Genomic DNA, 144,179 nt, shown 5'->3' with positions numbered 1-144,179 from the left:
TTTTGAAATCCGAAAAGTGAAAAATAAAGTTAGAATTAATTTCAAACGCTTATTACTTGGTAGATTGTTTCTTTGACTTATGACACTATTTGAGCGGAGGTGTGATATGTACTCTTTTATTTTGTCTAAAATAATATTTTTTTAGGATTACGAAATTTTTATAAAAACCGTTGATGGCAGTGGGCATTATAATATTGGGATTATACTCAGCTTACAGTACAAAGAAAATGAGCGAGGTAGATTACGTCGAGAAAAAGCTGCAGGAGATACATTACAAAAAAACGATAGAAAGAAACCATTTCATGTTTCAATATTTTCCAGGTATGTAATCAATACAAATTTAGAACAACACCACATAGCAGCCCTATAAAAATTATCATCATACCTTAGGTACTCACCAGAAGTTAATAACACCTCAGAAAGGTTTCTTAAGACGCTAAAAAAGTCTACCCTGGCCACTGTTGTGGAAAACTGACCAAAAAAGTTGAGTGCTTATTTGATAAACTATTGCAGCTATGCAACTACCGGCGTCACCCCTACAAGTCCTCAGATATCCTTTCCTAATTGGCTACCTGCCAAATATACCTGCAATGAGGAACTTGAAAGTAGAAATCCAAGACCCTGTTAACAAATAAAAAAGGCAGGATATGCTAACCAGGAGCAGTACGTTGCCCCCCCCCCATGAATATTCTTGTTAAGCAGCCTCAGTCCAACAAGTTCTCATCTTGTTTTCATCTAAACCCTTACGAGATCGTGTCAGTGAATGGGAGCAAAGAAAATGCTAAACGTCAAAAAAGATCCATACAATCCTACAAATGTCATACAACGTACTCGGACTCAATAGTCTGGTCAACATTCTCTTGTGCACCGCAATGGATTGGTACGAGATGGAGAAGTTTCCCTTCCAGCCAAGAAACGACATCCGTTAAGAAATGAGGTAGAGCAAGGCATTTCTCTTCTAGTCGATAAGTTGGGTCAAAAAGCTCTATCATTCAATGAATTAGAGTTGTGGGGTGATGAATTAAATATAATACAAATAGGGCGTGACACTTGCTTGTTGCTTTCGTCTATATAAAATGAGGCCTTAGCATAGCCGCATACGTTGCAAAGTGTCTATTCAGAACAATTTTACAATATGAAATTCTTGAGTAACAAAATTAAAAACAAGAAATATCAGTCTATATTGGGCACAACACATCTTGCTAATAATCTCTTGAGTATCCTTCCAGAGGCTGTTTTTACTGATACTACTCTAACGACACCGTCTAGTTCTGGGCTGAAGTTCTGTTACATGATCCATGAGCCAATTTAAAGGTGCTGTATTATCTTCCTTTAATATTACCGTACGAATCTATCTTGACAATGTTGGTAACATCATTTTTCCATTTGTTTCGATATTGGAGCTGCACTAGATAATCACGTGACCAGCGTCTCAAAAACTGCTGCAAAATAACATAAAAAAATTAACGCACAAAAAAGTAATAAAAATCAAAAGTTCTAAATTTAAAATTTGCACCGAAAATTGAAAGCGATGTTCGGAAATTGTGATTTAATAGTCCAATCAATGACCGTTTTTCCGTGTATTTATCCCATACAGTCCCGATTTTCATAAAAATTAGGAATCAGGTTCTGCTTACCCTTTTTTCAAAATTTACCCTGTACCGAGGGCTGCTTTTTCCCGGGGGTGAAAAATGTTTTATTGAAAATAAGTGCGGAAACCTACAAATTTGATTAATGCTAAGCAACTTTTGTGTTAGTAAGTTTTTTCTGAAAGTCAATACTTTTCGAATTATTCACGAGGGAAATTGTCACGTTTTTAGATTATTTTTCGCGAATAAGTGGCAAAATATGCATTCAATCGAGAAACCTGAGTAGTGACCAAAATTGTAGCTTACGTGTATCTATGATTTATGCAGATCCAATACAAACAGAATTATTGTTTAATGAAATGTGATTATTATTTTCATACGCCAAAATGGAAAGTTTATACGCACAATAACCGAAAACTAATGCATTTTTCGTGGAAAAATTATTTTTTAAGAAAGCTTCCAGCTTTAAAACTAAGCGAGTTATGAAGAAAATAATGTCGATTCCCATTTTTTCGTTGCAAGAAAATAGCGATAATCTCACCCTCTCTTCCACCTCATTTGACAAAATTTACAATTCTCTGCTCTGCTCTGAGTATTTGACCCGTTTAAAGTATTTATTTAAAAAAAAATTGAGCTTGAAGTGAGAAAATTATTTTCGTTATTTAACGAAAAATAGTCTTCTAAAAAATATCTCGAAAACTATTATTGATACGCAAAATTTTGTAGAGTAGAAAGCTGCTTGTTTTTGTTTTCTGAAATTTTTTTCTGTAGGATAAAAATTGAGTAAGATATGGTCATTTAAAGTTCGCGCAAAGTACGTTTTTGGGCATTTTTGGCATTAACCTTTTCAAAATAAGATCTGAAAAAAAATTGTATTTAAATAAGCATATAGCTCTTTAAAAAATCTACAAAATGGTTTTTAGAGAGTTGATTGCTCAAAAAGTAACCGAATAATAGGGAAAAAACAAAATGATGCTCCGTGTACATGTGTTTAAACCTGGTCGAGTAGCTTGGCTAACGAAATAGTTTCGCACGTACGAGGAGCAGTGTATAATAGTGAAGAGGATGTGTATAGTAGTAGTGTAGAAAGAAGAACAGAAACAGCTATACAATTTGAAACATCTGTTAACATATACATATATTCTCTGTACACTGTGTATTTAACGTATTTACAGATAATTATACGCTTGAAACTAGTATTTTATGAGCCTAACCCCCGGCAAAAGCTTAAATTTAAAGTAGAGGGTAGACAGAACCCAAATCCAAATTTTTATGCAAATCAACACTGTTTAATCAATTAAATAACTATTTGATAAGATGTTAATTATTATTTTTTAATGATATCTGTCATAAGGGGTGGTTGTCTGATACAAATATGATTTAAATTGCAAAAAAGCAGCCCTCGGCTAAGGGTAGATTTTGAAATCTTTACTGTATGGGATAAATACACAGTTTACACGTTTTTTACCGTCATTGATTGGACTATAAATCTCGTCCTGGATTAGGATCCGTAATCAGAGGATAAGTGATTTACCTTAACCCGGGTTGAAGTTTCCGGAAAGTGCTTACGTATTATCTTAAATTGAAATTGACGTCTGCGTTGGGAATATGTTTCCCAAAGAGGACATTTTGATTGTCGAATTATTACAACTGAAAACGACCTTGAAGACTTGATAACCACTATGGCTCATTGACTAATCATTTAGTATAGATAACGAGTTTTTTCACTAGAAGCAATTAACTATTTTCATAAGTTAAGTCGGTTGAACGTTGAATTAATCAATATTTACATTTATATTATTAGTAGGATTATAGTTTGAAGCAATTAATTTGTTGAAACATTTGAATCTAGTTACGACGATACTCAAAATATATTTCTAAAACATTATTTTTGTTTTTTAGATTTTATACAATGAACCAGTACTACGCACCGTTTTTTACTGTAATGTTTAATCCAAGTCCATTTTTCTTCGACGCATACGGTACAATTTTCAAAAACCTGATTCAGCTGCGATCTAAACAATTTCTATCTAATCATAGAGAACATCGTCAATCCTGGTGTATAACCAATAGTCAAATGCCTTCTTTTACTTTCATTCCATCCTACGTAAATTTACCAGTTTTCAAGTTTCCAACGCAACTTTATGTTTTTAATCACGTACAACGTAAACAAAATAGAATGATGGATAAGAGTGTACAAACAGACGATGGGCAGAATGTTTCTGGAATAATAGTGAATCATTTTTCGTTGAATGACAGATCTAGTCGTACATCTTTACAACCATCAGCTGCAACTGGATTCAACTGTCCCTCAAATGAACATATTGCTGCAATAAGAAACCGCCCTTCTTGGACATTGAATTTAGAACTTGATTCTAGTTTTCTGAGTAAATCTTTCGATAATTTCAAGAATGACTTTCCATTTTTGGATCTGCCAAGCTCAAGTATGAATATCAGACAAGATCAGAATCAACCAAAAATTCAATTGGATGAGAATTTGTATAATAAAGTTCCAGTTTTGCATGCTTCGTCACCAACGCCTATGACCGATAGTGAATTCGACGAAGAATTTCAACTTACCGAAAGTGATATAAAAGGGGATATACAAGGAAACGATGGAGATTTAGATTGGTGGAATATTAAAAATTTAACTTTGTTTTAAATTATTTTTATGTATTTGATAATAATAATAATATATTTATATACTCTATAAACGATTTTACGATCGTATTAAATAAGGAAACTCAAATATGCAAATGGAAAATCCAAAATATGCGCCTAAATATGCAAATCGTGTATTAAAATTATGCATATAAATCGGAGTTCTCAATAAAAAAATTTATCAATGGAAAAACTTCTTTCCACATATAATGGGGACATTTTTATAACTGCTGAGTAATGCAGGATTCATCAATTTTTCCCTCTGAAATATTAGTTACTTGGCTAGGAAATTGAAATCCACAATTTAAATTTAAAAAATTATGCCTCTTGTTTTACCTATGACATTTTGACCCATGCAGAGGAGCAGCTCCTATATCAGGGTCAACTCCAACAAACCTTCCTCCTATAAGAAATTTCCCTTATACTACCTAAAAATTTTCCAAGGAATCTCTCTCTTTCTGCCTCAGTGACATTTTCAAAAGCTGTTTCAGACAGTTTTATCAGTTTTTTACTATAGGTTAATGCCAAATTAGATTCCTATTTTTGAGTTATTGTTCTGGTTCTCATAAACGAAAGCTGTCGTCTTATGTTTGTTTTTTTGATAATTTCTCAATATCAGTAGGGGATTGAAAATATTCGCCAGACAATTCTGGAATTGAATCTTTCAGCTGACAACAATTCTCGCAATAGAAAAGCGGTTTCGAACCAAGTACCCCATCTTGTAATAATAGGTTGAGGTGGAAGAAGAGAGTTGGGTAATTTTTCTTTATGTAACTAGATGTTTTTTATATTTGAAATTAGATCACTTACAAAAATATTTTTAAAACATGGGTAAGGCATGGATAGGAAATTTTGCCCAGCCTTTTTCATGAGCGGTACTGCATCTAACAAAATGATCACAAAATTATCTTCAGGAACAAGCTCAGGAAAAAAATGTTGAAAAAGTCTTTTCTTTTCTTTAGAAGCAATGTATTGATGAAACCACCAATTTCAGAAGACGTTATATTGCTTATTTATTGATAGGTGTTCTTAGCGACGACATTTTGCTTTTGTAACTCTTGAAAAAATAGAGTATCGACCGCCATTTGTATTGAATACACAAAACTGACTATTTGAACGCATGCAGAACAGTAACACTCTGTCCCATTTTGGTTGACATTGCACTCTCAGTTATAATTAAAGATATAGACCCCGCATCACTTTTTTGTAAAACTTTTAAAGCCACAAACAGAAATATTCCAACTACTTTTGTTCCTTAAATACAAGACGAATACAAAAATGTTCACTTTTGGATATGTCATTATTTCTCAGATCCTGTACAAGATGCAAAAAAATTAAAACTGCTTATAATAGATATTTTTACATAAAAGTCTGTGGCGTATTTGAAAATTTCTTTCGAGCACTGTTTTCAAGATTGGTCACAAACTTGGTAGTTTTTGAATGGAACACCATGTATTATATTTTAACGTAAAATTTTGTAATTTTTTTCTGAATGTATCGCAGCCTAATCTTCAATAAATGTCAGCTTCAAAATTCAGAAAAATCCACGTTTTTTTTATTTAATAGTAAGCCATGTATTCTTTCTTACATGCATTTAATTATTACGTAAAACGCCATGTGATTTGAACCTATTTATTCAATTATATTCTAAACATAAACTCAAAATATCACTCTTCAACATTAATTTAAAAATGTTGAAAACAAAAAACATATATCGGTACAGATTCAACATTAAAAACTCTAATTACAAAAATCAAATTAGAAGACGACTTACAAAGACCGTAAATCTAATAAGATTGTTCAAACTGTCGTCCATTTTGTCTTAAATACATAAACCACATACAGTTTTAATTCGCTTTTATGCATTTAAAATCGTAGAGGGTTGCCTTTGTAAGTTTCTAAATGCTTCTTCAGTTGAGATTCGGAGTTCATGGTGCTCCATCTTGCTGGAAATATATCTGATGTCGCTGTTCCAAAGGTATGTCCTCCAGCAACTCTGGCATATTATTTTGTAATATATTTAGATATAGTTGGGCAGTTAAGTTACCCTCAAAAATTGTATATTCAATTTTAGTGCCCAATACAAAACATGAAACACTAAAACCAAATCGGCCTTGTTGCTGTCGTTCAAAAATAATATGTTGGCTTCCTTGATACCAATGTCTTACATTTTGCCTATTAAATATGTCACTGCTTCTTGTATGGGATTCGTCAGACCATATTACCTTTTTTCCAAAATCTGGATTTGTAAAATTTCAATCCTTTAAATAGATCGCCAGGATGCAATTCTTGAACAAGATTAACCTTATACATTTTATAACATCGTACTTTTCAAAATTTTAAAATTCCTTATCGTCAGCTAACTTTTATGCATGTATGATATCCTCATTTTTGATTCCGAAAAAATTCCACTTTAAAATATATAGGGTGTTCCATTGAAAAAACACACTTGTGTCCAATCTTAAACACACAACTCCAAAAAAATTTTTGAATACGCCTGACAGTTATGTCAAAATATCTATTATAAGTAGTTTCAATTCTTATACAGAATCTGAGAAATCTCCATAAGTGAACATTATTCTTTTCGCCTTGTATTTCAGGAACAAAAGTAGTTGGAATATTTCTGTTTGTGACTTTAAAAGTTTTACCAAAAAATGATACAGGGTCGTGAAAATCGCATTTCTATATCTTTGTTAATATGGCTTAATCTTTACTGAGGCAGAACTGACTTTAGGTCATTTTTTAATAATAATTAATAAAATCGCGTAATTCAAAGCACATAATAAATAAGTGCCGACACAAATTGGTCTACATCTACATTCAAACCGTCCAACAGAACATAAAAGTTAAGGGTTTAAGACTACTTGTTTTGAGTTTTAGAACGGGAATACTCATACATTTTCTTCGAACCGTTTGATTCTCTATTTTAAGATTAGTTTTGCATATTTAGGTTTCCATATTAATAAATATAAAAGGTGAGAGTACCGATGGTTGACAGTTTTAAACGCGATTGTTTACTTTTACTTCCTTGTGAATTCAACAGTTTGGTGATATAATGAGGAAGCTAGAAACTACCTGTGGATAAGGTAGTTTCTTGGACTAAAAAATGTCTGAAATTTACACAATTGTTTAGAATATTATTTCAGATTGTCAACCATTAGTATTTTATCTTGCTTAGTTAATAAATATTTTATTATTGCGACAAATAATAAATAATAAATTTATATATTTCAAAAAAACGTTTTATTAACAATGATTAGTACAGAATAAATTATTCAACGGTTTCCAATTTTCCTTTGTCCAATTATCTTGTTATTAATTACTTTCATCATTTGATCGGTCTTTTTTGTAATTCCTGTAGACCTTTTCGATTTCTGTTCGGTGGAAGATTTTTCTTTTGTTCCTTTGCTTGTCGAAACTTTCCCCGATTTCTCCTTGGATTTTACAGCATCAGACAGAGGTAATATATATTCGTCCGTTCCATCTACTTTCTGTTTTTTCTTTTTAATCTTTTTTGGACCATTGACGATAACGCCCATAAGTTTGATTCTACCTTCCTCGACATTGTACATTAACGGTTGTAAAGTTAACAATGTTTTACCTTTTTCAGTTTTTGCATGCGTACATTTGAAGACGTTCCCCTGGAAAAGAAACTGGTAATTTAATTTGGCAATGTTTTTTTATGGAATCGGAAACTGCAAAACGGAACTATCCCATGTACATTTATTCGTGCGATTTTATATTTGTTGTGAATTCAGACAACTGCTTAAATACGTTTCTGGGTACTAAAAGCTTCAAAATAGCTGACATACATCGTGATATGTAAGTGAATATATAAAAAGTGGACAGTAAAGTAAAACTTAACACAAATCTTCTCCAGAAGTGTTGTTCACGAGATTTAAGCAAACGCTTAAATCATTCGAAATTTTATTCAAGCTATTCGTCAAGATAGTTGCTAGTTGCATGTGTTTTTGTTGTTAGTCATCATAATTTTCTTGAAAGGTATTTGTAGCTATTTTCTATACCTTTCCCTGCGACATAAGAGTGAATGTATGAGGGCCGCTTTTATGGCGATTACATTTGCATTCGTATCAACTACAACGGAATACCAAAAACTTGAAGAGTATCGTAGAAACTTTAGGAAGCTGGATTATGGATCTCGTAGAACACTTCTACTCCTTGTTTTTGAAAATGAAGAAAAAACTACTACTATTCCAACTGCTTGTTCAAAATAGTGACTTCGAAAGCTAGTGGGGTTAGTAGTCGTGACCAAACCAGACGTAATTTGGAAGGTAAATCACTTTAGAACAAGCCTAAATGTATTCAGGTTGCCACCAACCACCACCTTGAGAAGCACCAGCCGGGATGGTCCAGCCATGCTGCCTTAACATTTGCAGTGCTTTTTGAATTATCATCATATACATTTCATTGAATGTATTCAAACGCCGACTCTCGCGTTACTTGGAATTAACAAATCTTTTTTTCTCAAAATTAAATACCAAAAATTACAACATCATCTTAATCAACTTACTTGCATGTTGGAGCGTTGAAGCAAATGATATAGGCATTTGTTGATCGAGCGCGATATGAAAATCACGTTCCAAAGGTATCAAGTTAGCACAAAAAGTTTTACGTTCTAGCAACAAATTGAACTTGTGTGGAGATGAAAATAAATGGTCCAGTAAAAACATAAAAAGTAATGATTCTCTTCTTTTTCCTAATAGTATTGAAAGTGGTGTCCAAGCAGTAGTTGTTGTTCGTAATAGATTATACTCAAGTCTGGATAGCGCATTTAAGTTCGAAATACGAACAGAACATACTTCTAGAACATTTTTATTTCTTGGGATGTGAACAATTAAAAAATGTTAAATATTCTGTCGTGGCGAAAGTTTATATAGCTGAATAGCTTACTTAAACAACATAATGTGAAGATATTAGTTTTGCTTTTCGATAAGAAATACATTGAATGGATTTTAGTGACAAGCTGTTTAAATCACTTTAGTGCGCTGGTATTGGTAGTGTGTATTGAAACATGAATGTTGAATTACGTTTTAGTATTGGGTTTCCAACAACCACAGTCAGATTGCTTTAGTCCTAACCATTGCCAAGGTCATTGAGAAAGTCGATAAACAGCAAATCCAGAAATACTTTTAGTCTTTAAACATCATCGGCGACATGGATCTCCCGACATATGTCACCAACGTATGGATTGAAGCTGTATAGAAATATGGAGAATCCAAAGCAATCGCACTGGATAAACCAAAGACTTTTGACAGTGTTTGGCATGCCTATCTTTTAAATAAATTAGGACTGTACGGTTTGTTATCCTCACTCATCGACTGGCTAGTAGCTTCATCAGATTTTTTCATTTTTGTAGTATAGCTCGCACATTTTGAGTTCGGCTTCCAAGGATGCTTGGCTCAATACAGAGCTTAGAGTTGACTAGATACTTGGACAGTTTAGTTTAGAGCATAGAAGAAAAGTCGCTGACTTGATTCTGTTTAACCGATACTGCCACGGCAGGTTCTCTTACGAGCTGTTTTACATAATCTTACCTAGAACAGTATTTGCAAAACCTACTCAACAGACAAACGTGGCTCTTGAACACCCAGTTCACAGGCAGACGCCCAGAACGTCAATTTATCGGAACTCCTTTCTTTGGAGAAGTGCAAGTTACCAAGTCACATATTTCCCGAATACTACGAATACTACAACCTACAGAAGTTCAAGAAAAATATCCACAAGAGTCTCCACACGTCAGGCACCACTGGAACTACTCGAGTGGAATAAGTTTTACTTTCTTGTTCTTGCTTTTTACATTAAAAAAGCATTAAGTTCATTTTTCCCTCCAAATTGTTCACAAGTGGTATTAGCAATTTAAAAATGAAAATGAGCCAGAACAATCCAGACGTCAGTGTCGAAGGCGGTCGAACTTGTTCATTTCAGTATCACAAAAGAGGCATTGACACGAAACTGTGTGAGTACTAAGACAAAAATTTAGCAACGTCTCTCTTCTCGTGTTAAATGAGTTTTTGAAGAAACTAAAAAATGTATTGATAGGATAATGCTTTAAAAACCTTCTTCACAATAAGAAGACCACGATATATCAGACTTGAAAAAGCTTTCTAGAAGTTTTTTACTTTTTTACATTTCATCCCTTTTCCTTCACACCTCATATATAATTACTGTTTCGATTCTTAATAACCAATTTTAATGTGATATATTGATCTATTTACCTGAAGAAATTTCTTGAGAGGAGCTTGTTTTTTTTGTATTTTTGTTGATTCGCTGGTTACTTTCTCATTAATTTTATTGGAAGATTCTTTCAAAATGTTTGGTTTTTGTTTCAATTCAACCTTTTTCTGAATCCGTGCTTTTAGACTATTCAATTTATGCTTTCTAAATGTCTCTTTTTTAACAATTTTCTCCTTTTTATTGTTAACTTTATGTGTATTTGCTAAAGTATCTTTATCCATATTTTACGCTTTTGATAACCTGTGGAAAGTTGAATTAGAATAAACATAAATTAATTAAAGAATTATTTAGATAAACCACTCAAATAAAAACGACAAAATAATTAATTATAATGTAAAAATTAGTATATGTCTATCAAAGATAAAATTACCTAATTTACTGGAACATGGTATGTTATATAGGAAGTAGCTACAAAAATTTCATCACTTGGGACATTTTAAAGAGTATTGTGACAAATGTCAAGAATTTCAAGTGACAGAACAACTTTCACCACTATTTAGACTTTTACTCAAATATCATAATTCTGAATGATTCATGGAAATCCTTAACACAGATTTTGATGAGATTATTGAATAGACGATAAGTTACGCAGTATTTAGTTCGAATTATTTGTAAATAGTTATGAGAATATCTGTTGCAACTTACTTATATAATACAAACCAAAATCAAAAACTCAAAAAGCTCTGACACAATTGCATGATTTTGACAACAATAAATCTTGTCATACTATAGATCGATAACACAATATTAAGAATGTAATTTATCTTAATCCAACAACAATAATGTAATTTAAACTTTGAACTTTAAGATAGTACTCACCGAAATTGTCAATGCAAATGTCAAAATTTTAAACGTTAGAGCTTTTTATTAAAATTTAAGTATTTGAAATGGCACCGACAATAAAACAACAACTAGAAGAACAGAAACCCCTACATGTGGAGTACGATCTTTCCATGATATCTTTATTAGGAGGTATGTACCTTACTGAATAATGAAATATTTAGTTACCATTCACAAGATTGATGTAAAGCACACAATATCCGTGAAAGCGATGATGGTAGTTCCTAGTTAATCGATGCTACGTTAATCGCATTTCAATTCGAAAATATGTATTACAAGAATCCAGATTTTCTTATTAGATAATACTGTTAATTTCAAGTTTATAGAACTTTTGATCTTCTTCTTCTCATTTTCCTTTTGCTCTCTCCAGAAGCCAGAAATTTATTTCTTATCCATTTACCCATTTCCTCCAGCTTTTTCTGTCCTGTGCCACTATCATCATTTGATTTATTGTCTTTGTTTCCCTATATCTTCTATTTCTTCGTTCAATGTTTTCTTTGGTCTGTCCCTCTTCCTTCTTCCCATAGCTCTTGTTTTCTTGTTCCAAGTTATTATGTTTCTTATTCTATCCATCCTAGGTTTTCCTTCAATTTTTCGTTGGTACTTCATCTCGATAGCGTGTAGTCTACTATCTATTTTATCTTTTCTCTTAGCAAAACATGTGTGGTATGTTCAGTTTCAAAATAACCAAACTAACGTTCATGAAGGGATATGCAGACGCATTAACAGCTCTTCGCTGAAGTTTATGGACCAATTCGTTCTAAAACAACGGATCTTTCATTTACGTTTCACGCATACTGTTTTTCAAAATTGAAAAGCTAAGCTAGCACAAATTTTATACAAGGAGGATGCCAAAATTGCATGTCATCATAAAGGTGAGCGAATAGGACAGATTTTACATTTTTGGATGACTACAACTTGATTCATTACTGGACCAAAACGTAACTAGTGGCGGGATGGAGCGGTACTGTTAACTTGCGCATTGGAGGTAACCAACCCTATAATACTGATATTATATTTAGTGATTTTCCCTTATTTTCAAGAATAACGAATTGGCTAGTACGTATGTATATTAGGATATCGTGTACAACGCAATTCAAATGGTTTATATACTAGGGGACCCAATATTTAGATCTGTTAACCCACTCCTTTTAAAAAGTTTAGAATGTGGGATGGCTGTAGTTGTCAGAGATTTTTGTCTTTTATTTCTAATATATTCAGGTGTCTATTAAGACGAAAGGACTCTTTTTAGTATTCGTAGGCTGTTCTTAATTATGCTGATACATCTTCTCTGGTTATGGCTTATAGAATCTTTGCCTGTCTCAGCTCCTGAAGGTTGTCTCAGTCTACTATTTTTTCCAATGCTTTTTCTATGATCGTGGACGTATATTAACAATAGTTAATTATACTACATGGGTCGAAAGTTGAATTAAGGGCATCATGACGCGCAGGACCGAAATTTCAACTTTTGGCCCATGTATTGTAGTTATCTTCTGAAAAAAATCAATCAATCCAAAATTTTGAGATGATTGAAAATATTTCGAGTAATAATGGTAGATGAAAGTTTACCCATCAACCTTACATATGTTTAATTTGAAAAAATATCTGAAGTAGTATATGAATCTAAATGTATAATTTGTATTTTTTTACAGCAACGGTTGGACTAACTCTATTTTTGGTTTGCTGCTGCTGTGGACCTGGAGGAAATCGAAGACCCAACTAAAAATTATATGTTTTGATATGAATAATAATTGATGAGTAATTTAGTTAACATTTTATTATTATTTTGATCTAAAAACTTCACCACGATTCCAGGAATTCGAGTAGCTTCTATGGAAATCTCAACAATCCAAGACTAAATAGCTTTATAACTGCAAATTTTTTCACAAATATAAACATGTCGTCAGCATATTATATAATTGATATGTATCGAGCTTAAGCTACGAAAATCTAGATTTAAAAATAAATAGAAAAACGTTCCATTACAGCAGCTGATGATCTGGTGTGGCAATTAAACTGGTGGCCTAATTCTCGATTCCTATTGGCCGCCTTCTAAGAGGATGAGGTCGATTGTTTTTATTACCTACCAACTTGCTAGTACATAAAAATTAAAAATTAAATCACGCTTAGTAACTTTGCTTCTATAGGCCGAGTACCAAGTTATAGTCTGTAAAAGTCAATATGCGACATATCAAGGATTTTCCTACTGCTACTGATAAGGCAGCAGATATCCATCATTATGGGTTCAAAACAAACGTTGCATAGAAATATATGGGCTGTATGTATAGAGGGAATATTTAATCTATGGTAATATCCATAAGTTCATAACTGGCCTGAAAAATAATAAGTGAAATCAAGTATTTATTACAGTAACGATGGAAAAAAGTCAACATTATCTTATGTTTCCAGATGGCCGTATTAACAGTTCAAAAATACGTAAGACTGAAATTCCGATCTATTTCTAAGATCATAGGGGTACCGAAGCAATGACAGATGAAGCAAGGGGGTGTTAATGTAATTATAGGACTTTAACAAATTGGTAATCAATTTCTACTGGAGAAATCGGATACATCTAAAGCAATAAAAGAATTTTTATGATATAAAGGTGTCTAGAGACTGGCATCATCCAATGTCATATAATCTGTTTTAAAAATGAGAGTTTTCATGCCTGGAGCCAACCAAAGCTAGGAAATTATTTTCTTTTCTTTTTAAAAAAAGTCAAAGTTGTGTTTGCAACTTTCTTTGACCCAAGGCATCGACATGCTATATTTTGCAGCTTATTTATCGAAATAATACTTCTTCAGACACTTTTGAATTATTTATCAATGAAAAATTTGTCGTAAACATTCAGATTTTTTCATTTAGATTGTTAAGGTCATAAATCTAAAGGTTTTGCTTTGTTAATAAGATTTTACGGTGTATTTTCAATTGTTGACAATATTTATTGAGTCCTTATTCATTGTCTTTCTGAAGGGATTAAAAGTAAGGTGCAACTGCATTAGTATGAAAGCTAACAAATTTTCGAAATACCTACCGTGGGGCGAAGAAATGTTTTTGCCGTAAGTTTTTGTGTGGTTTGTACATTCATTTTTTGATTTTTGAATTTTTTTATATCCAGTTTTATTACAGAATTGCTTCTAAGGGAGTTGCTAATAGAAGAAATGCGAAATTCCCTCCAAGAAATGTGGCTTTCTACTTTTTTCCCCCTATGAAATGTTTTTCTTAGTTTAGGCAAGCGGTAAATGAAGTATATTGAAAACTAGTGGAAAATGAACAAGATTTCGACTGTTATTTTGATCTAATTACAAGGCCTCCATCTAAAGCTTCAAGTTTGTCCTTGTACCGTTCAGCTGCCACTGGGTTATCATTTTGCAATCTTTAAAAGTATTCACCCCTGTTTAATAAACTTGAACTCAACAGTTGAAACCATTGTTAAAAAAACTCACGTCATTTAAGCACAACATAGATACAAGTGTCCTAAATTTTGAAAATTACTTTTGAGCATAATGACTAAAAAAGCTGCAAAATACTCAGCTTCAGCTTTATTAGTTTCAATGAAACAGATCTAAAAAGTATCTATGGAATATTTTTAACACCATGAAACAAAAAAACAATACAAAACAACTCTAACTATCGGAAAATCAAGAAAAGCTAACACGGGTACTTTCGAGAAAATCAATTGCTTACCCCACGGCCGCCAGCTTGATGTAGATCAGCTATTTTCTGTGGAATTGAATGAAAAATGTCAAAATATTTATATTTATTCGATTCACAAACGGAGATGGTTTTCTTCTAATACCAATAGCAACAAGGGTTTAATTTAAACGATGTGATTTAAGTTATACATATGCAGTTAGTAAGATAAAGGTAGAATAGTGATCGAACTAGCTGGGAAATCACAGTATTTTTTTATAATTCAAATTGAATTAATCCACAGAACTAAGGAACAAAGATTCTGCGCATTACTTCGTGTAATTAGTCAGGGCGTTCTTAAGAACATATCCATTCGTTCAATGTTACACAAAATCAACTATGACAATTATGATTACTTTTCATACTTCAAATAATTAGAAAAACATGGCAAAGTATTTTGGTATTGATCGTGCATTCACTTTCTTGAAAACCATCATGGAAGCAGGAGGTATTAGAGCTTCCATCTATAAAATCTACAGGTATTGGATATCTATTATATATTTTGATATTTATTCAACAAATTAATTAATCAAGGATGGATAGTTTACGACCAGGAAAGCTTGTTGGTGTCGATAAATATGGAAACAAATATTATGAAAATCCGAGCTATTTTTATGGTAGAAATAGATGGGTTGAATATGCTCCCTATTATGGTAAACACATTTTTAATTAATAGATTTTTTCAGTCATACTCTAAAGATAGTTTAGATGCTTATTTCTTCCTAGACGAGAATCTATAATTTTTATTGTATCGTCAAGCTCTTCAAAATCTTTGACCACCAAGCAATGTTTTCAAGTCTGGAAATAGAACATAGCTCTAGGGGGCTAAATCGGGTGAATAGGGTGCATGAGGTAGCAATTCAAACTTTAATTCATTAATTTTGGCTATTGCAATAACGGATGTGTGAGCTTAAGAAACAACACTTTCTTCTTAGCGAAATGCGGCCGTTTTTGCATGATTTCTTCGCTCAAACGTTGCAATAAGTTCGGATAATACTCGGCATTGATACTTTTTCCTTCAAGATAGTCAATGAAAATATTCCCATGAACACCACAAAAAACTGACGTCAGGCCTGCCGATGGAACGGTCTTTGCCATCTTTGGAGTCTGTTCTCTATTTTCAGTCCATTGTTTGGATTGTTGTTTTATTTATGGTTATGAAACAGTCCAACAATTCGGCTTTATTTTTGTGAAATATTGCCAAACACTCGATGGAAACATATTCATGAACACAGCACCCATCTTGCGCATAGCTTTCTCATGTTCAAATGTTCAGTTAATAAGTGATGTACCGCATTTTTTAAATGCCTATCATATCTGCCAGCTCTTGCATTTTCAGTCGACGATCATCCAGTACCGCTTCGTCGATTTTCTTTCTTTTCAATATTTCTGGAGTCGTTACCTCATTAGGTCGACCACTGCGATGCTGGTCTTCGCAGGTCGCAGGCACTCGTTTAAACTCTGCTACTCAATATTTTACTTTTGATAACGAAGGAGGAGTATCAATCAGATTAAAACCTAGTTCAGCTTTTATATTGGTTGGGTTAATGCCTTTCAAATAAAAGTATTAAATCACATTACGATGACCAACTTTTTCACCTTTACAAATTCACTGGAAACGTTCACTATCTCCATCTCTAGGTTATGCTAGGTACTTCTGGGACGTCTCCTTAAAATAGGCATGCGATACAGTAATGAATTGGAGATTAAATTCTTGCAAACATAAGAATATTGTTCTTGGCAATAATTTTTTCTAGTAATGTTTCTATTTAGCATTAGAATATGATGGAAGTCAGGTACCAGCTGAATGGTTTGGATGGTTACATTATAAAACTGATTTAAAACCAAATGAAGACCCGTCCCGACCTAAGTATAAATGGATGGTAGACCATACAGAAAATTTAAGTGGAACCCCAGGACAGTATATGCCTTATTCCACCACGAGACCTAGGATTGAAGCTTGGGTGCCGCCCAAATAATTTATCCAAGTATCTGTGGGGTAATAGCTACATTTTGTTGATGTATAAATAAATTTTGTACCATATTATATTTCAAACTAGATATTGTTTAGTATTTTTATGAATACATTCATTTGAAATACAAAGATTGAATGAATATAAGTAATATTAAAGTGTCTGTGTAAAGACTAAGGCAAATGAAACAGAAAGACACCAGCAAACAAACCAGGTTTAATAATAAAGGATAAAGAAAGAAAACTATGGCTATTGATAGATGTAGCGATCTAAATAAAGAGAATATGGAATATCTAAATAAAATTAACATCTACTGGGTTAATATCCAATGTCCTTTCCAGCATTATCAGACAAGTCTCGATAAAACATAACCTCTTCCAAATGCAGAAAGTAGTGAAACTGAGTACGGCACACATAGAATTAATCAAGTAACACTCTAAGTGCTTCCCGGTGTTACAAGACAAAAACAATCTCAGTACAAGCGCTCAGTGGAAATTAATAATAATAGTAAAAATGGCTTGACACACTTAATGGGGCCGCACTCAACATTCACGCTTATTTTCCATCACAATTTCCAATTTCCTGTCTTTTCGTGACAGTTTGTAACTCCTACTCTATTTAGATCATCTTCCACCATTTTGTCTTATGCCTACGAATACAAACGGTAAATCGGGAAATGTTCCCAACAGAAATGAGCCTTGAATAGCTGGAATCATAGAATACAATCCAGTATACTAAATCAGTTTGATACAAGTTTTTTTGATTCCCAAGCATTTTTAATATATTAGTATTAAGACAAAAGTGAGAATTTTCTTTGGTTTACTCTGTTCACAGCCGATACAGATTTTATTTCTTATATTTTACAAGATCGAAACCCTAAGTTATGATGGTTTGTCAAGAACGGGTTTAGAAACGGGCTAGGTACCAGGAAAGCACTATTCTGTATGCAGATACTGATTCAAAAATGCTATGATCAAAGAAAAGACATAAGGATCATACAAAAGCTGTATGTAGATCAAACAGCGGAACTGTGAACTAGCGGCTCTCTAACTACGGAACACCTTCAGGTACTTGGGTAAGTTCGTCAGGGATGCATACTCTCATCCATGCTATTTAACATAGACGTAGAATGAATTTTTCAGCTGGCGATGAAAGACCATCAAAAAGACATTAAAGTGAATGGAACTCTCATAAATAATATTAGGTATGCCGTTATATTTGGCCAATCCTTTTGTAAGGTGTGGAGACGTGGTCCCCGAAAGTGAGGTCAGAATAGAAATGTGGCTATTGCAAAGACTTCTACGGATCCCATGGACGGAGCACATGACGAATGAAGAAGTACTGAGAAGAGTGGGTGTGGAGAGAGAAACGCGGTAATTAAACAACGAAAAGTATCTTATTTCGGACACATCCTGCAAGGATCGAGATATTCAACTCTCAATCTCATACTGACGGAAAAGATCGACGGAAGGAGAGGACCAGGGTGTAAACAACATTCCTGGCTGCGAAATATGAGATTCTGGAGTGGCATTCAGGGTGCGGCGACAATTATTCGTCGTGCAGAAGAGGGGTGCCTTCATTAACAAATAATAAAAGTTTGCTTTTAAAAAGCAATTTAATTTTATTTAAAATATATCTTTAGCTGCAAATACATTTATCAGATACATATTTCTGAAATCATTGAATTTCTTCAAAAGTTGACATTTTTTGATTGTTTTGGATCATTTTTGTTCAAACAATGCACTTATACATCATCGATCTACTACTGGGACCATAATATTTTAATAAAGTATTTTCAGTAAATAAATTTACCTCGGCTTGCATTCTCCAATACATAAAGTTACTATAAGTGATTTCATTTTTTTATCTAAATGTGCTTGGTAATAAATTTTTACCAAAATGCTTTTTCAACAATATTCGCAGCCGTATTTTCATAATCCAAGTCTTTGTATTTCATTATAACTAATATGTAACACAATTAACTGTCTCAGTATAAAAATCAAAAACATAATTCTTCCCTTTTGGAAAGTTGAGACCATTAATAATTGTGTTGTGGCTTGGTCGTGTTGTTGTTGGAAACGTAGTTGTGTGGTCGATATGGAAAACATGCCGTATCAATTTGACATGTAACAATTCAGGGTTATAAAAATAATAGGGAGAATATTAAAAATAAAGCCGAATATTTCTCACCGCGTAAAAAATTCTTCTTCTTAAACGTTTGGAAGCTATAAGAAAAGTAGAATGTTTTATTGTAACGGCTTTTTCAATAAGAGGTGTTATTTTGAACAGCCCGCTATTTCGGTAAATGTCACTTTTGAAGCTGTCATTTTTTGACATTTGACAAGTAGAAACTACGCCATTAATGAAAATGGAACGATACACGCTTCAATAACGCATTGAAATTATTAAAATTCACTATAAAAATGGTGAAAGTTTGGCAGAGACGGTTCGTAAAACTAAAACATTTTTGGGTCGACGTGAAGCACCTTCTCGAACCGCAATACAGAAATTGGTGGAAAAATTTGAACTGTTGGAACAAGTTAGTGATGTGAAGAATAAAACCCGTGCACGTCGCTCAAGAACAACTGAGAATATTGCTGCTGTAGCCCAAAGTGTTGAAGAAAACCCAGGTTTGTCAATTCCTCGTCGTTCTTTGGAATTAGCCATTCCACAAACGTCATTACACCGTATTTTGCATAAAGACTTGGATCTTAAGGCCTATAAAGTTCAGTTAACACAAGAACTCAAGCCGGCCGATCATCAACAACGTCGTGTCTTTGCTGATTGAGTCCTTGAAATGCATGAAAATGATCCGGAATTTCATCCAAAAATCATCTTAAATGATGAGGCCCATTTCCACCTTGGTGGTTACGTCAATAAACAAAATTGTCGATTCTGGGGCTCGGAAAATCCAAGAGTTATTGTTGAAAATCCTCTCCCTCCTCAATGCGTGACTGTTTGGTGCGGTTTATGGTCTGGCGGTGTCATTGGACCTTACTTTTTCGAAAATGAGGCTGGAGCAACAGTTACGGTGAATGGATTGCGCTATCGAGAGATGATTAATGATTTTTTATGGCTGGAATTGGATGGTATTGATTTGGACAACGTTTACTTTCAACAAGATGGCGCTAAGTGCCACACAAGCAACGAAACCATCGATCTTTTACAGGAAAAATTTCCGGACCGTGTTATCTCTCGAAGAGGTGATCACAATTGGACACCGAGATCTTGTGATTTAAAATTTGCGACTTTTTCCTTTGGGGCCACGTAAAAGATAAGGTCTACGCCAACAGTCCAGCATCGATTCAAGACCTCAAAAATGGAATTCGTGAGACTATCGAGGACATAGGGCAGCCGCTTTGCAATTTGGTTTTCATGAAAAGGATATGGTCCTGTAAGCGCAGTCGTGACGGCCATTTGGCTGATGTTGTGTTCCATTATTAACGGCGTACCTTCCTCTTTATAATGAAATAATCATCCGATCATTTATCTCAAAAAATGGCATTTTTCTTTGAATATCAAAATAACACCTCTTATTGGAAAACCCGCTATCTATAAAAAAACTACTCAATGAATCACTGAGTAAATTAAGGCCAAATAAACTATGAATTTATCCAATCCAGTGATTTCTGCATCATTCTGTCTTTCCTACATTGTTCCTTATTATTAGCATGCCAATATCCATCTTTCTTTCTAGTGCTTTGGTGCTTTTTCTGTAAGTATCCCGCTCTCTCACTTGCTATTTGTCTTGTAGTCTACGAATCTTTTCAACTTCCTCATTTCTCTTACATTTATACAATGTATAGATCTTATTGTTCAGATATGTTATACAGTATGTTTCTAAATTCATGCGACAAAATTCATTCGTATGAAAATTAATATGGGTGGAATATTTTTTATTCTTAATTTTTTTCCAAAACCAGTAGCTGCAGAGACAAAAAAATAAACATCACAATTTATAATTTTTTCAATAAATTGAGTGTAAAACAGTAAGATACGATACATGATAAATTCTGAACAATTCTTAACACGTTGGCTACGTTTATGTATTTTGGCTAGAGATCCATCACCTTCTGCATTTTGTCGCATGAGTTTAGAAACACCTTGTATATGTTATTCTTAACGATCTTTTGGATTAGGCATCTTTCAACATACGTTTTCTCCATTCTGCTAGTGCGGGCGCCTCCATATTTGTTTCTGCACCTTTTAAATTTTTTATAATTATTATTTCAATCCCAAAATTTGTAACTTGATGTATATTTTGGTTAATTATCGCACGTGTGCGATATTTTGTTATATTTCTTTTTTTGTATCAATAAAAAAGCTATTTGCAGTTAGATTAATCGTTTATTCAATTTCTAATCTAGTTTTTAACTTATTTACGCAATTTTTTCATATGTGGTTCACGAACAGTTATAGAAAAATTACTTGTTTAAAAGAAAAGTTTTCATTTCAGAGTCTGATATGTCGTTTTAGATAAAAATATAATATATAAAATGATATGTAAAAAATTTTGCACTCATATATATCATTTCGTTTCTTCTTGTGGCAAATCTATACCAATTTTTTCTCTTTCGATAGGTACTGGTGGTGGAGTAATCAAATGTTGAAAAACTGGAATCTGCAAAAAAAAATAAAATTTATATAATCTGTATGTGGGCTTATCTCTCTCATTATTGATTAAGGTACCACTTACGTAAGAAAATGAAGTATCGAATTCGATCTTTCTAGGTTTTACGGTTCTTTCAGAAATATTGAAATAATGTCCAAGAATAGGTTCCTCTAAAGCTTTTCCATAAATTTTGTTTGCATCGATATCGACGTGATCTTTTTCTTGCAATTTCTTTAGTTGTTTTATAGTTAACCTTTTAGGGAATGAACCACCACATAAAACCTATTGAAAAGAAACTTTTAATTCGATAATGATTAGATTTCCACTGCGCCAGTTTTTGGCAGTTTCCAAAAGTTGTCAGTCAGTATTTCAAACGATTCAATTAAAAAAAAACGTATCGTATCAATGAGTTTGAAGTCTCCAAAATTCGTCGTTTATCCATAATGTGTACGATGAAGTATGATTTGCTTGTCTTTGTGTGAAAGTCTACCAAAGATTACCACGAAAAAACCAATGCCGATATTTCTGAGTCCAAATGCTGTATTCACTCACGGCTAACTGGAAAAATAAAGCTTTGGAAAGTAGTTTGTTGAAAAGGATATGTTGTACTAATAGTGATGTTATTTACAACATTTAAATAAGCATTTAACAAATACACTTTGGATGTCAATTAGAAACAGTTCACTCTCTTCAGTGTATGGTACTGTTGACAAAACTATATTCAAATCCACCAGGATGTATGAACTGCGACTTCATCATGATACCAATGTTGAAGTAATCAAACTCCTTGACACTGCAGGAATAGCGAAAAAGCTCAAGAGGATCTTTCGAAGTGATGTTATCAGATTGAAGTATATGTTGACTAGTGTAAAAAATGATGAGTATGTTGTTGAGCAAGACCTTAGTTATGGAGTAATAATGTAAGCTAGCTGTAAGTTGCTGATTCATTTTGATATGATAATACTGAGAAAGGGTATTAAAAAAAATATGCCAATTAGTTTTATTTAGGCACAAGGGCATAACGGAAAGAAGGTGGATCGTTCCATCATTTAAACTTGATGATGTTCCATAGTTTTTATCAAGAATTACATAATAAAAATGGTGAAAACGTTTTTTACGCAAGTGGAATATTCAGAAGTAATTGTCTCGATAAACGAGATCTTCATCAAAAGTTGAGTTCCGTTTTCTGTGCGAATTTCAAATTTAGGGTCATTGAAATCCACAATAAATTCGCTCTTACAAAAACTATATGCTTTGATCAATTCGATACTGATATTTTGTTGAAAATCGAAAACAAGTACAATCAACTTCTTTAGCCTCTGCCTATAATCATCAATATTAACATTTGTGATTATACGAGATGTGGCTATTAAGTAACGAGAACGCTACAAAAAAAGTACGCGTGGGCTAAAGGTTAGCGACCGTCGATTATTTAGTTTAAAACCGACTTTTGCGATACCTACTGTGTCTTTAAACAAACCAGTGTAGCCGTCTCCTTTGTTTGTATATAAGCTGTTTTCTGTTTTGCCGTAAAAATGATTGAAATCTCATAAAAATTCGTTGTTCTATTTTTGTGAAATTTCCAAACAACAACTTTGAAAACCTATAAGTGGAAATGTTTGTCACATCCATGTATTTTTGATTGGCTTAGGCGTTTTCAAGATGACCGAGATGATTCATATTCTACGTTAAAAATGAATGAGAATATCGAAAAAATCTTGTTCGAACCTATGTTCGGCTAAGTATTAATGCAATTGCTGAATGTATTGGAATTATGCGGCAAATTTCACATGCCAATTTTAAATTGCGAAAAGTGTGTGCCAAAATGCATCAAGAGGTGCCTAACCAAGCACAACATCCTAGAGCTAGACCCACCCATCCTATTCGCCGGATCTTGCTCCGTGCGACGTCTACCTTTTTCTTTAGGTGAAATTTGCATTAAAAGGAAAGTGCAGAAGGAACTGACAGAAAAAGACATTTTCAAGCAATGGAAGATTCGCATGGAATGATGTAGGGATAGAAGAGATCACCTACATCATCAATATAAAAATAAATAAGAATAAAATCAAAATAGAAATTGAATCTAAAAGAAAAAATTAATTTTTCCCTAATCCTTACGTCTCAAATATATAGCAGTAGTCAATTAAATTATTCGTAGTATTATTATAATTTACAAAATAGAGCTACAGATTTTACTTAAATTATTTAGGTATTTTTTCTGTTTTTAAAAAATCTCCTTTTCGTGTATTAGATTCCGTTCCAAGAATTTTTGAATCCTAATAATTGAATTTATGTTTTTTTGATTCGTTAATGCAGTTTTATTTTTTTATCGTATTGATGATCGTTTATTCTATTTTCTAAATACTGAGATGTCTGCCCTAAGTAGACAGCGTCACAATTGGTACAAGGCAGTTAATATATAAAAATTTAGTGAAATGGATAATGTATTTTGTCCTTTATGAATTATACTAATATCATATTTATAGAAATAATTCGATAGTTGTTGGTAAGGAAAAATGTTTTACGTTTCGTTTTTGTTTTGCTTTTTTATATATTCTATACAGTAAATTAAGCATGGTTTATTGCAATTGTAAAGCCGAATCTAGTACGAAAATCGGTGAAGGTCAGTCGTGTCCCAATATTGAATAAAGAATATAAAAGGATTCATTTGAAACAAACCGGAAGACAAGTAATGAATCCTAATTTACTTGCATTCCACGAGAAAAAGTATTAGACAATTATGAATCTTATGAATAATTTTCTCAAGGTCTTAAAATTTTTACTCCTTTATTAACAAGGATCTCAAAAAATCGAACTGGAAGAATACTTTTAGTGCATGATTAAATTGATCTATTTTTCACTCATTTTTATAGTCATACAAAGTGATGAAATGAACTTGTCGTATAGAAACTAGTATATTATGTAGAATCACCTCGTAGTGCGTTATTGTTATTTCTTTTAGTTCGGTATGTACAATAGTGATTGTTTGATTGCAGTAGATTTAGATTGATACAAATAGTACTACTAATAATTATATAATCTACCCTTAGGGTGGTCGAGCTTGCTACTTTTTTAATATCTGGAGGGATATCGAATTCAAAATCAGTATCAACGGGTTCTTCTGATGAAAGAGGCTTCCACGGCTTGAAAGTTCCTATAGTTTGCAAATACCTTCCTCCGAGAGTCCACATTCGACTACTAAAATCAGCACTACAACTAAAAAACATTTTATATTATATATCAACCTCTCAATTCCAACGCCTAAATTAAGTGGGATGTTTGTTAAACAAGACGACATCGACATCGAATATGAATGTATGTATGTATGTAAATATTGCTTTAATTTTTGTACAAAAAACGGCCTAAACACCTTTATGAAAAAATATTTTGTGATATATTGGTGGAAAAGAATGTATGGTGATACTCCATAGCATACAATTCAATCAAATTCAATTAAAATTCAACTTATAAGTTGACAGGAATATTTAAAAATATGTACATAATCATCACTTCCACTCGAGCAAAATTTAAATCATGTGGAATCTATAATTTATGCTTCCAGTAGCAAACCCCCTCATAACACTTCTACTTTGGCTGAGAAAGTAGCAAAACATCTAAAAGGACTAAAGACAAAACGATCTTGCACGACCATGAACGATTCTTAATTCCTCTAGCTGCTTTTAATGATTCTAAAAAGATAAAAAAGGGTTTTTAATCACAAATAGTACTTTTGCAACTTCCGACTACACCTAACCAACGTCGTAGATTATTCAAATTGAAGTTAGTTTTCAACTTCTAGAGAAAAGACAGAATGCTACCGTCTGCAACCAATTCCGTGTATGCATGTCGCCAAAAAAAACTAGTAGCAGAGATGCAACATCGATATGATGTTGACTGCTAGGCAATTTATTATTTTATGAAAGGCTTGACGTTGGCGCAATGTTATAACAAAACCTAGTGTTAGACCAAGCGGTTTTTGGTCATAACACAACATCTGTGAGATCTGATATTTTTTTAAAAATGTCTTAAAGTCTTTACATATATTTGCCTCCATTTTATGGAACAAGAGCTGGTGTTTTTAGAATTTAGAAAAATAAATACTATATATGAAACATGTTTATCAAATTCCTATTCTGTTTTAGATAGTTTATATCATCACAGGTAAATGGAACTATAGAGGAGCCAGAATCTTGAGGTAAAATTAGAGATAAAGGGAGAGGTATGGGAGCTTGTTTAAGTAGGCTCGAACTGCTTATAGAGAAAAAGAAATAACGTCAGTAATTTCACTTAGATACCGCTCTTTCTATCTTTAATAATACCTCTATGAATGGGATGCTTTACAAGAATTGAGAACAATTTTAATTCTGTCAATTTTGTCAATAAAAGAGATGGATTCAATTAATTCCTTGATAAAAACAGAAGTTCATATTCTGATTTGATAATGGTAATTGAATTTCTGCCTTTAAGAAACCGAATTGAAAATCCCAACTGATTGACGTTAGTCCTAAAAGATGTTCTACCAAATTCCTTTTAAAGGGAAATAGAAGGAGCGTTCTGCCTAGCACAGTCTCTATTAAAGAACAAAATATGGTCAAAATAAAAGTTTAAGGAAGTGAAATAATTTTCTATACTTATTAGGACTAACCTTACAATTAATTCACACTTATCGATATACAGTATACCAGATACAGGCATAGAATGTCCTTTGAAGCTACTTAAAAGTATGGGAAATGGTTGATTACGTTGCATCCTTCTGGCCCTTCCAACAAATCTATCTCCCCACATGAAGGGAAACCTCAATCGGTACATAGGCATGCAGATGTGTTCTTTTTCTTCTTCAAGAACGCAATAATTTCTCAACAGCCAGATTTTTATATAACCAACAGTTGTTCCTAAAATATTGCATTTTGATTTCTATTCGATATACTAAGAGAGTAGTTATTTTTTTTAAATAGCTTGGAGTCCATTTGTATGACTTTTTTTGTATAAAATAACAATGTGAAGATAAAGCGTTACCCTTGATTGTTTTGAATCACAACGATGTCATTTTTATGGTTACTTATATTATCACGTTATTTTTAGTACAGTTTTTCCTATATCAATTGCAGATTATAAAAACTGGTTCGAAACGCTTGCCAACAATTTTGTTTGATCTACCATAGTGGTAGATACCTCATTTTATACATTTACTATTTTTATAAATACTTCATTACTTCTACTGATAATCAACTGCACAGTTTTTAATTTTTTTAGCAGATATTAATAAAGCATTAGGCACGAAACTGTCTAAATAAATTATGTGTCTATTAGAACTTCGGTAGTCTTTCAATAATCTTCTCGCCATTGAACTATCGATTCGGTTATTGTCATCCGTTTATTCAGTTTTTTTTGTGTTTAAAACTACATGCTGACAAAACTTGATGCAATATTTCCAAACTGGTATAATTGTATTTTGGATAATCTGCTACCTTTTGACCTATTACTTCCAATGTCGCAGCCCTGTTCTCCTTATATAAACTATGAATTGTCCTACGTATGAAATCTTGAGTAGCTTTGTCAACTGATTTCAGTTTGGAGCCCTAGGAGGACTATTAGGATCAAAATATATTTCAAGAGCCGCCAAGTTACGCATTTACGAGACAGTTATACAACCAACGGTGCTGTATGGCAGTGCATCATGAACAAAGAGAAGAAAACAAAAATAAACATATGGGAGAGACTGTTACTAAAGAGGACTTCCATAGGAGTGCAAGAGGAAAACAAGAGGAGAAGAGAACGAACGCAGAGATCAAAGTACTGTGTGGTCAAACTGAGATGGGATATGAGCAAAAAGAATGGACGAAGACAGTTGGGTGGAAAGATCCTTGTTAAGGGAAGAAGGAGCGAAAAGGAAAAATGGATAGAAGCATGTAGAGAAGATTTAGAAAGAATGGGAAAAGAGAACAAAAATAGATAAAGAAAATCATTGAAATGTGAAATCTTTTAAAACTAATATTAAGTGCAATGAACTGGAAGTTAAAAGTACTCGAATTATGAAAGAATTTTCGTTGATTTATCAAGGCTTGATATTACCCAATTTGATTGTTAGGAATAAAAATTTGCATGTAAAAATTCACAAGCCCCATCAAAATGACAGTGTTACTATTTAACAAAACAACACCAAGTTAAAAATCTTAATGGTAACTATGTTGAAAAATCACATTTTGTAATACAATCCACGTTGAAATGAAAATTTTCTTCTGTTACTACTACTTCGTTTCTTACTTCAAAACTGACCGTCGTATTTGACAATTAAATGTAGTCGATATCACAAACTCATGTTGAATGTAGATTCTTCTTTACCTGTGAATAAGAAATGATTTTCTTCATCTGTGGTCATAGATATAACATAGTCACCAGCTTTATGTATAGCAGAAAACTGTGTGATATATCCTCCTGTAATGTGGTGACTCCAAACTTGGATATTCCCGTTTTCCAAAGCGACAAGTAATGTCCCTATTTTCGGGTCGGTTTTTCTAGCATTCAAAAATAACATTGTGTGAACGGCTAATTTCTTAAGATGGATCATTTCATCGGGTACTATAATTGTAGAAACTCTTCTATCTCTCAATTTTCTTGCGGTATGTTTACCGGGACCTACAAGATAATTAATTGAAAAATAATTCACTCGAATTAGAACCTATGTATACAGCTTATTTTCAACGCACAGCTGACGTACGTTTTACGTACGCACACTGTATATCAACAAACAGCGAATTGTCACATTTATATTGATTCCAAAGGAAAAACGAATCTGGTGGCAGTTTAAAAATGTTTTTTTTTTATTTTTTGTCGTTTCCTGCCTTTTTCTTTTTGAATCAGGTTCAGTCAACTTAATTTTCTTGCTATTAAAGAGGTTTGAAATCCCAAAGTATCGCACGTTTGAGGCACCTCGTCGGGATGTTTACAATACTATGTATGACGAAAAAATATTGAAATACCGTACTTATTAGAAACAATAGAACAACAGAACAGAAAAGAGAATGTTCAGGTCTAAATCTGTTCGGAATATCTGTTTGGCGTTGAAATACAATCTAAATATTCAATTTGGCGTTTTTGATCGCAGAATCCATTTTTCGAGGTACCAAATGTCGAAAAATATCACTTCTACTACTTGTTCGACCTATTCCTCGGCTTTGTAAACTGGAAACCTCAGTTCCATTTGTTCATTAGAGCAATATATTTTTCCTGACTTATGGGCGCTAAAAATAGCCTAACCTAAAGTAAACTAATAATATAATCGAAAGTAAAATAAAACTGTGAATGAAATTTGTATGAATAAAAACCATTATTTTTGATTTTTTCATTGTACGTCATTCCCCTCTCCTGTCAAGCCCTCCAAAATAAAATATTTGGCTTCATTCTCAAACCCAGTCCTAATGTTCGAAATCTGGAACTTCGATAAATGGATTTCACGAACTCGAAAATGCTAAACTACGTGCTACACTATCCGTTAACTAATAGAATCAAGTAAGACATTTGAATAATTCATTGTACTAACTAGGAGATTTTTGTTATCGTTTTTCAATCTATGGGTTCGAGATAAATGTTTTTGGAAATATCGCTTTTCAAAAAATTCAAAAGTACGTGAGAAACATTTCAATTCCTTGACTTTCCATGCAAATTCGATCCCACAATTTTGAGAATACTCACAGGAAAAGAATCAATATTATTACTAGAATGTAACTAGAATATTGGTAAGCAATTCAAGTAACGTTTACAATTCCCATGATCTCACGAAACAATCAGATTCTCTTTTCGAAATGTTGTAGCATAGAATTGAGACGCTTCGGTTGTTTTCCTTATAATAAATGTAAGATTCAAAATTATTCATAACAAAACATAACCCAACATTTTTATACGCTGAAGGGATTTGCATATGGTCCAATTTAGAGATGTATTATTAGGGCCGTTATGACGAGAATCTGTTCAATATCACGTTTCGTCATCATTGTCATTGTTTTCATTTATTGGAGAGTCAAATTGAATATGACAAGCCTTCTCACAAATAATCTTTGTAGTTAAATAGATTATCTTTTACAAATTCTCATTTTTGTACTCAACAACACCTCTTCGCTCTTGTTATGATACCCAATGATTACGACTCTAACAAGATATAACATTGAAATTATCTTAAACGAGGTCGTTAGTTATTTTATTGCTATCCCTTTGTAGAAGTCCTGAGACACAAACCAGGACATTCCAATGTTTAGAGGCAGAAAGAAGATGATTAGGAGTACTTCTTTTTTAAATAAAGATCTTCCTTTTTTGGATCTTAATTCTAGTATTGCGATAATAATTATTGATTGATGAATTGAACATTAATTAGCTTTGCAGTGCCTGGACCATCTCATTAACCTATAGGTAACTTAATTAGTCTGTAACTTGAATGCCTGTTATATGTATGTTTCTTTGTAGAGATTTTAATATAAATTCCCTTTGATGTAATATCTAACTTTTTGCCTGTTCTTCTTCGTTGCCTTCCTTTTGTAATGAGTTGTAATTTCGGAAATCATTAGTGATATTCCTACTGAACACACTGTTTACAATACCACTACACCAACACTCACAATCACACTATCTTACGCGCGTTTCGATAACCAAGTTCACGTCTTCAGAGACCTGAATTGTTTCCCTCAAGTCCAACTGTGTAATTGGAAGTTTTAGTGTAGACGTAGTATAATCAGTGTGTTAATGATGAAGTAATTGGAAATTTTTTTGGCCTTGAAACGTACTTAGGGGTTGCGTGGAAATACTCTCGAGGAAATATTTAAATCTCCTTTTTGAAATTTTCTTGTACATCTCAAACCTTGAGCCTTCAGAAAAAGTAGAGTGAAAATCCATTGCAACAGTCATGTTAATTGTAATTCATCGTATTGGAATTGACAGAGTTGGTTGACATTAAAATTAATATGTCATTAAATTTTTACTCATGTTAAAAGTAACAGAGAGATGCTAGGAATTATTAATTACCTGATAAAGGCGAATCCATCGACAGACGTGGTATAATCGAAGTTCTTATCTTTTGTGGTATTGAAGTTACTTTTCTAGAAGGGGTATCGTCGTGAAACTTATCTTTTACCTTCACCAATTGATAATCTATTTTTATCCTCACATTTGGTTTTGATACATTAAATTTCTTGTATGGTTGTCCAGTTACTAGTCTCCATAAAATCAATTCTCCATTGTATGAACTAGTAGCTATAGCTTCTGGTATCCTAACTACGGCGCAACTCACATCTTCGGAGTGCTGAAGATCCCAATTTTTGCTAAATGTTAAAATCCTTTATTATATGACCGTTTCTCCCAGAAACATCAAGTAAATATTATGAGTGCTACTATAGAAACGAATTTGATCGCTAGAATCAAATTTCAAAAATATTTCAGAATATTCCAGCATCAAATGGAAAAACATTACACACAAATAATTCACAATATGGATAAGCTTAAGCAATAGGTCTGTGACCAAATATTGTAGAGTTGCCACTGGAAAACGCGAAGAAAAGTAGTTGTTTTTAGTAGTCTACAGTGTTAAAATAATTGTCTAAATATAAATAAAACTTCTGTAATTTCTCAGACCTTTTGACATGTTTATGTTTTTAAATCTTCTTGATTTTAGATCTATTCTATTTCAAAATTAGTTTATTTAATAATTAAAAAACTAATTTTGAAATAGAAGATTTGAAAACATATAAATAAAACTATAGAAATGCCTATAATACTATGTAGAGGTCAAGGAGTATTTCCTCTGATCAAAATAAATTTGTTTGGAAACATTTCTCAAACTACTGACGTACGATAAGTTTCGCCATCTTGTTCTATTATTGTAACTCTCAAAATGATGTAAGTGTGGTTGATCATAATCTGGGTGCATTATCACATACTCTGCATAGTTAATACTTTTGGAAAACGTGAATGTCTTTGGCTTTTCTCCACTCCAAACTATGCAGTTTGATTTGATTTACCCATTTGAAAGGAGGTAGGCTTCATCCCAAAACAAAATGTTTTTAAAGCTGCTAAAACGCTCGAACATCGTATCAAGATTTTTTTCGATTAAATCATTCCTCTTCATTATTGCATTAACTATTTCTTAAACGGATGCAGGCTCAAGTATAATTAAAATATTCGATAACGAAGTTGTATCACCAAAGCATCTGAACATTTGCGCGTAGTAAACTTGATCGTCCCGCATAGATTCACTACGAAGCCGATTTAACCAAATAGACGGTGAATAATGATACGAGAACCATCGTTTTTATAAAATTGTTTTGTACGGAATGCGCTTTGTTCTCCCTTAAAGCGATCTGCTAACTCCAAAAGTTCCAAAATTTATGACCCACCATATAGTTACTTCTCGACTGTTTTATGAGAACAAACTCATCATAGTCGCTTTGGGCTTGAAATAGTAGCATATGGCAACCCCGAAATTGTCATAATTTCTAAGCCGAGTTAAAACATTTACAATGTGTTTGCAGTTAAACTGAAACTAATAGAAATCACATTTCAACATTAATATACTTCAGAATATTGTTCTGCCAGTGGTTGCCGCTGTAAAGAAGAAGTTATAGAACAGTTAAAGTTATATTTTATTATTACCAGAATCCTCCACCTGGGGAATCAGCTTCATATGTATCAGCGAATTCAGTAATTCGTCTGTTCCAGCCTATCGCCATAATCCTACCTTTCACCCAAATTACTGATTGTATTTCATACCATTGATCAATTTTCATGTTCCTCAAACATGTACCGGTATTGAAATTCCAAATTTTCAAGGTACCATCATGTGCACCAGTTAATAAACGTTGATAGCCGGGATCGAAAGTAGCAGCAGTTATTTCAACTGGCATAATTCCACCATGTAACATAACAGTGTGAGCATCTTTGATTAGTAGTAGACGTCTTCCATCCCAAGGGTTCCATACGATTATATAACTATCTAAGCCGCAAGTTACGATAATCTGAAATTAGTATCCATTTAGTAATACAATATTTGATGACCCTTCTCTCGCCTTCAGTTTGATTGCTTCGTTTCACTATAGCCGTTGATTGAATTAGGCTACTCACTGCGAGGGTTGTTCATCGTTCATCTTGTGAACTTCTTTTTGATACGAGGGCACAAAAATGGAGTATTTGTTGCCAATTCAATAAATTGTGATAATGAAAAATGATCAACTTCTTCTTTGTCGTATTCTGAATTTTTTCCACGATCTCTGAATAACCATTCGAAGATAATCCGTGAACAATTTTTCTTATATTTGAATCTTTTTGGAAGATGATGGTTTTTTTGTTCCAGGGTCGTGTGCGATGTTATACACAGCCTTTGATGCAAATTCAATATTTTCAACATTCCAAAGCACCAGTTGATGAGAACCTTCTTTTGAGCATGGCCAAATGATCTTATTAAAGCTAGTCACATTAATGCTTACAGATGCTTTAATATCACGTTATAATCTAGTTAAATCAGATCAAGCACATCATAGACATTTTTAGGGATGACATACTTTGTATGCTTTTTGCGGATTTCGTCCGGAAGTGACCATGATCCAATTAATTAAATCAGGTTTTTTGGAGTACTATAGGATAGAGCTTCATCTCTACATAATGGTGATGACCGTACTAACACGAGTGCTATTTGAGTTGGTTACAGATCCTTGAAACATTTTGTTCAAAAAATTGAATTGAATCGCTAACATGTTCGTGCGATGATTTTCTATGAATTTCGACCAGCATCACCGTGCCGATCAACTTACTTCGACTTGGGTGATAAAACACCTCCTCGAGCCACAGTTTTTCGCTGATTTTCCTAATTCAATCGTGGTCGCACTTCGCTGCAGGATAAATTTCGTGAAGGTCATCCAGAATCGGATGTTATGCCAGAAATCATCATAATATTGCATGAACATTTTGGTGTCAAAAAGATTTGTTCGCGCTGGATACCGCATGATGTGACAATCGATCAAAAAAAGCTCGTGTCGATTGGTGCAAAGAAATGATGAAAAAATTCAATCGCGTTGCATCAAAAGACGTCTATATGATTGTGAAAGACAACGGATCTATGGATTTGAACCCGAAACTAAGCAACAATCGACTATATGGACTTTTCATAGCGAGCCAAATCTAATAAAAGTTATTCGCACACAAAGCACTTCGAAGCAAATGGTCGCCTGTTTTTTTTGAAATAACTGGACATGTTGCCATCGTTCCATCACAGCAATCTAGAATGGTCAATTCTGAATGCTACATCAGCATTTATTGACCAGAAGTGTTCGAAAAAATCGGGGAAACAATTGCAAAAAACGAATCATTCTCCACCACGACAAAGCGAGCTCTCAGACATCAGTTCAAATCAAAACGTTTTTAAAGAGTCAAAACATGGAATTGATGGGTCACCGTTTTTCGACACCTAAAGAAGCGGTTGATGCGTTCAAATTATACATTTTGGATTTTAAAAAAAGCTTCGAAAATTTATTCAAACGTATGCAAAAGAGTCCAATTATAAATATTTGTTTTTATTTGTTTATCTCAAAATTTAAGTATCAACCTTCGTGTTATTCGTACCTCAATAACAAAATATTGAGATTGAGGTGATGCTCGACAATGTAATGTTTGCAATGGACGAAAACATTGAATAGAAGATAGAAGACATAAACACTATTTGAAAAAGCCTAAATTCTAGATTCTTTGCCAACATTCAATAGGATGTCGATGATTCTTAACCTGACCTAATTAAGTTACTTCACGTACTGTACACACCCGATTTCGTCCTCTGTGACAATTTTCTATTTTCCAATATCAGGTCGTTGCTGAACAGTACAAAATTTGCAAGAGGACAAGTGCTTGAATTAATAGTTGTAAACTAGCTGAATGAAGAGGACTTCCAGCAATGGAAGCGTTGTATGGAACGTCTTTGGAAGTGCATTGGAAATGTATGGCATACATAAGTTATTTAGTAGCGACAATTAGTACTTCTTTGTTAGGCCCCTTTCACACCAAACGAATCCGAATGAATCTGGATCACTCCGAATCAAGTTGAATCTGATTCGTCATCTCCACTCTTTCACACCAGCTGAATCAACCTGAATAATTCTTACCTGGAATGTTTGAATTCTTCGCCAATTTTTCTCCACACAGAAGATATGAGATTTCTGTTGCTGTGAGTTTTATCACTGGCGTCATAAATCACACTATTTTCTTTAACTTTTAAAATTAATAACTCCACGTCCATCTCGTATGGTTGTTGATTCAAGACTGACCGGACGAGGAATCTGACAGGTTGAATCAAGTGCGACCTCGAATCAAACCTGATTGAACCAGATTTGTCCGGTCTGAAGGCGGGAAAAGAGTCCCTTCACATTTAAAAAGAGCGCTCGAAGCCGAATCTTGGTCAATCAGATTCAACTTGATTCGGAGTGATTCTGATTGATTCGGATTCGTTTGGTGTGAAAGAACCCTTTGATAGGTATTAAAAATATAGTAAATATCGATTACATTACCTGGTATAAGTTGTTAAACAAAACGACGGATACACCACTAGTATGAGTGTTACCATCAGTATGTTCAGAGCTTTCTTTCGGACTTAATGGCACCGTTGCGATCAAAACACTAGCAATAATCCACTGTCTACTTTCCGGATTGTACAAAGAGGTCAAATCGTTACCCAAAGTACTCGGTAGTTCTAAATAAGTTTGAAGAATTTCTTGACTTGCCACGTCCCATATTTTTATGCATTTATCTTTTGAAAGGCTGTATAATCGTGATCCTGAATCTTGAAATTGCATTTGTACAATTCCCGTACGGTGACCGTAAAATGTGCAAATTGGTCTTCCCTGAACAAAAGGATTCCATACTCTTACCAAACGATCGGGTCCTCCAGTAGCAACTAAATGATTAGATTCGCTTACAGTAAAACTCCAAACTCCACCTTCAATAATTGAAATTTTCTCAATTAAATTGTAATAATCAATAGAACGTCACAAGAATAGCGTACATTTTTCCAAAATCTTAAATATTGATGTAACTCGAGTGAGTCAATTTCATAGAAAATTTTTCAAACGATTTAGTCATCAGACTCAACCGAAAGACGCTGCTTCGTTTGTCATCAAATATGATCGTGCTGCTTTAGGTCAGAACAGGGGTCGGCAACTTTTAATTATATTCATGCAAGAGATGATTTAATCACTGTAAGCAATCTGGAAGACTATTCTATGCGTCGAATATAAGAGCCATAGCTGGCGGCATTTCTTTCAAAGCTTTCCATTTTTGTTGAGCTGTTCAGGACCTCCACCTCTTCTAACTTTGATTTGTGTTAAGAGGATTTACTTGCTATGCTAGCATGGTTTTGTTGATTTTGAATTGCACAAATTTGTCCTCAAATTCACCTCTAGTTTGATAATGTGTCGACAGTTGAACTGATTTCATCGCGATATTAGTTTTAAAATTGAAAATGAAGTAATTTACCACACCTTTGGAAAACCATTACACTTTATTATGAAGAAAGAAGTGGAAATACTAAGTCTTCATTTCGTTTATCAAATCTATGAACCGGCGACGGTAGAGTGCTTTTGACAAGACGCTATTAGACGCTATTAACGATTTTAATTACCAAATTCATAACCTCAACAAAGCGCTTCATGGTGTACTAAACAGTGACACAGAATTTTGCTGCTCCTTCTTTATTTTTTCCTGTCATACTTCTGGCTTTATCAGTTGTCCAACCTCTTTTACTTAACAAATAATTCCAACAACGTCAAATTCACAATGATTTAATATTCTTTTTGAAAATGCTGGAAGTTTAGGAAATAGGGGAATATCTATGTTCTTCTTTATGAAAAAAGGCTTCAGCTTATAATATTTACCCCATAAGCTTAATGGCATTTGGTATATCTTATATATATATATATATATATATATATATATATATATATATCCTAGAAGTTCTTCTCTTAGACTTTGGGAAGACATAAATCTGACAAAAAGAGCAACTTGTTCCGTATCTTTTATGTCGCATGATTTATTGATAGCAAGTGATAAGGCAGAAGAAGTTGAAAATCTTCTAGCTGCAAATATGTTACATTAGAAGACATTTTAGCTATTCTAGCTTGTACTTTTTTAGCGGATAACGGCAAATATTTGATCTTTTACAAGATTTCTGGTTTTAGAAATCACGAAACAGTTCTTCAGATGTACATATGAAGCAATTCTTGACATGTATCACGGGGGAGGTGATAAAAACCGAGTACAAGTCGCTGAAAGATAGAATCTAATTTAGAACGATTTCTAAATATTTGTAGTATTTGCGTATGGAACTGAAGAGTCGCGGTTTCACATCCAAAGAGCCGATTATAGCTCGCGAGTCACAGGTTGCCGACCCCTGGGTCAGAATATATGAATATGAATTGATGGTGCAACTTTGGTAAATATAGATTGTGTTTCAAAAAAATAATAATGAATATATGAATGTCTTATATGTGAAAAAATTATTATTTTATTATACTTATAGTTTACATTTTATGCCGAAATATTATGATTGTTCTACGCTCTTAAGAAATTAATGTATCGTAGAATTAACACCTCGAAATGGATAATATATTCGAATACGAAGGCTGATTCCTCTGATCCACCCCCAACACGCTTACAAGTAATGAGTGCTCCAGCTCCTTATTAATCTTTACACGACTGTCTTTCAAATTTAAACAACACCACCTTATCACTACGTCATATTATTTCTCTAATTTACCAACTAAATCTTGAATTTTCATTGAAAATCAACTCTCTTTAACGCAAGTAGTTAATCCACGCGCCTCTTTCAACACGACTCTTTTTGATACTGATAAGTGACTCTCTCGAATTCGGGGTTCTCGTGTATGTTCACTTTAGTAGGCTCACACAAATCATAGAAGAGTACAGAGTGACGTAGTATTTTAATTAATGAAAAGGCTGAGAACGCATAAAAGACTTAAGATGATTCGCTCACGAAGAAAAAGAAACAGCAAATTATGTCTGTGAAATGATCCTATTTGGATCGGTTTAGATACTGTTACCCAGTATGTCTTTGTACTAATCAAGTATTTCAATTAATTACAACGTTTACGAAGTGAACTCGTTAAAAATTTTATAATTTGTAATGGATAAACTCAATTTAAAAAATTATTTAAGATTTGATCTACCAGCCATAAGCTTGACAGCCGTACTCATGAACCATTAAACTATCTAAGCTATTTTACATTTAAAACTTTTGACTGAAGGGTCTCATAAATGATTTATTTAACAAAAAATAGGGTAATTATCTAGATATCCATCTAGATATCGGGAAATCATCCCTTCAGGTACTTTTTTGCGTTTAAAGAATCAAATAATTGTAATGATTTTTCAGTGATTGTAATATTTAAATTAATCGTTGAAACCTAACCTAACCTACATACTTCTCTATAAAATGAAATCCAATCACAATATTGTTATGGAAAACTCTTTCATGTTATTTTCTTGATGGGGTGGTCAACAATAAATAAAATAAGCGATGATTCTACATACAGTTTGTATATCTATTCGAATTTGATTAAACCAAGTGCCATTTAACGCACTTATTGCCCAATTGCACCACACGGTTAGGTTAGGTTAGGTTTCAACGATTAATATAAATATTACAATCACTGAAAAATCATTACAAAATTTGGAGAATTGAGTTAACTCAAGTTAAAAAGTTTTTACGATCCAAACGAATAAAAATAACACCCTCGTAGTAATTTAGACGGAACGATAAATTCGTCATGAAGTTTCTCATAAAATGCAAGAATGTACATTCGGCACACACATTTTTTGCGTGGTTTAAAGTTGAAACGACGAACCACAACGTCAAAAACGTCAAAAGTTGATCGGTGCTGGTATGACAAGTTAGATGATGAAGTCACGAATTGGGAAAGTCTAAATCCTAGATTCTTTGCCGCAGAAATGCAACAGTCTATTTTGGTTTTTGGTGTATACATTATATACCTCTGTTAAAAACAGGTAATCGATGAATTTTTTTGTTTGTAATGAATAAACTCAAAAGTTTTTTCATTATTAACCATTCTATATACCAACTATAGGTTTGTAAGACGCACTCATGAACCATTAGGCTATCTAAGCTATTTTATATTTGAGAACCACATAAATTTCACAAAAAAAGTCACGAAATTTGTAAAATTAAGTTGAAATACTAGACAGAAGAACAATATAGAACATTCTGTTTCATAGAAAAATTTAGTTAATTCTTCTGATATTATTGTATATTATAATAATTTTTTTATTGAGCCATGTATTAACATCAAAAGTATGCCAAATTTCAAATCAATAGCCTGATTAAAAGTTGGTGAAAATTTGACAAGAAACTTTCATCTTAACAAATCGACAAACAGAGTGAGTTAAATAAAGCGTTGCAATAAAATGGAAGCCGCTTACCGATAATTTTAAATACGTAAAATTTATTTTGATCCGTAATATCCGTTATCTGCAATCCTTTAAAACATTGTGCGCAAGTCACGACACTATGCAAGCTAGAATAATACGAAACTTGTCTTATAAAATCCGAATGTATGTTATTTATTTCTGTTATTCTCATATTAGGTATAATTCCGTTCAGAGCTTGATGATATCTTGCTTCCTGTAAGGAAATACCAGATTGACTTTTAAACGGACCTCGTGCTTCGGAATCTAAAAAACCAGTATGTTTGATATGTGTTATTTAATAAATTAATAGATATTTCTCTATGGTCTCACCGATAAATATAACTTTAACGCTTCCCGATGTATCCCCGCAAATTAGTTTCGAAGGTACCGATAGATTCTTATCGAAAATATAATACATCGCAGTAATCGCGAATGGAATAGAAACTATCATGACTCGGAGTCGAAATTTTCGTGCTGACGTATCATAAAATCGTAAATCCCTTTCGCTGCTTGAAGTACAGATAACGCTGACGTCTGGTAGTACCGCCATATCGGTTACGCTCGTTTTTTGTACTTTAAGATAGGGGCACGTTGATTTTGCGGTTCTTTCGATTTTCATATCCAATGACCAATAGTTGATTGTACCGTCATGACTGCAGGTTACTATACTTCCGTCGTTCCAGGTACTTGATCTAAATTAATTATAGAGTTAACCAATCAACTCAAAAACAGATGAAAGTGTGCAAAAATAAGCACAAACCACAAATGACTATTGAAAAATTAGAAATATCGTATCTAATCATTGATTTTCAAATGAAACAAATTTTTCTTCCGATTCGCGTGTCATAGCTAAACAACAAAATATACCAGAAGGATAAATCATCCTAAATAATGTACAAATAGGTCAAGTAGAAAAATTAAAGTACCTGGGAACCGTAACAAACAATAAATGGTATCCTAACGTAAAGACACGAGCTAGAAAAGCGTCAGTCATATAAAACTCATTAAAAATTCTTTGCAGTATTGATGTCTAATGATGTTATGTCTTTTCTGTGCTCTTATTCAACGCAGAGGCACAGACGCTGATAGAAAGTTCACTTAAACCGTCATATTTTAAAGATAAGTTGACTCAATAGAATTACACACACCGAGATTCTTGCGGACACGAGAAAAACTTTAGAATTAGTTAACAGTATAGAATAAGGTGACCAGATTTAGCGTGACATGTCCTGGCGTCGTCAGGATAGCCAAATGTCCTGCTTTAGAAGTTTGATTCAAATTTTGCTTTATGCAAATACTACTCATTGATTTATTATATATTTTGAAATAAAACAAGTACCGTGCGTTAACCTGCCTGGTTCTAATGTACCAGTGGAAAGAGTTACCACTTATATGAATAATTCCTCGACTGCAAACAAATCAAAATTAAAAGTGGAAACAATTAAATGTATGCTGTTGCCGGAATAAATTTAAGATATGCTCAGTTTTACTATGGCATCAAAGTAAATACATGGTTAGTACAAGCTATTCATTCCTCTGATAAATATCAGTAGTTTCGTACAAGATTTTCTGTAAATCTTTTATTTGTAAACTTTATTTTTTCAATAATATCACTTCTTTTTTGTATATAACTAATAAAATTGTATTATTATCTGTGTGGTTATGATTATAAACCCTGCTCTACAATATAAAGTATTTTTCTGACCAAAACTCGGATTGGTGTTTTAAAATTATGGCCACCTCACTTTAGAGCGACGTAAATTACAATACTTTGGAACCCTGTAATGTACAATCTTTTTCACTTTGTAAGGCAAGATATATAATAAAAAATATCCGTCAATGTTTCGGGAAATTATCAAATCAGCTATTTCGCTCATCAGTTGATAAAGCTATGTTAGTCAGTATGATAGCTAACATAGATCGATAACGATTAAGACATGCAAAGAAGAAGATACGCGAGTTTTCGGTTAAAACAGACTGCCCACATTCGAAAAAACCTTTCGTGAAATTAATGGTAAAATGACAGCATTATCAGCCAAGGGCAGTACTTTGAAAATTGTATCTTTACTTTTTTCCGATGAAATAATTCATAGTATTTTTTCACACACCTGGTATTTTTGTTGTCAGGTGTTCTTAGTACAAACATCTATTCAACTAAACTTTTATTATTTTTACCATTAAAATTAAATATATAGCTTCAATCTCATATTGTTTAGTTCATTTTATAACCATTTTTATGTGATTCTCGTTTATGTTTAGTAATTTCAATGACAGGAACTAATAGATTCATAAAAATATATGAATATAATTATACTCGTATTAAGCAATAGTTATTTGTATGCCAAGGACTGAAACTGCTGCTTTGTTGGACGAGTCCAACAAATTAGTATTTCAGCCGCGGTGTACACAACATTTTTTAGACGACGCATAAGATGCAAAACTTTTTCAATTACACTGAGGAAAGAAAATAAATAATAGAGAATTATAAACATTTCATTTATTGAATAATATAATGTATATAATGATATTTGCAATGTCAATATTAATTTATTAATTATTTGCAAAAAGTAATGTTGATTGTACCTCCGGGACAATTATTAATATTTATTGCATTGGATACAGACGGAATATGTATATCTCTACTAGATGTTGATGGAATTTCTGTAGATGTGTTTGTGTCTTCGATAGAATTTGTTGATTGATTCGTATTTGTGGTGGAAGAAAGTATTCTGTTAGCAATTTCAATCTTGTTTGTTATTGAGTCATCTATAATAAGCTTTAAGGTTATGCAAAATCATCGAAGTGAAACTGTCAACTGTCAACATTGAAGTGGATAGAGTCACATTTAAGGAAATTGAAGTTGTCTACTCCAGAGCATTCCGAAAGTGTTTTGCAGTACGGAACTGTCACTTTAACTACATGGAACACTAAAAACGCACTTTTCGGGATGAAAATGAATACAGAACGAACAACTTTCAGATGGCGTCGTCTAAAAAAGGTATGTTGCGTACATTGATAGGCAAAACTGTAATGTAAAACTGGACAAACTAAGTTGAAATTTGAAAAAAAAACCGTATGCCATACTGAATTACTATCATTATTATATGCATGTCTGCTTTTTAAAACAAGAGTAGCAATATGTTATACGTTTTTGTTAGTGCAAAGAACATGATCACAGTGTAGTATCTTAGGCTCTTGTTAGACGAGGAAGCCATGTTACACATGTTGGGTAAACAGTCGCTTACCTCGTCACCGGGCATTGGTTTTTATGGAGCTCATTATATCAAGGCAGACAGTCACGCAGACACGCTTTAACTGCTTGTCAAACCTGGTAACCACTGGCTGCTCAGTCTGGTTGCGCTCCTTTGTAACTTACAGATCTTATTACATTGGACAGCCATTCGCCCACCGCCACAAAGAAATTCTCTCAGTCACAAATCAGGCCCAGGGAGTATGTATCGCTACGATGTTAATCGTTGTTTCTGGTATTTTGCATTACGTGTACAAGAGGCTCGTAAAAACTTAGTTTCGTCAAGCGAAAGTAAGTGAAAAACCTATTTTCATCTCCACGTAGTCAATGTGTAATATATTCTTAAAGAAAGGATTGGATATATATGCATTGTTCTCCTTTTCGACTTTTTTTTGTCATGTGTAGCGACAGAAGAAGCAAAAATTCTTCTCTCATCTTGACTGTCATCTTCACCAAACCTTATATACCTATAGTGAACAGCGAAGTGAGCTATGCATTTTCCTCCTTTTTCATCTTCTTTCAAAGATGGTGATTTTCTGGATTCTCTACTAACTGCCCTATTCGACAGCCAGACTAGCGACTGGTTGCGTAACTTGACTGCCTCGTCTAATAAGGGTCTTTCGCTGAGAAAAAAAAAATGGTTATTGTTGAGCATTATTTTCATTTGTATTAAAATGGTAAAGAAAGTGGACCAAGCTTGAAGTTAGTGACGAAAAAATATCGTGAAGAGTCAAAAACCTTTTTGCAGCTGGCCAAACGAAAATCTAGCTGCGAGTAAATAAGCAATCCTTTTGAAGGGCATTGACCAAATGGCGTCTGGGACCGTTGATAATACAGGCAAACATCAGTGAAATAGAACTGTGGGCACGTGACTTTAAGCCCTAATACTAACTAGTGGAGATATTGGGTGGCTATTACACAAGTGGATTTCCGTATCGAATAAAAATTTGGCACCGTCTGACAAACTAAGATATTGATGCTAGGAGTATATATTTATAATTTTTAGCTATGTTGTATCGTACCAGGATCCAGATTTCATGAATGGTTCACATTCATTTGGAATGTTATATTAATAAGCAAACAATTGTGTAATTGTGCAATATTCGCACATCCTGTAGTTGGTCCGTATTTTATTGAGTATTATGACGGCAAACCTTTCACTAGTACCCAGGAAGGTAAAACATGGTTTTATCGTACAAGGAACTTTTGGTTGAAAACCAGCGGTGGCAACATTTCAGGGCTACCAGTCACACTACTCGACAATTGGTAGCATTGACGCAGAAAACTTTTCGAGAATGAAAAGTCCTAAATTCAACTATCCATCACATTTCTATGCTCTAGATGCCCACCTATGGTGTTTAGGGGGGAAGATCTATGCAGAATGCTAAATGATTTACGTAAAAAGAAATAGAAACGATAATGGAAAAATGACAATACTAAAATAAATTTAAGTATTGTAAATTTTGACGCTCACTGTAATTTCAGCATGAGTTCTGCGGAATGTTAAATAATATGTCTGTTTTGATAATTAATTGAACTTTTCGGAAAATATTACTTTGCATTAGATAGATCCCCTATCAGCTAATGGCGGATCCAAACCTAGATTTGAATCACAAAACGCCTTGTTCTGTGGAAATTTGAAATGTACAAGATCTGTACTGATTTGTTCTACTTTTTTTGTGCGTTCTTTATTTCTCGACATTCATTCAGGTGTATAATAGATTCTAAATGTGTAATGATTGAAATTGAACGAATTGCCCACATTTTGCACTAAAGTTTTATACCAATAAGCTTTTTTTATGTATAGTATAAAAAACTTCAGTAACAAAAGAAACAATCTACTGATTTATCAGGGTGGAAAGGATCATATCATATGACTGCGACTTGATTAAATCGATCAGTTACCGAACGGTGACCATGATCTGGATTCTAGCTCCCGAAAAGTCCTAATTTTATGAATGTGCCAAGTGATGAGGATGATTTAGAAACTATAGGAAACGATGAACATTAACCAATGCACATCTACTTTATGTTGGCTTAAAATCGTATTCGTCGTCTTAAAAGTTTATTATTAACAAAGAATAATTATTCAATAACAAATATGAACGAGTTTTTAATTTTGGTGTCTGGGAATATAAGAAATATAATGACAATTGAGGAAATCAAGGTCATAATTGAATAAAATTACCTGTCCGGTTTAACTGTGGGATAGAACGTTATTCTATTTATATTATAACGATGATTACTTTTTACTATTGTCGGTGAAACTGGAATTGGAGGATCCAATGTTTTATAGTCAACACTAATTTCTTGTTGTTCAAATCCTAAAATTAAATATGAGATGAACTCGTCCCATGTCACAAATCCATTACTGGAAAAAATATAATCACAAATATATTTCATAATATTCACGCAACTGATTTACCAGGTGTGATTCATTTTTTCGAAGATTTTATCGAATTGTTTATCATCATCATATTCTATACTAGCTATTCTCCATAGAACTTCTCTTAGTTGTTCCTTGTTGATCCTTTTATCATCTTCTTGTTCAAATATAGTTTTGATCATGGATATTTCTGCCTCGTCTAATAATTTGTGGAGATCGTAACTTGTATCTTTGATTGTTCTAGGTATTTGACTAGGAAATGAAACGGGATTCATATTTGGAGACAACAAAAGTAAAATTTTTGACATATAACCAAAAATTATTTCATTTTTTTAGAGTAACTAGATTATTCATCAAGCTTGACATTTTCTCATAATGTAAGTTATGATATAGTAAAAATAATACATATAAAATGATGAAAGACTGAAGAAATTTCTTGTCTAAATCTAGACTGATATTGAGTTGAAAATTCTGTCCGGTAAATCTTCAAAACGAGATAACTAACTCTCTGTACAAGCCTTCGCAAGATGTACTATCAATCCAAACTCTCAATTCATTCAGTTGCTCGCTACAGGATAGACGGGATTGGAATGACTTCGTTGGATACTTTATATGTCTACCCACGCGCCCTTACTTCACAGCAATTAAAAATAAAGTGAGCGAGCGAGAGATTGCTGTCAATGCTGTTGCCTTATCCTCCAAAAGCCGAAGATGGCAAGGCGAGGAGACACAAACGCACCCTCCTCAATCTGCGTTCTATAGTGTAGTCTCGTGTTAAGTCTGGATGGAGCTTTAACTGTTAAGAGCAAATTCAAACCAGGTGCAAAATGCTGAGTTAAGTCGAATTCTTTTACGTTTCCTGGAAGCCAATTTAGCATCGCGTATTCCAGTGTGAGGTCCAATCATGTTGTCTATTATTAAAGCAACTTAAAATCACGTCTGTAATTGTACGTCCTCGTTTCCTTTTTTCCATTTAGATAGCTTGTCAAAACCGTTTGGTCTGTCTATTGCTCTCCATTCTACAAATTTTCTATTATCAGGTTCTGTAATCAGGTCTTCTCTTATTATTGCGTTTCTTATTTGATCTTGCCTGGTAATACCTCGGACTCCGCGTAAGTACTTTATATCTGCTGCTCTAATATTTATTTTGAGTGTGTTTCAGAATATTGATTTAGTCGTTTACTTTCGTGTTTTTTTGTTATTTCTTTTCTTCTCACAAAATATCTATTTAACGCGCAATAAAGTTTATCTTTGCTTCTTGGTTTCAATCGCACTGTACACTCACGCCTAAATATTTGAAACTCTTCACTGTTCTAGCTGTAGTTCATCTATGTTTTGAAGGTTTTTTTTCCCATATCATTATTTTATCCCATACCCTTATTCTTGTCTTTTCCTTAATGTTATTCGTGTTTCTTAATTTCAATGCTTGCTTCCATGTTGATAAATTAGGCTTCATTTTTAGTAAACAACACTTAATCATCGATAAAATTACTTCCCGATATTCTAACTGCCACATTTCTCTGTCTGTTTTACTTTTGTTTCCACTTCTTTCAATACATCATCTATTATATGTTCTCCCTCAACTCATCTAACTCCTCTATGCTGTAAACTCTCACATATTTGATTTCTTCAGATCCTGTTAAATATTTTTGAATGTCTAGAAAACCGAGGTTTACTTTTTGATTTATTTTTGCTCTAATACCTCTTTTAATGTATATATATATATGTTTACTTCTTCCTTTCCTTTGTGATTCCTCCGATTGATTCTCTATTATTTTCTTCAGTATGTTCTCTAGATACTCACGTGGTCTTTCAGTACAACGCTATCAATTCCTCTTAAACCTTTTTCTTCCATTTATATTTTCTGTAATTTTTTTAGCGTTTGTAGACCCCTTTCTCCCAAATATCTGCAGCATTTCTGATGTAATTTTATCGTAGCCCGTTGCTTTACCTCTTTTTAACTCCTGTACTATTTGATCAATTTTTTCTGTTTGTTTCAATTGTTCGTTTTCATCGTTTTCTAGTTCTAGTATTTCCAGTTATTCGTCTTCTTCTACATTAAGTAGTTCTAGAAAGTATTCTCTCCACGGTTTCAAAATTTTTTCGTCTTGTCTCAATACGACACCATTTTTATTTTGTATTTGTTTTACTTTGTTTGATTTCCCCTTTCTTGGTATTCTTAAAACATTAAAGAAGAGTGTCTCCTTATCAATTTTTTCTTATGCATCTGCATCTAAAACCCTTTTCCTCTGAATCTTATTTCGTATAAAGATGATAGAGTTATTGTGATATATAATATCTTCGTCACCAGGTATTTTTCATCGGAAGCTTCATTTATGAAATTATTTAGTTATTTTGGCGCATATATTTTGCCTTTTTAGCTACATTTTACTCAAATTGGCGCGTGTAGTTTTATATAATTTTGTATATTGATACCATTATTGAGTATACTTTTTAGCATGTAATATAAAGTCCATTTTTTAAAGAAATTACCTCCCCTAATACCAATAATAATAATTTCAAGAATCTCATAGTCGATTTATTAAATAAATTTATAGAGCAGTTAAATAAATATAGTGATGCATCTAAATGTTCTTGATTTTAGCTATCTTCTGTTTTAAAATTATTTTTTTTGAATAATTTTTTCAAGATTGATAAAAAATTGACGTTTCGACTTAACTTTATCAAAACTTCCAAATTTTTTCAATCTTTATAAAATTATTAAAAAAAAACTAATTTTAAAACAGAAAATACCTAAAATCAAGAACATTTAGATGCATCAATATATTAAAAGGTCTAAGAAATAACAAATTAAATATATAAATTGATAGGATTATATAAAAATAATCGAATCATGTCATCATCATTATAATTAAAACATCGAGTAACGTTACCAACATAACCTAGAAATGCGAAATCGATTGTACGATTTTAGTTGCTTCTTAAGTAAATTTTGATTCAGAAATACTTGGATTGATTGAATATTTAGAAATATTTTAAATGATAACGCACAATAAATTTAACAATATATTAAATTACGTTTATTGTCAATACAAAGGAAAAAGACAAAACTATATAAAGAAATTTATTCTCGAGGACTCTCTCGTGTATAAGTTGTAACCTTTCCGTTATCATTAACAGTTGTTGAAGCTTTTTGTACGGTTTTTGGTTTTCCATTAACATTGGTTGTGTAGCTAGAACTGGAAGTGAAAACACTTTTGAAACCATCTGACGGTTGATCCGCTCCAAATCTGACGTTTACATTAGGTTTGTTCTGAAAATGAAAGCATCGTTTAATCTAAATTATTTATATCAAGCTGTATAATACAGTGTACTCGTTTATCATTATCGATTATATATAAAAAATATCGGTAAATCTTCACTAATATAATGATGAGAGAAAACAATGGTCCGAATTACGAATCTAATCGGTAGCATTTTCCGCAGAGAGAAAATTCAACAAAGTGCCATAGCAAGATGTGAATAAACAGGTACTGATAAACGCCTCCGATCCAGTTATTTCAGTACTTTCTTCATGTGTAAATTCGATGGTTATATAATTTCTCAAACTGGAGTTATCATATCTGCAGGAAAGCAACATCGCTCGTAAAAAAATCAATTCTATAACATCGATATTTTGGAAAGTGAAACATCGATGTTAAAAACATCGAAAATATGAAATATACAAGAAAATAATCATTTTGACAACCTGGTTCGCAATAATCTGTTTCTCTTCTAGGTGATAGTAGCTCCAGCTTCAGAAAATAATCGCTTACTGGGTACCGAAGTTAGTACGATAGGTAAATAGGTCAAAGCTAAATTATGAAGCCTGGGAAATAACCCCTGCATGTCATCCCAAAACTCCAACGCCTTTCCCTTTATTGGAGTAACAGTAGATGACAGGAGCATATGAAATGTTTATTTTTGTTTTCATATTATTGTGCATAAATATTTTATGGTAGCTCCATAAGTAAATTTTTTTTATTATCCCCCATTAATGTGGGCAAGCAAAGTAACAACGAAACACTACATAGAAAAATCTACGCTTGTGACTAAGAGAGATATATATTTGTGTATCTAGCTGACATCGTTCATAAAACATTATTCATGTTATATCGATATCGATGCTGAAATGTCGATATTTATGAACGATATATCGATTATGAAAAACATCGATGTATCGTTTGCTTCCCTACATATCTGCTGTATACAGAAGGTGTAGTGTTGGTCTGAGAAGTACTAGAGTAGATATAGATACTATGATATAGTATTACATGTTTCCCCTAATCTAGCCTGGAAGAATCTCTAGGTCAAGTAAGATTGAAGGAGTTTTGCTGGTGCCACACCTTGTCAAAAGCTTGGGAGACATCGAGAACAGCCGCAGTGCAATACTTTTTAGCTTCTAGTGCTTCTCTTACGGTTCCGGCTACTCTGTAGACTTGGAAATTGGGTATTAAATTATCCTTTGTTACGATGATGTCTATTCTGTTTAGAAGTTTCTCAAACTCTTCACAAAGTAAAAGGCTTATTGGACAAGAGGATTAATGTTGTATAGGATCTTTGTTGGGTTTAGGAAGCATGGGACGTAATATCAGTAAGTAGTTCAAATAGAGGTTTTTTTTTAAATAATTTTGGACTATAGAGGCAGTATAATCCAACTAATTGATAGTGACTATCTAGCAATCAGTTTTAACTCTTCAAAATTGTTGAAATATTAAAATTAATATACACATTTTAAAATATATTTTAAGAACCTTTTTCAAATTGAGTTGCTAAACCACTTACAAATAAATTAAAAGTACTCACGGGGTTTTCTGGATAAACAAAAGCACCTTGACGAACCCCATCAGAACCTACGGAGCCAAATGCAGTAGCACCATTCCCATTTGGTGTAAATTCACCAGTTACATCAGATCCTGGAATAAATTGAAAGCTTGTTCCATCGGGATATAACTCTGGGAAAGACCCGCTAAACGATCCACTGTTTTCATTACCGAAACCATACCCACCTGCGTATCCACCTGCTGTTTCCGGAAAGTTTGACCTTGCTTGGGCATTATTTTGAACAAATGCAGATTGCGATTGAATTCTATATTAAAGAAATCGTTAAATGAAACTATGATACGTTTAACTAGGCCAGGAATGTTTTAGTTAAGTTTCACCTACCCTTTTGACAGATCTTTTCTACCGTTATTGAAAGTTATACTAGAAGAAGCTTCTACCTTGCCATTTGTACTAGAATGTGTATGTGAATAACTGTAAGCACCATCACCACTACAGATAAAATAAAAACACTAAAACTAGAACAAGCTTGTCAATTATTTAATGCTGTGTGAAAATAATTATTTGAAGCCAGGATTATGATTATGTAATTTGTATAATTTTAACTTTATTATAAAGGAGTGATTTCTATAATCGTGAGTCTTATGACACCCATGCAAGTTTTCCAGTTGAACAAACTCAAACCATGATAATACGTCTATCCAATCATCAAACTTACTGATCAAATAAATGTCGTTGAAATTTATTGAAATTTTCAAACAAATTGTTAAAATCGAATCCTTGGCTAAATGGAATATTTTGTAGATTCGGTTCTGCTCCGGAAAAGCTACCAGAATATCCATATCCATAAGATTGGCCGTCACTATTTATATCATTTCCGGAAGTATGTTCTATAAGAATAAATAAAATCACTGATATAAATAAATGAATATCTACGGAATATAACGTAACAAAATTCATGATTAGATGAATAGTTAACACTATCAGTTTACGTAGTAGTCTCATTAAAAAATTGGTACACGGAGGAAGAGAGAAATTATTATAATAAGAAATGATTACCTATTTGTGAATATTCTATTCAAATGAAAAAAATTATATTTGTATGTAGAGTTAGTGAGGAATATATAAAAATTGATAGAGTGACCACATTTGAATACCTGAAAGTCATTTGCACAGAAAACGGAAAAATCAGCAATGATGAAACAACTAAGAAAGGGGAAAAGAAATAAGCAATTATAGAAAAACTCCTGGAATCAATAGGAAACAAGATAGTTGAAAGATATTTGAAATGGTACGGACACATGAAGAGAGAAACCTCACAAAGTCTAATGACAGAAGCAAAGAGACTTAAGGGAAAGCAAATTTGGCTACAAGTAGCACAGGAAGGAATAAGAAAGGGAAAAAAGATTTTGCAAATAAATAAAGTAGCAAAGTAACGAAAAAGTGGAAAAATAAATGAAAGGACAATGAAAACTAAAATCTCAATACCCTGACGCTCTTAAGGGCATAAAGAGTTAGACAAAAGCAAAAGAAGATGTAGAGTTAGTCATACCTGCGCCGACCACGATTCTATGTTTGTAGTAAATGTTATTAACTAAGATAAAAACAATGCGAAACGGCAGATAGTGGAAAACTTATCAAGACAGTTGCAGTTTTGGTATTTTGTTTTGAATTTAGGTATTTTTAATAAAGACTTTATTCAACTTTATTTAATTCTAACAGTCTCTATTAAGGCTAACACATTTCTTCCAACGATGTTCATTCATTTTTTAAGACTATTCATTCTCTGAAACCTCTGATTGCCTACCTCTCATATGACATGATCAGAAAAAAATCCTTTTTCACACAATTGTTTTTGAATGTTGGAAACAGCCAATAACCGCCGGGAACCAAATCTCAAGTCTCAAGTGATTTTGAAACTTAATTGGCATAATAAGCACTCGTAATTCCTTTTTTTAGGTTATCTACTAACGTTACACCATCGGCATCTCAAAATACTTTCTTTCCTTGTTAAACGTCATTGGCTAACTTTGTCTTTTCGAGTTCACTTGCTCAATTCGGCAAAAAGTATATTATACATCACATGCTAAGAGAGACGGTTCTCCTCAATTATATACCAAATAGCAATACGTCGATTTTGCAACATGGAATTATCAACTTTTTGTTTGTGGTAGCATACATAACACCATCAAACTCAAGACACCACTTTTTCAAGTATTTAAACATCGCGGGTTCCATGACAGAACATTTTTTGATCTTATACTGTAAGCACGCTTCAACGGCTACAGAGTACTCACTTTTTAGTACGAGTCTATAGTTTATCCATGACCACACGAAGGTGAATTAATAAGGGTACTTCTAAAAAAGTTCTTTATGGTTTTCTTCTTCTCTGTTGTTGCGATTTGTCTCGCTCCAGTCCACATACACACAGATGATCGTTGTTTTGATATAGTTGTCTCATATCTCGAAAATGCTATTAATTTTTTATAAACAGAGCGCTGATTCAGCAATTCGTTGTTGATTTTGTTCCATTCTTATAAAAAAAAACATTTAGAATGAAAGGTTATCATGCTCAAATGTTGATTTGAAATATTGTAAAACATTTCATATGAATCTTCGTCTACTATCAATTGTATTTTCCATTAAGACTTTATTATGTCCCGTCTTTTGGAAATCCTGATCATTGAGCATCATTGGTGATAGTGGGGCACGTTTAAATTCCGCGTAGCAGTCAATGATAGTTGATTTTTCTGTAGGAGGAAACAAACTAATTCAACTAAAGGTACTAAAGGCATAATAAGAACAACCAGTATCATCAGTAAGGTTATGATATTTAACAAAAGTCATCAATGCTTAGCTTATGCTGATGATGTGACGTTGATAGTAAGAAACAGAAGAAAGCTTAAAGAAACCACAAAACAACTAATAACAGCAGCAGAAGAGATAGGCCCGCACTTCAATAATGACAAAGTTTGTGGAAATAAAGAATAAATGTGTAAGCAAGACAAAAAACAATTTCATAGTACATAAACATGATGGAACGTTAAGAAAATTCGAAGAAATAGAAAATTTCATATATTTGGGTGCATTACATGGTAATAAATACCAAGAAGAAAAGGGAATCGAACTAAGATTTGCCAAGTAATAACTTGCAGAATATTAACATCGAAAGAGATATCCGGATCTACAATTTTGAGACCCACTCTGACATACGCCTGTGAAACCTGGATAATGACGATAAAACCAAGTAGAAATTGGAAATCTGAGAAATAAAAATACTAAGAAGAGTTTTTGAACGAAAGTAGACAAAGTTAGGACGAGAAAGGAGATCAACCATGAAACTTACACATTTTTCAATGACTAACCAATCTGCGCGATTATAAAGACAAGAAGATTACAAGGTCCCTTAGAACGAATGTACGAAGACAGACCTTGAAACGAGTTACATGGAAGATATCAGAGGGCAAGAGGAAAAGAGGTAGACCAAAAGAACGGTAGAGGGAAGTAGTTGCAGAAGACCTTAGAGAGAAAAACATCAAGAGCTAGAGAGAAAAAGCAAGGGAGATAAATTACAAGGCTATGGAACTAAATGGTCTGTATTTAAGCCTATTGGAGGAAACAGGATAAAATGTTACACGTAATGAAAGTTTCAAGTATCTGCAAACAACTCCAACTCCACTCGTATGACAACACGTTCTGAGTACGTTCATCATTAAAAGTTTCAAAGTTTATGATAGCATATGATTTGACATATTCACATTAGTGATTAACTTAATGCGTAACAATAATAATTTTTATCATTTGATTTATCTAGCGATTCTACTAATGATGAGAATACTTATTGGTTATAGAAAGGCAGATAATAAATCCAAATAATCTATTGTTTTCACAACAAACTACAATGTATTACATAATTTTCACTGACCAAGTTACTGAAGAAAAGAAGTTCTTTTATCAGTGTAGAAATGACAAAAAAAGTTGTTTTCCTAAATCAGCAACTTTATCGTGACAAGAGACATTATTTTCCAATTCAATAACACTCGATAAGAAAACGAGGAAGTGTTATAAATAATTTTATTCGTTTGAAAATTAGACTTATTGTGATTTCTCACCCTCAGATTGAGTATGCATTATTCAAATATGTGAAAGAATAATTGGGAGTGAAACACTGAATTGTAAATTTGTACTAAGACTTCTAATGTTTGATACGGTCCTCGTATATATTATTCTACGAGTATAAGTTAGACATGATAGCATTTTCGCAACAAATGATATCGTGACGTAGTAAACGGGTTTTGAAAATATTTATCCCAAGTTTATAATAACAAAGACTAATAAAAATGCAAATTTTGTTATGGATAATGATCACCAACAACCTTCAGAATTGATGTAATCTCGGAACAATACTTTAATTTGTTTTTCAATTGAAACAAATTATTTAACGAATAATCACAATACTTTTGTGTTTGATTGAATACGAAAAAAATCAATTCAGAAGATTATGAAGGAGAAAATTTGGAGCTAGTAGTATTTTTATGAGTATACAAAAAAATCTACTCTTGTTAGATCAATGCAATAAGATATTAATATTATTTTCAAAAAGTAAAAATAAACTTTTACAAAAAATCAATCATTAATGTATATTAGACTTTAAATCTATAAAAAGACTCAAATTGGAATTTCTGTTACCGTTGGTGATATTCATCTTGAATACACTGTTGTTATAATAGACAAGAAGGACTATTTCGAGAGTGTAGACAGGATCATACACCATAATCTCCGCTGAATAAAATGGTCACAAATGTGAAAGAAACTCTTAAAAATTGTAAAAATCTTGTACCCGGTAAGCACAGGTAAATAACCCAACATTATCAAAGCTCGATTGCTTCCCAAAATTTACAAACTTGGAAAGGCAAACAATTTGCACACATAGGTATAATATTTCCAGGTGGTTAGCGAAGTAATTTGAAAACTTACCCATGGGGAAATTTTAATCTCTTTTGATGTAACTTCAATATTTCCCAGAGTACCGATCCCGCAGACCTTCGAGTACCTTGAGGAGTTACTGAGATCTAATAATTTGGGAGCTGATGTAATAGAAGAATATTTACAGTTAACAAAAATATGTATTGAACAAAACTATTTCCAGTACAACAACGAATTCTACAAGCCAGATGAAAGAACAGCAATAGGCAAATGCCTATCACCGTTTAAGTATTTTCTCAGGGTATGGTACATAAATTTTTCGAATGAGTTAGATGCAAGTCTAAGTGAATCTCGAAGCATACTTCAGTTTAGTCAATAATCTTTCAACATTTTTGGGTTACTGGAAGTGCTAAATCTGTTTATGTTGATCATAACACTTTTGAAATAATGCGAATAAATGTAAAGTGATAAATTATAGTAAAAATCTTAGAAAATACATGAAGTAATGCTGGATAATTCATATTTTGGTAATTATACACTTTCGCGGTCACCTGGTTTTTTGGTTAGGTTAGGTTAGGTTAGGTTGGCTCTAGAAAATCGAAAAATGGATGGATTTTAATGATCTTGGTCTCAAAATGTTCCATTTTACGGCGGATTTATAAAAAAAATACGAAAATTAAAAAAAATAAATATGTTTTACAGTTTCATGACTTTATATGCAAAAAAAAATCCTTCTGTTTCTGACGTCGTGGAATCAAGTTCGTATATTTTTTTTCGCAATTTACATAAAAAAATGAATATTTTGAAAAAAAAAAGTTTTTCTACTATTTAAGGTTTAAAACTATTAAAAACCGCAAATTCATCCACTACCCCCGTGTTTTTCATAAATTCATCGTAAAATGGAACATTTTGAGACCAAAATTATAAAATTTATCTATTTTTCGATTTTTAATGGTCCAAAAACTATTAACATTGAAGAATATAGTACGAAACTATTCACGAAAATTGATTGTTTTTCATCGATTTCATTTTAAGCTATAAAAACTTAAATTGTTTATTAATTTATGTAGAATACAAAAAAAATATAAGAACTTTATCTGATAATGAGATAATTTTTTGTAAAGGATTATTTTGCAAAACCGTTTTTTTACGATTTAAAACAGTAAAACTATGAGAAATTCTCAATCCAGCTATTTCTACTAATTTTTTTTATAAATCCGCCGTAAAATGGAACATTTTGAGACCAAGATCATTAAAATTCATCCATTTTTCGATTTTCTAGAGCCAAAAAACCAGGTGACCGTGAAAGTGTGTAATTACCCATATTTTTCTTAAGTGGCAACTACAAAACTACAATGTAAGCTTTTTAGGTCATAACACCTAAAATTTTTTATCACGAGCCGTCACTGAGCATATGTATTAATAATTTCAAACATACGTAGAGTACATTACGCGATAGTATACGTTTTTATCGAAAATAAAGAGAATAAATAAAATAATGAAATTAATTTTGCAACTTTTTTTAATAAAAAATTATAATTAAATAAACACAATCTGTGAAAATGATGATATATTATTCTAAATTAATGAATACATAAAAAGTTAAAATGTTGATTAACTAAAGATAAACAAATGTGAAGTTGTTGACTCACCTGGATATCCCGCCAGAGTAAAACCTGTTATACCAGATAGTAGAATAAACAAAAATTGCAACATCTTTCAACAAGATTATTCTATATTATTACGTTTGAATCACCTTTAACGTCTCTTATACTTGATTCCTTTTTATTTCCGATAAAATCCGATTGCTAACGAACAATTTTAATTAATATTTTCTCTTGATGGTTTCAGAATAGCCGGAATTGAATACCTCTTTTTTAATTGCACATTAATCATAATGCAAAAATTGCATATAGGAGATGTAACGAGGTTATCTTCCATGTCAAGTTCACCTACTCTCTAGTAAAGGTCATATCGAATAATATTAATAAACAAATTCGGCGCATGGTTGACAATTTTAAGTATTCATAATCAATTTCTTCAATTTCTTATTTCTTAGACCTTTTGATATATTAATGCATCTAAATGCTTTTGATTTTAGGTCTCTTCTGTTTCAAAATTAGTTTTTTTTGATAATTTTGGAAAGAAAGATTAAATTTGACGTTTAAGTCTTTATCAAAATATGATATTGTCTTTGATTATGATAATCAACTTTGTTCCAATAAGAAAAATCAATTTTTTCCTTGGTTTCCACATCTCAAATATATTAAATTTATTAGAATTTACAAAATAGAACTATAAATTTTACTTAAATTATTTAGATCTTTTTTATCATTAATAGCTTTTTCGTTCTTAAGAATGTTAATCATTTCTAAAAATTCTCTTTTTCGTGTATTAGATTCTGTTCCCAGAATTTTCGAATCTTTATAATTGAATTTATGTTTTTTTGATATTTCGTGGTTCGTTAATGCAGTTCTATTTTTTTTATCGCATTGATGACCTCTTACTCTAGTTTCTAAATACTGAGATGTCTGCCCTATGTAGACAGCATCACAATTAGTACAAGGCAATTGATATATAAAAATTTAGTGAAATGGATAATGTACATATTATGTCATTTATGAATTATACTAATATCATATTTATTGAAATAATTCGATAATTGTTGGGAAAATCCTTGTACATATGTAAGGGAAAATGTTTTATGTTTTGATGTTTCGTTTCAGTTTTGTTGTTAAATTGATTGTAATATCTGTTTATCCTTCTTGAATGTGTTGTTTATCATTTTGTCTTTTAATGTAGTTTTTGCTTTTTGAATAGCTAAGCATCTAAATTCAGGATCTGATAGTTGGATAGATCTATAGATCAATATAAATAAGCAAATTGTAAGTGTCATATTTTGATAAAGACTTAAAAAAAGTCGAAACGTCAAAATTTATCTTTCTTTTAAGAACTATCAAAAAAAACTAATTTTGAAACATAATATATAGTAAATGCTAAATTCGTATTTATCCTAATATCATGGAAACCTATACCAAGTTTAGATGATGAAATATTTCTTAATAATATTTTCATTAAATTTACTATAAAAAATTCATAAGGAAACGTTTCGCATTTTGAGGTTATGGTTTTGACATCACCTAGTGCCCCAATCATTTATTTCATTTCTAGTAAATGAAGTTTTTAAGAACAAACATGAGGAAGTTGTCAGAATTTATCAAAAAACAGCTAAAAAGTGATTATTTGAATCTAAAATAACTATTTACTCAACAAGGAAGCATATGCAAAATTTAAATGTTGTTTGTATAGGAAGAGAATATCTTATAATATGTCTCCTTCAATTGTTGAAAGCAATATGTGAGAGGTAAATCATTTATAAATGCTCAATAACAATTATTAAACATCTAGAAACTATTATACTACAAAATAATTATCATAGAAAAATTAACCAACACCAAAATTAATATGAATTAAAAGTTCTTATAAATCATGTTTTAAATTTGAAATTTCCACTGAAAATTGAACGCGACGTTCGGAAACTGATCTAAATCTCGTTCTGGATTAGGATCCGTAATCAGATGATCTATCGTGAATCCGGGTTATAGTTTTCGAAAAGTCTTTAAGTAAGTCCTAACAATGTAAAGTGAAGCCTCTTTGGAATACTCAATGTCTCATATTTATTAGTATTCACATGTTTTAGATTTATGTCAAAAGCTCTTGATTATTCAGAAGGGTTTTCAAAATGTGATAATTGAAAAAAAACAGTATTCAAAATGTGACCAATGAAAGTATGAGCAACTGTGTAGAAATATATGCAAAAAAATTGTCTCTATTGACAAAAAGTCCGAAGCAGCGCTGAAACATATTTGATTAATTGTCAAGCACAAAAATTATTTTCATTTATAATATATATAGTATAATAATAAATCATGTCGATAATACAGCAAGAGGATATTCACTTACAACGGGCGCAATAAAAATAATCTGTTATGCCGATGACGCTGTAATTGAAGCAGAGAGCGAAGAAGACTTACAGCAGCTCCTATACTCAATCTACGTAAAAGCTAAAACCATTAACATGCAAGTATCCACCGCAACGAACCAATGAGGTGCAAACTCGCCCTAGAAAATAAAACCATAGAACAGGTAATGTCATTTGACTACCTAGGCACACAAATCAGCGCAGACCAGAACAGAACAAATTAAGTAAAAGGATAAGAAAACAAAGCCAGCCGAATATCAGACGCACTCCGGGATATTATCTGGAATAATACCAGTATGAACAAAAGGGCAAAAGTTAGAATATACAAAACCTGCGTTAGACCCATATTGACATATGCTACAGAAACAAGAGCGGACAACAAAAGAACTAAAAACTCGGAAACTCAGAAACATATGCGGATACACAATAAGAGACAGAAAGAGACATAAGATACGAATGTGAGGTGGAAGACATAGTCAGATGGGGACGTAAACGTAAAAGAACTTGGAACGAACACGTGGAGAGGATGACGAGAAAGATTAATCAAAGATCGCACGAGACGGTAAACCAGTGACACGACGACCTTTAGGAAGACCTCCAACAATATGGATGGATTTATGGACATCAATATCTCAAGGATGACAAGTTGGAAACTACAGGCCTAAGGCCTACAATACGTTGAAGAAAAAGAAGAAGAAGACGAAGGTTATTATTTATATTCTATTGTCATTTATGGTTTTTAATCGATTTAAAACCTAAAATGCATTATCGTTGGTTAAAAAACGATTATGGATTCTCTACGAGAACAAACAAAATCTCCTAACGTCACAGTTCAAAGCTTCGGCAGAGAGTCATCAGGAAGTTATCAGAACGGCAATTTTAGTAAAATAAACTTTATTTGTAACAAATCTCGCAAGTATGCATACGCACAAGACACCGTTAATAAAGTGCTTTTAATAAAGTTAGTGCCGGTTTTAAATAAAGGAAGGCATTAAATTTGATAAAATCCGCTTTTTGGTTCTTCTTTTTTTAATCTATGTTTAGCATCCTAAACGACTCATGTGTTTTTAGACATGATGACAAAAGAAAATCGTTTTTAATACATAATCAAATTCCCGGTGTTTGCTGTATAGTTTAGATCATATTGTGTTTTGAACATAAATCGTGTCTTATAACCCTATAGGTGGCCTTCATAATTTATAAAATGAAAAAAAAAGACAAATCAGATTATTTCACGTTTCATAGATGGCGTTTACTAATAAACTTCAGTTTAGGTCTATATTTTTCTACTCTCTATCTGGTAGTTGCCAGCACTCACATCCATACGTTAAAATAGGTTCCACTGTGACCTATTATTATAGTTTAATTTTTTCTGATCACATGAATGTGTTCAGAATTCGTGTAGCGTTTTTCCCTTATCGCATTCTATGTCTTATAAGAAATAAAACAAATATACGTGATTATTTTTTCGTCTTGGAAAAATTGGGTTATATTTCCACGCGAATGACAACTCTCAGAAAAATATCTATTTAACTGTGACCTTGTTTAATCGTAACTAGAACTAGAGGTTGATCCCAAGCTTAAACTTTAGTTTAATCTCCATAGGTGGTAAAATTGCGTCTTAGCCACGTTATAACGTTATACAACCTTTTCCTTATAATTTCTAACACGATTGCCAGCGTTGGATAATTATAAAGAAAAGAATTTCATTATTTTAAATATACCTTACCAACTGGATGGTTACTAAATGCAAGTCACATCCAAAAATTTATTTTAAATACTAATTACCAATAAAAATTCCATATTAGGGAATAGCTGTTTTTAAATTATCAAAAACTATATGCCAAACACATGAATGTTTGATAATAGATGGATTATACATCGTTTACAGCAATCATCATCTCACTTTTTTTGTTTTCGGGATTTTGGAAGTCTCCGGCAAGTGTTTCTTTTTCATAATCACTAACGTGTGCCGATTGGTTTTCGATCGAATCATGTTGGGCAGATTGAGCTAATCGACCGATAAGTGAAGGCCTTTCTCTGCGCATTCGTAACCATTCATGCTGTATCACTCTCTCCAAAGTTAACCTTTGTGTCAAATCCGGTTCTAGAAGATGACGAACTAAAGATTTGGCTATTTTCGATAACGTGTCTCTCACTCTTGATCGAAAAACCCAATTTTTGGTCATTTGATCCTTCAATAATTTCCTCAAATTTGAATCGTCGAAAGGCATGGACGCATTGAGCATAATAAATAATATGATTCCCAATGACCAGACATCGGATAATTTTGGATTGTAGGGCGTTCCATTGACTACTTCGGGTGCTGCATAAGCTGCCGAACCGCAATAAGTCTGACTAAGTATTCGTCTATTATCGGAATCTACACAGTATCTCGCAAAACCAAAATCAGCTAATTTCACATTAAACCTTCTAGATAAAAGTATATTTTCGCATTTCAAGTCTCTGTGTGCGATATTTTTTCCGTGAAGGTAATGAAGACCGCTGGCCATTTGTCTAAACCAAATTTTAGCTTGTTGCTCAGGTACCACGCCGTTTTTCTTGATGAAGTCTAACAGATCACCATTATCAGCATACCTTGAACAAAATTGAAATTGTTTACATTGAAACATATTTTGTAGAATTAGATTTGTGAATAAATTTATTCGATTTTCTTGAAACTACAATATCAAGAGAGAAATGGTAGAAATAAATACAGTTGCCTAACTGAAAAAACTCAAAATCAAAAATGTTTACAAGGTTATCTTTTCAAGAGGGTGCAATGGTATATTATTCTGTGAATATAAAAAGGCAAATACCAATTTATACATGGATTATTCCTTAAAAAATTATCAAAATTCCCTTATTATGAATATGAATCTAAAGGTATTTAAATATACAGAGTGAGTTTTATGTATGGAACGCCTCAATTATCTCGAAAACGGTTTATACGATTTTTATAAACTTTTCTGTACAAAAATCTTGTGATACGGCCGGTATTATGGTGGTAAAATATTGAACTTTGTTATTTCAAATGCATCACTCATATATTTTTCGCTGATCGAAATCCTCAAGAAATACTTATTATTTTTTTCATCTAATATTCCCTATACCTAAATACCAAAATTTCAAAATAGAAACTACATTTGCTTTATCTCCGCCAAAGTTATAATAATACATTTAGGTGGATATGACCGCTACAATAACAAATTTAACGTTTCAATAAATTATTATTGTTGAAGTTTGGGTGATAGGGGTAAAAGTCAACAAGAAACGTGTAATATCTTTAATAATTTATATCCTAACCGAAATCTCATAACAAGATCAAGTGTCAGTAAATTAGTTTAACGAAACTGGCTCAGTAAAAGATTTCTCCAAATCAGGGCGCAGAAAAACTAAAAACAAATCTTCAGATGTTTGGGTCTTGCTAGAAGACGATCCTCACTTGAGTACTAGACAATCCATGGAAGTTGATATTTCTCAAACATCCGTGTAATGAAAATTTTACATGAAAATGAAAAATAAATAAATAAGAGTTGTCAGACGACGATTTTGATAAATTACATGAAAAATAATCAGTATTTCTTAAGGATTTCTAAAAACAAAATACACAGGGTGATCCCTCTTCTTCTACATATTGGAAAAGCATTGTCAACCTTCTTTTAAAGTCTTGAAGGAGCCTTTACAAATCGATTATGGGACCACAACTAATCTAAAGAAACCTTCAGTGACTGCTCGCTGCGGTGACCAATATAATAACTGATAAATCGCCAATCCAATCTTGAAAGACAGCTGCTGTCAACAGTGCCAAATATGAACCGTCACGTCGGTCCGAGCGGATCGTTAAAAAGTCACTGAACACTCCACTAAAACGCTGTGGTTCGTCAGAACTTAGAAGTGCGTGGATGTGTAGGTCTATATACTGGTAATCCTGGACGAGGCTCTGTGTACTTTTCTGAGCCTACCTTTCCTTTTTTAAATCAAACAGTGTTCTGTATGTCCAAAGCACGGTTTGGATAAGAGGGGAAATCGGTTGAGGTGTAGTGAGTTTAATTAGCAAAGACTTTTAAACGTTAACAACATATATTAAATAACTTTAAAAAAATGTATAACACGCATTCACTTGTGTGACAGACAAAACAAATACATGATAATACACAAAAAACCCTGTTCTAAATATAAGTTCATTATAATAGTGCAGGGGTTATTGAAGATAGATTATTCTAGATACCGTAAATATTTTATGTAATATTGAATAACAGTGAGATAATATATGCGAATAAGTATGACTATTACTCATGAGGATGATTTTCGCACCAGGAGCGTAGCCATTACTCGCGATTAGAATACTATAGCCATCAGGAATAATACGTTATCTCAGGCGTTATAACTTTCAATTTATGTTGTCGTCGAAATAACCTTCGGCAACTGCAGATGATTTTCATCCCAACAGATCATACAAATTGTTGCCGATGATCGATGATCTTCCAGTTGTAGAAACGTAACGAATTTATCAACATAGTAGTATCATATTTTGCAAATTTCGTAAAATTCAGCTGCCAGGGTGAAATATCTAGATCTAATTGTCTATATCTTCAATTTTCATTAAATAATTTTTTTGTTTTTGATGTTATAAGAAATGAATATTGTTCCTCCGGCCCAAAAGTTTTCCCTTTTTTTGGTTAATAGTCTTTCGACTGTCGTTATAGGAAGGCTTGTAACTTATGATTTTCCAGGCTTGTGGATTGACGACTGAATAATATTATTTCAACGAATTGTCAATTTTATTCATTTGGCAAGAGTAAGAACTGACATTTCTCGTCAATATTCTCTTGTGAATTCAAAAATTATTTATATTTATATTTACAAGGTCTGGCTATTAAATAACGAGACTGCGCACGCCTAGAGGGCGCCCTAGTCGGGTGGAGTAAAAAACGAATAGTATCTTGGGTATCTAGTTATCTTGTCTATGTACGTCCCAAAAAACGTTTCCGTTACTATTATAGTATTTGTGCAGTAGCGGTTAGAAACGAACGTGTTTTTTTCTCGTGCCGAAAACCATGTGTGGAAAACTGGAAAAAACTCCGGCTGAGTTACAAGAGCCTATGAGGATAATTCTCTATCTCGTGCGCGTGTTTTTGAGTGGTGTAATTGCTTTAGTGAGGGCCGAGAGACCACTGAAGATCACCAGCGCCCAGGTAGCTCTGGGACTGTTTCAACTCCGAAAACAGTGACCAAAATCAATCAAATTGTACGTGCAGATCGTTGAATGAACAGCCGGATGTAAACGTCGATATAAAAACGGTTAGAAAAATTTTACAAAAGTCTGTGCAAAGTTAGTGCCAAAAAATCTGACTCCTGACCAAAAGCTTTTGCGTCAACGGGTCTGCTCAGATTTCCTTGAAAGGTTAGAACAAGATCTGCTTTGAAAAGAACCCGATTTGAGTCGATGGAAGAGGTAAAGCAAAAAACGGCAGAGCTCCTAAAGGCACTCACCAAAAAAGACTTCCAGCACTGTTTCGATCAATGAAAAAAACGTATGGAAAGGTGTGTGGCGAAGGGAGGGGAGTATATTGAAGGGGAGTATTCGAATGTAGAATAATTTTTATAATAAAAACCTTTTTCTTAACCAGTCTCGTTATTTAATAGCCAGGCCTCGTATACAGTCGAATAATTGTTAATGTATAATTTTTTTATCTCTAGCTTTGAAAAAGAAACCCTTACGAAATTTATGATAAACAATTTTTGATTCAATTAAATTAAATTCTATATTCGCACTTTTGCGTACGTCTCTGGTTTGGATTAGCACCTTGCAGCCAACGATTTGTTTTTTGTTTCTATTTCATTAACTTTAACTCGTGTTATGACACCGCAATTAGGCCACCTTTCATTAATCTTGAAAACATCCTCAATCCCAAATTAAACCCGATGTATAGTAGCTAAGTTGCCAAATGCAAATTTCAATTCTAATATACTAGTTACTAGTATGTTCATACGCAGTAAAACTGTTTCCCCTTGAAAGGTCTCATGAAGGTGACCAATTACCAACGTGTTATTAAAAAATAAGTTGTGCTATTCTAGCTACTAATCCTAGTCAAAAGGGCTGAAATACTTGCTGTTCAACTGAATTTGGAAAACCTATAATAAGTAATATATTTTTGAAATTTATATTCTATTGTTATTTGTATTAAACTGAAAAAATATAGATCAGTTTATTAATATTTTTATGTTTATCTACGATATTTCAACTACTCTACAACTAGTAGAGGTACAAGATAAAGGATGAAAATGGTAGAATTTTAACCAAGGGCAAAAGTAATGAAAAAATAGAAGAAGCAAATACTGTTCAAAACAGTAGATGACGAAGATAACGAAGAAAGAAAACATATAAGCGATCAAAAATGGAAAATTTGCAAGATGTGACAAAATAATAAGTGAAATGTTAAAAGCTATGATAGAAATGCATAAACCTATTCAAAAAAATGTGCAACATAACTTGAAAAACGGCAAAAGTACCAATGGAAAGTGAAGTAGTATTGTTGACGCCCATTTTTAAGTCACTAGATGGCAAGCAATGTAACAACTACAGAGAAATAACTTCACTGCCTACATCGATGAAAGTTTACGAAAAAACCTTAGTTTGAAAGATTTACAAGAAAAGGATAGGTTAAGAAATGATCTATTACGAGATCTCGAAATCATGTCACTCACGGCCAGTGAAGCTGTTGTGATCATTTACAAAGAATGGAAGATTCAAGACTTGTAAAGAAAGTATGAGAAGCAAAATTAGACAAAAACAACAAAAGAGAAAGCACTAAAGCGACTTGGAACAGTGTAATTGATACTATACTCAAAAAGACGGACTCTTCATGAAGAGAAGCAAAAATAACAATTTTGTAGTACAGTTTTTTTAATAATGTAAAGACAGAAATAGAATATACAGTACCTAACCGTATTTAATATAAAATTTCAAAGCTAAAGACAAAATTTATAGCAAACATGAAATATATAAAGATCGATAATTATTAGTGTAGCTAACGTAGTTACAACTAACATATCCTGAAATCAAATACAGATCTTTTTAAAAGCAAAAATTGCCTCGAGAAAAAATACTTATCTCGAAGACATGACGAATATAATTATCATGCAGAAAATAAACAAATATTATAAACAATTAACGAACAAATTGAATCCGGAACATCAACATGATATTTAAAATTAACTATATTCATGGTACAGCGTGGAAAAGTATGTAATCGTACTGTTTATTGTATATAATTATAAAAATCACGTCGAATTTAAATTATAAATTAACAATCTTCCACACCTCTCGAATATCAAAATATAAAATTTAATACGATGCTTAATTATCTATAAGGTAAAAACCAAAAAAAAATATGAATGAAGTAGATAGATCGATCGACCCAGTCACAATATACATCACATTAATATAACGTGGAAAGTTCTAAGCAAAAAGACTGATGTTGAATCAGTTCGTAATATTAGAAGGTTTAAGTAATTAAACGGTACCAAAATTATTTCATACACATTTAATACGCGGAAAACTTTCAGTAACGTAGCCTCAAAATATCTATTTTCGTTATTTTTTATAATGATAACCCTACAAGGAAGTCTATTTCGAAAGATATTCTGATTCACACAACAATAGCATTAAAACAATTTATCCACAAGTGATCTTTAGGAATTCAAATGTAAACGAAGTTAAGTTTGTGTGGGAGGCGAATTCATCACTATATGGTTAATGAATTCTTATCCACAAGTTATGCAAGCCGAGAATAGTTGTGTGATTCGCAATCAGATCTATTTAACCAAGGAATAATGGAAACTGGATTGAACTTCCACAATTTGTTATCAGAAGAACGAAATTCTGATGCTTTGACTTACAAGCAGATCTGACCTTCAACTGGAATTGTGTGATTCGCAATCAGATCTATGTTACCAAGGAATAATGGAAACTGGATTGAACTATCATAATTTGCTAACAGAAGAACGAAACTTAAGTGCTCTCACTTACAAGCAGATTAGATCTTCAACTGGAATTGTGTGATTCGCAATCAGATCTATTTAACCAAGGAATAATGGAAACTGGATTGAACTTCCACAATTTGCTATCAGAAGAACGAAATTCTGATGCTTTGACTTACAAGCAGATCTGACCTTCAACTGGAATTGTGTGATTCGCAATCAGATCTATGTTACCAAGGAATAATGGAAACTGGATTGAACTATCATAATTTGCTAACAGAAGAACGAAACTGAAGTGCTCTCACTTACAAGCAGAGCAGATCTTCAATTGAAATTGTGTGATTCGCAATCAGATCTATTTTACCAAGGAATAATGGAAACTGGATTGAACTTCCACAATTTGCTATCAGAAGAACGAAATTCTGATGCTTTGACTTACAAGCAGATCTGACCTTCAACTGGAATTGTGTGATTCGCAATCAGATCTATTTAACCAAGGAATAATGGAAACTGGATTGAACTTTCACAATTTGCTAACAGAAGAACGAAACTTAAGTGCTCTCACTTACAAGCAGATCAGATCTTCAATTGGAATTATGTGATTCGCAATCAAATCTATTTTACCAAGGAATAATGGAAACTGGATTGAACTTCCACAATTTGCTATCAGAAGAACGAAATTCTGATGCTTTGACTTACAAGCAGATCTGACCTTCAACTGGAATTGTGTGATTCGCAATCAGATCTATGTTACCAAGGAATAATGGAAACTGGATTGAACTATCATAATTTGCTAACAGAAGAACGAAACTTAAGTGCTCTCACTTACAAGCAGATTAGATCTTCAATTGAAATTGTGTGATTCGCAATCAGATCTATTTTACCAAGGAATAATTGAAACTGGATTGAACTTCCACAATTTGCTATCAGAAGAACGAAATTCTGATGCTTTGACTTACAAGCAGATCTGACCTTCAACTGGAATTGTGTGATTCGCAATCAGATCTATGTTACCAAGGAATAATGGAAACTGGATTGAACTATCATAATTTGCTAACAGAAGAACGAAACTTAAGTGCTCTCACTTACAAGCAGATTAGATCTTCAATTGGAATTGTGTGATTCGCAATCAGATCTATTTTACCAAGGAATAATGGAAACTGGATTGAACTTCCACAATTTGCTATCAGAAGAACGAAATTCTGATGCTTTGACTTACAAGCAGATCTGACCTTCAACTGGAATTGTGTGATTCGCAATCAGATCTATTTAACCAAGGAATAATGGAAACTGGATTGAACTTTCACAATTTGCTAACAGAAGAACGAAATTCTGATGCTTTGACTTACAAGCAGATCTGACCTTCAACTGGAATTGTGTGATTCGCAATCAGATCTATTTAACCAAGGAATAATGGAAACTGGATTGAACTTTCACAATTTGCTAACAGAAGAACGAAACTTAAGTGCTCTCACTTACAAGCAGATCAGATCTTCAATTGGAATTATGTGATTCGCAATCAAATCTATTTTACCAAGGAATAATGGAAACTGGATTGAACTTCCACAATTTGCTATCAGAAGAACGAAATTCTGATGCTTTGACTTACAAGCAGATCTGACCTTCAACTGGAATTGTGTGATTCGCAATCAGATCTATTTAACCAAGGAATAATGGAAACTGGATTGAACTTTCACAATTTGCTAACAGAAGAACGAAACTTAAGTGCTTTCACTTACAAGCAGATCAGATCTTCAATTGGAATTATGTGATTCGCAATCAAATCTATTTTACCAAGGAATAATGGAAACTGGATTGAACTTCCACAATTTGCTATCAGAAGAACGAAATTCTGATGCTTTGACTTACAAGCAGATCTGACCTTCAACTGGAATTGTGTGATTCGCAATCAGATCTATTTAACCAAGGAATAATGGAAACTGGATTGAACTTTCACAATTTGCTAACAGAAGAACGAAACTTAAGTGCTCTCACTTACAAGCAGAGCAGATCTTCAATTGAAATTGTGTGATTCGCAATCAGATCTATTTTACCAAGGAATAATGGAAACTGGATTGAACTTCCACAATTTGCTATCAGAAGAACGAAATTCTGATGCTTTGACTTACAAGCAGATCAGATCTTCAATTGGAATTGTGTGATTCGCAATCAGATCTATTTCTCCCAGCAATAATTTCCTACCAGAATACGGAAACTTAAGTGATTTCACTTACTGAATTGCTTTCTTTACGAACAACAAATCATAAAGTTAATTTTGATGTATTAGCTATTAACAGCCTCAAAGTTCCCATCAATTATTTTGTTATTTGACATTTATTGAATAAATTAACATAGTTATATAAACGCATTTTTTCTTGGTAAACACTATACCAATTAAAAGTTATACTGATAAAATTGCATACCAAGTATTCTACGACGATTATTCTGTATGTTTTGAGATACCAAAAACCTAGACGAACTAAAGTAGTTATCTCTGATAGCCATAGATAGATTTCAAGGTCGGACGCATTTGGCGATGATAAACCTTCACGCGCAACTTTGTTTCGCTGGTATAGCAAATTTGAAAGAAGACATATATTGCTTGGTGATGAGGCAAGTGATATACTTCAGTAACTGTCAGAGATTATCCAAGATGAATCATCTACCAAACGATTGAGGCAACTCTTGGTTTTGGATCCGTAACAGTCGATTCAATTTTCCATGATCTTCATGTGACAAAATATGTTACTTCTTAGGTGCCAGTTTTGTTTCGTAGTACAGGTACATTAGTACACAACAAAATATTATGTTGCATCACGATAATACATCGCTCATTAGGAAGTAGCCGAATTTTCACGTGACAATAATGTAACAATCATTGAACATCCTTCCTACTCGCCTGATTTGGATATGCGTGATTTTTTGTTATTTTTTATCACGTAGACAATGTTTCCAATGGATGAAGCAGTTTATCAATGTTTTGAGACCATTCCAACAGATTACTGGCTTCAAGTTTTTAAGTTATGGCTGTTAAAGTGCATTGATGTAGGTGATGATTACTTTGAAAATAAATAAACTCATTTTTCTAAGAAGATTTTTCTTATATCTCAAAAGATGAAGCGTCACCAACTTTTTTAAAGTAGTCTTTGGGTCATTTGAAGTTGTAGAGCGAAAAACAAATGAGAAATTAAAAAATCTTCTAAAATTTAAAAAAGAAAAATGGCATAAAATCGAGATAATTTGAGGAAAGCATGCGAATATGTTTTGAGAAAGTTCTATGGATAATTGTAATTTTCCCTTTTGCACCTTTCTCGGAAATTATTGAAGAATTTCAACGATTGGAAACAAAAATTTTCACTTTAAGTTATGTTTTATTGAAGTAATTAGTAATCATAATTAGTAATGTCAAAATGTTTTTAATAAAAAGCCAAAATATTACTATTTAATGAAACCTAATATCAATGATCGATGTATTCAAAAACATCGATTAAAAATATTGAGATCGGCATGGTTATAAACGGTTATAATTTGAAATCTAACCCAATAATTATAATTTTATCTTAAATTAAAAATAAAGAAGCTCACCGCATGAAAATAAACACTCTCGGTCCTCTCTGTAATATGCTATGTACTTGAATAATATGTTGGTTTTCGATTTTAGTAAGTATCTCAAGCTCACGAGGAAAGAACTTATCTAAAAAGTCCTTCGGTGCTTTCTCCTTGTCAAATATTTTACACGCCAGACGCATTTTCTTCGGTCCGGTACTGTCAACATAATCAGCTAGATGTACGGTAGCATACGAACCTTGACCAATCTTCTTCCCAATTAGATAACCCCTTTGTTCAAGAGCATTTACTTCAGAATTTCGTGGACTCAGAGGAGTTGCCATTTCTTTATTAATGCGGAGGTTTTTTTTCACCCTCAATTTTAGAATTGTACGTATGCACACAAGTTTTCAAATCACATACCCCTTTTAAAATTAGCCCACAACCCATTTAGTTTATCTAGACATAGAATTTAAAATACAAAAATTTATGTGAAATGACATGTTTGACAGAAAAAAAGTTATTGGTTCCTATGTAACTTGACATGTTTAGTTTGGAATTTATATTCGTACGTACATAATTAAATAACGTCAGATAATAGTTTTTACAAAAAGCCATAAAAGTGCAGTAACAACAAAAATATATTTATGCAAAAAACATATTTCCATTTAATTAGATTTAGAATCGAAGAAATCTGTTAATCAATTAATTAAAATTACGATGGGAAATTAGTCTCCACAGGGACATGGTTACTTCTAATTATTTGAATTTGTAATATACTCCATTTTAAATAGTTGAAAGCAAATTAAAATTACTCAAAATAGAAAGAAATAGTTTTTGATAAATGAAAACAAACACATATTTCCACGTAGATATAAAAGACGTTGAATAAATACATTTCCAGTATAATGAATTTCATTCCTTTCGTATTATGATAATGACGAATCTATAAGTTAAAAAAATTTGTTGTTCGATATTTTAGATGAAATTCCAAAACGACATTACTGATTAAAATATTTGTTATGCTTTGATCTCTATAGTACAGGGGTTAATTTAAAAAAAAATTGAAAGAATAATATCCTGAAAATTTTGTATTCAAAATTGTCGCACTGACGTGATACAAAACTATTATTTCTCCCATCGCTACCTCGGTTTACTTTTAATAGATGGCGTTCAATATATTTCGATCTCGTATGACATTATAGGTTCGTTCCTACAACAATTCCTGATCCAATCTTGATTAATTTAGGTTTTAAAAATTCATAAACCAATTCGGATTTTCTAGTAGAACGTATTTCTGATTGACTTATCATTGGTCCCATTCAGCGGACGTAGCGCTTAGAGCTACTGCCACTTACCGGTAGTGTACTTTTTGACAAGTGCATTTTTTACATTTTGGTTGATTTTTAGTTGATATTTCCAAACGAATTTATTTTTTAAACTTAACGGATGTTCATTATTTGATTGTCCATTTTTTTTAAAGAATTACGATGTGTGTCCAGCATTCACTCACTCTTAACCGAATTCAATCATTTTCTTTTTCTGAGAAGGCGATAACTTAACGTTTCGTTAAAGAACACAGTTGATTTAACAAACTTCTGGTCTTGTTCTGTCTCAGTTTTTGCTCCCTTTTCTCACGTTTCAGCTCTGCTACTGTTACCTATCACAAATTAAAAGCACTCCGAAACATGGCGTCCGCTCCAGAACGAGTTGCACAACGGTTTCGTCTTCTGAATTCGACCATTTGTCATTTTTGGTAGACAAAGCACAAATAATGGACCCAAAAGAGATCAATGATGTGATAATTAATAACAAAAATTACAAATTTTATGTTAAATTATAGAGGACGAACAGTTATGCTTCGCAAGCACGAACTCCGAATTCAATAAAAATCCACAACCTGTTCTAGTGGTTCAAGAATGATTCCGAATCAGTTTAAATGTTCATTGGAATATTGGTTATTCAATCCTTTGCTTGTTAGAGCGCCCAAATTGATATACGTATAATCAGAACGATCATGGACTATTAGAACGAACTTTAAATTAAATCACAAATTTGGGTATTATTCGAGAGATCGCTTTGTTAATTAGAATACCCAGCAGAATAAGACAATATATCAATAAAATATGTGACAGACAACCTTCTCGCATTATTATAACTGATTATATTTCATACATAATCTCATAAAATGCCAATGAAAAAACAGCACAAATCAAAAAATTTGGTCAGAATTGTCAGATTCAAAAAAAAATGAATCGCACATTTCAGAAAATGCTAGTTGCCAATGTTAAGAATGTAATTTTCCCTAAAACACGAGGAAATAATTTCGTTCACATTTTGGATAATCAGATTTTTTTGGTGGCTGCAATTCTCGCTAAAAATATCAAATTTGCAAAGGTGAAAGCACAGTACAAGCACAAAATGGTGTTGAAAATTACAAATGGCTTCCTCGGATAAAATAAACAAGTTCCGTTGCTAAATCAGGCATCTTTGTTGTAAACGATTGTCACATTTTATTCTCGAGAGAACAATTCTAAGCCAATTTGACAACGTTTCACAATAATTGTCAAATTATGAATCTATGTGTGAATTGGCAACGACGCTTATAATCTGAGCAGTATAATCAAATTTTAATACTTAATAAAACATTGTACAAAATAATATGGAAATGGTATGAAACATTCACTAAAATAATGGAATAAATATTATGAACAAACTGATTCGATTTGTCGAGATTTAACAAAACGAACGGGTGTTGAAGCGGTTATGATATGGCAATATTCAAACACGTCATTGATGAGATGATATATTCATAATACAATGTTGCCAATTGTTAGTACTCATAAGTTTGACAATTGACAGATAAAATGGATTAAGTAGCGATTCAATGACAACCTTCTGAAAATGATATAATGTCAAGGAATAGATACAAATATTTATGATGAATTACGTTTCATACTAAAAACAATCATATATGAAAATTCATAAGCTTTGTAAAAAAAAATATATGTAGATTAACTAAAATTGAAGTAAACTCTTTATATAATTTTGTATATGGTGATTATTTCGCCGGGTAATAATTATAAGATAGATTCCAGTCCAATTTTTTCTTTTACACATATATAACTTTGAGGAATAAATATTCGTTTAGATAATTATAATAATTTTGCGAATATAAACACTCAAATAGGCACAGTTTTTTTTAAATATGGCGCTGAAGTATTACGTCAACTCGCTGGTGAATATATGTCGGGATTAGTAATTAGGATTGCGCCGATACGTGGCATCATCATCATTGGTCAGGGTCTAGATGTAAATTTCGAAATATAAGCATTAGAATACGTGGTTTTCAAAATATGTTTTATTCACTTTCTTTTAAGTAAAAAATGGTTGTTAAAAATTGTTAACACAAATATTCGATCTAATTATATTATCAATTTTACAAAATACACCTATTGAAAGGTGTGTATTGTTTCATTGGTATCTTCAGCATCATGCACTCCCTTGCCATTTTTAGAGCGATTAAAAACATTATAGTACTTTTCAAAATATCCCAAAAGTAGGGATTAGTAGTAAAACAGTTCGTAATACACTCTATCCATGTGTCGCATTTCTTTCGACAAATCACAGTTTTTTCGCCCTTTATTTTCACACCCAATTTTGCAGGACAATTTTCTGGGCCCGTGCATGTACGTCCTCTTTTTACAGACGAAGAAGTGGATGGATTTGATGGATTTGATTGACTTGATGGACTTGAAATACTATTTTCAGTTGGGTCGGATTCCTGCTCCTCTTCTTCTTCAGACATTTTTATCCGATAAGTACTTTAAGAATAAACAAACCAAAGAAAAACAATATTTTAATACATGAAAATTTTGAAAATATGTGACACTTTCAAAATAAAACAATGAACAACTATAGCTTAACCTCCAATTTCTCATGACCAATGAGATCATTGAAAATAATTTCGTTGCACGCAAAACATGGAGGAATAAATATTTCTTGATCTCTTTATTCTCGAGATTCGTGAGACCGTCTATCTTTCATCTAAATGGATATTTGGATTATTTTTCAATATTAAACTCTCTCCAAACTATTCATGGGGGGTTTCCAAATCAGTTTGAAACTTCATGGAGCCATAGATAAATTAGGAAGTATTAAACTCATGCAATATACTTTGAGAGCATTCAATCAGGGATGTAAAAATACCGTAGCAATGTAAACTATTGTCGTAATTCACCGCCCATAAACAAAAACAAAATAATGAGAATGACATGATTTCGTTCTAAGTCAAATGAGGTCATGCCTTGTTTGCAAATTAACGTGCCATTTCATGAGGTCATGTGATACAATTGAATGGAGCGTCATCTTACAGCAAAAAACATCAAGCAATATTATCAGTTGGGATCGTAAAAGTACAATAAATTACGAGATAAATATTTTAGTAATTCATCGATCAGATTGTTAATAGTGGCACTATATTTTAAATTTTTTTTTGCGATTTGAAACTCGACACTTATATTTGAAGCTACATTAATTGAAGATGGTGCTCCCGTCGAAATTATATCACGTGACATCATTTGACGCTCTAAGCAGCGTCAGTGCCACAGAACATGCCAGGGTATGTTCTGCGGCGAGACTACTGTCTACTGTTCGATTAAAAAAAAATAGAGAAATGTATAAAACAGAAACACTGTTTTTGAACAAATATTTAATTAACAATAGCATTACCACAGTAATTTTACTCGAAAAATACTCAAACACACATATGTAATGTATATGGTGGAACCTTAGAGTGGGGCGGGACAGATACAATTTAATAACGAAGAAAAATAGGTTACGCAGCCTAGTTTTCTAAAAATGGGAAGTAAACATGATAAATCTCATTTAAATTATATTTGGATTATTTTTAGATATTAAACTCTCTACAAACCATCCATGAATTGTTTCCAAATCAGTCAATTTATTTGAAACTATGCATCCACATAAAACCATAGATAAAGTAAAAAGTATAAAACTTTCGCTATATTCTAAGAGAGCATGTTAACACAATGCGTGTTTGAGTCTGTGGTGCAGCTACAGTTTAATGACGAAGAAAAATAGGTTATGTAGTTATTTTACAAATATTAAACCACATGTAATTCATTTTTTAAAAATGGGACGTAAACACAATAAATTTAGGAAAAACCACCATTTTAATCACATAAAGAAGGTATTTGAAAAATCAGTCTCATTCAAATGGCTTTTGTACATTAAATGTTGTTTGTTAATTTTAATTTTTAGGGCCAGAATGAACCAAGTAATCAAGAGAATACTATTACTAGACCACTTTATAATGACATTATCAGAGAAAATGAAAAATTTTGCCAATATTATAAAGTAAATAAGTTTTTTTTTTATTTTCATATTATACAAGGATATCATGAGTAGAAATAATACTTCATAAAGAAGGTATTATTATTAGTTTTATAACTAAACTGATAATAGTTTATTGAATTACCCATAAAAACTAACTGTTCGTTAAGTAAATAATGTAATTTCTATGATTAATAATTTTTAAAACCCTGTTTTATTATTAAAAATGTCTATATATGTTCCTTGCAACGGGGCATTATCCACAAATTTGATGTAGGTACGATAACTCTGTCCCTGGTATTTAGTTGTGACTCTCAGAATCTTTCCACTGAAATATCTCTGAAAAACAGGGTAAAAACCCTGTCTTTTGTTTACATTTACAATTCTATACTCATCAGAAAATGAATATTTTATTAATAGATTAATATTTTTTTGACAAAGTATCATCTATTTTTTAATCTACAAATATACAATTTTTATTTCCGATAAAGATATAAATATATACTTGAAAACTCAATAATTTGAGAGGGGGAAGGAAGAGTAGTTGGAAGTGGTGGTTGCTTAATCATCTAGCCACGGAAGAGCAGTACCTTCTCCTAGCCCAAGTGCTTGCATCCTTTTCTGGGCTCCTCAAATATGTAGAGGAGCCTCCTTCAATATTGTCATTCAAATATGTATGCTGACCCATCCCAGCACCTGCGAATACGGCTTTTTCCACTTTACAGTGAGTGCAGTGTTCTCTTTAAATTCTGTGGGAAGTGCTCCATCTACTGAATAGACAAGAGGGGTAAATGCTCCATGAAGATCCTCTGTTGTTGAGTCATATTTGGCTTGCTTTCATTTGCAGTGGTCAGAGCTGTAAGAGGCCAGTCCTGGGAAAATTATGGGACAGTTTCATATTAATAATAGGGTTGTCATATAACTAATGAAACTGTGATATATTATTAAAGATGCATGTAAAGTAACAAAGTTACTTAGGCAATTTATTATCAAACTTTTCAGACTCTTGGGGTATGCAAAAAAGAAGAATTTGATGAATTCATATCTTATATGAAAACTGATCTACCGGCTACCTTTAGAATAACAGGATCTAAAGGAGTAGCGAATAAATTGTTAGAAATTGTTCAAGATCAGCTAATCAAAGAGTGTGTAAACCAAGCTGATGGAACAGATAAACCTTCCATCTTTCCAATTCCATGGTACATATTATAACTAAATGATGCATCAAATATATTAAGTGAATATATTTTAGGTATCCTAATAACCTCGCTTGGCAAATGGAACTTACAAGAAAAGATATAAGAAGGTGTGAAGCTTATTATAAACTTCACAACTTTTTGATTACCGAAACAGAAAATGGGACCATATCAAGACAAGAAACAGTCAGTATGATCCCTCCGCTGGTTTTAGATGTTCAACCTCATCATAAGGTGAATATTCAATATTTTATATTACATTTCATACAATTACAATTCAGTACAATTTTTTTTTTTAATATTAGTATTTTGTCCTGTACCTATTACTGTAAATATTTGTTCTACAAAACCAAATAAACATCAAATTAGTAATGACGCCATCGAGAGTTACCGTCGCGCCGCACAACAAATTGATAATGCATAATAAAATAATATTATTTCACAAAAATTTCCTTACTTCGCCTCCAGTTGTTCAACTCAAAATCAGGGTAATTGGGGATTTTTATAACTAAGTTGTGTTACATAATTTCAATTGAAATTTTACAAAATATGATTATGGTTAATGCTTAATGTCAATATGTATGAAGTTTTCGATATTTTATGATGCAAAATTGATAGAATATGCAAATAATTCTATAATTTTTAATGTTATTTAAATAAGTATATTTCATCATTTATTACATAAATAATAAAATTTCTTTGGAGGAATTCCTATTAATTGTGGAGATTTTAGGGGTTATTGATTGTGTAGAGATAATAGGCTCTTAAAACGATTATGTTTCAGGTGCTAGATATGTGTGCTGCTCCAGGGTCAAAAACAGCACAACTATTAGAACTGTTGCATGCAAATGAAGATCCAATACCATCCGGCTATGTAATTGCCAATGATATTGATAATAAACGTTGTTATATGTTAGTTCATCAAGCAAAAAGGTTAAATTCACCGTGTGTTGCTATTATCAATCATGACAGTGCCATTTTACCAAATTTGCTAACCACTGCAGCAGATGGATCCACAGAACAGGTTAGAATTTTGTTTTACTTAAAATACATAGATTTCTCTTATTTTCTTTTACTTCTTGTTGGATATAAAAGTAGATATAGTGCTTTTAAGCTATATTAGTACAACAGTTAGCTAGATAATTCAATGGATGAGGGAAAGGGTTAGAAAGGTACTTAAATTGAAAAAGTACACAGTAGCTACAGAAAATGAAGAAGTCTGTGAACTACACTAATTAAATTATTTATTAATTAAATACATTTTTTTCTAATCATTATGTGTAATCTCCTTTTCTTTTTTTTTTTCTACAAACACTAGATTTATCATATGTGTTTTACTATAGAATATTTTTGACTGAAATTATGATTATTTCAACAGGTGCAATTTGACAGAATCTTATGCGATGTGCCATGTTCCGGAGATGGTACATTGAGAAAAAATCCTGATATATGGATGAAATGGACAGCAGCAAATGGTCTAAACTTACATGGGTATGTTATATATATCTTATAAGCACTTTTTATAATTATTATCCAAATTAATTCAATCTCACTTTAATGTCACTCTTATTTAATACTATTTCTATTAATGTTCTTATTTTTTTTGGAATTGCTTGTCTTTCTAGTTCTTCTGTATTATTCTCTCTATTTTATATTCCACTGTCTTCTATTATTTGGCCTAGAGTGTGGATTACATCGATAGTTGATTTTCCTGGTCTAAAGCACTAGTTTTTTCTCTGCATGTTCTTTCAATCTTCTGTTTACTAGATTTGCCAATATTTTGTAGGCGATATTTAGCAGGGTTTCTGCTCCACAAGTTTGCATTTCTTCTTATGGTAAGTTCTGTGGAGGCGGGGGGTTCGATAGAGTCCAAAAATCTTTTTGTTTTTTTGTACAATTTTTTTTCGATTCTTTCACAACTCTTTACAATTTTTTCCTCTGATACTCCTATTGAACCTGACCTTGAAGTTTTGGCGATTATTCTACACGTGTTACAGTGTCCTTGATCTATTATTACACCCAGAAATTTCATATAATTTTTGTAATTACCCACTTAACTAGGACTCAAGTTTTAATTTCGTTTTTTCTACTTTTTAGTGCACATTTAAGTAAAACATTTGTTGTATCAATTTATCCAATTTGATTTGTTTTAGAGTACAAACAAGAATACTAAAAAGAGGCATCGATTTATTAGCTGTCGGTGGAAAATTGGTATATTCCACTTGTTCTATTAATCCAATTGAAAATGAATCTGTAATTCACAGGATTTTGTCGATGTACGAAAACGTTTTAGAGCTTGTTGACGTATCTAATGTCTTACCAGGCCTCAAGTACTCGCTAGGTAAATAATTTTCAATTATTTACTCTACAATCATTTTTATAATATTATTAATAGAATGCTTTTGAGTTATGTTTGCTTTAACAACTACTAATTTGGATTGTTTTTTTTATTTTTCAGTGTTATTGACTACATCTAAATACGTCAGTTGGATTCAATCAAATTATTTTTATCCCAAGATTAATGGTTAAACCATGTCCCAACATTATAAAGATACTCATATAATTATTACTATAATGTCATATAAAGTGTTTGTGTCTTATTTTTTTTTTTTAAATTTCAATAAGGCATTCACTAAAACATTTTATTTTTTCCAATTTCTCATCTTAGATATGTTTTTCTTATTAATATTCTCAATTTTAGGTCTCTTTTGATAGAAAATTAATTAAAAACACAGGTCAAAACATGTTTTCTCTCAAAAGAGACCCAAAATCAAGAAAATACACCAAAAAATACTTTTTATTAGATTAAATTCAACAAAGAAAATACTACAAATAAACTGGATTGAAATTAATATAAATTTTTTTATATTTGATAAAATATTGACCTGTTTATGCGCGAGGGGAGGAAAGTTTTTTAAAAAAAAATAGCGAGCAACCATTTATTGCCCAGTAGTGTGGAATGTTTACCTTTCTTTAAAATATACTTCATTATAGGTATGGAAGAATGGTTAGTATCAAGTAGAAATTTGGAATTTTATAAGACGTTTGAGGAAGTTGATGAAAAATGGAGAACTACTATTAGACCACAAATGTTTCCTCCAAAACCCGAAGATAGAGACAAATACAAATTGAATAGATGGTAAATATTCAGTTAAAGTATATTGAAATTTATATCATCAAATTACTTGTAGAATTGTTCACTAGTAACTCCAATTATGGCGAATCAGAGGAACAGACTCGTACACCACATTTTCTTCCAAAAATAAAGAACTGGCAATAAAATCAATACATTCTTTAAATATGTCTGCAATTGATTCTGATCAAGTTGAAAAATGTAAAATTCAATGTACGAATTCACTTTTGCACAGATAAAATTTTATTGTCCAAAGTATAATTTATGAAAGTTTTGAAGGCTCTGGAGTTAATCCTATTTAACATTTTTTGATCTCTTTTAGCATTCGAATCCTACCCCATCATCAGAACACTGGTGCATTCTTTGTAGCTGTCTTAAAAAAACTGAAACCCCTTACATCGAAAGAAAAAATGTGTGAAGTGAAAGAACAAGCTGATGATATCCAAGAATCTAAAAAGCGTGCAAATGAAATGAATTTTCCACCAAATTCAAGAAAGAAACGGAAGAAAGACGTCTACAAAGAGGATCCATTCGTTTTTTTCTCCGATGACGAACAAGTTTGGAATGATATTAAAAATTTCTATCAGATATCAGGTTTGTTAGTAATTATCATTATTAAAGTCGGTATGGGACTAGCAATTCAGCCCATTAGGCTATCTACGGAGGTCATTGTTATTTGTTGTCAGTAGAAATGTTGTAACTGAAACTTTTTCAGATAATTTTGATTCAAGGTGCCTTTTAACAAGATGTCGTGTAGGAAAAAAGAAGAATATCTATTTAACGTCTGATGCTGTTCGAAATTTAGTTGTATCTAACCAAGGAAACGTCAAATTTATTAATACTGGAATTAAAGCCTTCGTTAGATGTGATAATAAAAATATGAAATGTGCTTTTAGGTATGTATTTAGATTGTATTTATTATTTGATTTAAGATTTATTTTTCCTTCTTTGTGAGCTTTTGAGTTATCATCCAAAAAGTGAAAAATGAAGTTTGAATTAATTTCAAACGCTTACTACTTAGTAGTTTGTTTTTTGACTTATGACACTTTTTGAGCGGAGGTGAGATGTGTCAGCAGACACAAATTGATATTAAAGCTCAGCTATTTAAATTGATGTTATCAAAAAATTTTTTTATTCTCATTTTAATTTGAAAACAGAAATAATGTGAAGCTTTGAATGTGCGCATATATTATATAATAAAAAAGTTTTAATTTTAATTTTTTCTTTTGAAATTATGCCATTGAATTTATGCTTTGTTATAGGATAGCAAATGATGGTTTGGAAAGTATTTATCCCTATATTGGAGACAGTAGGAAAGTTTATATACCAAAAGATGATTTAATTACGTTGTTAATGAATGATAATCCTCAGCGATCTCCACCTATAGTAGACTTGTCGGAACAAATACAAAAACAAGTTGAAAATTTGAGTAAGTAACTTACCCTTAAAGCATCATTCTTGGATCTAAAATCACATCATACTTTCCTGTTTCGTAACCGGTTTCACAGTACTTTTTTTTTCTGGGGCAAATGTTGAGATTCCATAATGTAATGCATTTTATAATTTAGAGTTGTTGGCCCTAACTTGAATCTAGAAGTCAAAGAGATATGAATTGTTGACCCTAAGTTCAATTAATCTTCAATCAAACCTGAAGGGCTAGTCTATTGAATATCTATGAAAGTTCGAGATTTATTCTTTACCAAATATGAGGAGGCATCGGGAGTTCTTGAAGTCAACCTACCCTGCTACACCATCTAGGGCTTCTATTACTGAGTGGAGATGGTGTCTCTAACGTACTACACTCCCAAGCAAGTTGCAGAAATTTAAGTGGCTCCTTGAATAATGGAAATAACAATGCAGTGACATATATCAATACACCGTAACCCTGTATAGACATGAATACATAGTGGGGAGAATTTAATAATTTCAAGAAGTCAAATATATTCGGGCAGGTTTGATTGACACTTGAAGTGTATATTGGAATTTTGTCTATAATCCTCAATTGATTAGTCTCATATAAGCCTCAAATTTTTATAAAGAGGTTTTTCCGTTGATATTAATTTTTGCGAGAGAAGTTTTATTGGTGGGAAAATCCAGTATATAACAGGTAAGTCAAGTTATTAGGTTTTAGTTTACCTTCAGTCTATGAAGTCGATAATTTGGTTATCGAAACGCGCGCCAGATAGTGTAATTGTGAGTTTTGGTGTAGTGGTGGTGTAAACAGTGTTTTCAGTAAGAATATCACTAACGGTTCCAGAAATTCCAACTTAGTCACTTGATGAATTTATATTCATATTTCTAAGCACATCCTTTCAAGTGTTAGATGAGGGCTCCATTTATTTTTGTAACAATAAAAAAGTGTTATGATTTATTAAAGGTGGAACTTATTTAGTTAACGTAAGATTTTGAAAAATTGAATAAGTGAAAAATGATCCATTTCAAGAAAGAAAGAAAGAAAAAAATAGAATAGAATGGAAAAATGGAAACAAACGTTATTTCTACCTTGATATTGCCACCCTTATTGAAATAAAATGTTATAAATTTGCAAATCACTTTAATTGGATACAAATAATAGGATCAAGAAGTTTAAATGGTTTAGGGAGCTTCATTCATAAAAAAAATTATGGTTACAATTGAGAAAGCATTTTTTAATTTTTTTTTAAAATGTCTTCTATCAAAAATAACTCAAAAAATGAGAAAAATAAGTTTTTTTGTATCAATTTCTTCTTCTAAAAATGGATGATTGAATACTTTTGTTTTACTTGTTTTAGGTCCAGGCAGTTGTGTCCTTATTTACAAAGATGAATCAAATTCGAGTGAAAATCCTTTGGTAATACATATAAGCGGTTGGAGAGGAACTACATCATCAAGGTGTTACATGGACAGGCATAGTACTGTTCATTTACTAAGATTGCTTGGTGGAGATATTTCTAAGTATGGTAAGTATTTCTGTTCAATCGGAACAAAGAAATTAGATGATTGAATTATGGATTAGTACATAAAACAAAGTAAAAAACTAATTAATAACTTTCTGACATTGAGACTCAATTGGTACGCCTGCCTGTTAATAATAAACTTTCAAAAATCAACTGATATTCATTTAAATAATTTATTTTTTGTCCTATCTATCGTGTCTGTAGACAAATCAATTTGTATCCTTCACCAAGACTGTGAGACACTTTCCTACTTATAGCCTTGTATATGGATTGCAAATAAAGATTCCTTCAATCAGATGACAGCAGTCCTATCCCTTATTGAGACTCTGTCATCAGATGAAGAAAGCACTTTGAACACAAAATTCATGAATTAAAAGTTAAAGTTCATGAAATTTAGAACAACTTGCAACCAACTTACTGTCAAACAGTATTAGCATTATACCAGATATAATTGATGGTGTTTTAAATAGGTAACTCCATATATTGGTACCGTTGTCTAAAATCTTTTTTTTATTTTTTTAATTATTCTAGTTTTTAAAAGTATTGGATATTATTGATTTTCTGACTTAATCACATGGTATCTAATAAATTTAATCAATCAAATTAATTGTTACATATTTGCTTTGGTCCAAATCGTGTAAGTCTGGCACTTACAGTTACATGAACTATTTAGGCCAAAAAAATTGCAAAACATCTAAAAGGACTAACGTCAAAACGGTCTTGCTCGATTCTATACCAGAACTCCCACAAAAAAATCAAAAAGTAATGTTTTTATTCTCTTTGATAATTGAAATGCAAAAAGAATTGGAATGGATTTTTGAAAAAATTGATTTCCAGTTTTTAAGAATTGAAAATCCCCATTGGTTGCCGTTAGTCCTAATAAATGTTTTGCATTTTCCTTCTGCTGGGGAGGATAGTAGTGCATGTGCGGTCTAAGGTCGACTAGTATTTTGTTACCCATAAATTATTTACCATTTAAATCATAGCATTTATCCTGTAATGTGCTGAGCTTTGTAATGTGTTTTAGATGTGAACAAATTCAAAAAGACAAGTCAAAACTCGAAAGTAGATAATGAAATTGATGAAGTTCAAAATGAATTGTCACAGAAAAGTGAAGATGAAGAAGAAAAAGGAGCAACATAACCCATTTAATACTTAAAATGTATTTTTAGAAATAAATGTATCACAAAAACTTATTTCCAGTTATTTCAGCTGATATAATTTATAATAAATTAAATAACGCTTTAAAATAACATAAATTCTGGTGGAAAAAGCATTAGGTGACAACAATAACTAATTTTTTTTAAATTTAATTGACTAAGTTGACAAATTATCAGCGAATGCTTCTCGATCGCGCACAGGTGGAATTTTTAATTTTTTTCGTGAATGAGGTGCTAAAATTTTTCAATGATGTGACATACTTTACAGCAACCTAGATGTACCGATGAAACGATACATCTAGAGGAAGGATACATTGAACTCTGATTGGGTCCTCAGCTTAAATATGGGCTAAACAGGTGAAACCTTCATTATGCAAAAACAAAAAAGATACAAACGAAGAAAAAAGCTAAAAGTTACAAAACATGATAAACTGTGATGTAGAAAATATAATTATCATAGAGTAACTGTATCAACGTTGTAGAGTAAGAAACTTCATACAATAATCAATCCTGTCTTTGTGAAAGGTTACTGGGAAAGATACTTTAAGAAGCCTACTTCTTTTCAAAGTCTACTTCTGTCTCAAGTCTCAACTTTAATGGGGCAAAATATATTTTAATATATCTTTTTATAAAAGAATATATTTAGGTTTTACTAGAAGATACTGAAACTTCAAGAATAAGTATAGAAAATATTCCAGGAGAATTTCCATATGGATGTACTCTAGATGTACAGACAGATTTATCATTAGAAGACATATATCAGTTAGCTCGTATCAGAACACCCTTATAACCCACCATTTCTAGTGAAACTTTAAGAAATGATGAGAAGTTAGTTTTCTTCTCATATTATCAATAACTACGCAGTTTTTGAAATTATTGTAGGTTTATTGGAACCCTACATTCTCACACAGTTCTCACAGGTAAAGAGATATTGGAGCCTTGTTTCTTACTAAGCATAACTCTCATAACATAAAAAGAGATTTTCATGATGAAATATGTTCCACAGTATATATAGTAAGAGCTCAGGTGCCCGAGTTGAAATCGAGTCTGAAGGACGCGGTTGAGCTATGAGACCACAACACTTAATAGTGACGTTCGTGTTTCTGTGTAAAGAATAGAATTACTACCTCTTTTTGGAAGAGGAATATCAGTAGAAATGATTCCGTCTGTGTTTATGTACGAAATAAAGATCGACCATTTCTTTTTGCGCGAGGAATACGAAGAGAAATGATAGATGTTGAAAATAAACAGAGAACATCCTCAATATACCACAGTGTATGTAGTAAAAGTGAAAAAAATCATATGTATGCATATAAAGCAGTTCAAAAAGTTGGATTTTATGGAAATGTGAGGGGGAATGCAATGAAAAAACTATTTTTCAAATAAGGTTTATTTTCTTATATAGAAAAACAATAACATATAAAAATTTTAATCAATAAAACTATTTGATTTCTACCAGATTCATTAACATCATGGTCTATAAAACGGTTGAAACCACCTGATAAGAGACAGCAGTTTGACGGTAGAATATTCAAAATTTGAACTGTGGATTGAATGAAATACACCATAGTAATTTTCAATGCAGATATAATATTTAAATACAATAAAATTTCGTTATAAAGTTGTGTGATTTCTTCATTAAAATAAATAACTTATGTTACACTACTAGTTACATTCTAATTTTTCACTTTTAACAAATTCGTGTGTTTGAAAAATCAATTTTAAAATTCGAAAAAGTAATTTGCATTTAGCACTATTTTTTACGACAAAATTCGACTTCTGTTATTAAAGTAGTTCCTCTTACAAACTGATTATTCATTTAATAACAAAACAATTATCGTGTGTAGGTATTTGTTTCACTAAGGGTCGGTATTATAAAGTCCCTAAGACCATAGGTTGATATGCATCTGTTGGTTGAAGCCGAATTTACGTATTATAAACGTTAGCCAGGGGTCGAACGGGTGGTTGACTGTTGGTTCAACTGTATCGAAAGTTCAGTTTGAAGTGTCAAACTAAACGTGGAAACTCGTTCTGTGACTGACAAACTCTCCTCGGCAAATGTCAGTTCACTCGAATTTGATTGGTTAAAATTAAACTCTCAGTGCAGCCAACGCAAATTTTTCGGCGCAAAGCTCCGACTGGCCAACAGATGGCTGCAAATACGTTATAATACCGAACCGATGTTAACCGTCGGTGTAGTTTCGACCGGCCCTAAAGAACCCAGAAGTTTTGTTGTGACGGTTTGGTATATTCTCTTACCATTTTTTCAATAACATTGTTTAAATCTATTAAGACATTTTCACATTGTTTGGTTTTACACATAAGTGTCGTCTTTTCTATTTTCCTCTGTCCCCAGTCACTAAATCATCTCCAGGGCAATATTATCTCCTTAGCTAGTTTTTTACAACTTGTTGTTTTTGTTATTATCATTATTTCCAATTATAATCCCGTTTTTCTCTACTTTTTATATTATAAACTTTAACAAATTTGTTTTCAAAACATGGAACAGAAAATATTTCTGTGATTTCGAAAAATCATCGAAATAATTATTTATAAAAAAAAACTTTTTATAAATTTTATGCCCTTATAAAACTAGCGACCACTTTTTATTTAACCCCTCAATGATATACCAGTGAATAGTCTTGAAATGGGGTTTTACCATTGTATAATTTTGATAATCCCTCTTTTTATGAAACTATATTTCATTCAAGCCATTTTATTCATTGGTTATTGTCAGAAGTAAGTGCTAGTGAGGTTAAAGCACTACGTCTACTTGGAGTAACTCCCAAATTTTCCCAGTTGATCCACGATAATCTCGCTGTTAAATCTAAAACAAAAAAAAACAGATAAAATAAATACTGGAAGGAAACCTGGTTAGGTACGAGGTATATTCACAATGTAAGTTTCGTATTTAATCTACCTCAAGCAGATGAAATGTACGCCATTTTCAGATCTCTGTTGCCGTTGTCTTCTTTGTGATTTTAAATGCAAAGAAAGTTAAAACAAGGGAAATTTGTAATTTGCAAGGTTTAAGGCCGATTCATAAATTTGACTTTACCGTAGACGTTTACTATTACAAAATTAAAAACATTGAAATGCATAAGACCATTCACAGTTGTCGTTTACCGATCGGTATGCCGTTGGTAACAACGAATTTTATCTTTTCCCGTCGATCGTTCGTAGCAATCACATCCGTTTGCGTTTGTCACGTGATTTTGACGTACCACGCTAGACCGTGATAATGGTGTCATTTCTCTTTCTGTTTGTTTGTTTATGGTGGTCTTTTGGCTTTGCTGGTTTTCTCTTTTCAATAATATCGAACATAAACACCGTACTACAAACAAAAACACAATATCATGAAAACAAAATTTTTAGGTTAACTGCTGCAACACTAAGTTTATGAATAGGGTGTGAAATTTGTTACGAACGTCAAACGGCAAACGTCACCTGCGTACTATAACGGCAAACGGAAAGTTTATGAATCGGCCTTTTTACGCACAATATGCTATGAGTGATCCAATAATTAGAAAATGGTTCAGGCAGTTTAATGAAGGCCGTGATCATTTGCACTATAAAGAACGACGTCGTTGAATGCGATGAAACTTTGGTATCTTTTGACACCCCAGAAACGGCAATCAATAGAATAGAGGTACACAAACTCATGTGTACCGTTTCTAAGGACATAAAATGTAGGCCAAATAATCAATGCACTTGTTGTGTACACGCAATTGCGCCGCGAAATACAAAACAAGCGCCTAGGATTACTCTCAAGATGTGTTTTTTATTCCACGATAATGCTCGACGTCATACTGCGAATGTGACAAAAAAACTCCTACGGGAAGTTGTCTAGGAGGTATTTGATCATCCTCCATACAACCCAGATCTCGTCCCTAGCAACTTTCATCTCTTCTCACACCTTGGTGGTCAACACTATGACGACGAGCTAAAAGACATGTTACCGTATAATCGAAAAGACAGACGGCAACGATACTTAATTTGTGGATATACCTGTTCTTTTTAAAGCGAATACTCACCACTGGTATTCCAATTAACTCTATCAGCTTTAATTTCTCCTCGAAGTGATCGTTCTACGTAAGTTAGTGGATCGCAATCAGCTGTTAAAACTTCTCTTAATAAAGCGATATAAGCAATAGCTAGTCGAAGTGTGTCGATTTTACTTAGTCGTTTCTCATAAGGAAAAGTTGGCACGTGCATACGTAATTCGTCGAACGCAGAGTTTATACTGCTGCAAAACAAATTGAAATAGAACATATTGTTCTTAAAGCCAAAAAAAGTCAATCATTAATTTACAGTCAGAAAATTTTGATAAGAAATTAATCTTACTTATTCTAGCAAATTTTATGATATTGAGTTAGTGATTGAAGAAGAGACTTACAGAGTTAAAACAGAAGGAAGTAAGAACGGGCTGTTGATGAAAATGAGTATCGATGTACGACCAAAGAGGAATAGAAATCCATTGTAGGCAATTGATTATGCGTGCCGACAATTACGAGATGGTCCCAGAAATGGCAAAAAATATATCTATTTTTTAATGTAATCTCCTTTTGGCTCCACAGACTTTTCCCAGCGATGTTCAATATATACTTCATTGTTGGAGCCAAGTTCCCAAGTCTGGGAACAGAAAGTCTTCCGAGTAGGCTGAATCTGGCGAGTAGAATGCATGAGGTAGAAATTCAAATTTTAATCCATTCATTCTGGCCATTGAAATAACGGATGTGTGAGCTGGCGCATTGTCTCGATGAAACAACCCTTTCTTTTTAGCCAAATGCAGACGTTTTGCTTGATTTCTCCGTTCAAACAAATCAATAAGCTCGCATAATACTCTCCATGGATAGTTTTTCCTTTTTCAAGAAACGAGCATCCAAAAAACCGACGCCATGATCTTGCCTGCAGATGGTCGTCTGTACCTTCTTTGGAGCCGATTCTCCTTTTTCAGTCTATTGTTTTGTTTGTTCTTTTGTTTCCAATATGAAATGAGGAACCCACATTACATACATGGTTATGAAACGGCTTTATTTCTGTGAAACAATTCCCAACGCTTGTAGAAAACATCTTCAAGACGCTATTTTTATCCCATTGTGAACAAGCGCGGCACCCATCTTAAGCACAGCTTTCTCCAAATTCTCAGTTAATATGCGATGCACCACACTGTTCGAAATGCCTACCACTTTCAGTCGACGATCATCCAGCACCGCTTTGTGGATTTTCTTCAATATTTCTGGAGTTGTCACCTTATTTGATCGACCACTGCGATGATGGTCTTCGCAGGGCGCACGGTCTTGGTTGCCAAACAAATACTAAACAACGTGGCGTCTTGAAATTCGAAACATATGCTATATATATTATGTACTTTCTAATACATGGTATTTTTCAATCAACTACCGCCATTTTTAGTTCAGGCGAGGTACTTCTGGGACCATCCTCGTATTGCACCTACCATTCGCAAACATAGCGCTATAGAGTGAACATTGTTTATCAAAACACTCGCGGGTGTTCTTAAATGCCATGCTGTCAGCCTTCCGTTTATTTTCATATAAAAAAAATAGAAAAACCAAGCAGATAATTCAATACATAATGAATTGGAATTATGCTGATTATTCCTGTAGATATTTCCGCTAAAAGAAGTTAAAAATTATTAAAAGACACTTAAAAAACAATTAGCTTTTACCCGCGGCTTCGCTCGCATCGAATCCATTAAATAAGTATCAGAAATCATTATAATAGAAAAGAACGAACTCTGTAGCTATATTAGAACCTGAGATATAGATCTTTGAATGTAGAAAAATTGCGAAAAACCTACAAAAATCCATAACTCCACATTGAATGTCCGCGCCTAGCTCCTCTCCAACTCAACCGATTTAAGTGTTCAAAAACTCAAAAGAAAGAAGGTATTTCAGCAAATGTTCTTAAACTAAAACGAAATCTGTAGCTATATTAGAACCAGAGATATAGATCTTTGGATGTAGAAAAATTGCCGAAAACTTACAAAAGTCCATAACTCCACATTGAATGTCCGCGCCTAGCTCTTCTCCAACTCAACCGATTTAAGTGTTCAAAAACTCAAAAGAAAGAAGGTATTTCAGCAAATGTTCTTAAACTAAAACGAAATCTGTAGCTATATTAGAACCAGAGATATAGATCTTTGAATGTAGAAAAATTGCCAAAAACCTACAAAAATCCATAACTACACATTGAATGTTCGCGCCTAGCTCTTCTCCAACTCAACCGATTTAAGTATTCAAAAACTCAAAAGAAAGAAGGTGTTTCAGCGAGTGTTCTTAAACCAAAACGAAGTCTCTATCTTGAATAGAACCTGAGATATTGAGGATAGAACGTGTGTATGTGAAAAGCTCCCATAAGTAATGTACAGGGGGAAATCGCATTTGAGTATACCTTGAGAATGGTGAAAATTAGATGAAATCCGATGGTTGATGTGCATCAATACCTTTCATTGAAAAAAAAAATTAAGCAAATCGGTTGGGTAGAACGCCTGAACGGACTCGAAATGGAAATCATCAATTTTTTTAATATATAAGATATGAAGCAGAGCCTTTGTTATGGTTTAACAATAATATTAATTGAAGTTGCAAGAATGAATTAGAAACCTTTAGTGGAGGACTTCAGTGAAGCCAGAAGCCGAAAAAATAGCTTAAAACAAAATGAAATTACTCAAGTTACAAAATAAAACCCATTTTTCAAATCTATATTATATATAATCTTTGCAACATTCTTCCACTATGCATTTACTATCTATTTATTGGGTAGATCTTGGGAATGAAAAAACCTTCGCCAATGCGATTTGGTCCATTATTACAACCCGCTGAGCCACTGCCACTGGCATTTGACTACGAATGTTTTAGTGCATGGAAAATGTTGCTGACTAATTTCATTTTTAATTTGTTAGATCACAGTTGTGGTGCAACTGATTGAATATCAGAAGTTATTAAAATAATAAACCAAACAACATATATCCACTAATTATAATAAAAGATGCATGCACTAAATAATAACAAAAACCAAGCTCAACCATTATGATTGATTTGTTTAATGAAATGAGGATTTTTTGAAGTTGTGGCCTGGGATTGTTCAGGGGATTTTGAGAAAAACTAATGATACATATATCTTCTACAGTGGCGGATCTAGAAAAGTAACAATGGGAGGATAACCTTGGAGTCTGGGGGTATGAAACAAATTCGGTTCTTCTGATCGTTCAGATCAGATTCATCCACAAACTTTAACATTAAATTCAGTGAGACAGAAACAGTTCTCTGTTCTTAGATCTGCTGAACTCTGAAAATTGATGACAAATTCACTTTCTTTTACTTCAGAAGACAACATACGCTTTTGTCGATACATAACGATATCGCTCAAGCTTTCTAAGGTTATGAGGCTCTCTTGCATCTGAACCCATCTTGTAGATATAGTGCTTTGAGCCTCTGCTTTTTTTTAAATCTGCACAATTCATTATCTCTATCTCCTCGGCCATATTGGCCAAGGCTGAGAGCAATGTTGAAACGATTCAATTCCCATTGGGGGTCACAGTATTTGGTGATACGAAAGTTTAAAAAGTGACTGAAACAGTTGGTGTAAATTATTAAAGGTCGTTGCTGAAAAATTAAGGTTTGCACGCTATGTAACTAATCTAACATATTATCTTCACCATGATAGCCTCAACCCCATAGGAAATCGTAGGACAACCCAAACTTGGATTTCTAGTCATTCGTCTACGTTTTCATTGATATAAGCTTTAAAAAATCAAGGAACTCTTACATTATACTACAGTCTTCCATGTCGACAACAAAAGAACTTGACCTTATGAACACTTCCTACTATTCTTAAGTCTTGAATGTTTGGCCGTGTTTATTCGACCATCAACCAACAATAAATTGAATGGAATTTAAAATAGATCCGAACATTATGTTCTACATAATCTTCTGTTATCGACAGAATGTTAATTTTTGAGATTTACATTTTATCCAATGTAAGTTTAGGGGAATACAGTCCCAGTAGCCCGCCCCTATAGATCCGCCGGATTTTCTACTTGGTAGATATTCCGAGGGGGGGTGATATAGTATCTAGAGATAATAATAATCAAAACTCAAATAAAAATAACTTATACTAACATATGAGCAATCAGTAACATAAGTACAAACAGCTAGCAATGCATCACATATTAAGATAGGTGTACCCGGTGGGTCCAATAGCAGACCTCAGCATCCTTTTTCGTTCTCTAATGTTGGCAGCGTGTCTTTGAACTCTGTAAGGCGAGGATCCGTAGTAGTCCGCAGAACTAGAAAGAGGTCCACTGCATTGACTGTCTACAAGTGAAGAAAAAGTCGCTTAGTAGATGCATTCATTGTATATGTCGATAATTTAGATAAAATTTGTACAAAAAACGTTAATGAGAATAATAATAATCAAGCCGATGAAATTTAGAGAATTATATAAGATAAAGTGTGTCAGAAATTTAGAATTAAAAGCTTAGAAAGCGCGTGAAGATAAAATCATGTATTTTGATGATGAAAAAAGTAGTAATTTTTAATGATTATCGACAATAGTAAATCACTTTTTATCTCTGTGTAGAATACACATACTTCAAAAGACAATTTTTTCTCATTCTATAAACTATTTTCATGAATAAAATAGACTATATCCAAAATTTGTTCTTTACCTTGACGTTATATATGTCACCGTATGATTGTGAACATCGTTAGTTTATAATCACTCTCGCGATATTATAAATTGACGAATAATCGTAAACTGCAACCAACCATTTACAATTTTACGTAATTATTTCTCGATAGTTTACAATCTGTCAATGTCGAATCGTCAAATTGCGAAATAACATGCAGGGTTCATAATATATCCGGTTTTATCATCCGTCAAATTATGAACCGGCCCCGATTGGTGGATTCAGACACAGATTACATAGCAATTGTGAGCCATAACCCTCATTTTCTTCTGACACAACTCCACATATTGTGTGAACCACCTGTTTGCATTTCATACATGTATATGCTCCAGAAGCTTCTTTATTGCAAATGTAACACACCATATTCTTGGTTTGAACGTTCTATACTTCATTGCCTTTGAGGATATCTAGGTCTCCCATGGACAATCTTACAAGCAGGCCACAAACTAATGATTTCTTTTGATACGCATGCAGTAAATTCACGTCCATTATCACTTTGAAGAATATGTGGACAGCCAACTTCTAAAAATATCTTAAAAATCTCGACTGCCACTTCTTTTGCCTGTTTACTTTGTAATGGTAGCAAAAAGCAAAATTTTGTCAAGTGATCCTGATACTGCAGTAACCATTTGTACTCTCCATCTGGAGATGTTTGAAAGTCTACAAGATCTATCTGACCTCTTCGATTAAAGTCGTCAGAAATCAATCCCTGTTTTAGGAAAGCTTTTCTTTGAAAGACATGTCTTACACAGGATAAGAAACATTGTTATCGCAAATATTGGTACCACATATTTATTTCTCAAGGCGTGAACAATTTTGTCTCGTCGTCCATGACCTGTAGCGCAATATGTGCGTCGAATATTATTTGGTAATATGCTTCTGTTGGAATTATTGGTACTACTGGATCTGAGATCTATTTTCTTTTTATTATTAAAACCTTTTGGTTACCAACATTCATAATATCATTATTTGTTGCGCGGCTTCCCTGAGATTTAGCTAATTTGATCAAACTTCGTATTTTTTCACTTGTCCATTCCAACTTTTTACTATTTGCACTGTACCCTCTGTAATGGTAAATTGTTCTTCATCCACAATAACTGGTGAGTTTTGCGGAAGGACCTGTTCAATTTCGGATATTGTTATAATTGGATATAGCCTCACAAATCACAAATAATAATATTGCACAAGTTTCTTATACACTAAAAATGTTACTTTAAATATGAAAAGAGTTAATCTACTATTTAGAACATATAAATCTATCTACTATTTGAAACATATATAAAAGACTTATTGAAAATCACAAGAACATTTGTTTGTTTACATTCAGTGACTAGAGAATGACCGCAAAAGTTAGCGGCGCTTAACACTGCACGTTCAATCAATCAGCGAACAGTTTACAATTTGACAATTCGATGTTGACAGATTATAAACTATCGAGAAATAAACGTTTATAATATCGCGAGAGTGATTATAAACTAATGATGTTCACAATCATACGGTGACATATACAACAATCACTCGAAATGAATCAAAAGCCAAAACGAAAACAAAATTTTCAACTTCTGTAACTGGTCCAAGGAAGAGACCGCGCAGGGAAATGGATCGTGGCTGAACTTGTGCGGTTCCTTTCTTTTTGGAAATGTAATTGGAGGAGAACAGCACTTGATCTGTTCTAATTCACATTCAAATAAGACTAGAGCTACCTCAACAAAATCCTAAAATGCCTTTAGTTCCTTGGAAAATTTTCGCATAGACAACCTTCTAGAGCTACAATCAACTGCAACTAATCAAAGAATGCAAGGACGCTGAAAAAATATAAAAAACGCTACGTATGCAGAGATGTTGAAAATTAATACTCATTAGAGAGATAAAGGAAATTGATAATCAGTGGTCGCGAATATGCAAGGACCTCCCAAAACAGACCGTAATAACCAAAATAAGAATAGGTCGTCACTAAGCTTAGGCATTAATATAAATTACGTAAATGTGACGAACCTGTTTGTATAACTTGTAACCATGAAATCACCGTAAAACATATCTTATTAGAATGTAGGCACAGGGTGTCAAATATAAGGTGACTTATATACTTTTCTTCAAACCTGTAAGAGTTATTAAAAAAAATTATCACAAAAGTTCCTTGTATTCAAAGGAATTATTAGATGATTGATGGGATGACCCGAAATAACTTTTGAAATCGGTACGGAGGCAACTAAAAGAAGAAAAATCAAATCTGTTGAGGAAGAATTGGGTACAACTAACCGAAGAAGCACAAGAATCCAGAAATAAAGATTTGGAAGCATATCGGAGAAACAACACTATAAAATCGTCAAGGCAATTCACTAATGCAGATCTTTTTAGTATTTTACTAGTTTCATCCGAACCAATTATTACTAGCTTAAGGAAATTGCCACATAAACGAGGATAAGGATTATCGTCGAAAATTCTTCAGCACTTGATGTTAAAAACATCTGGGATTTGATTATGTTCTCATCGAAAGAAGTTCAACTGAATTCACAACGAGTTATAGCGACAATAGCTTAAGATGATTAAAAAATACACAAAACGAAATCTGTTCTTAACAATAAAAACTTTTCATATACTTTTGACCACGTTTGATGTCATCGGGCCAACTGTGCAACGGTAGAAAAATATAAAATTTAGTTTGTATTTATTAACATTAACTTTTAAAAACGTCTGGATAAAGATCAAATTGATTGATTATGTATAATCTTACCTGAATTGTGATGCAAGCTGGTCAAATAGTGATGCTGAAGTCCTGAGTTTGACGAAGGTCTTGAAGCAAAGACGCAGCTTGGCAAATCGGAAACTTCATCTTCAGATATGTCTCCTGCACTATATCCAAATTGTAAGCTTAAATAGAAAGGAAGGAAAGTGCGTTACACATAGGGAAACATCCAAAAGACTGTGCTATAGTCATAGTGAAAATAGAAGGTTACAAATTGTGCACAGGTCTCGTGCTCAAATACATGCAAAGCCAAAAAATATCAATTTCAAAATATTTAAATTATAAGTTTAACGCTGATTCGATTCTAAGCTCTTTTTTTTTGAATTTGAGAAAAGAGGTCGTTTATAAATAGTGCGACACGATTTTTTTGTCGCGATAACCAATAACCACTCCACGGCTTTTCTTGTAATTCTGGCATATAGCAACCCAAATAGGCAAAAATCAGTGAACAAACATTCCTACGTCCCTCTACATTTCACACTGTGCCTTGATACCCCTCTATTTCTTAAAATTTTCTATATATTTTCTCTTTTTACGTAGAGAAAGGATTTTTTATGACGCAGCAATGTGTATTTAGATCTTCTGTATTGATATCTAGTTAGCCTAGACCGGTTCCATGCATAAACAAAATATTGCGTTACCATGGAAACGCACAATAAATTATTAGAAGTGTCAGTGTAAAGTCAGCTGTATTTAAAAGGGTTAAGAGGTAAGCAGATTTACGAAAATACTCTGGCTGATCAATGTACTTCGTATGCAACCTTAAAAAATTGGACTGCAAGCTTCAAAATAGGTTAATTTTCTATTGAAGATGATGACCGATCGGGAAGGCCAGTTTCTGTGTCAGTCCGCGAAAATATCGATGCAGTTCATGACATGAATTTATTAGACCGTCGAATTGGGCTAAAACGGATATCTAATGCACTGAATATTTCATACGAAAGCGTTCATCATATAGTTCACGTCAATTTGGACATCAGAAAAATTTCTGCAAAATGGATCCCCAAATGTTTGAATAATGACCAAACGCGTGCATTGCGTTCGATCTGTGCTCGATTTGAAAACGATGTAGACTTCTTAAACCGAATTGTTACTACGGATGAGACTTGGGTACATTTCTACGATACGAAAACAAAGCACCAATCGATGGAATGGCGACACTCTAGTTCTCCAAGATCTAAGAAATTTCGTGTCCAAAAATCTGCTGGAAAAGTTATTGCTTTGGTTTTTTGGAATTGCCATGGAGTAATCATGATTGATTTTTTGAATAAGAATAGAATAATAACTGGAGATTATTATTCGACATTACTGACCACTCTACGGGATAAAATTAAAGACAAAAGACGCGGAAAGTTATCCAAAGGTGTTTTGTTTTTGCAGGACAACGCCCCTGCACACAAATCTCATGTTGCCATGCAAAATATTCGTGATTTAGGGTTTGAATTACGAGAACACCCCCCTTATTCACCAGATTTGACTCCGTCCGACTATCATATCTTTCCTCAACTGAAAAAAAGTTTAAAAGGTCGTAAATTTTCTTCCAACTAGGCGGTAATAAAAACTGTGGATGTCTAGTCTAGAGACGTTTCAGGTTCGCTGTAATAAATGGATTCAATTAAGAGGAGAATATGTTGAGTAATAAAATATTTTGACTTTGAAATTTTGTTTGGTTCTATAGCAGGCTAACAATTTTCCAATATATCCTTGTACACTCCTCTTTTTCACTCAGTGTTTTCTCTAAAAATGGAGGATACATTTATTTTTGAAACTGCTTTACTCAACATAATGCCCGATATTCTCTGTTGTGCATTTGAGTAAAGGTCAACAAATTCCAGTACCCAGATGTTTTGTCTTCATACTTTCCTTAATGTATGTTCTTCTATTGTTTATTTGATCTTTCCTCTGCTTATTTTTTCATGAAGCTCTATGTCATTTTCTTTTCTAGCTCCTGTATCTTTTGTCCTATTTCTAAATGTTCTTTAAATCACTTCCTCCATATTAAAATGGATGTCGTAAAGCTTAAGTGAATAAAAAGTGTGAAATTAAACTTAGTGAATGTTCCACGTGTGTGCCTAACCTTAGCGTCCTCGGCTAGAGTCGGGCTAGGCTTCGTTCGAGATGCGTTCGCTTCAATCGTGGGTGGACGATTAATTCAGTCAATAATCTAATCGAAAATAGGAGTAGGTGTCATGAAACAGTAAGAAGAAAGGTAGAGGAACGTTGATATGCTGATTTTCCCTGAAATGTGTTACAATGTATATTGGAGATGATTAGATTTATTGCATGGTATTAGAAAATTAAAGTTATAAAAGAAAGACCATTTAGAATTCTCAAAAGAATTTTCTAGGTGAGGCGTCCGTCAGTTGGGTAGCGAAGACATATTGTTTTCTTGCAACCCCGTGTTCGTTAATGCTGGGAACGACAACCGAAACACGCACCGCCTTTTCGATGAAGATAAAGGAACAAAGAAGTATTTCTTCATTGACACCAACGTCGAACTATGCATCTGCCTGTGCGAGTCAATTGATATACGATCGCTACGTATAGCATGACAATATTTAGAGTCAACTTAGACTTCTTTCAAGATAAGTTCCCTTCAATGGCGGGTGGACGATTACTTCAGTCAATACCCTTATCGATAACGCCCCTCTTTTGTTCTTGTAAGTAAGAAATAGGAGGAGACGTTATTGAAATATAGTGAAAGTTAGAGTGACGTTGATATGTTGGTTTTTCCTAAAACGCGATCCAACGCCTAGCCAAAATGAATTCGAACCTAACGTCAACGAGTGCCTTAGCGCGGGCGAGAACCTAGTTTATAAATCCAGCTTAAATAAAAACAACCAGTAGTAGGTACATCTTTGTTTGACGAGAACGGATAAAAAGTGCAAAATCGTTGTTTTATTAAAATATGGACATGCATGTTGTTTGCAATAATTTTAAAAACACTTCATAAACACAACCACAAAAATGAAACAGAAAAATATGAATAATTGAATGCTTACGAAGGTGGTGAAGATGATGAATCCGGTAACTGATGTACGCGATTCGTCATTGTTTTGCAACGCTTTCTTGTAATCACCGCCGGAGCAATATTGACTAATTATTTAACCTCACTTTATGCTACAAAAAGTGAACAGTATGATAAGCTACCAATGTTCGGATTACAACTAATTCTGACAATAATTAATTCACGACTGAGAGTTCGTCCAAACAATTTCCGTTTATATAAATTTATACAGAAGCTGAAAGGGGTTTGGTAACCGTATCGATTTAGGGTGGGTTTTTCTTAGAATTGAGCCTATCAGAACGCTTCATGAAATCGAATAGTTATTTACAAATAGGGGTTGGTTGAAATGCCGCTATGGAGACCATTAGAGGGAGGTGCTATGTTTAAAGGATGCTCTGATGAATTATGAATGCTTGGAGAGGTTTTGTTTCTGACAGGCTGAAAACGAACTATCATTTGCAGATATCTGCAGTTAATGCGTTACGTATAGGGTGTGTCAACAATATTTTCAATAAATTTTTATATAAAATATAAAATGCAGTTCGATACGATAAAATATAAAAATTAAGATGTTATAACCAAAGTGTATGTGAGCAAAAATATCTTTCATGATTTTTCACGTATTTTTGTTGAAAAACAACTAGTTTAATATATTTGGAAAAGGTATTGTTAACTTAAAGCATCGATAACTATAAAAAGAGTAAATTTTTTGTGTTAAGAAAATGAAAATATATTGAAATATGATCTAATAAAACAATATTTGGATATAAATAAGACATATTGTTATTTTTACTTATTTGGCATCAAAACGATTTAAATGTTTGTACATTTTATGAAATTCTTCAAAATCTTTATCGTAAGTACGTTGAAACTAGACAATTCCCACACGCTTTAGTGCTTTTATAAGAATGGTCCCAGAAGTACCGGGCCTGACCTAGAGATGGCGGTAGTTTCTTGCAAAATACCATTGTATTAGAAAATACACCATCTATACAGCATATGTTTCAAGTTTGAAGATGCCACGTTGTTTAGTATTTGTTAGGCATCCATCAATAGTGAACGTTCCAGTGAATTTGTAAACATGGAAAAATTGGTCAAAGTTTAAACGAGGGCAAACGTCCTGCGAAGACCAGCAATGCAGTGGTAGATCTAATGATCTAATAAATGTTGAAGAATATTCATAAAGCGGTACTGAATGATCGTTGACTGAAAGTGCGCGAGCACGAGGACATAGTAGGCATTTCAGGAAGTGCGATACATCGCATATTAACTGAAGATGGATGCCGCGATTGCTCACAATGGAACAAAAACATAAATATAATGAAATTGTCACAATGCATTTTCAACATCACCTTTGAATTCAATTGTTTTCCCATGCAAGAATTTCGTCATAGATCTGAATAAATAGTACTGTGACAGTGCAAAGTTTAGCAATGGCTTATGGCTTTCGGTTAACTAAACCTGGACATTTCTCCGGTAAAACCTTATACATTCGCATCAGCTGTCCACTATGTAAGTATGATTTACCTGGTGCACGTTTTAGGAAAAACCAACATACTTGTACGAACCCACCCAAGACTTTTTGAATTAAAGAGAAGTTCACTGTTTTTTGGGAAGGAAGGAAGCTAGTGGATCTCGATAGATCCTAGATCTCAGCGGAGCTACACTGCATATTATGAACGGTTTTTTATTGGGAACGTGCCAACAAAACACCAAAGTGGACTAACTTTGATATATTCTCGGAGCTTTCGAATACTTATGTATTCATTGTCTGGGAAATAATTAATTAAGATCTTCGGTGGTTTTGGATAGTATTAATGCTTGTATAAATTTTCAAACTCATAGGATTCAAAATCCAATACTCGAATTGACGTTGAAATATTGATTAATTGAAATATTGAATCAATATTTCTATTACAATAAAAAGTTATAAACAATGACATAAATATACTACTAATTTAATCAGAATGAGAATAAATGTATTTAAGTAATGAAATCGAAATACATGTCTTCTGTTATATTTTTCATATGTATATATATATATATATATATAGAGGGAGAGAGAGAAATGCTTTATTTCCAAAAATTGTTACAATAGACAAAAGCTTGCGAAAACTAAAAAATAAACATAAAAATAACTAAATAAAGATAAAAATACAATAAAATTTCAATATACAAATTAAAACCACAATGAGTAAGTACTGCAATTTGTTGATTAAAATATTATGATTAACACAATCGAAAGCCTTAGAAAAATCACAAAAAATTGTTGCAGTGGAATGATGGCTGTTTCTGCTAGAGTACACATTATTCAGGAGGAAGAATTTAGTATCATTTGTGTATTTTTTACTTAAAAACCCAGATTGATGGTAAGTATTTTATATTTAAACAAAAATAATAAAAATATTCTTTTTAAACAATTGGACGATAATACCAATTGCCTTCTTAAAGCAATTAGTAGAAGTGCCATTTTGAAATGAAACGTTAATTGAAAGTGGTAAGGTGATTTAATGTGCAATTGGGGCAGAATATGAAACATTTTTAATGTAAGACCATCAGTGAGTATTTATTTTTGATGTCATTAATTGTACTGCGAAGCTCTGCCAAAACTACAGACATAAAGAAGAAACTGTGAAATATTGGAATAAGTATTAAAGATATCTCGATGAAGAAGGCTTATTTCTTAGATCATTCACCATGTTTCTTTAGAGAAAGGGGTTTATTTTGATTATTTTTAATACGCCTGAGGAGACAAGAATTGGATCCCAGACTAGTTAGTGTTTTTATGAGTCTAGTAAATTCGAAGTCCACATCACCAGAGAGAAAGTTCCAGTCAGTTGTTTGACAACGGTGCTTGAAGTTTTGAAAACTTGTTAACACTGCTTCATGCGTCCTGAATTAAAGACAGTACAGTCTGTGAATTCTAGGTCATACGATGACACGACATAGTCTATAGTACTAGAACTGGTCTTAGTTATCCTGGTTGGTGCAGTTATATCCATGACCATACCAAAAGATTCAAAAACTGACTGAAGACATTATTGACCAGCACTCACACTGGAATAATCAATATTGAGATCGCCACATAGAATTAGTTTGCTTTTTAGAGGTAAGGACTCCACTAAGGTCAATAGTTTGTTATAGAAACTGTTCTGTAACTACAAACAATTCAGAACTCATAAGTCTTGTGGTAGACGATAGAAAATTCGAATACTGTCTCAGATATTATATCACTGATTTGTGTTATTTCGGAAATTAAGATTAAGACCCCCTAAAGTTAAAAGGACTCCGGCGCTAAAATGACCCATGCTCACTCAAAAGAAACGTGTACCAATTATTAGTAAAAAACACAATGTATAAACTTATATTTACTGTTAGTGATAAATATATAAATCGATTATACATTCAATAAGTTTCGGTAAAACATACAACTAAGGGTTTTCAATAAATTGGCAATGAAAACAAATTAATAGTATATATATTCATAATACCTGATAAGCATTCAACTGCTGTTAATTCTTGTCCCCAGATTAATTGTGGGAATTTTACATCCCTTGTACTCGATCTAATCGTCGGACAGATAATATATTAATTGATGTAACCATGACAAATAGATCTGAGTGCGCATGGCCGTATAACGTTAACAAATCACCACCAGATACAGAGGGAATTCAAAGACCGTGAAATTGGCAGCAAATTTTCAGTTAACGTCGTTCTCGTAGTTTCTTAAAATCAATGAGATCTCCTCCCATTTTTCGACCGCAATTCACGACACTCGTCCACACTTTCAATAATACGAGGGTCGTACTTATATTTCTTCAAATATCGTTTTATTTTTCAGATGATTCGAGATATGATACAGTATGAAAATGTGAGATTATTGTTGGATCTTCTATCAATCATAAGTATTCAATTTTTTCTATTGGCTTCTGTGGATTTAGTTTTGAAGATCTGTTATTTAGATTAGGTCTAGTTCACGCAAGTCAGAATAACTTTCCACTACACTAATACAGCCTTCCACGTTTTCTTATCCTACACATAAGATTAGATCACGCAGGTTGGATGATGATGACTGTGTGGATAGCGGATAAAGAAACTAATTCAATAATGGGTTACTTGGAATAAAACAAAATTTAATTTGGAATTGTCGCATGTGTAAATGCAGAAAAATACATGTGTTTGAGTCGAGCTATTTTACATTTGAAACCTTATTTGGACAATTAATTGATTTCACAAAACATCAAGCTAATTTTCAGTCCACTGATGCTCTAATTTCTTTAACCCTGTCGAATTTTTGCTTAAAATAGGCGTTTACGATTGGGATTACGTCCTCGTCTAATAAAAATCTTTTTCCTGCAAGACAAATTTAAGATAAGGAAACAGGAAAAGCTCGCTGAGAGAGAGATCTGATTAATACTGTGGGTGGTCAACCAATTCGTAGTGCAAGTCGGGCATTCTTGCCACTGCGGTGACCTAAGTGTGGAAAGATGCGTTGTCTTGATGGGAAAACAATTTCTTTTTCTTCAAATGCGTTCGTCCTATAAAAAGTTCTCCCTTTACTTTACGAGGCAATGATGACTCTCCAGTAATTGTTTTATCTTTTTGATGATAGTCGCCCTTCACAATCCACTGGTTTGACTATCGTTTCGTTCTAGAAGTTGTGTATCCAGGTTAAATATATATTAATGAATCGACGCAAAAAATCAATCATCAATCATTTTGCTTGAACTCCTTGAAAATGTTTATTCAAATACGCTTACCCATGAATAATTCTTCGGTCAGTATATTACGACAAACGCGTTCTTTTGATATACTGATAACCAATTCTTTTTCTCTAAATTTAATCCGCCTATCGTCCAGTACCATTTGGTGCACTTTGTTGATGATATCGCTGATTTTTTGCCATCCCTCGTCGTCAGTCAAGTTAATACGACCATGTTTGCATTCAGCTGTCGAAAATTTTACGATAGTAAATCATCTTCGTACACAATGCCTAACTGCTCTTTCATTTGCCTAGGCTTATTGCAAAACGACTCAATTATGGAGTTGTTAAACAGAAACTATTGCCTGATATTTTATTGAGAAGTGCTAACATCTTCAGATTAAGATCGAAAACTATTCAGACAACACTCGTAGTTATTTTAATTTCCATTATCCTCATTTTCTTAATAAATATCACTTTGAACAAAAATAACTGCGTCTTTTAGAGTTATTATGAAACTTTGTTTCTTGTAGTGCCATATATTAGAAAACACTTGAACCAAAAGAATTATGAAGCTCTGCATTATATCAAATTAAGTTAATTATTTCATTACAGTATTAGGTTGTCAATAGGTTGACTGAGAATTAGTGAAAATTTGTGGTAAAAATGTATAGTATACGGATAAAATAAAATAAACTATCGCGGCGAATTCTGTATTTATTCATTTAGGTACATACGTATGAATTAAACTGATATAATGCACTATATACTGAATAAACAGATAAAAAAATAAACACCCTCGTATACATCATTCCTAATTGATAAGCCACACTCCCATAAGCACAGGCAATATGCTAAGGACAAAGGGCCAGCGGTTAACGCGGCCTAGTCCAAAAAATATTATAGCCCTAGTTTAGAGAGAGGGTGGTAGCGTCATCCCCTGGGAAAATTGCGGAAATATTATTGTTATTCATTGTTACTAGTTTGTTTGCCGACATATTCAAGTGCGGCAGATTACTGTCATTTTATGGGTTTAGTTCCGGAAAGAAGTTATCACGGGTTTTATTTTATTAGGGGAGATAGGATTTGGATAAAAAATCCTATTATGTTAACAGGTTATATGAGAACGGTGTATAGCTTATTACTACAGACATTTTATTTAAATGACGTTGTTGTTTTCCGGGCGCTAATGGAAAATAAAAACGAATTACAATATTTAAATTAAATAGTTTAATATGGTGACTAATATATTTGTAGCAGTAGCCAAATAAAAAAATAATAAAATATTCGATGAAAATCTGTCACAATTTGACGTTATAATTAAGATCCGGTTGAAATCTTTCAAAATATCAAAGATGGACGATATTTCAACGAAAGTTATTAGTTAGAGGTGGACGAATCGAATATAAAATAACGATACACTCAAAAAAATAAAAAATCGTAATCATTTGAGAGTTTTACGTATAAATACGAGGGTCGTTAGAAAGATTCACTGAAATTTCGAAGTAGGACGATATTTCAACGAAAATATTAATTAGAGGTGGACGAAACCGATAAAAATTGACGATACACTCAAAAAAATAGAAAAACTTAATCATTTGAGAGTTTTACGTTTAAATACGAGGGTAATAAGAAAAGTTTAAGATACAAATAAAATCCAAAAATAATTCCGTATAAAAAAATAATAAAATATTCGATGAAAATCTGTCACAATTTGACGTTATAATTAAGATCCGGTTGAAATCTTTCAAAATATCAAAGATGGACGATATTTCAACGAAAGTTATTAGTTAGAGGTGGACGAATCGAATATAAAATAACGATACACTCAAAAAAATAAAAAATCGTAATCATTTGAGAGTTTTACGTATAAATACGAGGGTCTATCTTCCAAGGGTGCTGAACTACGATTACAAACGAAATATTACCGAGAGCAACATTTGATTAGGAAAGAAACTAGAACATGTAATAATGTTTCTTCTATGATAGTGGTAGAAACATTAAAAGGAAAAGTCGCTGCAATAGATGTTCTGGTCTGTTATAAAGCGTACGTCTCGGTATTTTCGCATAATTCCGGGAGTTACGCGCATGTGTAGCACACATATGATTTTTGTCGAACCGAACTGCTACTGAAGTTCTACTGGTCATGCAAGTGCAAAATTTTATTATTTTTCTAACGTAACCTAACCTAACCACTTCTAAATGCAACAACAAAGGCAGCCAAAAGACTCTAAAGAATGTAATTCAACGCTTCACCACCTCGAAAGATGTTAAAAATTTAGTTCATGTAAACAGTGTGGCAGTGCAAGACACTGACTTAAAGGGCACTGTAATTCCAAGAATTTTGCGAAAATACCAGCTTTGACGAAGCGTAGAAAACAGCCAAGACCGCTTAACCTCACTTTTCAGCTTACTTATAGCCATTACCGAGAAGGATGTACCAAAGTCTATTGCGCAACGCATCATTATTAATTGCGTATGAATGGCGTTCCGCTACTCGAAAAGGCCGAGAAATTGTGGCAAACTTGCCACATGAACGGCTCGTCAGAACATAGCTATACGTGCGTCAGCGTGTACGTTACCGTAAAATTGCAGCCACATTGGGAAGTTTGCAAGCTTATTCTACTGCGGTATAGAGAGAAAGGAGAAAATTTATTGCACCGAATATTCACCAAAGACGAGACTTGGGTACACCACTGTATTTCAGAGAGTAAACGCGCGTCTATGGAGTGCAGGAAGAAAGACGAAGGCACGCCATTCGTTAATAAAGCCAATGTTACAATGTCAGCGGGAAAGGTGTTGTGTACCTTGTTTTGGGGCATGAGAGGAGTAATTGCGTTTGATTTTCTCATTGAACAATGAACTATAAACGTGTAGTATTATATTAACCTCTTAAAAAAACACGGTGAAACCCGTCTGCAAATCAAAACGACGTGATATTCCAATCCGCAGTGCGATATCGCTGCAAGACAACGCTTGACAGCATACAGCTTGGCTTTAAGTTGAGATATTTTCATATTTAGTAACTGCAAGTTTTATTTTCCATTACTACCGCAATGTTTGCAGCCATATGACCAATAATCAATCCTACCAAAATGAGCAGAATACACAGCAAAACAAACAGACATAACCTCACAGTTTTAAAACTCCCTCTACGCTATCTTTAGTTATTAGGTAAATTGCTGTTTGGAAATTGATCGAGCTATGGTGGTTATGAGTGGATTTCTAATACATCATAGAAATTGTATCGTTAATTTCAAATTAATCCGGTAAAGCTTCTAGATCTCTTTGTATCTAAAGATATTTGGTTTTTACTTTCGAACGTAAATTACATAAGGAACACAGCTTTGACTTAACTACATTAAAACAAAATATAAATGTTGGTGAATATACTAAATAATTTATTCTTGACACACTTATCTCAATTTCAAAAATGACAATTATCAGAAACACTGTCAATAATAGGTTATGTCATCGTGGGTGTGTCAATTTCAAAGCACACTTATGCCTGCCGGTGACAAATCTTTACATTCTGTGATTTTCGCCGACACGTGACTTATTCACGTGGCGTACACGAGAGGTCCCACTTACATGTGTCAAACATAGTTTGCCTGCTACAACCACCCATAAGCTACGACTGCCTATAATAGGGTATTTTTAACAGATGTGTATCGAGCGAAAAGGCTGGCGGAAACTGAAATTTATAATGATAGTTAATATCAATAATACAAGATATGTAACTTGTTTAATTGTTTATTATTGTTTATGCCTCTTTTTATCTACAGGGTATTTCTATTCATTTTGATATTGGAATACGAACCCTTACGGGGCCTAGTTGCTAAGATATGTGTTCTAAATTTTATATCAAAAATTTGCCATAAATCAAGAACGCCTTTAAATTTTTTTTTCAAATTTGGTGACCAATATGCTCCTTAATAAAGTAATATTTTGAAGAAAAACAAAACAAAAATTTAACCAGTGGCGCGCTAACAGGGTTAGTTGTCACTGCTGATTATTTTAAGTTAAAAAACTAATAACGTTATATGGAGCTAAAAGGAACGGAGTTGTAGAAATTTGCCTCTAAACAAAAGTCTGCAAGCACGTAAGTAAGTAATTTACAAATTAATTAATTATTCATTTAATTTCGAATGATGATTAAGCGTAGCTAGTTCAAAACAAATAAAAATTATTCATACTCAATTTCAAACAAAAATGTATTAGAATAATAACAAAATTGGAAATGAAAATCAAAATAATAATAGCACAAATTAAATTTAAACAGCACTGTATTAGAACAATAACACAATTGACAAAGTTACAGTAGTTGTTCAAACTGTTGGCCGCTTACTTCAATACACTCATTACACCGTTTTGTCATTGAAAAACGTGTCTTTGAGAATAAATTGTTCACATTCGATGATTGTTTCATACACAAACGACTTCATATATCCCCATATAAAAAAAATCGATTGAATTTAAGTCAGGTGATCTTAGAGGCCAACAATTGGGTCCACCCCGACCAATTCATTTTTCTTTAAAACGTCTGTTCAAGTTGAAACCACATGTGTTGTCTAATATTTAACGGTACATATTCCAACAATTCATCCAACATTTCTTCCTGAAACGGCGTATAAATTGCTCTATCTAATTTATTTGGTAAAATGTAAGGCCCGATTAAGTAATCTCCAACCTTACCCACCCACACTTTAACCGAATATTTATGCTGAAATCCCCTTTCACGAATAAAGTGCCGATTTTCTTCATCCCAAACATGACTATTTCCAAAGTTGAGAATTCCTTCTCTCGTAAATCTAACCTCGTCGGTATACAACACATATTTTGGAAAATTTCGATTTTCACGGCACTTTTGTAAATACCAAGTTGAAAATTCCATACGGAACCAGAAAATCTCTAGGTTTTAATGCTTGAACAATGGCCAATTTGTATGGATGTAACACGTTATTTTAAAAATTTCCATACAGTAGAATGGTCCACTCGTAAAGTGCGACCTACAGTTCGAGTACTTTCAAAAATATTATTTAATATTTCCTCTCCCAGATGCACAGTTCTTCTTGTACGTTACTTTCCAGCATTATTTATTTTAATTAACAAGTTTCCGGTTTCTTTCAGCCTTCTTTCAATACTTGAAAATGTAAAATGATGTGGAATTCGATGATTGCGAAATCTTTGTTGATATAAACGAGCTGCCATTCCACCATTTTTTTGAGCTTCCCCTTAAATCATCACAAAGTGTCACGAACTATCAAAAATATGCCACGTGTATACTAGATTATAATTTAGAAATATTGAGTAGTATTTAATTACCTGCAGACTTTTGTTTAGATGCAAATTTCTACAACACTACAACATCGTTTATTTAAGTTCCATAAAAGGTTAATAAGTTTTTCAACTAAAAATTTAACAATTTAAAACAAAATAAAAAAAAGAATTTGCTCCGGTGGTGTAAAAAATAAGGGGATAAAAGTGACTAACCCTGACAGTGCGCCACTGGTTACATTTTTCTAAAGTTTGTTTATATCAAAATAATACTTTATTAAGGAGCATATTGGTCACCAAATTTGAAAAAAAAATTTAAAGACGTTCTCGATTTATGGCAAATTTTTTATTTTGATTTAAAATTTTGAATGCCCTATATCTCAGCAACTAGGCCCCGTAAGGGCTCGTATTTCTATATCTAAATGAATGAAGTATTTTTTTAAGAGTATTTTCGTTATTATTATTATTTCTATTAATATAAATATTGATTGATTCATTAATAGCACTCCGGTCCTGTTATAATCCCATCCGCCTATTCAATTGTTTGGAAAGATAAGCCAACCAGATAGAAATTTCCATGATCTCTTTGTCATGGTGTATTTGCTAGATATGTTTGTTGGTTTATTCGAAGTACGTTTGTGTATTTAATTTTTAAGCTGTTTTATAAGATATTTTCCAGTTAGTAATTCAAAGCAGATGATTTCTAAATACTTATTTATCTTTCTCATGATACTGAGGGAAAATAAAATTTTAATTAAGACATAAACGGTTTACCAAACATATGTGGTTATAACATACAGTACGTTCATAAAATACCCACCGTAACATGATGATATTTCTGCTGAAAATGTTGAACAAAATAAAAAAAATTGTTGATTTGTTTTTTAACTGTTATCAGTATTCTAGTTCTGAGTTCGTCCGAATTATTGGGTTTTATTTGTGGGTTATTTCCGGAAAAATAATCTAAAGGCGATAAATCGGGAAATCTGGCATGGGCACGCTATTCTACCCCTTCTTCAAGTCCAACTTTATCTTGAAAAATTTCATGTCGGACAGCATCATTAAAATAAGGTAATGTACCATCCTTCCGAAACCAAATGGCATTGGAATTGTTAACAATGTAAAAATAAATTACTCGTTAACCTGGGGAGATCATATTACAAAGATTTACGGTGTTTTTCAAAAAAGATTAGCACACAATGTATCGTATCACCTAAGTCTTTATCAAATGGTTTGCATTCCTAATAATACGAGGTGTAGCAATTAAATTTCGGAATTTTTCGATAAATAACAAACACGTAAAGTTTTACTGAAAATTTTATTATCGACTTTCACAATAGTCTCCATACAAATCTACACAACTAAAGCATTCTTGACAATCGTTTATAATTTAGGACTACGATTAGAGCTTCTTTGTCTTTCTATATACCATCACGATAGGTTTCTTTAGAGTAATAGCAAGGATATCTAGGTTAAGTTAGTACGGAGAACCTCGATCTATATTGGTCGTGCTTTATGGTGTTTCTCCTTTAAGAATATCTAGAAAAGAATCATCAACATTGCCTTCAGTATGGATTTCTTCGCTACGTTAGATGTTTCTCACCGATTTATGCCTACAGCTGACTTTGTTTACAGATCTCAGGATCATAATAAAAATACTTAGGTCTCATCTCCAATAATTACCTGACTCAATCAGCTTCTCCATATTGTGTAACATTGTGCGGACGGTTTTTGGTTGGCATTCAACTCATCAAACAACGCACGAATGATTAGGCACCGGTTAGGAAGATTTGCGTACGCAAACGGTCGATTGAACCACGACTTGGTGCAGTGAAAATTATCGAAGAATGAGTCGAGTGTATGAAGACACCTTTATGAGTGATTGCATTTTTCGTTGGGGTCGAAAATTTAAAATAATCGAGCTGATGTTCATGATGAAGGGCGTCAAGGATACAAGCCTATAGATACAGACGATATTATTCAGCGAGTTGACCAAGCGATTAGGGAAACACGAAGCTTCACCATAAATGAATTATCGATTTAATTTTTGGAAGTTCAAAAAATTACTCTGTACTCTATCGTTACTGGACAGTTGCTCTCGCTGGATCCCAACGATGTTGACTGATACAAATCTCGCCAAATCGGTGTTTAGTTTGAGTTTTTTGACCTTTATAAAACTGGAGAAGTTTTTTTGAAATCCATTGTGTCAGGTGATTAGACACGCTCGAAATGAAACGACAATCACAATAATGGATGCATACAAATTCTCCAACGAGACCCACAAAATTCAAATGAAACTTTAACAGCCGTAAGATTATAGAAACTTATTCTTGGAACCAAACAGATGTGTTGCTTGTGGAGTTTATATAGCCTGGAACAACAATTAATGCAGATTCATATTATGAAACTTTGTGACGCTTACGGAGAGCAATTTAAAACAAACAAAATGACATGTTGACTTCTGGAATTGTTCTGATCTAATGCCCATCCCCACAGTGCTCTTGTAACCCAATGACATTTTAGAACACCTACCATACAATTCGAACATAGCTCCGAGTGCGCCAAAAAGAAAATTTTTGCTTATATCGTCATTAATTTTAAATTTAAGGCAAAAAATTATATAAGCATATTTGTAGGCAAAATAATTTGCAACAAATTATGTCTTTACGAATTTTTTCTACGACGCATAATTCCAGAGATATCGCGAATAAGGTGTTTGCACCCCTTTTTCCAAGATAGCGACCTGGGGACAAGGGTGGCGACGCCACAAACTTGAGGTTAACCTTCTATTGACCCCTCCCCACATATATTTCAATAAATAATAATAAAATTGCGTCCTCTAAAAAATGCAAAGCACATGTAACATTTCACTACAAGCAATTGGCCATTTTGATTGGCTGGCCACATTTGACCTTAGATATTTATGATCAGATTACAAAATAAATGACACTGAGGAAATTTATGAAATTTATTTGTCTATATAAAAGTTCATACAAATGAATACATAGTTAGATAGAAAAATCATGACAATATTTTCAAAATGATGAAGTGATGTTTATCAGAAAAAATGTAAGGTCACTTTACTAGACATTATTGATGAGAAACTGAATACAATAGTGTTGTACGATATTAAATATTATAATACATATAATATACAGTATGTACAAAATAAAACTAACCTAGAAATCATACAGTGTATTTATTTCCAAAAAGAAATTTGCAAAATGAGTTTTTTCATATTGTCAAAGTTCTTGCAAAAAATTTCATAATAATAATAACACGAGAAAAATAAACCGAAGTAATGGATTATTTTATTTTGATTTTAGAAACCCGTACTATATTAAAATATTTAACATTGGCATTGAAGTATATAATTATATAAAAAATATTTTGATATATTGATATATCAGTCTCGTAATATTTCGACGTAAGTAGCTGGGAAAATACCCACATTCCCATTGCATTCTCCCAACCACCATCCGTCTTCCTGTTGACGATAAACAGTAATTATTTCTCCAGCCTTCAATAATAATTCATCGTTCATGTTAGGCGTATAAGCATAAATTGCTTTGCATGTTGCAATAGGATGAACTGGGTTATCATCTTGGGCGCAGATATTATCTCCTGAACTACTGCATTGAGACGAAAATTCATCTGAAACCACAAGAGTAATTAACCTATAGGTCTCTTCAGATGCCTCTATAAATGATAATTGCCTGTCATAAACAAATATTTGTATTATTAGCCTTTTTACATGCATATAAAACAAATCATTTTCACTCTAAATCTACGTCCGGCTGAAAATGTTTGATACTCAAATGGTTTTGTAACAAAATTCCAAAGAAATAAGAATAAACTTTTGAATTTGTTTTTTGACGTTAGTTTAAAACTAAAAAATAATGAATATAGGCAATTATACAAACAAATGGAAGCAACACGTATTCGTGAAAGTTAACGATTTGTAATATACACATAAATTGTAATAAACTACTGTTTTCACAATAGAAAAATGAAAATAAATAATAGTAAAATTGGTGCAGTGATTATTATTACTCATAAGTAAACTAACTTATGTTGTACACTTGTATAATGATAAAAATATACTTAATAATGAATTTATTACTAATACAAGTAAGTATATCATGTACTATTTACGTAGGACGAATAGAAAGTGTCTCCTTTTTCATCGCCCTGACAACTGACATATTGTTGTGTCTAAAACACCCAATCCTGTGTCTAAAACACACCACACTACACTTATTATGGACAGTTCTTAATTAATTTCCATACCAAAAACTTACATGAAAATCTCTTAAAAATGCATAGCCTAAATATAGATTAAGACTATAATTACTACTTGACTGATTAGGGATTTTTATAGTTGTCCTGTCTCATGATGAAGTGTTTGAGTTTCTTATTTTTATAAATTTATTATAAGGCATTTTAAAAACACTTAAAAAGCCAACACTATAATTAGAAAACAAAAACACGAGCACAACACAACTATAATGAATCATTAAGAGAAACTGTACAATTGATATCGTCATTAAATTATCCAGGGCTCTGAACTTTAATTAGAAAATTGATTTAAAATTGAGTAATGTGTTTGAAAATAGGTGATTTGTGATTAAACCACTTCAATTGGAAAATGATCTGACGTAGCCCAAGAAATGGTGTGTACTGCTTGAAGGCTCAGAGTGCCTGTTCTTGTCTGAAGGATGAAAATTGGAAGTTTCTACGGAGCAAAAATATATGAATGGTTGCGAATATGACATATGGGTGGCGGACTACCCAAAAGGTTCAAACCTCAGGTGGAATTAGAATTCGAACACCACAATATCTACATCAATAGAGATAGTCACATATGTTTCAGATTTTCAGCTGTAATTCTGTGACATAGACGGGTTATTTTTTCCCTTGATTTGTTAAGACTTGCAATTCTTCTAAAGCCAAAAACATTTCGTATTCAGACATATAAAAATCTGTTGATTTTGATTTTCTTCGGAAAATAGTTTTTGACTTATTTTTTCGTTCGTTCGTAAACAATGTGAAGAATTAAAATATCTCATATTATGGTATTTTAACTTTAAAATTAATCAAAGAAAAAACAGAAAGAAATCAAAGGCAAATCCTGACTCACACAATCCCGTTTAATTGTGGAATTTACTCAAATACTTTATAGGTATATATACGAGATGCAATATTACCAAAATCAGAATCTGGTTGGTTTGAATTTCCATCTGCTGATCCTCTGACTAACCAATCGGGATCCTCTACGTCATTATTATGGGGATCTGAATTGTCTGATTGATTCGATTTCGTCGATTTTTGACTTACAGGACTTTTATCTTTGTCACACCATTCATCTCGTAACCATTGAGGAACCTAGAGTAATAATAATAATAATAATAATAATGAATATAAAAGTTTTGTTGTGTCATTTTGTTAAATCAACTAGTGAAATTCATACCTTTAGAACACTTTGTTGTAACCCTGATTTGTCTCTAGTTATGGTTATATAGGCAGCTAAAGGATGAGAAGACCGAGGTCTGCTATCCAATTCTGACAATGCATTATGAACTTTGTATTTCGCTCCTTCTAAATAAGTTAACATAGACTTCATCTGAAAACATATAAATGAAAAATATGGTACTACATCATATGAGTTGTTTTCGACTTACATGATACATTTTTTCTATTACAGTTTGTTGCGAATCTTCGGATCCAAAGGTTGGAGTCTGTTGGATAGCTTTCGATAAATTTTCCAGGCCAATTTTAGATTTACGTTCTCTTTCCATATCTTGTCTAATAAGCTGTAAGAGTTGAACTAAAGCCTGTAAAAATACTTTTTTCAAACAACTTCCTCTAGCGATCGTTACAAAAAGCGAAATGAAACAATTATAAAACATTTTATCAAGCATTGAATTGCGCTTCATAAGTTTATCAAAATCCGATAAGATGAAAAAAGTTATAACTATCTACTATTTTTTATATCACTACTAGGGATTTATTTCGAATTTATATCAACAATAACATTTATATTTTTGCGAAATTATCATGAACTGAGTCTTCTAGCGGTGGAATGGCAATAATTTACAGGAATTTACTTTTGTGCAAATTCTTAATATAAATTTTTCATCAAGTAGTTTGTTCAATAGTTTCTGAAGCTGTTGTGATAAATTACAATATTTTATACTCAAATAGAATTAATATTCTCAATAAGATTATTTACATCAATGACTCTTTTCAATAATTTAGTATTGTGTACTTATTTGATTATGATAAAATTTGATAACGAGATGTCCTCAACTTCAATTTCAATCTCAAAACTCAGTAAAGCACACGGTTTCAAGCTTGTGCAGATTGCAGGTACAAACTCACTTGTGAGATAAAAAAGAAACGTACATCGAACTGAGTTACGACGTCACAGGTGAGAATTATCTGAGTTTTGGTGTAAATGGAAAGCAGCTATTGTCATACAAATTAATTTCAGTTGATAAACGTTTACTAAAGTTCTGCAGCTTGTAACAAACCGTTCGGCTTGTTACGTTTTCCTTCAAATATTTTGAATATAACTTTGTTCAAATATTGTGGCACAGTAGTCACTTCGGATTTATTCGAGAAATTCAATAAAACCTCGAAATTTAATCGAAATCTTCCTCTACCTATCTACACTCCAAATAAAAGTAAATGTTAGTAAATTTGTGACGATTTTATTTTTTATATTCGCTGGTAAGTTTTTCTTTCATTTTTTATTGTGCTCACAAAAATTTCTATGGATTCCTTTTGTTTTAAGCGAATTTTGTATGACATTTTTCATATTCTATTTATTTTGGGAACAGTAGAATAGAACAAATTCCTGTTGGGTTATATTTTAAAAAAATATAACTTCAGTTTTTTATATGTTAGAGCATAAGCCCCTTTTGTTCAAATCTGTTCTATCTATTCGTTTCTTCTTCCAACTACAAACTCAACCTCAACTCTGGGAACCCAATTAATATATGAATAAATCTGAGTTTTTTCTTAATTTATACTGTTCAATATTTATTTTTGATTTAATTCACAAGGTATTTCCAGCTTTTCCGCCTTTCTTATTAATTATAACGTCGTTCGTTAGAAAGCTGGTGGCGTCCAATATAATATTGATTGTTCACCCCATCTGAGTTCCAGTTATTTATATACTGCAACTGGGTCCGAATACCACTTCCTGAGGAAGAGTCTTCTGCCACGGAAGTAAGGTTACAAACACACTTTACAATGTTTATAATTCCAAATTATTTCACTTAGTACTCAAATCCCAAACCACCTATCTAGGTGGAGTACGATTTAAACCGAAATATACCTATTTTTATCAAGTTATATTAGTGTTTATTTTTTTTCTTGGTATTACAGATAAACTCTACCACGAGTAGCTATAAAACTGTAAAACCCTTCCAAGGTGTTTTTGGTATGAATGTGAAAACCTCGGACCTTTTTAACTTGGAGCTGCATTATTAGATATTATATTAGTTGAGAAAAATAACATACTGAATAATGCAGGCATAAGTTGAAAAGCCCCATGAAGATTTCACTCCCAAACCAAAAGCATCTTAGAATGGTTCTGATAGTCAAAGACGACGGATAACCTTTGCCTTTGAGAAAAGACACACTGACAGCTCGACTGTAAAGTGTTTTATAGGATTGTTTATAAACATTTACCTAATGAATATTTAATCATTTCAAAGAAATAAATATAAGGGGCAGCAGTGATGTTTAATTTTGTAACAAATATTATCACATAGTTGCAACCAAACTATGGTGCTCTCTCAGTTTACATCTTGATAATCAATATTTACACCTTATTTTCTAAAATTCGGGTTTATTAAAGTTATTGAGATTCTTAATAACTCGCCTGTTTTCGCCTTTCACGGTTCATAGCTAATGTGATGTGTTCACAATAAAAATCAGGCAACAGTTGTTCTGAAACTTGCTGGGAGCTATGTCTCAGATTCTGGAAAGTGAGTAAATCTTTGGCAGGATCTGTCGAGTGTATTGGACCTTTCAACCTTTCAGATGCCTGAAATAAAATAATAAATAACTGTGCTGTGTAGTGATATTTAATGATTCTTATCGCATATCATCTGTATGGTATAGAAAATACAAATTTGGAATTTTCATAGTACCTCCAAAATATGACAAAGATATCATTCCATAATAAACCATGCGTGAAATTTTATTGTAAAAAGCGATTCTGATTTTCTCAAAAACGATGTTGCTTACGTTCAGTCCATTCAAGACTTTATGGATAGCTTTCAGAACTGAAAGTTTGTTCGAAATTGATTCTTAGTTGGTTAAATTTCAGTTAGTACCACTCCCTGAGCCCCTCTTAAATTTGATTTAATTTCATTCAACGTTCTAAATATTCGTTGTAATTTCACTTTGTGTCTAGGCAAAATTTATTTAGAGACCAAATTTAGTATGAAACTTGCTAATAGCAGAAAAGCTCCGATTTTAAAATAAAGATTAAGGTCACAAAATATATGAAAGTTTCCTTGTTCCTTGCATTCCTCCGATCATAATTATTTCCATAAAGGTAAATTACAATTAGTCCTTAATATTTTGAGAATTGAGATTGACGTTGTTAAAAAAAGAAGCAGAAGAAACAAAAGTACTGTGAGTTTTGTTAAAAATTCAGTTATGAGAATGAAACCATTACATACATAGATAATTTCATTAGAGCTATAGTGATGTGTATATACTTTCCACCTGTACCTGCTTTTGAGTGGAGAAATACAAATTTTTGATTGGATTTTCACTAATCTTCAAAATCAATATATCCAGTTGATTTAGGATTGAATATTGAAGGCACATAAATCCAAAGCATTAGGACTGCTTCTTTACCTCCAATTGAAACACCTTTATACTACCGTAATTCAAGCAAACTTAAATCGAAATTCACTCAAATGCCCGCAGAAACAACAGATACTGTTATTCATCTGTCTTCTATAAAACTTATAGAAGTTTAAGTTGAAATTTCTGGAACCGTTGGCGATATTCATACTAAATATACTGTTTACCCTACCACTACACCAACACTCACAATGGCACTGTTTAACGCGCGTTTCGATAACCAAATTATCGTCTTCAGAGACTGAAGTAAACTGTTTACAGTATTTGTTTGTCCACGTATATAGTCATCACAACACCACCTTTTAATGTGCTTATAGAACACAATCTGAATGAGAATTTCATGAATAGAAGGAACTTATTATCTCAATTTGTCAAATAAAAACAAATATAGAGCACTCAACCTTTAGAGAGAGAGAGAAATAGAGTCAAATGATAGACTGGACAACTTAAGAAACTTGAAAGTAACTTTTGGACTATTAAGAATGAATGGAAGAACAAGATTTGGAATAGGCGATTGACATGATTGGAAAAAAGTCAGTGATGAAAAGTTAGTGATAAGTTTTTTGATGCTCAGTATGTGTGAATTAATGGAATTGTTGGATGCATTTGAAAGCATTGACATTGCTAGATGTAAGAGTAGCTTAATTAGGGACAAAAGGCCAACTCCTTACAGCCCACTCTATAGTTTAGTAGTCAAGAAATGAATGTGAAGATTTGTGCCAAGGAGTTTTTCCCCGGTGGAATTAAATTTTGTCGGGAGAAGGTTTATTGGTAGTAAAATTGAGTATAAAATAGGTAAGTCATTAGATTTTAGTTTACCTTCAGTCTCTGAAGACGATAACTTGTTTATCGAAACGCGCGTCAGACAGTGTAATTGTGAGTGTTGGTGTAGTGGTGGTGTAAACAGTTTATTCAGTTCTGTGTCGATTTAGTTTGATTGCATTTCCTACCCTGTCCATGGAAATTGAGCTGATGAATTACCTTACCAGTTTACAGGGAAATCGCAAAAAAATCTTCAACGTTGACGAGAGTGAGTAATCATATAAGTAACGATCAAATTACAGGGAGAAACAGAGTAGCCTTTATAACATCGTTGGAATGATGTCTTTATGCAGTGTCTTTAGAGATATAAACCTACGAAAATTCGCAAATTTGTTTTTTTATTACATGAGAAAATATACAATAAATGTATTTTCCTGAAAAATTATTGTACATTATATAGCGTAATGAGTGAATACAGGTGAAAATAATATAAATAACCTACAAAAATATTTACCTCGATGAGTTTAGGTCCTAAATCATTAAGATGGTGTTGATATGATGTTAGAACAGATTTCAAATTGTTTAAACGTTCTTCTTCTAGTGACTGGAATGTACTTGCCCCTCGTAACACTGCTGATTCCCATTCAAGTCTGCAAAGCGAAACCAAAAATTTATTCATAAATCTCAAAAACGAACGATACATTGATACATTAGTGTACACGTAAGTTTCAATAAAAATATTCCATATTCACATACGATTATAGTCGAATTAGTTTCTCTTTTGATTACTAGCAGTACGATTTCGAACGATCATGTATAAAATATTAATCCGATACATTTTTTGTTAAAATATTAGATGTTACTTGATATGAACATTTAAATTGTAAACATGGATTTACTTGAGAGCAAATTACGAGTACAGATCAATAATTTCTTAATTTTTTAATAGAATACATATTTTTAGCACAAATCATGGATATGGCTGTTGACAGAAGCAGTGTGGCCTTTCCATTGATGAGGTGGAAAGTTTAAAATGTCACGGACTCATCCTCAAATAACTGCAAAATGAATATATAATGCTATTAATAACTATTCCTATCATAACTGTAAATATTTGAGCATAATTCCCATAGTAGTTAGTAAGGCAGAACAAATTGCAACAATTGCCGTAAATAAACTCATACCAAAATCATATTTAAAAAATATATATACAGAAGATAAAATGTCACATCCGATTTTTGTGTTTCAGATTATAGACCATGCAGATTTTTTACAATCTTCAATAAACGAATACGAGGTGTGGCCCATAAGTTCCAGAAATTCATCTTTACGCGAATATTTTGCATGTCTAAAAATCTTGATTGAAAAATTAAAAAATGGAAAGATATGGGTTTAAAGATGAATGAAGTAATAAAGTTGGGCAAAGCATTAAATTTATATTACAGTTAGTGTCGTGTTTGTGTTAATTCACCAACAAAAACAAATTCTACATATTATTTATGAGGATCTTTCTAATAATAATTGTCGGTACTTTCATAATCAGTGATACGTTTCCTAATATATATATATATATATATATATATATATATATATATATATATATATATATATATATATATATATATTTTAACTATTCTAAATATCATCTGTTTCTGATCTCTCAATAATTGTCGACATGATTTTAATGTGTGATAATTTCGAACAAAAAATTTACCTTGCTCTTTCAGCTCTCACGCAGAGTGAATAATATTCAACATCGGCTTTTTTCACAGCATTTTCAGCCTTTCGTTTCTTTCCTTCCAACTGAAATCAAAACGAAAGTGACATAAATGATCAAATCGCGTGTTAGTGTTAAAAAATAAAATTCTATATTTTCTTTATAATGATAAGTAGATAGACAGTCAAATACAAGTTCATTCAAATACAAATATAAATGGATTTTTATAACAGCGAATAAATATCTCATGTTTTGAGCTGTAAAACATTTGTATCCGTTTTGGATTTTCAGTATGCTACTACAGCTGCTTTAGTGAAATCGTGTTGACGGTATTTATCGTGAAACACAAATCTTGAACAACAAAGGATTACTCCACAAATTGAAAATGATTCTGTCAAGATAATATTCCCAAATCCTAAAGTCTTACTTGTCAGATAGATATTTCAGAGTAAAGCAAGACGAATCGTATTCTAATTCAAAAGAAACCAAGGCAGGAGTAACTCAGGGTAGAGTACTTGGTCCAGTGCTCTATATGTTGTACCCTGAACACCACACAATAGCTACTTTCGCTGACACGGTAGTTATGGCCGTGGGAGATAGCCACGAAGAAGCTGCTGAAAGTTACAAACATCCATTGACCAAATTAGCAGCTGGACCAAGAGATGGCGTATTAAGTTGAATGAAATTAAATCCATTCACACCAAATTTACGAATAAGGAAGATAGATGCTCTATCAGAATGAACCATTTTCATATTTCTTAAGTTAAAACAGCAAAATATAATGGTCGACGTGAGGCTCGCTGAAAAATCCATGTATTGGCTACTAGGACGAATTTCCAAGTTATCCACATACAACGAATTGCTTCTATACAAGCAATTATTGAGTCCTATTTGGAATTATGACATACAGCCCTGGTTTGTGCGAGTAAAAGAAAACATCAAAATCATTCAACAATTACAGAATCAGATATTAAGGAACATCATCGATACACCCTAGTACTACCGAAGCAGTGACACTCAAAGGGATCTTCAGACGGAGACTGTTAACCAAACCACAACAAACTTGCCAGTAGCCATGATCATCGGCTGCTTCATTATGTGATGTCGTGGCAATCCAGCTCCTAAACAAGACAGACATGACCAAAAGACTTAAGCCCTTCGATTTAGCGCAATAAATATTTAGTGAGAAATCATGGCATAGTGTAACACGCTGGTTTTAGTGTTATTAAAACATTACACTCTAAGATATTCTAGTGAGTAAGACCCTAGATTTAAGTTTTCTAATTTAGGTTAGAATCATTTTGCTCATTGATTTCTTTCTGACTTTCATATTGTAATATCAGTAGAGATTTCTCTCGGGAGGTGTTTATAAATAAAGTTTTGTTGCAAGTTGAAAAAATAATTCCAAAGAGGTTCATAAAATATTGAAATCCCTCATGGTGACGATATAGTAACTTTGAACACTATATGAGTGGTATGAGCGATTTAAAAATAGAAATGAGTCACTTAGGAACGAGGAATCTTTAGAACGTGCCTCAAAAAGTGAAAACAATGATTATTGTAGTTTTTAGAATTTGAAAATAGTGTTTCTATTTGCATGGACATGAAAGATGATCTTCAAAATCGTTACCTAATTATCAGTAAGAGCATCTCTCAATAAACGTTTCAATAAGACCTTGAAATACGATAGCATTCATACATTTTTAAACAAACAAAAGTTCATATTTCTAAGTATGCTTGCGACAAACGTTAATTCCTTCGTAACCCAACTATTTTTTGATAAAGCTTCTCAATTGATTATTGTTTTCATTGAAATAATTTCTGCGCTATATTTCAATGAATATATCAATTACCAACTCACCTTTGCATTTTCTTTGTCGGTGGAATGTTGTTTCATTTGGGGCAAATGGATCAGACTAGAACTTTTCGAAACCCTAAAAAATAAATATACATTTAATTTTTAAAAATAAGAATAAGATAAGATCCTAAATTAATACAAGAGGTTTGTGTATATTCTCACAGCTCCACGTTGGTGTTATTCCTTATCATACGTTGAGTGACATCATTCATAATACTCTTAATTTCTTAATGATTTGTCTTTTGTCTTGGTCCCATCTGTCGTTTAAAAACGGATAAAATCGTTTCGACCTACTTCTGCATTGATTTGACCTGATTAACAATTTGCGTAATTATATTAATCAATAAATCAATTACATCAAGAATATCAGAATTGAATAACACGTTCTTATTAAATCGATGTCTTTTAAGCGTCATTTTCAATATGATAAATAGCCAAAAGGCGAAAGGGGCTACTTAGGGAATGTAAAAGGATAACGAAGCTGTATGAGTCGCAACATAGTGATCTTGTAATCACATTCATGAGCAAATTCTTTGTGCTTAACATATTCACAACGAAAGTCATCATTTTCATTCCTTTGCTCAGAATAGACGTGTTTTTTTTTCTGGATTATCTGATTCATGAAATCTTGAAGAGCTACTGAAGATGCGTATGCTATACAGAGGTTTTGACGCAGAAATATGAAGATATGTTGTTAGGAAACATTCAATGTCAAAGACAAAATAAAACATTTGATCTGTCATACAATTCAAAATAACTCCCAATTCCATTTTCGTCTACGATTTATCAGTTAATTTGAACTAACTTGCTTTAGAAAACCCTAACGTAAAAGGAGTATTTTAAAAAAGTTTAAGCTTTAATTTCTGTAATCAAAATGAACAAACTGTTTATATTACCACTACACCAACACTCATAATTACGCTGTCTGACGCGCGTTTCGATAACCAAATTAACATCTCCAGAAACCGAAGGTGAACATTTTACTTTCAATATTAGATCAGCGTAAATTGTGAAGGTTTTTGTAGTGAATTTTGATACCGTATTATCCACTTACGTTTGTTTTCCATACTTTGTTGTATCCAGAACTGCCGCATCCTGTAATTTTTCATTATCTCTTGCACAAGCGTGACTGTGTTTCTTTCCTTTGGCTTCACTAGTTCTCCAATCAGACAAACATTTTGCTGCTTTATCTACTGAAGATTCCGATTGTTTTCGTATCCTTAAAGAATTTGAATTTTGTTAGATAAACAATTTGCAATCATATACTAGTCATAATACAAAGTACATGTTTTTTACGATTAAGTCTACATGATTTTTTTTACTATTATACTCACAAATATAAAGTAAGTCTAAGTATGTACCTCAACTCTATCTTTCTCTAGAAACTTCGAACTAATTTGTCTTAGAATGACAATGATTCTTCACCTAATAAGTTCGCGAAATGGAACTTTTTCGCACGCGACAACGAAGTTAGGACAAGGACACTTTTGTAAGTGTTTAGTACTAATTTTTTTTAATCTTTAATCGGTGTAGATCTGAGATAAAAGTCCATCAGGTTATATAATATGTTGTAGCTACAAAAAATGTTGAGCTTGTTACAAAAAACATTCCATTATCCAATATACTCTTTCTAAACTTCAATTCACTTGTTCTATGGCTGTACTCATTTATAGATTCCATCTTTGAGGAGAAAATATGCGAGGTATAAGCTTCAACGGCTGCTATTACCTCTTCATTCGATTGAAGTGTTTTCCAGCAAGAATTTTTTGAGTAAAGCCAGAAATCATAGCGAGCAAAATCTGCCGAATAGAGCGGATTTCGTACCAGTGTGTATTTCAGTTTTCTCTAACCTCCTCGATGGTGTTTTAGAGAAGGTGCATTATGTTTATTACAGAAGATTTTTTTCTTGTATAAATTAGATCAAGATTACAACAATACTTTATGTTTATTTTTATACCAGTGTGAAGGATATCTACATGGAACTCAACTCAACAAGTACCGGAATTGCATCATTCCTTAGTCTCTGTTTTGTAACAGTATCATGGTGATAGAACCAAGTATCATCTACAGTTATGAAAGGACGTTCAAAATTCTTTTCTTATTCTCTTTAAAGCTCCAAATATTGTTGATTTGCATATTATTGTGTTTTTTGAAAGCGGCACACATTTGACCCCAATATTTCTGTAACTTAAGACTTAATACTCACAATGTCAGAAGAGAAATAAATTTTCTTCGTTTAATGAGAACCTATATAATTCGATCGTTTGATCAACGACCTTGCATTTTGTATTTTTCCTATGTTTCCTGGCGTTGATGTTCTTTTTGGATGACCTTCACATAGATCATCTTCGGCACTCGGTAAAACACATTCTACTATTCGATGATTTAAAAATAAAGGGTCATTACACAATTTTCACAATCGTTCGTGTATTTGTTTTAATGTTACACTTCTCAAAATGAAGAAATTAAGTGCTGCAAGTTACTCAAGTTTTTAAATTGTAAAAAACATTGTAATCCGTCAAATTAGTCGTGACACAATCAGACTGTAGTTGTTGATAGTTGCTGTGAAATATAAAACAACATTTGCAACCTATTCCAAAAATAAATTATTGCGTCTTTACATTTCAAATAAAACCTACACTTAATTATTGTGGTAAATATCATATATTATTGCACAAATTCAAAATTTCAAAAATAGAGCGAGAAGTACCACAAGATCGGAGACAAAAAACTAATTATACCTACTGTTACGACTTCTAAATTTTATATGGAAGCTAAACCTGGCAACGCTGCGACCACGAGGGCCCAGAAGAGAGACAGCAAAACCCAGGGCATTCAAGATACACACCACAAGAGTTGCAGACGTAAAATTCATAAAATTCTGTTTAATGTATAATAATTCAATACCAATATATGAGATGCAAGGATAATATATGTAATTAAAGTTGTGCGTTTACGAAATACAATAGTGTATCATTATTATTATAATAAAAGAAGAAAAGAACAAACACCGACACCTAAACACCTACGTTCTTAATGATTATACCAGGTTGGAGTTTTTTGGAACCGTTGGTGATATTTATACTGAACAAACTGTTTACACTACCACTACACCAATGTAATTGTGAGTGTTGGTGTAGTTGTAGTGTTCAGTATTTAATAAATGTGTTAAAACCTAACCTATGTTGGGTTTCTGTAAGAGATTTCAAAGGTTTTGCAGTTTCTTCGAGAAGTGCAACTCCAAGTAATCGATGTGCTTCGGCGGTGGTTTCTAGTTCTAAAGCTACAGCTTTCCATGCTTCGTTTAATCCACCAACGCCCTCTCGGCATGCTCGAGAAAGTTTGGTGCTTAATTTCGATAAATGCTTAGCGTATTGAGTTTCGGCTTCGGCTCTATAAAAGAAAAATGGGTGTTACAACTTTTATATTTCATTAACTGTTTACCTTTTTATTATGACCTGGGTCAATTTTCCAAGAAAATATATTTTAGACGTTTTGGCATGATAATAACAATGGAATATGCTCGAAATAGATTAAAACCACACAAGAATTAAAAAATAAAAAGTATCAATGTAATAATCAACTGTAATGTTTGTTACGTAGAAATATTAATACTCTCAATTTCCGAAGATAAAAGTAGGTTAACAACAATTTAATTCATTACATTCAGTACTTTTATCATTTTCATAAATTACGAGCTATGGTCCGATTGAACAAATTACAAAAAACCACTTACCTTTCTTGTAAAATTTGAGACAACTCTTTGCAGAAATCGCCCCCTTGCTTAACGTATCTCCGTAAGTCTTCAAAACCATTCTGACCCTAAAAAAGAAAACATTGTATTATATTGACATCGATTCACTATCACTATTCCAATATAATTATTGTCGCCAGATTTAAATAATCTGGATTACTCAGAATTCATAAATATTTTATGACCTATTCAAATTCTTTACGTCATACGAAAGAACGCGAGTCCTCGACTTCACTCGCCTCGCGTCCCTATCGCTCGTTAGTTTTTTGAGTCATAGAGCATGACGACGTGGATATAGAATAAATCGAAATTGCGGATCCTGTCGCTTCTACTTACCAAAACTCGTGTTAAGGGCGCTTTACGAGAGTCTCGATCAGGTTGTATAATTAGAAGCTTGATAGGGTTACTATTAACTTTCACCTGAACGATTAATTGTACTCACACCTGCTGTTTTTTTCCGAGCCTTGTGATTCTGTATAGTGTGGGATTCAGCAAGTATAGTTGTTTCATCTTCTAAATCGTAGAATCTGCAAGAGTCTTCTCCCACTAGTTTGAATTTCCTGAGATGTTCATTCAGGTGATTGAAATTAGCAATGCAGCTTTGCTTTGGCTAATGCATTCTTCCGATCTCTTCTGGACGTAGTTTCCTAGCAGCGGCTTCGAATTCTATATCTAATTTATCAACAATTCCATTTCCTTCTTCTACAGTCAATTCTTTCCATTTGTACCCAATCTACTAAATCGCATTCTTTGTGCAACTCGCTATATATAACGAGGTGGGGTTCATAATAACCCCAATAACCGCTGAAAGACATGTTTTCTTTGCTCCTATTGTATATATAAATATATATGTATGTTGATCAGCCTTTGAATTTTGGAGAGGATGTCTCTCGTATTCAGTAGGATAGTTCTGTCTATCTAAGCAATAACTCCGCACGTGATGATAGGTCTTACGATGGTCACGGTTTTGCTCTTTATCTTGCAAGCTCACAGCTGGTCTTGATCTTTAAGACGAAGGAATACATCAACCTTAGGATACTTGGGTTGCAGCACCAATTTTTCCCTTTGAAGTTTCTGTACATCTTGCTTTATGTGTTCATTTCACAGGGATTTACTTTTGAGTATCATAAATGAATTTTTTTATACACCTTCACCGGTTTGCACAATATTAAAAATAATTCAGGCCTGTCTGCTTTAGAGATAGGATCCGAGTATAAGGAATAATTAAGTATTAATTACAACCATGCATATAACTTCAACTTGAGTCATACAACGACAAATAATCAAGTTAAATTATTGAAAATTGTAAAAGGTTTTTATAAATTTGTTTGATTAATATAAAATTAATATAAATACGCAAATTGTTAGTGTCAAGTATTTTGATAAAGCCGGCAACAGGTTGAAACGTAAAATTTTTACCTCTATTTAAATAAAGCCAATTTTAAATCAGAAGAAACATAATTTCTTTATATACTATAACTTAATTTTTCTGTTTTCGTCGGTATAACAAGTTGAATCTCAACAATTGTAGTATTATATTATAATTGTGTAATGTTTTTAACTTCTGTAGGGTGGAAATTTCTGAACCCATTGATGATATTCATATTGAACATGCTTATTACTGCTACTACTACACTAAAACTCAGAATTATACCGTCTGTTTCGATAGCCAAATTATTGTCTTCAGAAACCAGAGGTAAACTGTTCTCCATAGTGTGATTATTGTGTTGATTGTTTTCATGTTTTTAATGACTCTAGAATGTACATTAAAAACCGGTAGGCAGCTATTCTGATGGCTTAGGCTTATAAAAATCACGGAAAAGATTTTGAGAGAAGTTGCATCGAGAAAGTGCGACATTCTTGAGCGATTTCTGAAGTATTTACATGAAATCACCACTGTTAGAAAACAAGATTATAACTATCTATTCGCCACGGCTTTATACCAAGTGAAAGTTATTGTCTTCGATTATAGAATGGATTGAAATCAACAAATAAATTGATTTCCCTTAACAGTCAATAGATAAACTTTTTATTTTTTAAGAATATCGCCACAAATAAAAAACTAACTGAACAAGTAATTGTATATTATGTGACAATATACAATGCAACATGTATGGAATAATATTAATTTTAGCGTTATTATGAACTATGTGAAATAAAAACTGAAACAGGTCGATTTTTATTCTTAAATTGACATTTTACGGTATGAAAATATTATTCCAGCACCCCCTCTGAATTATAAACACCCTTTAGAAAATTTTAGTCCTCTAATTCGTTATCCTGAATTTTATATCAGCAATATTGTTTGGTCTATTAAAATATACTTTCAAATAGTCCCATAAGAAGTGATCGAGAGGAGCCAAATCGGGGGATCTATTCGGCCACTAGATCATTCCACGTCTTCCAATTCAGTTATTGGGTAAAACCTCGTTTAAATAATTGCACATTTTTCCACATAGTACATAATAACGCATTGTATAAAACAAAATTAGGTTTTTATTGTTTTTTTTTATTTCATAAACCTATGTTTACTAAGAAGCATAACCTTAGAGAACTGATAAACGTCTTTACAGCATTTTAGAGTGTTTTACAGCTAGTTCTATAGAAGCTGCGAATAAATTTATACAACAATAGACGTTTACAAAACGAAATTAACGGTATTTAAAGCATATATACATAGTTATAATACGTTTACATAAGATTTTTAAAACAAAAGAATATTGTGAGAACTATTTTAATAAAATGAAATAAATATTGCACCCAGCTATATATGTGAATCATCGTTAAATAAAATTTGTTTCTTTACACGTAATTCAAAAAACGATTTAGCTATGATTTGTTACAATAAAAACGAATATTTATTGAGCTTATCAACTGTGGAATTTTGATAATTTTTTTTTATTTAGAATTGAAAATAAGTTGAAGTTGTTGCGGTTGTAATTTTGAAAACGAAACAAATTTTCAGATAATGCAGAATTACCTTTTTGTTAGAAAAGTAATTTTTTATCTATTAGCATAATGACATGAAGAATGTACTTCAGCGAACTATAAAGGAGCGTCCACATCATGCCGATCGTCATGATTCGGTGCAGGCCGGATGGAAAAGCCGAATTAGTGTGGACGTGTCTTTCGGCCTGTCCGCTGGGCCGAAAGCCGAACCGAATCGTGCCGACTCCAAACCGAATTAGGTCGGTACGGATCACAGAAAGCCGAACCAACTCAGCACAAATTTTGCAGTGTGGACGTGCCGATCGGCTTCTGTTAACCAAAACTCAACGTTGCCTCATGGTATTTTTCATTCTTGAGTTTTTAAGTGTTTGGTACGTGATCGCTTACGATATTAAGTTTTGTGAATGCCATGGAATAGATAGAAGAAGAAACTGTAAAGCTTATAGAAATGTACCATGTCCGTCCGTCATTGTGTGACAGGTATAATCCCAACTATAAAAATTAAAACCGGAGACTAAACCACGAAGAACGGTGGATAATATCGAGCTAAGTTGCAACGAAGATGATAATAGTAGCAGCTGCAGCCAGAATCGCATCATCATCGCTGATCATTGTTTTGCACGAATCACGCAATTCACGCTCAATGCTCAAATGATTTTTCACAACTGCGCGGTTCGGCAACAATTCGGGACGTCTACACTATGTGGACGTCGTGCCGACCCGAATGGGCCGAACCGAACATTCCACTCGGCCGTTTCGGCATAATGTAAACGCTCCTTAACTGTGTGATTTCTCAAGGTTTTCAGTTCGGCATCTAATGTTTATAACATAAAAATATGAAAACTTGAAATATCCGTAGAGTAATTAATTAATTATCATTTTAATGTAATAAAGCGTGGGGTGTTTGATGTTTTTTGACGTAAATATTTTATTATGATAGATACTGATATAAGTAGTCATTATAAAATTATCTCAGGAAGCACCCCACGCTTTATCACATTGAAATTATATAATTTCCCTTATTTGGAGTGTTAAAACATTTATTTCCCGATTTTTTGTTTGGTTTGCTATTTTTGTTAACACAATCATCAGAATGATATCAAAAATTATTGAACTGTCATCAGTGCTTCTATTTGGTTCCATTTGTTTGATATTCCAAACATGTGAAGTAAAAGTAGGATACTGCTTTCTGACAATTTTTCCTTAATATGTTTGAATTCGGGCGACTGTGACGGCCAAATCATTACTTTCAGTACATTTTTCCTTTCCAATTCTTCCAAATACTCTGCGAAATGCTTGAGATTGTTATCATGCTGGAATATAAAGGCGCTGGCCGAATATTCTACATTTTTCCTTTAATATTTTTTTATTGCCTGCTTTCTCAAAATCCCTCCAATTTTTCCAGGTCTCCAGTCGCCTTTCCTCCAAATCATCACCGAGGCTCCACCGTGTTTTACAGTCGTGATTACACGTGAATCTGACATCCGTTCTTCATTTAATCTGCGCACTAAAACTTTTCTCTTAGACCGAAAAACTTCAAACTTCCACTAATCGATCCATAAAACTCTCTCCCGCTGTTCATTCGTTCAATTTTGATGTCCCACTGCAACCTAATAGTTTTATTTTCATATTTTCATATTTCAAAAACGCCAACTTCTCTCAATTTCCTTTTCACAGTAGAAATACTCAAAGCCCTGAACGATTTATATCCCCAAAGCTCCTGGTGCATATGTTTTCACGTGGTTTTCCACGGTACATTGAGGTATTTTTAATTCGGCAGTAATGGTACAGTTATTTTGACTGTACTAAGAAGACTTGAGATTAATAAACGAGTTCCAACCCATAGTTCCTTGGTTTTACCTATTTTTAAAACTTACAAGTCTGAATTTGCGAGAACAAAAACAATTCGTATAGAAACTTCACGAAAAGATGTCTTGGTCTAAAAATTATAAATCACGTCACGTTTTTGGATCTCACAGGACTAAATGGGACTGAACTACAATCATAAACACCGAAGAAATGATCCACAATCAAAGAATAATGAAGGAATCAGCGTCTAGTTGCAAGTTGCAATTTCATCAACATTCACATTTCACCGATTTTAGAAGATACATTAATTGACGATGTGGATAAAAGTCAAGAAAACTATCCGTTATGTCAACCAAACGAAATATTCGGATCCCAAACTGAAATATGTGTAAAAAGTATCGAAAGTATCCCAGTAGCTGTAATAAAATCAGCAGGAAGCGATCCAAATTTGACTCTTAGATCACAGCTTGCAGAGGACAATTTTTACCAAGTGCCTAGACCTCTTCAAGATTTTAACGAAGAAATAAAAGAGAATACTCCCAAATTGGCTTCATCGAATGATTCTAGCATAGATCACATTTCCGCTAGCCAGTTTTTTACAAACGTAGATGTCGAAAGCTAAAAAACTACGAATAATTCGGTAATAAAAAGTAAACTCTCTAAATTGAGAAAACCTGCTATTCTGAAGAAACATCGATGGAATTCATTACGAAACAAGTTTAATCATTTGATACAAGAACAAACTTCTAAACAACAAGTCGGTGCATTTTCAGAAAAAGAAACTAAAAATGAAGAACCGTAAAATCCGAATCAGCACTTGTTTTGAAATACAAAACAATATTTGGAACCTCGATTTTTCCCCATATCCTAGCCTCCAATGATAAGCATCGGGACACTCATTAAATTTGTAAAGACCAGACACTGCTTTAAAATTTATCGACAAACCAAAACCGTTGAAAATAAACGTACTTATAATATTGATCGGTAAACGTGATTGACGACTCACGGACGCAGATATAGCAGCTCAGACCAATGAATCTAGGGACCTGCCTTTGAGTATTTCTACTGTGGAAAGGATAAGCTGGCCTTTTTGGAAAGGTGACAGTGAAGAAACCTCTTTTAAGACGTCAAAATAAAAATAAGAGGTTGCAGTGGGCTAAACAACATAAAAACATAAATCCGAAACAGCACTTGTTTTGAAATACAAAAGAAAACTATTGGAACGTCGATTTCTCACCATTTTCTAGCTCCCAATGATAAACCTTTATTCAGATCAGGCACTGCATTAAAATGTTACTCATTCTACTTTCTACATCATAGAATTGTTAATTTCTTTTGAATTTGATTGAATTACCTACATGAAATTCAATATGCAAATTTCTATATGACGTTTGAGTTATATTTCTCGCAAGGTTCAAATATTGCATACGAAGAATACCGCACGTTCTTTCGTTATTATGCAAGGCTATTGCAGGCCACCACTAACCCAAACCCTTTACTCTTATCTGTGACTGTCAATCGCCACAAATTAAAAGTAAAATATATAGATAACAGCAACAACAACTCGATGGAACAAGAAGTTATGCCAACCACAGAAAACGAAAAAGTTGGTTTTATAAGAGAGCTATAATAAATCTACTGGTCTGTCTGATATTTGGTACGTTAGTGTTAGTTAGATTATTGAACTAAAAATAACTAATTTTCTACTAGAAATGTAACTTGAGAGCAATAGAAATGTTATTAACAACCAACTGTATTGACATCAGGTTATTGAACCAAAAGTATCTAAATTTTTCACTAGAATTGCAGGTAGAAAGCAATAGAAATGGTACCAACGTACGTTAGGTTAGGTTACTGAACCAAAAGTAACTAGATTTTTCTCAAGAATTGCAGGTTGCAAGCAATACAAATGGTACCAACCAATCAATTGTAGACAGATCAGATTATGAAACCAAAATTTACTAGATTTATCTGCAATTAGCAGGTAATAAAAATAACATTAACAGACCAAATGTCGTCTTAATAGGTTATTGAGCAAAAAGTAACTAGTAGGTAGTAGAAAAGATTTAGTGTCAGTCATGATGTAATTGCACACAAAGTACATCTCTTATGAACTATTTCGTTTGTCAAGGGGCTTTAATGAAGAGAAAACTTACCTCGGCTGATGTAATTATTTTCATGAGAGCATTTTTTATGGCACTAAAATCAATACTTTGCTCTTCTTTCTTGGAGTTTTCTGTCGAATTTTTACTGTCGTTGAAACTAGCGTCATTAACAAAATTATCACTGGAAATTTTACTCGTGAATGACTCGTTAATATCAGTTCCATCCAGTTCACTATGGTTTATACTGTTGTCATTGTTGCTGCAATCAGTACTGTCATTTTTAATGCTATTATTCGTCTCATAATTGAATTTGTATTCTATATCACTAGCCTTCAAATTTCTTCCATGAACAAGTTCGGAGTTTGTATCGACAAAAATTTTCTTCTTATGGAATATTTTGCTAGTATTTTCAAATACCTTCTTGCATTTGCTTTTCGAGTTTTTATACATTTCTTCTAGGTTCAGAGTTATTCTTTCTTTTTCCGAGAAAGCACCGACTTGTTGTTTGGCAGCTTGTTCTTGTATCAAATGATTAAACTTGTTTCGTAATGAATTCCATCGATGTTTCTTCAGAATAGCAGGTTTCCTCAATTTAGAGAGTTTACTTTTTGTTACCGAATTATTCGTAGTTTTTGAGCTTTCGACATCTACGTTTGTAAAAAACTGGCTAGCGGAAATGTGATCTATGCTAGAATCATTCGATGAAGCCAATTTGGGAGTATTCTCTTTTATTTCTTCGTTAAAATCTTGAAGAGAATGAGACAGTCTATTATTTTTTACTAAAGGTCTAGGCACTTGGTAAAAATTGTCCTCTGCAAGCTGTGATCTAAGAGTCAAATTTGGATCGCTTCCTGCTGATTTTATTACAGCTACTGGGATACTTTCGATACTTTTTACATATATTTCAGTTTGGGATGCGAATTTTTCGTTTGGGTGACATAACGGGTAGTTTTCTTGATTTTTATCCACATCATCAATTAATGTATCTTCTAAAATCGGTGAAATATCATTAATATTGAATAAGGTTGGATTTTCTGAGTTTGAAGTTGTCACAACAATTTGTATGTCGCTGTTAATACTACTAATCGGTTCGTGGCATAGTTCTTCATTTTCATATATATTTTCTTCTTTCTTCTCGCCAAAAAACTTGAAGCTTATCCTGGGAACATCATAATGATATTTACTGTTATTTTCGTCTATATTTTTAGATGATTTGGGGGTCGAGGTTAATTCAACATCCTGATAGGCCTCTCCGTCAGTGTCACTTTCAACGTTATTTTTACTACTTTTATCCGACATTGCTCTAGCATCTTCAAATTCTTCTGAAGTTGTAGAAGCCGATGAAAAAGTATCCTCTAAATTGAGACTATTTTGTAAACTTAACGACTTGTCAAATTCTTGTTGTGCTTCTTGGAAATCATAAAATCCCGAAGATCGTTTTGATTCGGGTTTTTCTTCTTTTGACGAACTTCTCCAAAACATATTCGAATTGATATTCGGAACAGTGACTCTCCATTGCTGTTTATTGATTTTAGTCGCTATAAACTTTTTCATTCCGTTAATTGCACGATTCTATCACATTTCTCCTTCTATTCTGAAACATTTGAAACGGTTTTATCAGTATAATACACGGTAAACGAGACTGGAAACAGTTGTTTAGCTTGTGTGACGTTTACCGATAAAAACTAAGCAGAATAAACAATATAATTAATAGTTTTCAGGTCGGTTTGTCAGAGACGGAGACGATTTCATTTTGAGCAGGTAATACACATCATTAAGTTGATAATAACGAATTACTATTAATATTATAAGAATGCATTCAAAAGTATAACTAGTATAAACCGATAGATTGAAAATAACTAGAAGAATAGCTTCAAGATTGAAATAAAAAGTACATAACAGATATTTTGTCAAATTTATTATTTTAAATACAAGAAATCAGTATTTGAATTAGAGACGGCTGTTGTACGAGATCAATTTGACAAAAGAATAACTTTTCTTGTTACTCTAAAAAATATTCTTAATTTCATTATAAATTCCGTAAAATAAATCTCTGCCAACACCTATTCATTTGTCTGACATCACTTTAAACCAACTCAGAATAGAAAGTAATCGAACGGAGCCAGATCAGGTGAAATGGGCGGATGAGACAATAAATCGTATGTAAATTTTTCTACAAGAACAGCAATTCAGCATAATTCCTTTTTAATCAATAGCTAATGAATATTATAACTTTGGAACTTCAAAATACTATGGCCACGATCCAAGGACTTTTCCGCAAGTAATAGGAGAGTCCACTTTCGTTAACCCCATCCAATCCTTTGAAAGCTTTTATCTTGGTGATATTGACAAGAATAATGATCATGTTTTGTTATTTGATTTTGATTCGAACCATTGGTGTTCGATTGGTTCAGTGGTTTAAGACTTATTGGGTGTATAATCTTAGTAAGTAATATAGCAAATTCCTTCTTGCTAGTTTAATATAACTAGAAGTTTTGCAGGACTAAAGAATTCTTTGAGGAAGAGTCCTTGATAAGAGCTTCCAATGGAGTTGTATTCACCATGTTCCTTGTGTCCAGTCCAGTTAATATTTCTTCCACCTTTTGAGTTTTTTCTTATCAGCTTCTCGTGTTCAAATTATTTACAATTAAATTGTTTGTTTACTTTTTACTATAAAGTGAGACAGTGTCGTGTAATTCGTGACATCATATTTGGTTAGGTACACCGTCTTTGGTCGTGACCGATAAAACGCTTTTAACTTTCGTATGAGCACGCCTGAAAGGATTGGGATACATAGGTCAGATGTCAACACTAAACATACCAAGGGCCACAGAAAGAAAAGTGAATATAATAGATCTCTTGAGTGGCAGTATAAATTAAACTCATAATACAACCAACGCAGCTAAAGGGTTATTAACCTCTATATCAGACAAGTGATTACGATGACTAATAGCATCATGAATAACATTAACAATAGGGTTGACCTTGCCTACAGAATATTAAAGCATTAGCACCTCCCAATTGACTTGACAAGAGAAATTTGCAATCAGCGTATGCTTCAGAAAGTAAGTAAACTGCTAAAACTTAAAGCCACCTATAGAAATAAGGTTAAATTTAACTGTAAAAATAAAAAATGGAAAACATATTTTCTTCTCTTAGTACCATCTCCATTTCGGATGATGCTAAACCATTTTCGTGGGTTCCTAAGCCATACTACAATTTTTATCTAAATTATGAGTTGTAAGATCTCATATTTGGGACCTCCCATGATATGGAATATTTCTTTTCACTTCATGAAGGATGTCCTTCTCAGAAAGTCTACATTGGTCACATGATATTCTCAGCATCTTACATTTAGAAGACTTACGTTCAGGGTTTCTGTTTCTACACCATACAGGAGGACTAGGAATACATAGCGCTTGAACATTCGTGTTCTCAGGTTACATAGAAGCTCCTTGATCTTCATAAAGCAGGAGTAGTCAAAACTTGTACCCAAATCACACTCTTTTCAGTTAATCGCCCTGCGCATACAGTTCATTTGGCGTTCCTGTTTTGGTGATATATTTGGTATCAGACCATATTCTCGACTAACTTTGACATTAATCAATATATTAAGTAGATCTTCCATATTTTCGTCTGCATAACAGTGGAATACCGTTAACCCATAATTTTCGAGAGCTTTGGTGAATATTTTCTCTGAGTAGACGTTGAAAAGGAGTGGATAAAGAGTACACCCCTGTCTGCCTCCACGCTCAATTTCCATTGAATTTGGACTAAATGCGGACTGACGCAGTTTGATTAAGGTACAGTTTAGTTGTTATTTGAATATCTCTTTTGTCGAGGTTTATTCGTTCCAGGGCTTCTGTTAATTGTTCGTGTCTAACTTTATCAAATTCCTCATTTTGATCGATTAAACAGACATGTGCTTTTTGGTTGGCATCAAAACGTCTCTGCATTAAGACATTGTAGGCAAACAAAGACTCCCTCGTACCGAAACCGTGTCTTAAAGTGGAGGTGTGTATCTGTAATATCTTCTTCCAGCTTGTTACGAAGTTTCTTTGTAAAACGTAGCAGTGGAAAGGATTTCAGCATCTTTTAGAAGAAACAATTAAGGTGGTCTGCCAAAGTTTGACTTTGGATACCTACTGAATCATAAGAAGATACGAAGTTATTAAAAAATTGGTGGAAAAATGATAGTGACAAATTATAGTAACAAGCTGAAGAAAAATTGATGAAAAACAGCATAGTGGAAATATCTCGAAAATAATTTCATCCTAAAGTTTTATGATGAAACTCTAATAGGAAATTTTAGTATTACAAATATTAAAGAAAATATTGCAGTTGAATTTGATTATTTTTCTCCTTTTTTTGGAAATTATAAGATGAGGAATTATTTATAATTACATCAGAAACAAAAATCTTGTCTATTGTATTAAGTTTTGTCGTGAAATCGATAATTAAATAGGATTCGTACAGTTTTTTTCATGACGACTATGTTTTCAAGAGCACTAAGCTCGTTACAAATCATTAGGAAGGTCACCAAGCATTGTTATCATTCTAACATTATTGTTACCTATTACGCCACCGATTACATTAACACTACAGGTTTATATTTAGATAACTTTTGATAACTGAAACATTTTTTTTTGTATTATAACTTAATCAGTTCACTTTTATGACTTCCTTTCATGAAAATCAAATTTGTCGTTCCGATTGATTTAATTGATCCGGTTGTACTCCTGATTAATTATAAATTTCAAGTGGAATCGGTGAATGTAAAACATGTTCACGTTAATAAGATTTTATTCAGACGATTTAGATGGATAAAATATTCCAATCCACTAACTCCGCAAACAATTTCCGGAGCAATAGAGAATAATAAAACTGCTACTGACTCCATAACTCGAGTTTGTTTTGATTTGTATCGGAGATTATACAGCTCTACAAAAATTATTTATGTTTCCCGAATATCCCAGCGAATTTCTATTTAGTAATCTACAAGTTATTATATAGTATAGATTATAAAAACCCTTGCCGACAATTTTATTTGCAATTGAATCATTAGAAATTAGACGGCATTATACGCCGTTATTTAGACAGATGCACTTCAATGTAGTCCTACTTGGAACTGCTACCTTTTGCTGTATTACTTCTAATGTCGCAACTCTGTTCTCCTTATATTAAATCAAATAAATCTCACCCAGTGACGCCACTGCTTATCGCAGGCTTTTTTCATTGGTAAACATTGGAGATGATGAGTCCACGGGGACTGACGGTTTGTTAGATGTTTACTGAATTTTATACGCGGAGTAAACATTATTTTTCATTTCTTAATTTGGTATGAGTGCCTTGAGTATTTATGAAATATTGGCATAACTGTCTTCTGCAATTGATATTGGAAAAACTGTCGAAAAACAATCGATCCTGAGATGTTCTGGTATTATTTGAATACCAATAAGAAGTACTATCATATCTAACAGTATGTTATACAAGAGATAACCTCTTCACCAACAAGATGGCGTTGTAAAAATTGATTATTTTCAGTCTGGATATTTATTATTGAATCCGAAGTTTTAAGTAGTCTTTGCTTCACATCGTTTTTTCCACCCCGTGAAGTTATCGAATACATAGAAATTAACACAACTTCTAGAGTGTTTAGCCATGATGGAGCTTTGATAAATTTTGGTTTTATACTGAAAAATCGACATTTTACAAAATCTAAAACATTTTAATGCTCTTTCAAAACTATAGCATGTCTCTTAAATAATTATATTCACAGAAAATATGTGGTTCATTATCATTATAATTGTTTTTCATAGTGCAATCCATTTCAGCTGAACTGCTCTTGAGAATATGGCATAAATTTAGATATGGATTGAATTGCCAGGCCAATTCGTGTTCCCGGATAAATTTATGGACCAATTTTAAATTGGTACAAGGCTCTAAATTGAAATATTCCATAAACTGTTCAATATTTCAATGTGTTCAACAGAATTCATCATGCCTTCAATAGAAACTAAGCTCCCAGTACAATTTGTAGTAAAAAAACAAAAAAAAATCTGTTTAGAAGGGTGTATAACAGTCTTCTAGATAAAACCTCGTTTTACAACACTTGATCGCTATTTCTGTATAAATGAAAGTGTTTCATCGCTAGAAATAATCTTTTCCCAGTCATCAATAGACCGTGAGCGTTTTTCTCTTGAGTTAGAAATTGTTTTTTCTTAGTTTTCTTGCCTTCCGGTCAACTTCCAAAATCTTTTCCGTACAATCGAGGTACTAACTCCAGCTTCATACTTAGGCAAATCCCTTAACGTATATATGCTTGTCTTTATTTGATTTTGTTTGCTATTTGTTATTCAAATTTTTCTTTACTTCTAGAAACAATGATCCAGAGTCTTAAGTTATAAGAGTTATAGGCAATTATTTTAATAGGCTCCTTAGGAGAAATATCCATCTTTGAACAAGCAAAAGTAGCATTTGTTCATGAAATACAACATTATAACCATGCGGATACTGAACAATGACGATCTAAACTCAATCAAATAAATATTTGATATTCAAGATAAATTCTGTATATCGCCTCAATGTAGATGTAACCGATTTCATGCGTAATCTTTTGTTGAAACAACCTGTATATTATGAGTACAGTTTCTTCCTAAACTGAGATTTTTTTTTTAAATTAGCACTAGAAAATACTAAATTGAGAGCAATGACATGAAAGGCAACTACATAAAATTTTATAGACTGAAATGTGATGGTTTAACGGAAGTCCATCTTTATTCAAAACGAAAAACTAGGCGATCACATTTGTATGTACAAATAATTGACAACTTATTGTCGTAACGATCTATTCAAATTTATTTGTTGATGTAAGGTATGTTTCCAAATGATATTGAAATTATAACTATCAATATTGTTTTCATTTGTATCAAAAATATTACAACAACTTAATATTTTACAGAAATTCCAACATTCATCGTTCAATGACTTAGGAAATATTGATTGAATTAATGGAAAATATTGATCTCGATTCACTCTATTAGAGAATTGTCAACAAATGACACTCTAGAGAGCCTAAAATCTTGAGATGGTTATCATAGAATACAATGCAAATCTAAATAAAGATTTTTTAATATGTCTTGAAATATAAAAGACGCAAGAGAAAATATGATAAGAAACTAAGATGATATAATTGAAAAATGGACACAATATCTTCAATAGCCTTAAAACCAAACAAAAAAAAATAAAATAAGAACCAAAGAAATACAAGAGACAATACAGAAACAAAAACTTGAGAAGGCACCAGAAGTATGCCAAACATAAACAATAAAAATAATAATGAACAAAATATATGAGACTGGAGAAGCGTCAGAAGAAGACATGGAAGGGGACACAAACACCATTGATAATTATAGTGAATCGTATTATTCTACAGATAATAAATATGGAAATAAATGGACACAAAACTAAGACAATGATTAAAAGCCGAAAGGAGAAGATAAAACAAGAAGAATAAAGAAGTTTTATATAACTTGACATAACATACATAAAATGGAAGACTGGAACAAGAGCAACTTGAAGATAATTCACAGCAAATAAGACTGTTTCTAGCCAAGAAGGAAAAACCGAACCCAATAAAATGAGGGATTATAAAAGAAAATTTGAACTTAAAACACATTCCAACAAGATCGAAGAAAGACAGCTTACGTAGTTTTAAGGAAATGTGGTATAAGATGCAGGGAATAAGGCGGAAGAGAAAAGATGGGAAAGAATTAAACCATCTACAGACTCAATTCCAACAAGACTTACACCTGGATAGGTATAAAGGTATCAGGATTAAGCTTAACATATGCCTTGATGTGCGCACAAAGCAACTTTTGATTTGTCAGCAGAATTCTCTCTGGAAAACATTATTTAAGATCACGTGATGGTCTTTGCGCAATATACCGTCATTTTAATGCGGTTGTCAGAGTTGCCATCGCATAGCCCCGATTTAAAAAACAGAACCTTCGGAATGTTCTAAAATTGGTTCGACATACTGTATTCCCCAGGATGCAAGATGCAAGAGGAGGTACTAAGAATTACAAAAGTTAATTTTTAGAAATTTTTGGAATTGTAATCAAAAAAAATATTTTATTGTTAAATTACCTGAATTATATATTAAATTATAATACAAACACAACACGCAATTGGAAAATTTTTAATGATGTTCTAGCTTTGACTAGAACCTCATAAACTACCGGACAAAACTAAGGCACCATTTTATTCAACTTAAATATTTATAATATTAAACACACACAAACATTTATAATATTAAACACGAAATAAAAATAATAATAAAAACATGGTTTTTACATGAGTGTAATTCTGTCGTAATGCGCCTTCAAACATGTTTTTACTAATAAATGACAACATAACTGGAAAATTGAAAAAAAAATACTTTCCCACTCTATGTTCACCAAGAGTTGGTCATGGTTAACAGCAGGGAGTTGAAGATATCGATGTTCTAAAGGAGTCATGTCTTGTTGAGTGCATTGCGCCGTTAAACAATCATATTTTTCAATTAATATTGGGCATTCATGGACCTTGTATGTATAAGGCTCAGCTGTTTATCGACATCAAAGCAAATTTTTTCCCAAAAAAATTTTAAAGCCACCACCAAAAGTTACTTTAGGTAATAAAGTAGACCTTGCCATCTATCCTTTCCTTTTCTAAAAACTCTAACGTCTATCTGGAGCATTAATATACGGACATTAAAGCTAATTCTTCACCAAAAAATTGTAGAATCCCCGCCAAAAGTTACTTTAAGTGATATATTGGATCTTGCAAATATATACTGGAGCGTTAATGACATCTCAAGTTTTATCAGGGAATCATTGATATCAGGGAATCATTGATATCGATATCGAAATGCTATCTCTGAATATATCTAAGTCATTTCCGTTTCGAGATGACGCTAATTCATTTTTTAGCAGATTGCTGATGATTGAGTGCATCTTGTCTTAGGAAAACGATCGTGAATATGATTCGTACAACTTTCCTACTTTGCACTGGTCTTTGGTTGTAGTCTTCATTCAATAGAGTGTTTGCTGGCCTGAGTTCCCCCAATTACAAATTAAGTGGCGATTCATTTTTCTTCTTTGGCATACACACATAATGAGCTTCCAGGCGATTAAAAATTTACATATATTTTTTATGAATTGTTTAAAGATCATTTACTACGAATGAATATCAAAACTATGTTGTTAATATTATTAAATAATACCTGTCACTTTCAAACAAGGTTCATGGTCAACTTGTAACACTCACATGAATACGTTTGATGCGTTAACTTTGTCCGGGAGTTTATGCAAAACAATAAAATTCTACCTAGAACCTTTCTCCAATCTATATGCATTATTTTCTGGATATTGCAAAATATTATTATTATTTGTTTTGCGAACGAAGTTGCCTGGTGGAGTTTACATCGTTATAGGAACTATCTAAACTTGATTGACTCTTTGGGACCACATTGAATACCAAAACACTTTTTACCTTGGAAACGTGATGCTCAAAACCACAATAATATATAAAGAAGAAGTGCTAATACTGCAAAATCAAAGATTCCAACCCAATTACCTTTCATTAAGTGCGTTTGAATCGGATATAAGAATTTACAGGGTATTGCTGGTTACAATATTTCGAAATTAGATAAAAAAGTCATCGATACGAAAAAAGAAAAGTTCATTAAGAGACAATGAAGAAGTCAAACAAATTAATACGAAATTGTCACCTTAGAAAAGTTAATTTTCGAATATTCTTTTCATTAAATACACCAGTTAAATAAATTAAATTATATGAGGTAAAAGACTATTCATTTTCACGTGAAAATAATATTTTGATTAATTATTTTTGCTAGAATCTATCAAAATAGAATATTACGAACACAAAATACATTTAAGGCGAGTATTCCATGTTTGAAAAGTATTTGATGTGTGTAAATCTTTTAAATCATTATTGTGCTATGCAGATTTCGGATTCATAAACAAACAACGAAGCTAACTAAAGAAAAGAATATGAAAAGAAAATTTTTGGAAAATCTTGTAACTTGTAATGTGAGTATACAAAAGAAAAATTGCTGAAAGTTTACCAGCGATGCAAATGCTTGTCGATTATAGCTTAGTTTGTGTTTACACGTCTGATCTAAATAAATTCACTTTCAATTCTTACTTTCTGAAGTGTTTTTAAACATTTGCACTAATCATCTTTTGCTAAAATGGAAGAACGTCGTATTTGGAACAAAACTTTGTTGATTGAATGAAACTTTGAAAACAATTTACACTTTCACAAGTATTTGGTGGGAAAACTACCAGAAATTGACTGTAAGAGGACACAAAGGAAAAAATCTTTTTCAAGACTTTAGACAGTTACAAATTGTACAATCTAACTACAAAGAATTTGGAGTAATAATTATTTTTTTCGGGTATTTATAAACAAAAGATCTTTTTATGATTAAAAGAGATTGTATTTTGATATTTATGAGATGGGTGATCTATCAATTAATAATTATAAATATCAGGTAATATAATAAAGACCGAATTAGATTGAAACGTTGAAAATAATTTCTATAAAAAACCCATTATTTATTTTATTTGAAAACAGGATGGTGTAAGAAGTAGAAAATTTAAATAATCATTATACATCATAAAGATATACTACATATTTAGAAAATTAAAAAAAAAGTTCCGTCTTCTCGCCGGAAATCAACAAATGGTTGAACGAGTATAAGAAAATATAAATTATTAATGAATTAGAATTAAAAAACAAAAGTTGAAAAAACTATTTGCAAAATGGTACTTTCGTATTAAAAAAACGTCAAATTAAATTTTGAACATTCTTTAGAATTCAGTGAATCCCAAAGTGGTCTAGGTACACCCCAGGGGTCCACGAGAAGCTATACAACATCAGTGTACTTGAATTTCCATAATTACATTTGATTTTTTGACGAGTTGGGAATATGATGTTGATGTATCAACTAAAAAAAATTTACAGAAAAGCTAATAATTAATTTCTCCACTTACATCGTCAACGCGTTAAAAATATTGCGAAACAAATATTATCGGCACACACATCTAAAATTGGTTTCCGATGCATTAAAAAAATTACATAATCATATTTCACAAGTAAACAACTTTTTTTTCCAATCGTAAAAAAACGATAACGAAACACTTACCTGCTAATAATTCAGAAGTAATTATGTCCAGTAAAAAAATCACTAACGACCACTGATATTCCCTATGTTCGACTACGATTATCGCAATTTTGAGAACAAATTTTATGCAAAACGTGTGGATTGTGTTAATGATAGGAACCAACGCGACGACCGACTATTTCTAAATTAAGAGCACTAAATGCTATTATTAAACACACCATGTGAGTTGGTTCATGTTTGTGGACTCTCCCGTCCTCTTTACCGAGAGAGATAACCATGTAAAGTCAAAGACGTACACAGGTGAATATTATAAGGGTGCGATTTGATAATACGGGATCGTACAAAATAGCCGGAGCACCGAATATGTAGCTTAATAATGAATTTTATGCGAAACATTATCTCAGATTAATTTCATACACTATGTAATGATCTAGATTTTCTGTTTATGTCACATTTTTTGAGATATGCCGGGTAATATTTTGAATGCATCAACCATGTATTTATAATTTACTTATACAAGGTTCAATATGTTCCTGATTTACGGATTACGAGGACAGTCCCAGAAGTACCTGCCCCGACAAAGAAAACACGAAGAGTTAGGAAAAAAATTATTTATTTTGACCGTTGCAATAACGGGTGTGTCAACTAGTGCATTTTGTCTTAATGAAACAACACTTTCTTTCAGTACATTGTTTCGTTTGTTCTTTTCTTTTTCGAGTGGTGATGGACCCACGTTCCATCCATAGTTATGAAACGGCTTTATTTCTGTAAAACATTGCCAAATACTCGATGGAAACATCTTCACGATTCCGTTTTTGGTCCATTGTGAGCAAATGCGACTCCCATTTTGCGCACAGCTTTCTCATGTCCAAATTTTCAGTCAATATGCGAGGTACCGCGCTTTTTGAAATGCCCACTTTACATACTATCTCGCGCACTTTCAGTCTACGATCATCCAATACCAATTTCTGGATTT

At 32.7% G+C, this 144,179-nt stretch overlaps 9 protein-coding genes and 1 long non-coding RNA gene across 18 annotated transcripts in view; 4 read left to right on the top strand and 6 right to left on the bottom strand.

Moving 5' to 3' along the window:
* The window catches only part of LOC130900272 (uncharacterized), an 11,620-nt gene extending 6,337 nt beyond the window's left edge, over positions 1–5,283 (top strand). Inside the window, exons 3-5 of the mRNA XM_057810780.1 lie at positions 146–321; positions 3,492–4,220; positions 5,274–5,283. Coding sequence (XP_057666763.1) covers positions 146–321; positions 3,492–4,220; positions 5,274–5,283 — 915 coding nt within the window. The remainder of the gene's footprint in view (positions 1–145; positions 322–3,491; positions 4,221–5,273) is intronic.
* Positions 5,284–7,470: 2,187 nt separating this feature from the next.
* LOC130899936 (uncharacterized) lies at positions 7,471–11,217 on the bottom strand. 2 transcript variants are annotated; one of them, XM_057810136.1, is made up of 3 exons: positions 11,151–11,217; positions 10,487–10,745; positions 7,471–7,891 (listed from the first exon to the last, which is right to left on the bottom strand). In XM_057810136.1, exons 2-3 carry the CDS (start codon positions 10,724–10,726, stop codon positions 7,526–7,528), a joined length of 606 nt encoding a protein of 201 aa, XP_057666119.1. In that variant the 5' UTR covers positions 10,727–10,745; positions 11,151–11,217; the 3' UTR covers positions 7,471–7,525. The 2 variants fall into 2 exon arrangements, with proteins under 2 accessions (XP_057666119.1, XP_057666118.1); XM_057810135.1 differs by lacking the exon at positions 11,151–11,217 and adding an exon at positions 10,876–11,090.
* Positions 11,183–13,116, top strand: LOC130899937 (uncharacterized). The gene is made up of 2 exons (XR_009060118.1): positions 11,183–11,477; positions 12,998–13,116. It is a non-coding gene; the product is annotated as an uncharacterized LOC130899937 (long non-coding RNA).
* A 2,248-nt stretch (positions 13,117–15,364) lies between these two features.
* On the top strand, positions 15,365–17,099 carry LOC130899945 (probable NADH dehydrogenase [ubiquinone] 1 alpha subcomplex subunit 12). Its single transcript, XM_057810147.1, has 3 exons — positions 15,365–15,517; positions 15,573–15,691; positions 16,812–17,099. Exons 1-3 carry the CDS (start codon positions 15,423–15,425, stop codon positions 17,015–17,017), a joined length of 420 nt encoding a protein of 139 aa, XP_057666130.1. The 5' UTR covers positions 15,365–15,422; the 3' UTR covers positions 17,018–17,099.
* Positions 17,100–21,476: 4,377 nt separating this feature from the next.
* LOC130899929 (WD repeat-containing protein on Y chromosome) lies at positions 21,477–45,036 on the bottom strand. Its single transcript, XM_057810122.1, has 12 exons — positions 44,762–45,036; positions 44,525–44,707; positions 39,417–39,778; positions 39,099–39,350; positions 35,156–35,583; positions 32,259–32,620; positions 30,636–30,931; positions 27,966–28,259; positions 26,269–26,515; positions 24,668–24,839; positions 21,708–21,905; positions 21,477–21,632 (listed from the first exon to the last, which is right to left on the bottom strand). Exons 1-12 carry the CDS (start codon positions 45,028–45,030, stop codon positions 21,540–21,542), a joined length of 3,156 nt encoding a protein of 1,051 aa, XP_057666105.1. The 5' UTR covers positions 45,031–45,036; the 3' UTR covers positions 21,477–21,539.
* A 2,700-nt stretch (positions 45,037–47,736) lies between these two features.
* LOC130900097 (uncharacterized) lies at positions 47,737–56,343 on the bottom strand. Its single transcript, XM_057810444.1, has 4 exons — positions 56,083–56,343; positions 50,223–50,394; positions 49,529–49,811; positions 47,737–47,996 (listed from the first exon to the last, which is right to left on the bottom strand). Exons 1-4 carry the CDS (start codon positions 56,144–56,146, stop codon positions 47,808–47,810), a joined length of 708 nt encoding a protein of 235 aa, XP_057666427.1. The 5' UTR covers positions 56,147–56,343; the 3' UTR covers positions 47,737–47,807.
* Positions 56,344–60,166: 3,823 nt separating this feature from the next.
* Positions 60,167–70,458, bottom strand: LOC130899903 (testis-specific serine/threonine-protein kinase 1-like). The gene is made up of 2 exons (XM_057810080.1): positions 69,984–70,458; positions 60,167–61,010 (listed from the first exon to the last, which is right to left on the bottom strand). Exons 1-2 carry the CDS (start codon positions 70,286–70,288, stop codon positions 60,287–60,289), a joined length of 1,029 nt encoding a protein of 342 aa, XP_057666063.1. The 5' UTR covers positions 70,289–70,458; the 3' UTR covers positions 60,167–60,286.
* Positions 70,459–74,984: 4,526 nt separating this feature from the next.
* Positions 74,985–83,756, top strand: LOC130899906 (tRNA (cytosine(34)-C(5))-methyltransferase). Its single transcript, XM_057810084.1, has 13 exons — positions 74,985–75,156; positions 75,228–75,323; positions 76,302–76,498; positions 76,552–76,729; positions 77,280–77,519; positions 77,874–77,986; positions 78,649–78,836; positions 79,490–79,634; positions 79,951–80,222; positions 80,344–80,524; positions 80,891–81,057; positions 82,400–82,567; positions 83,592–83,756. Exons 1-13 carry the CDS (start codon positions 75,031–75,033, stop codon positions 83,705–83,707), a joined length of 2,187 nt encoding a protein of 728 aa, XP_057666067.1. The 5' UTR covers positions 74,985–75,030; the 3' UTR covers positions 83,708–83,756.
* A 1,342-nt stretch (positions 83,757–85,098) lies between these two features.
* LOC130899875 (helix-loop-helix protein 13) lies at positions 85,099–98,391 on the bottom strand. 6 transcript variants are annotated; one of them, XM_057810040.1, is made up of 5 exons: positions 98,186–98,391; positions 95,172–95,308; positions 91,934–92,063; positions 87,759–87,970; positions 85,099–86,551 (listed from the first exon to the last, which is right to left on the bottom strand). In XM_057810040.1, exons 1-5 carry the CDS (start codon positions 98,233–98,235, stop codon positions 86,445–86,447), a joined length of 636 nt encoding a protein of 211 aa, XP_057666023.1. In that variant the 5' UTR covers positions 98,236–98,391; the 3' UTR covers positions 85,099–86,444. The 6 variants fall into 6 exon arrangements, with proteins under 6 accessions (XP_057666023.1, XP_057666024.1, XP_057666026.1 ...); XM_057810041.1 differs by having other exon boundaries at positions 87,759–87,967; XM_057810043.1 differs by having other exon boundaries at positions 91,955–92,063.
* A 12,732-nt stretch (positions 98,392–111,123) lies between these two features.
* Positions 111,124–143,471, bottom strand: LOC130900187 (uncharacterized). Of its 3 annotated transcripts, none has more exons than XM_057810636.1 (13): positions 143,225–143,471; positions 132,064–133,606; positions 125,132–125,217; positions 124,576–124,788; positions 122,450–122,614; positions 121,399–121,471; positions 119,535–119,623; positions 118,335–118,470; positions 116,061–116,225; positions 113,851–114,003; positions 113,640–113,792; positions 113,377–113,554; positions 111,124–111,823 (listed from the first exon to the last, which is right to left on the bottom strand). In XM_057810636.1, the coding sequence occupies exons 2-13, from the start codon at positions 133,564–133,566 to the stop codon at positions 111,576–111,578; spliced, it is 3,162 nt and encodes a 1,053-aa protein (XP_057666619.1). In that variant the 5' UTR covers positions 133,567–133,606; positions 143,225–143,471; the 3' UTR covers positions 111,124–111,575. The 3 variants fall into 3 exon arrangements, with proteins under 3 accessions (XP_057666619.1, XP_057666618.1, XP_057666617.1); XM_057810635.1 differs by having other exon boundaries at positions 132,064–133,601; positions 143,225–143,407; XM_057810634.1 differs by lacking the exon at positions 143,225–143,471 and adding an exon at positions 140,161–140,265.
* Positions 143,472–144,179: the final 708 nt, after the last annotated feature.

Source organism: Diorhabda carinulata, chromosome 12 (genome assembly GCF_026250575.1).
Source record: "Diorhabda carinulata isolate Delta chromosome 12, icDioCari1.1, whole genome shotgun sequence".
Lineage (NCBI taxonomy): Eukaryota > Metazoa > Arthropoda > Insecta > Coleoptera > Chrysomelidae > Diorhabda > Diorhabda carinulata.
This window is presented reverse-complemented; position numbering and strand designations above follow the sequence as displayed.

Coding starts and splice junctions, on each gene's coding strand:
- LOC130899936 (XM_057810136.1), bottom strand. CDS start 10,726: ATGGATAAAGATACTTTAGCAAATACACATAAAGTTAACAATAAAAAG. Junction 7,892..10,486: donor CTCTCAAGAAATTTCTTCAG/GTAAATAGATCA, acceptor TTTCTTTTCCAG/GGGAACGTCTTCAAATGTAC.
- LOC130899945 (XM_057810147.1), top strand. CDS start 15,423: ATGGCAAAGTATTTTGGTATTGATCGTGCATTCACTTTCTTGAAAACC. Junction 15,518..15,572: donor TCCATCTATAAAATCTACAG/GTATTGGATATC, acceptor TAATTAATCAAG/GATGGATAGTTTACGACCAG. Junction 15,692..16,811: donor TGAATATGCTCCCTATTATG/GTAAACACATTT, acceptor GTTTCTATTTAG/CATTAGAATATGATGGAAGT.
- LOC130899929 (XM_057810122.1), bottom strand. CDS start 45,030: ATGTCAAAAATTTTACTTTTGTTGTCTCCAAATATGAATCCCGTTTCA. Junction 35,584..39,098: donor TTACGTATTTAAAATTATCG/GTAAGCGGCTTC, acceptor CAATTATTGAAG/GTGGAGTTTGGAGTTTTACT. Junction 28,260..30,635: donor GATGGATTCGCCTTTATCAG/GTAATTAATAAT, acceptor ATTATCTTGTAG/GTCCCGGTAAACATACCGCA.
- LOC130900097 (XM_057810444.1), bottom strand. CDS start 56,146: ATGTTGCAATTTTTGTTTATTCTACTATCTGGTATAACAGGTTTTACT. Junction 50,395..56,082: donor TACTCTGGCGGGATATCCAG/GTGAGTCAACAA, acceptor TTATTCTTATAG/AACATACTTCCGGAAATGAT. Junction 47,997..49,528: donor TTGTTTATCCAGAAAACCCC/GTGAGTACTTTT, acceptor TTTCATTTTCAG/AACAAACCTAATGTAAACGT.
- LOC130899903 (XM_057810080.1), bottom strand. CDS start 70,288: ATGGCAACTCCTCTGAGTCCACGAAATTCTGAAGTAAATGCTCTTGAA. Junction 61,011..69,983: donor AGAGTGTTTATTTTCATGCG/GTGAGCTTCTTT, acceptor ATTTTGTTCAAG/GTATGCTGATAATGGTGATC.
- LOC130899906 (XM_057810084.1), top strand. CDS start 75,031: ATGACGAAGAAAAATAGGTTATGTAGTTATTTTACAAATATTAAACCA. Junction 78,837..79,489: donor AGGCCTCAAGTACTCGCTAG/GTAAATAATTTT, acceptor ACTTCATTATAG/GTATGGAAGAATGGTTAGTA. Junction 81,058..82,399: donor AAAACAAGTTGAAAATTTGA/GTAAGTAACTTA, acceptor TACTTGTTTTAG/GTCCAGGCAGTTGTGTCCTT.
- LOC130899875 (XM_057810040.1), bottom strand. CDS start 98,235: ATGACGAATCGCGTACATCAGTTACCGGATTCATCATCTTCACCACCT. Junction 87,971..91,933: donor TCTGCTATTGGACCCACCGG/GTACACCTATCT, acceptor TTTGTTTTGCAG/CAGTATAAACTCTGCGTTCG. Junction 86,552..87,758: donor AGTTAATTGGAATACCAGTG/GTGAGTATTCGC, acceptor TTTTTGTTTTAG/ATTTAACAGCGAGATTATCG.
- LOC130900187 (XM_057810636.1), bottom strand. CDS start 133,566: ATGAAAAAGTTTATAGCGACTAAAATCAATAAACAGCAATGGAGAGTC. Junction 113,793..113,850: donor TAATAGAAAAAATGTATCAT/GTAAGTCGAAAA, acceptor ATATGTTTTCAG/ATGAAGTCTATGTTAACTTA. Junction 111,824..113,376: donor CCAACCAGATTCTGATTTTG/GTAATATTGCAT, acceptor TTGTGGTTTCAG/ATGAATTTTCGTCTCAATGC.